The sequence below is a fragment of the Rhinatrema bivittatum genome, chromosome 18, assembly GCF_901001135.1.
Source record: "Rhinatrema bivittatum chromosome 18, aRhiBiv1.1, whole genome shotgun sequence".
In the NCBI taxonomy this organism is placed as follows: domain Eukaryota; kingdom Metazoa; phylum Chordata; class Amphibia; order Gymnophiona; family Rhinatrematidae; genus Rhinatrema; species Rhinatrema bivittatum.
The window spans coordinates 36,144,174-36,264,725 of record NC_042632.1 but is presented as its reverse complement, the minus strand read 5'-3'; the positions used below and the strand labels follow the sequence as shown (position 1 = coordinate 36,264,725).

Sequence of the window (120,552 nt, the reverse complement as noted above, 5' to 3'; positions counted from 1 at the left end):
CCTGACGAGACACCAACTTTATCTCCCCTCCCCCCCCCCCCCCCCCCCCCGGACGTGATGCTGCTGATGCTTTCCTCGCCCTGTATGGGATGGGGAAAGGCGGGTGGGGAAGAGAACAGAGGGAATGGGGACTGCTGGGCAGGAAGAGGTGGGAAGGAGGGGATCGGGGTAGCTGAGTGTGAGAGAAGAACTGGAGGGGGAGTTATGGGTTACAAGAACCATATGATGTCTGTTTTGGGAATGTGCATTTCTTCTATCATCGCTCTTTGCTTAATGTATTTCTGTTTTTAGTTCTCCAGAGCATGCAGAGTGTATTTTTTGGGTTTCCATTCCAGGTTTTGTCTCCACATTTGTAATTTGTGGTCTTTTATTTTGCATTTAGTAAAGGTCGATTCTGTGTATATGACTAAGGTGAGGTATTTTACTAGCATGTAGGCATTTGTACCAGCCTTATTTGTTGTGTTTTCTCAATGGAACATGCCTGGGGGGTGCACAGCTGCCTTTTCATTGATAGGCTATTGCTGTTTGAGTCCTCGGAGTTAGAGTTGCTTTTCAGGTTTTGCATTTTACGGTGTGCCTGGCAGTAGAGAGAGTTTGTATTGGTCTTACTGAGAGGACACCAGAATCAGAATCTCTTTTTTTTTTCTATGGGGAAATATCCTAGTTCTGCTGTGCACCCATTGCTAGGTGTTGGGGTTTCCTGTGGATGCAGAGAGTATGTTTACATCTAGCTCCATGATGGTCAGGTGTTCAGTGGGCCATGCATGTGGGCATCATCTGTCAAGGGTGACCTGACAGAAAAAAGGTTGACAACCACTGCCCTAGATTATTCATACCTTGGCTTGAGACCCTGCATCTGAGAATTTAAAATGGGCTGTAAAGAAAGTACAAGAAAAAGCTCTAAGAGCCCTATATGCAACAAAGAAACCTCTGTAAAACTACTATTAATATTATTTGTTGGCATAGTTCAACCAATCCATGCTGCAGATGTCAGACGTGATGACTGATTGCACACACGTTACCAAATGATTCCACTCTCTTTCCAAGAAAAGGCAATTTTTCTATCAGAGAAGGTACTTTCCACCTCTGCCTCAGGAGTGTGCTCACCCCCAACAGCAGCTGAGAGTGAGGCAAGGAGCCAAAGCCAGATCTAGTCTCCCAGACAAAAAAGACTTTTTGACTTCCTACAGAAGACAAACTGGAACCAAATCAGGCTAGAGGTCCTACAGGAAGTCACCTTTACCCTCTTTGCATCACGAGGAGCTTCTGGGTCCTTTGCATCGTCCACATGGGTAGCAGGTTCTACTTCCTCCACATTCTTCCAACAGAAAGTTAGGATAGGACCCCCTAATCAGGGGAAGATTTCATCCCTTGTGGAGGACAGGGCAATAGAGCATGTCCCTGCTGCAGAAAGAGGCAGCTGGTAAGATACTTTCTCATCCCCAAAAAGAAAGGGGGTGCCTGCCGCCTAGTCTGGTCCTTTAAGCCCTCAACAAATTTCACTGAAGAGAGAAGTTCAAAATGGTGCTGCTAGTCAAAGTACTGCCTCTAATGCAGCTAGAGGACAGGGTCTTTTCTCTGGGCCTAAAATATTCCTATATGCATGTCATGATTCCCTGGGATCACTGGCATTTCCTCAAATTTGTGGTGGGTCAGCACCACCTTCAGGACAGGATGATTCCCTTTGGCTGTCATTGGCACCAAGACTTTTCACCAAGTGCCTTGCACTGGTGGTGGCACATCTGAGGTGCTGTGGTATCTACATGTTTCCTTACCTGAATGATTGCCTATTTAAGGAGTCACCCTGTCCTCTAGTCTGCCAGTCGCTATCCTCAGCGACCCAATGGCTAGAATTCCTCCAATTCATAGTGAATTATCTGAAGTCCAGTCTCAAACCCTACTTGAGAATCAAGTTCTGTGAAGTCTGTTTCAATTCCAAGGAAGCTAAGGTGTTTCTCCCCTTGAGGAGAATAACCAGCCATGTGTAGTCTTGGTATGGGACTTTCTCACTGTCCAGGTATTCCAATGGCAACAATGTGAGGGAGTCCTAGTGAATCCTGTGTTCTTAATAGGACCAGTGCTCTCTGAATCTGTGGCACCATGCCTGGGCGACCACCAACCTGAGAGTGTCCCTTTGCTGGTGGCTCTCCAGGAGTGTCAGGGGCAGTGGAGATTACACCCATGGCTTAGGGATTTCAGGGTTGGGAGACATGACAGTAAACCACAGGGACTCGTGCATAAAAAGTGGGGAATGGTGCTATCAAGAAAATCAGAGCAAGAAAGACACTCCCTGAGCATCCCTAGTGGTCCAGCTGACTCCCTCACAGGCTTTTGATGTACTTTAACAAGCCTCAACCATGCTCAGGGGAAACCATTTCTATATTTCCTTGTTAATGTGCCTCAAACATGCTCCAAAGAATATTCATATTTCCTTGTTAACGTTCTTCATTTGTGCTTTGGCAAAACTGCCCCCCCCCGTGTTGCTTTGGCAACACGACTCAACCTTGCTCTGGAGACATCGTTCCCATTCTTCCTTGGGAATGTGGCTCAGCCCTGCCTCATTTGCCCGATAATCTGTCTTGGGTATACTCTGGAGACGCCATCATTTTTGGGAATCAATAGTGAAACGTTTTTGGCTATACATATTTTGGGATTTACAAAGGGAAGGTTTGCTAGTACCCTCTTAAATCAACGCTTACAGCAAACGGCCCTGAACATTATCGGTGAGCGCTGCTCGTGTGGAGCTAAGCTCTGCCATGGCATATTTTTGAAATAAAACAAGACACTATTTCAGGGGTGGAATAATGTTTGCTTTTTATTTTGGAGCACTGTAATGCAGTAAATATATAGTCAAAGTCCTTCCAGTGAATCTATGAATGGATATGAACCTATTTTAGAATAATATAATCTTTCATTGCACAAATATATTTTGGATGTAGAATGCTTGGCAGAAAACATGAAAGAATATGAAGTCCTATACCAAAGTGCCTTGACATAGAATGAATTGTCATATATCCAACTCTTTACCCAAAGTATTTTCTTTCTCCAGTTTAACATCAGATGTCTCAAGCCTTTATGCACAGATGTACTACAAAAGAAAACCCTTTGTATTTTGGGCTCCAAGTGTATAATCCCAGGGTAATGATAGTGCTAATTGGGGTTTCCTCACATGGAAGGGCACCGCTGGTATTCCTGGGAGCGAGAGCATGGAAAAAAAAAACCATACGACCTATCTGTAGAATCCCTACCACTCCTTCAGAGATCCCTTGTGCTTGTCTCATGCTTTCTTGAATTCAGGTGCTGTCCTTGTCGTCCACCACCCTCTCTGTAAAGAAGCATTTCCTTAGATTATGCCTGAATCTATCCCCCTTTCACCCTCATCCCATGACTCATTCCAGAACCTCCTTTCCATTGAAAGAGGCCCGTCGCCTGTGCATTGATACCGTGGAAGAATTTAAATGTCTCTGTCATGTCTTCCCTATCCTGCCTTTCCTCTAGGGTATCTTTGTCTATCCCCATGCACTACAGAGAAGACCACTGACCATTTTAGTAGCCACCCTCTGGACCGACTCCAGCACCTTCAAAAGAGGAAGAGGATTTATCTCTGTATTCACCGGGAAAATGTTTTCAGGAAACCAAAATAAGGACTGTAGGCGGGCACATCTAATATTACAAAATGCAATTTATTATTAAGAAACAAAAACACACATTTCATTCTACTGCGCTTGGTTCTATCTGAAGGTAAATCCTGTATTTAGGCCCAACCAATGAGATTCAACATAGCTTTAGTTTCTTAACAAATGACTTGCACTTTGCACTATTAAGTGAGCATGCTCACTGCCTTTATCTTGATAGCATTACCTGGGAGCCTGTGTGATCTTCACATCGTGCACCCCATTAAGTTGTTTAGCTTTCCCTTTTCAGCTTTTTATATCCGCTTGCATCATACTTCGTCTCTCCTCAAGTTTTTCTTTACATTAAGAATTTCACATACATTTTTCAGGGTCATTCTTCTTCCACTGATCCACCATATCCAACATACTGAAACCATGTGCCATGTTCACACTTCCCAAATGCATATCCACCCGTGCATTCATTTGTTTATCCAATTATGAGAAAATGTTACCACTGAGATAAAGCCAGCAACCATAGACAAGGCAATCGTGGGACAAAATGATATCCCCTTCCCTTTTGGACTCAGGTGCTCTCAGACTCTCTCAAAAAAGGTGATGGGGTACCCCCTCTGGCTTGTTGCCTGGGGCTGTCACCTTTCTTGCCTACCCCTAGCAGTGGGTCCTGTCCACTTTTGCCTGGCATATATCACCCATCGCTAGGATTTCTCAGTCATTCATGTTGGTGTGGATTCTCACGACACTCAGTAAATGTAAATATGTGTTCACTTTGACTCAGCTTACTTAAAATAATTAAAGGCAGTAATTCTCTCTTGCATCACCTACCTAAACAGATATCTTTTCATAAATATCAGAATTAAATAAAAATATGAAAACTCTTCTTTCCACTTGTCAAACCATACAAAATGCCCTCTCTTCCTGGAAACTTATCTCATGCCTTGCTCATGGCCCCTGACCAACTTCACTTCCAATCTCTTCTGCACGCAACTTCACAGAAGCTTTCTCTGAATTCCAGGCCCCTTAGGCATCAGGCTCTAACCTATGATTCCTGATCATCCATAAAGAGTCTACATTTCCAGCATATGATTATCATAAGAACATAAGAACATGCCATACTGGGTCAGACCAAGGGTCCATCAAGCCCAGCATCCTGTTTCCAACAGTGGCCAATCCAGGCCATAAGAATCTGGCAAGTACATTAACAACCCAGCCTAATTCTTTTTTTTTTTTTCATTCTGAATTCTTTATCATCTGAATTCCAATTGAAAGTCAGTAACCATAATCATTGACATGAGAATATTAATATTTCTATACATTTCTAAGAAACAAGACACAAAGGTCAATATTTAGCACCATTTGCCCAGCTATGCTTGGACTTAGTCGGACAAATGGTGGGATATAAAAATCCCACCATGCTGACCGGCCCTGAGTTAGCCAGATACTTTTTGGCCAGATAAAAAGTTAACTCAGGAGCAGGGCCAGACCATTCTGGGGTGAAGTCGGCTATCCACTTTTTTAGCATTGCCTGGCTAACATAGCCAGATCATTTTAGGGCAGCTGAAGAGTGCTCCTAAAATTAGCCAGATACATTTCTCTGGTTAACTTCAAGATAGCTGGAGATGTTATACAATGCTCCTGCGCCACTCTCTATCCCTGCGAAGTTAACCAGAGAAATGTATCCACCTGACTTTGTTAGCAGGCCAGGGCTGAATGTGGACCTCATATTGGAGCTTTATCTTTTCTAATTAAGGCACAGTTGCCAGCTAGCAGAATTTGTGCAATGGGCATATCCTAAGTCGGAAGTCAAAGGCAGTGGTCAGGCTTGCGGCAAGGGAACCTGACAAACCGTAAACTGGTGCTAGGTAAGTTTGACATTTTGGGGTAGATCTTAAAACATATGCGCGGGTGTAGATTTGTTCGTGCAACCCGGCGCGAACAAATCTACGCCTGATTTTATAACATGTGTACATGTGCACCTTGCATGCACCGAGCCCGAGGGGAGCCCCGATGGCTTTCCCCGTTCCCTTCAAGGCCGCTCCGAAATCGGAGCGGCCTTGAAGGGAACTTTTTTCCGGCCCCCCACCCCCACCCCCTACCTTTGTTGAAAAAGTTATGCCTGCCTGAGGCAGGTGTAACTTGCGCGCGCCGACTGGCTGCCGGTGCGCCATTCCCCGGCCCAGGGGCTGCTTCGAAGGCCTCGGCCACACCCCCAGAATGCTCCCTGGCTGGCACCATGCCCACGGCCCACCCTGGAACACCCCCGAATGCCACGCCACCCCCAACATGCCCCTGACACACCCCCAAGCAAAGCCTCAGGACTTACACGCATCCCGGGGCTTTGCGTGCGCCGGCGGCCTATGCAACATAGGCGCGCTGGCACGCAAGTCCCCTGCGCGTGTAAATCCGGCTGGATTTACGTGCAGGGCTTTTAAAATTTACCCCTTTATCTTTTTGTGTGAGTCTTCCTTCAGTATTACGGTACATTGTAATGCTGTCTCACAGATAGCTCACCACCGTGAAAAGAATGATCTGTTTGCAGAAGCGTTTAGTACTGTGGCTCACTGAGGCCATCTGCTGTGGGATAGCTGCATGCTGGGAATACAGCCTGCATGATGGTTCATTGCATGAGATTTCATCATGTTTGGTCTCATATATAATACATCACTTTCTATCCAAACTAATTTGCACCAGGATCATTCTGGATAATGGATTTTTCCAGATGATGGATGTTCCGTATAATGGGAGTTTTCTGATACAATAATTTTGGATACTGGAAGTTTTTACAGATAACAGAACATAAGAAGCCAATTAATTTCTGGATAACAGATGTTTTTCCAGATAATGGAACATGAGCTGGTCTATGATTTTTTTTTTTTGATAATGGGAATTTTGGGATATTGGGTCTTCAGATAAAAGATGCCCTACTGTATTAAAGAGCTATCGCACACCACTTGAGGATTCCAATAGCTTTTTTTTTTTAATTGATATTTTTTCCTCTTAACCAGGGACGGATCTCTCAAATTAAAGTCTTGCTGTCTACCTCTTCATATTGAGCTAATAGGCAGCAATATTAGAAGTAAGGAGCTGAAAAGGATCACATTTCACTGGCAAAATGACAGAGAAAGAGGTGGTAGTGTAGCAAGGTCAAGAAACGCCCTTGCAAAGAGGAGTCGTGGGCAGACCCTGGGGAGTTTCTGGATATGGCCCAAAGAGTCTGGAATTGCTGAGTCCCCGGGGGGCCAGCTGCAGAAGAAGGCTTGGATTAAAGAGTAGCCGAAGGAGGGAGAGGAGCTTCCGGCCACTGTGCGGCAGGAGCTGGAAGAGCAGCAGCGTAAGCCCCCCCTCGCAGGGTGCAAGAAATGGGCACCATCAGCCCCTCTGAGCAGAGGCAGGAAGAGCGGCAGTATCGGGGCCCGTGCAGGAGAACTAAGAATAAGAGGAGCGTTGGTCCCGCAGGCCTGGGGAAAGAGGAAACTGCCGTGGCAGTGAGGAGAGAGAATGAATGTGCACATGTGTGACCGAGAGAGTACGTATACGGAAAAGAGAGAAGTGAAAGAGAGTGCGTGTGTGAATGTGTCTGTGAGTTTATGTATGTGAGAGAATGAGGAGTGAGAGTGAACGTGTGTGTGAAAATGAACAGGGTGTATGTCAGAGAGAAAGTTTGTGTACAAGCTGCTACTGGCCATGTGCCCTCCCCCCCCCCCCCCCCCCCCCCCCCACCACAACCCTGGGACAATCTCTGGGTGACTGGAAAGCAATAGTTCGCAGCTATGTTCATGGGACTGGAGTTACCACCTCATGGTGCTGAATCTTGTTAATTTTCAGAAACGTTCCCATTGTTTACTGTATCCCGTCTGCTTTGGGTATAAATGCTACAGGGATATGCAGTGCCTCTGAAAATTATTCGGGGGGGGGGGGGGGGGCAAAAATCCTAGGGGGTAGATTCAGGAAAAAATATCAGGAACATATTTTTTCACAGAGAGGGTTGCAGATGCCTGGAATGCCCACCCTGGGGGGGGATGTAATGATGACAAGGACAGTGACGGACTTCAAGAAAGTATGGGATAAACACAGAGGATACCCAATGGCAAGAGAATGGTAATGAAGGCACTGGGCAGCCCAGGGTAGGAGTGTTAGGGTAGCGCTATGCTTCCTGCATAGCATGGGGGGGGGGGGGGGGGGGGGGGGGGGGAAACCTGCACGGAGCAGGACAGGAATGGATAGGGAGTCGGGTCCCAGGTGAGAATTCGATCTACTTTGGGTTAGAGGCACATGAAATCACTGCTGGGCATCTGCCGTGTTACTGCCTTTATGCCACGTCGCTAACCTTGGAAACGTTTTGAACTGTGGCAGATTTCTGCCTCCCCCCCCCCCCCCGACCAGTAATAACAGAAGCTGGAGGCTGCTGCTGGCCCTGGACCTTTTCTTTCCTCTCAGAGAATCCTCACAAGTTCAGGTAGCGGAGAAAATCAAAGGAATGTTTAGGGGGGTGGGGGAATAGCTGGGAGGAAGGGGCCCTGGCATGAGAAAACACCCACAGCTTATGTTATAGCATAAAACAGGACGGAGAAAAAAAATTCTCAGGAAGCATTTCTTTATTGCTGCATGGGAGGTGTAACTTTATATGAAAGATTCAAACATCAGCATCTGTGGGATGCACAAAGTATCATGTTAGTGCCCCAGGTCACTGATTTACAACTGAGTAGGGAAAGATGGATCAAGGAAACAGAGAGAAAGGGAAACGAAGCACAGTAAAGCCCACCTGCTGACTTTACCTCTTTACTGCGAGGATCCCTTGTTTAAATTGTATTAAAAGATAGCAATTTTTAGGCTGGCCTAGTGGCTCAGTACTGCCATGCACAGGCCCTAGGTCTGGCTCGCAGATCAGGTAACCCCACTCACGGAGTCGAACAAAGTTGTGGAGGCTGAGTTCACGGCCCCAGATTAAATTGTACAGGAGAAAATATCAGGGATTTTTAGCCGATGTCAGAGTACCCAGAGTTAAAAGGATAGCACGGGAACTCTCCCATTCATCTCCAGAAAAGGCCGGGCCAGCATTTCTTTAAAGGTTAGGAGGCTAAAAATAGAGGCCAGTAATGTCATCATTGCGGATAGATATCAACACCTGACACCCTTGCTGGACCCTTTGGCCAAAACTCCTACAGGCTGCCGAGGGCAGGAGGAAAAGGGGCAAAAAGCTGCAGTTTTGATTTAGACTTGTGGTAAGAAGGGGCTTGGAATCAGATGCGTGGGGTAACGGCAGAAGAAAGGTTTTCAAATTCCATTTTACTACTTTTATTTCTTAGCATCCTTTCAAGGCCTTTCTCCCAGGATACTCTCTGTGGAAAAACGGAACCACGCAGGGCCTGATTTCCCCAGGACTGAAAAGTTTCTGGCAGCAAGACGCTTATCAGCTTTGGCAACGATACATTATCGGCCTCATTAAACTGTGGCTGAGTTTCTCTGTCCTTTCTTGGATACTCTTCTGATGTCACTGACATCAGGAATTGAGCAGAGAAAGCCCATCTGAGCCTCCTCTCGCCACGATGTCAGCTCGAGCTAAGGACAAGAAGCCAAAAACGCTTGACTGCACAACCTCCTGTAAATATGCTCTAAATCACTTATCTTACCCTACTCCATAGGAGTCTATGGAGAACAGGAGAAAGAAAAGAAAACACCCAGGGTTCATTTTTGGTCATAAATATACTTTTATAATTGCAAGGAAGAAATAAAGAATATTAAGCAGGAGTTAGGGAAGTGATGGTTGTATGGCGAGCTTTGAAAAAAAGCACAGAATAAGAGTCTCTGGTGCACTTTGCCTTGCCCTCATTCTCTTAGCTACAAAGCACATCATGGGGGGAACACATGGGGTCTTTAACAAAATGGTTCTCAGTGCTGTTCCAGAGGCACACATAGCTGGTTTGGTTTTCAGGATATATGTAATGAATATGCATATTGGCATACATGGAAGACCCAGTGTATGCAAATCTGACTTCCGCACATTCATTGTGGCTAGGTTGGGCAACACACAGTTAGCTGTGCTTCTGAGCTGGGTTGAAAACTATAGCTTTAAAAAAACAAACAAACACGTATTTCTGAATTTCACAAATCTGAGACTTCAGTCTTCATTATAAGACTCCTATCATGCCATACATTCCCATCTATGTATTTGACATTACAGATCAAATTATTTATAGGAGGATTAAGGTTAGAGGGATCTGGATGGGACATTGCAGCCATCCTAAGGCTCGGACCCTGTACATGTGACCTCTATCGCCTGTCTATACGTATACAGCAGACAGGAACAGTATTCTAGGGGACTGTAACCAACCAAAAATGACAGCAAACACTGGACAGAAAAATCTCCTTCATTTCATCCTTTCCTAGGAGCTAGTCAGAAACCATTTTCCTGATCATAGCTTCTATGCAAGTAGTAGGCCAACAAGCAACACTACGCTCCGGTGAAAGACATCCACACCATTGCCCATGAAACAGGAAAATCAGTTGGTCATTCATACTGAAGAGCCATAAACACATATCCATCCTTGATGGGATAAGTATAATAGAAGTCGTGTTATTATTTAGTAATGCCTTCACTGAAATCGTGCACACCATAATCCATACCAGCTGTGTGACATGGCAAAGGCATTTTAAAATCCTTCTGCAGTGCCACCCACTCATGTACGGAGCTCCTCATATGACTTCCTTCTTTCCCTGACTGCAAGAATGGGAGCTGTGGGGGCCTATTTATTTAATTAGGAGGCCAAGGCTGCCTTCTTTTGTTTAGCTGGTACGATGGGATCACTACCAGGGCCAGAAACGAGATACTCTGGCAGAGTCCTCCTGGCCACCTCAGTCGATGGAAGCTTTCTGTGGGTTTGCTTCGATCTAATGATGAAACTATTGTGGCATGCTTATAACCGCAGTGTAGAGAATAACATGGCATGTACATAGTTCTGAACTCAAATGATTAGCCTTGCTTTTTTTTTTTTTTTCCAGAACACGAAAGGGCCAGCCAGCCAACACCTTTTTTTTTTTGGCTAGAGAGTACAGACTGGGTCCCCAGCCAACTGAATATGTCATTATGGATAACCTGAGCCGGGAGGGTTATCTTGTGCAAGGGCAGCTCCGGTGCCTTGTTTTCAGTAAATATTTCTCATTTTCTCATGTGAAAGCATAGCTGCTTGCTCAGTTTTCTGCAAGGTGGTCTTGGCTAGGAGTTGTCCTTAGTTTGCATGGCTTGTCCATTGTTATACCATTGACTATGTGTGCATGTAGTGGTAGATGCTAGTCAGCTGTTAAATGTTTGCCGTTGTTTGATGACAGGGGAATCTGGGAGAGTCAGCTACTTGAGTTCAGTGATGTGTTAGGATGTGCTCTTTCTTCGGTGTTGGGGGTTATGGGGCTTTTCAATAATGTTCAGCTTTTTGCAGTGCTTCTAAGTAATCTTTTCTCTATCGCTGTTTCATTTCATGGCCACGCCCTGTGTTGGTTTGCTTCTATGAAAAATGGGCATTGTAGGTGGTTTGGTAGAGTTTAAGCCTTCACAATGCCTTACCATGTCCTAGTGTTGCTCTTTCATATTATAATTCCCTTCTTTTTCAGCCACACAGTGATCTGCTGAGTCCGTGACTGCAGGAGGAGTAGAACATGACACCCCCCAGCCTATTCCTCTCCAGCAGCAGCAGGAGACACCTAGCTACAGCCCACCTCCATTATCCTTTCAGGAAAAGGTAGTATAGGTTTGTTTTTTTTTACCTTTTCTTTTGTCTGTAGATAAATATTTTGTATTGTTATAATATGTAATTTTGTGGTGTTAGTTCATGTATGACCAGTACTATGTTGTGTGTCTGATTATAGATATGAATGAATAAGCAAATGTTTATGGTGTGAGTGATATATATCTATATTACCTTGTGCGTTTGAATATTGATAGTAGTGCTCTGATTAGTCAATATGAATGAGTCCTGCTAGACATTAAAGCAGTGCAATTTGCTAATACTGTATGCATCTTTTTGGCTAATACTGTCATCCTTGATGCCAGAGGTGTGTCTGGTGTGGTTAAAAGGTTTTATGGGAATTTCGAAAATGTGCAAAGTGGTAGAATGAGTATGAGAGGTGTAACTGAAAGAGTAAGAGAGACAAAGAAGTAAAAAAAAAAAAACCCAACCCAAAAAGCCCCATGAATGGAATGAAAAAAACACACACCATTCTAAGAGAGATGGTGCACATGTCTGGTACACAATAGGCAGGGCCAAAGCAATGTTTAAAAGGCAGGCATCATTATCCCCTGTGAGAAAGCACAACTGATCCTTTTAAAATAACTTTTGCATTCTAAAGTACACAGACATTACAATTAGGGGAAAGGTTGTTAAAATGTTTTGGATATGTTACCTGATAGAGTAAAGGAAGAGATTATAGTACAGCATGACTTCCTAATTTTCCCCAAATATATATTTAAAAAAAAAATCTTTAAGTAGAAAACTTGCTCCTACAGGAAGCAATGGCAGCTGTGCTGGTGCTGTGACATCCTGGCCCAGATTAATGCCAGCCTGGAGAACGAATAACTATATTTGGGTCTGAACACTACTACTACTACTACTACTACTACTACTACTACTACTACTACTACTACTAAGGTGAATTAAAGGTTCAGATGTTTGAGAGAATGTATTTGGCAGACTTATTGCATCATCTATGACAGCTTCTCCTTCTGTGCACTCTAAATATTTTATTCAGTCGATGACAAATATTTTCTCTCTATTTCCCAAATATCTGCATTTACAAGATTATTTGTGTTATTTTCTATTTGCCTTTCAGAAACTCAGAAGAATTTGGAAGAACTGAGATCATAGTGCTAAAGATACTGGTATTGTATAGTACTAACCTTCCTCACTTAGGTCAAACTAGTTGTGTGAGTATCATCTTCAGCAGTTACTCATTCCAGCTGGGCATTGCTGGGAAAACATGTAAGTCAGGATCAGAGATTAGGGGAAAAACCTGAGAATTTACCCAAAAGGAGACACACAATCTCAAATAAGTATCTAGCCTACTCCAAGGACCTTTAGGATTCCTTACTAATTTAAATGTCATATTTGTGGCATGGTAGTTGGTGGTATGGTCCATTTTTAAGAGCTTCCCCTTGGTCGGCTGCCAGAATAGATTCCTGCCATGGTATGGAGAGACTCCCTAGAATTTTCCAGAAGGACTTGAGAAAGGAGTGGGGGGGGGGGGGGGGAGAAAGGAAGCCTCTATCCCCTGCAGTTACCTGCATGAGGCACTTGACAGGACAGGAGCTGCTGTGTGCTAGGTCAGAAGTTGCAGCCGCAAAGGAAGCGGCTTGTAGGCACTCTCCTTACTTTTGGAACATAAGGAGGGAAAACAAAGTCTGAAGCTCTCCATTCCTGATTTTTCTCTGTCCAACGACTGTGGGGAAGAGAAGGAGCAGAGAATTTCCCCAAAAGTGGAAGAGTCTTGCTTTTAGGATTCTTCTAGAGGGAGGAAAAAAAATCCTATGTTCTGTCTAATTTTGGTTCACCAGAAAGGCATCTGGGAACCTAAGCTACACACTGTAGTTTGGTTGGAGAAGGAGCTTTACTATAACTATGGTGCAAACCCGATTCTCCATATCAAAGACAAAAGGAGAGTATGCCAGCCTGGTACTACAATGCAAGTAAGAGAGGAACCTAACGATGAGGAGACTGACCTGCTGGAATTCGGGTACCAATGGATGTCCTAGAAGGGTAAAGCATCTCCATTTGGAGACCCCATGATAATGACTCAAGAGGATCCTGCAAACATATGGCTTGTAAGAAACTGGTTCATTTCCATTTAAATGTACGTGGAAGAATTGGAGAACCCTCACCTTAAGCATGGAAAGTGACCCGATGGAGTCCAACTATTTAATTCCAAGGGCCTAGACGTTTCTGCCCCTTCCCCTAACTAGAGACAGGACCTGCACCCTTCCATGTCCTCCTTTGCTATGAGGGAGTGGGGGCTGCATTCCTTTTTCTTTTGTCTCGCTTTTATCATGTGCTACTCTCTCGCCCACCTCTAACAAAGAATATGTTCCAATCATTTATCGCCATCTCCTAGTCCTCCTCCAAAATTCTCTTTCTCAACTCGGCTACGTCATCATCGCCAACAAACACAGTGATACAAATAGCTCAGACTCCACATGCAAAGACAGATGCAGAAACGTGAAGAAGCCTAGGTAGGATGTAGACAAAGGGGAGTTAAGGGATTGGGCAGAATGCAGAACAATCCTCTCTTGCACAGATGCAAGTAACTTGGCACAAATCCAGCATCTTGCTCTGCACAGATAGACACTCTAGACACGAGGATGTAAATCCTGTGCGAACATTTTGAGCAGAGAAGCTTTGCTTCCCCCCCCCCCCCCAATAGATTGATTGCATTAGAATGAAGAAGAGCTTCACTTCACATGCTTTATGCATTCCAGACAAATTAAGCTAAGCATACATTGTCAGTTTGTGCTCCTCAATCATTCTAGAAAAATAAAAAGGTGGGAAAGCAAGATGTGACTTCTGGCACTGAAAAACTTTTTATCTCTTGCCTTGAAAACTCGGGGGGGGGGGGGGGAATGTCACGAGTGGGAGCTGACGACAACGAATTATTCTTTGCTAGCAACCCAAAGCTTTCTCTTACTAGGAAACAAACTATAAAAGCTAGGTCAAATAACAGGGATGGGAGTAGAAAAACATCAAAAATCAAACCTTGCTTCCTCTTGCATGACAAGGAGGCAACTGCTTCATCTCATGCCTTCGCGTCTACTGAAATGGAAAACCAGGCTAATGGAGAAGCCGATCCTTTAACGCCTTGCTTGCTGTCGCTGCATTTCTAAGCACTCTGGGGCCCATTCCCATTTCCGAGGGGCTGAGACCATCACGGGGGCCAACATCTCACTGAAGCCGAGAACAAATATTTCTAGCTTTTCCCCACAGTCTTGGGTCACTCTGCGGTTAAATGGAGGAATTTGGTGCTGGTGCAGCCCTGTCTGGCATCGGTAAAACATTCACACACATGCGATGAGACAGAAATGGTCCGATGAGACAGAAATGGTGGGAGGATTAAGAGCCTGGTCCAGGATATCAGTTCCGTGGTGACTTCCAGCTCTCCTCCCCCCTTTTCTTTTTAATGAAAAGGAAAGAAAGGATTGGATTGCAGAGAAACTAGCACTGGTCTGGTTGCCACCCATCAGGTAACTTACTAATAAATCCAACCTTTTCAGTTCTGATCTGCTGGCCAATAAGGATCTAGGAGGTCATTTTCAAAGGAAAGTGTAAATGTATCATGCTATCGTAGCAATTTTCAAAAGCCCATTTACCCATGTTAAGTGCCCTTAAAGCAGGCAAAACCTATTGACAATTCAATAGCGTATCTGAAAGGCACTTAAGACAGATACGCTATTGAATTGTCCATAGGTTTTACCTGCTTTAAGTGGGTAAATGGGATTTTGAAAACTGCTACGATAGCTTGTTACATTTACATTTTCCTATGAGAATCGCCTTGTTAGAATACAACCTCTGATAAAGAAGAATAAAACCTCACCAGTGAGTAAAAGCAAAAAAAAATGAGGTTTACATATAATCTACAGCACCGATATTGACCAAAGCCGATGGTGGTATACATCAGTGGCTCTACCTAGTCACATGACTTGTGGTTATAGGTGTAATATCCTAGAGTATGAATTCAACTCAGTAACCGGTAGTTTATAATCATTTACCAGTAAAGACAGGGCAATATGTTTAGTTATTACCTAAATGTTCCACTCATTATGTAATTTAGCAATTGCTGGTCATTCCTAGTCCTTTTCAGGGGTGGAGGAAGAGAGAGAGAGAAAGTGATCACCCTATTGCTATACCTTGGACTTGTGCACCTGATCCAAAATGTGACCAACATCATTTCCATGAGAAGCAGTAAACTTTGACCGCCAATGAACATGTAGGCACTCAGAAAGTCTGAAAGGGTAATGCTTAGGCGCTTGCCCTATTTACAGCGTCAGAAGCCAGAACTTGAAGGGCCCTGCTCAGAGACAGTGCATTGCATCAATGGTAATATTCTGCCTTATAAGCAGAGATCTTCTCAGCTGAAGAGTTTCTTTCAATTTCACTTCTAGCAAGATAAAAAAAAAAAAAAAAATCAACTCAAAGGCACTTTGAATGTTTGCAGTCTACTGGTGTCAGAAATAGTTGCTCATTTCAAGTCATGCAGCTCTAAACTTTTGACTTCTTTGAATACTGTTTGAGAATAAATCAGTGCAAAATCTCATTGCTCTTGATTTGGTCACCTGTGGCCCAAATATTCAGTTTTGCTGGGATGCTACCCAGATAAGTGCCAGGATCAAAAGGGGAGAACCATTCATGCTTAAAAAAAAAAAAAAAAAAAAAAAAATCTAACCAGCATCTGGACAGTATAAAAAAAAAACAAAAAAAACCCACTATTAAGATCTGTTCCATAGAGGTGAGCTGGCAAAGCCAGACATTTCATGCTCTTTTCATATAAAGTTACAAAAGAAAAAACTGTTCTTCTTTTTCACCCTCAGGCTGTTGGAACAGACTTTGATCCCATCGTATTGCCAAAAGTGCATAACAAGTGTTGCTAAAACGTTGAAAAGCATGGTGCGGACAGCTGTCCTCCTTTGCTTGCCTCTCTGCTGGCAGTATTCTTCTGGAACAAGCAGTCTGAATGTGCTGCTTTACTGCGTGTTGGCGGAGTGTTGGGGGGAAAAGACAGAAAAGCGTTCCTTGGAAATCCATTGAAGCTTGTCTTGTTCTTCCATTCCCCTTTCCTCTTATTTCACTCCAGTTGGAAAGCTGTTGTGTATATCCTCAAAAGCAAAACCTTTCTGTAAGTGTAGTATTGTAATAAGATTACTTTTTGTCTGGAGAACCCCAGGAGACTATTTGATGGTGAAACGCCAAGTGCTCAAGTCATATTAGCTATGCAATCTGCTTTGCACATATATATATATTTATGTATATATCCCAGGCCTACTGTTCATTCTCCGGCAATAAACTTCCTGTTCAGCTGTTGGCAGTTAGGGGCTGGTAGTGGGCTGCTATAGTGGCTATAGTGGCGTGCTACCAGCCTTTTATTCAGCTTCCTGTCGTTCATTTGCTGGGAAGGATCAGGGGCAATCAAATTTACGGTCAATCCAACTGATCCTCTGGACATCAAACGTCTTGTCTTCGTTGTGGTGGTTTGGTTTTAGGAAGTGCAAGGTGCTTCCGTGGGCAGGGTCCCCCTTTTCATCCTCATGCTGCCGTTCCAGCCTCGGGGGCAGATGCTGTAGCCTCTCAGCGCGGGGGACCTGGCTCCGGAGTCTTCAGAATCAATGGAGACATCAGAATCTGTTGGGGATCTTGTAGTGTAACGCCTGACTGGGGACCTTGTCATTAGTGTAGTGGGTGACTGCAGCGGGCTCTTGAAGGTTGGAGAGTGGCTGGTCATCATTCTGGGGCTCCAGGGTGGCATGCTGCTGCTAGGCTGTACCTTGGCACCCATAGGTGGTGTGAAGGGCCTGAAAGCCTCTGTCACCGGGGTCCTTGGAGAGGAATTCTTCCGTCTGGCAGCATTAATAATATTCCTGGCAATCAGTGCCTGCATTTGCTTGTTGGCCTTGGAGTCCATTTCCTGTCTGAGTGGTGAGAGGGATCTCTCACTCCAAGATGGAGACATAGGAGGAGGTGGAGGAGGGCTCATCACTCTGAACGCCTCTGTGTACCCTTCTCGGGAGCCGTGGACATGATCTGGGCTTGCCCATTCATTCAAGGGGCGGGAGCATCGTGATATGCTGGGAGAGCATAGTGGAGAGGCTGGAAGGGACTCTCTTCTTTCCTGTATAGAGAACAAGAGTGGAAGTTAGGTGCGAGCAAGGTTCTACCCAATCATAACTAATGAAACAACTTAAAGCAGCTTAGAATCTAATGTTAATATTTTATCCTAAATCCACAAACCAGTCAAAAGAGGTCAGAGGTTGCAAAATTTTAATATCATTCTCCTGATGTATCAGCCTGGGGGCCCAGAGCTTATCGGCCTGTCATTCGCAGTACCAGTGAATTAGTATTGTCTGATGCTACAACCCACAAGGATCACAAAAAGATAAATGTGGTGTCAGTGTTATCAGCTAAGTTCACAGGCTGATAGGGTGCAGATGTCTTTCTTTCTTGACTTTCTCTCTGTAGATAAAACCCCATTCCTCCATCATGGTTCATCTTATCTAATGTGTTTCTGCACTTTGACCTTCCAAGGTCAGTAGCAGACTTTTAAACTGTGTTCTGACCCTAAGCAGAAAATTCAGGTCAGACATTTCCACAGAGCATCATGCTGCTAGATGATATTTACAACAACAACAACAAAAAAGATTCCCATTTCACTACATTCATAATTTTTCACTCTTTCTTCCATCAGCTGCTCCATAAACAGTAACATCAGGTGATGCAAGAGAAGCTGATATATCCCTTGCTGCTCTTTGATTGAACCACACTACTACAAGTCAAAAAGAAATAAGATATAACTATGCTGTATATCGCAACATATTTAACCTAGTATTTACTGGCAGATAAGGATCAATTGGCCAACCCTGCCTACACTGCTCCAGCTAAGGACGTATTCCAGACATCAGCCATGCAAGCATGACCACCAACTCTGCTCTGGCTCTGGTCAGCTCATTAAATATAGAAACCTGTTTTTTTGTAGACCAGGCAGCTTTTTCCAGCTCCTGTGGGTTTCCACCTCAATTAGACCCAGGGCCGGTATTTGCTGCCACAAGCCTTCCTTTGCGAGCAGGGCCATGGCCCTCTCTTTTATGCCCCCTCCCGACTTACTTAGTCCACTCATTTGCAACGACCGGGAGCCACGCACTGTCCAAAATCCTGCAAGCATGGACCCTAAATCCAACCTCTAGGCATCACAGTTGTGTGATGGCTCAGAGGCCGATGTGGAATTTCCCCTGGGTTTCTGGCAATTCTACACAAAAGTCAGCTCCTCTTGTGACTAACTTGGGGAGCAAATTTTTGGGTAAAATGTTGCTGTTGCTGCTGGAAATGAAAGCAAATATCCCTCATCAAGGTGGTGGGATATTTTTTGTGAAAATCCTCCCACGAAGGCATTTTCATTGAAATAATTCATATTTAACAAGCTAAGCTTGATTTCGAATTGCAGTCGCTCATTGGGGAGTTGGGCGTTACATCCCATTAGTGACATTTTTCATCACTTAGTACATCGGCCTTTATGATTGCCTCCCAGGGGGGTTGAGTGCTGTGTCATCAGCATCCAGCCCCAGCCAATATGGGGATGGATGATCTGACCCGGGAATCAAACCCAGGAACTCTACTTGGCAGGCACAGCACTGCTATTGTGCCAGTGGGCAGGCTGTAATGAACTGATTTATCACATTTATCGCAAGATCATTTTGAGTGCCTTTCAAATTTCTCTGTGTCGGGTTTGTATTTCAGGCTCTGTATAATTTTGTTATAGACCCCAAAACAAACTGGAAACCAATCCAATATAGCCGTGTAGCGACCAAAAGAAAGGATGAGATCGGTGTGTAGTCAAAAAGCTTTATTTCCACAGTATTTCAGCCCGACTCTGGCCGAGTTTTGCTCTATGTATAGAGCTGCTTCAGGGGCTACTGTATAAAGAATGCAATTGTGGCTGAGAACGATCTCATGGGTGACATCAGGTAATTTGGATCTGCTGAATATTGCCTTCTTAGCACATAAGTGTCATCGTTAATTCGGTGTGTTTTTCAAATACTACGGCGTCATTTTAAACTGTTCACAACAAATGGAATCAAACAACTGGATGCAACACAAACGTCTTCCTTCTTATGTGCAGAAAGGTAGAGTTGCTTCTTTGTTAGCCCTCTGCTAGGTTTAACTCAATGGGTAATATAAAGGCTGCGGCATTCGTTTCATAGCGTTGCCGAAAACACACTGAATTAACGACGACACTTATGTGGTAAAAAAGCAATATACAGCAGATCCAAATTACCTGATGTCACCCATGAGATTGTTCTCAGCCACTCTCTCTATGCTGGTCACTGTGAGGTCCATATTCAAAACAGCACGGGTTAGCTAATGGACTTATCTGGCTAATTTAGCCAGGATATTCAGTGGTGCATTCACACCAGTCAATATGCCCGGATAACTTTAAAGGTCCAGCTAATTTTAGACCTGCTCAATACCAGGTCTATCTTATCCGGCTAACTTACAGGCCAATACAGTACAGAGCACTCCGGTGGAGCGCACTGTTAACCCATGTTTGGACACGCGTTTTCGACACGATAGCTTTACCCCTTATTCAATAAGGGGTAATAGCGCGTCGAAAACGTGCGGCCAACCCCCCCCCCCCCCCCCCGAAACTAATAGTGCCCACAACATGCAAATGCATGTTGATGCCTCTATTAGGTATTCCCGCACGATTCAGTAAGTAAAATGTCCAGCCAAGCCACACATTTTACTTTCAAAAATTAGCCCAAACTGCTTTTCTGTACACCCTCCGACTTAAAATCATGGTGATATTAAGTCGGAGGTCCCAAAAGTAAAAAATAATAAAAAAATAAAAAAATTTAAAATCAGCCCGCGGTTCACAGGTTGAAAACCAGACGCTCAATTTTGCCGGCGTCCGGTTTCCGAACCTGTGGCTGTCAGCGGGTTTGAGAACCGATGCCGGCAAAATTGAGCGTCGGCTGTCAAACCCGCTGACAGCCGCCGCTCCTGTCAAAAAAGAGGCGCTAGGAACGTGCTAGTGTCCCTAGCGCCTCTTTTTACCATGGGCCCTCATTTGAATACTAAATCGTGCGCACAGGAGCGTGGCCTGTGCGCGCACCAGGAGAGCGGGCGTTTGCCTGCTCTCCCGCGACTTTTACTATATCGGCCCGTTAGCCTGATAAATGTGAATGTCGCCACTTAACCAGCTAAGGGGGTTATTTACTAAAGGTTTATCGTGTGCATTAGGGCGATAGGATTTAAATTAGCAGGAGGGGAGAAGTCGGGGAGGGGAGGAGTCGGGGCAGGGAGGGGGAGGAGTCGGCTGCGGCACCATTGCTGGCGATAATGTGAGGAACATTATCGGCGGCAGTAGCACGGCGAATAGCTACACCTTTTATGGTGTCGTTATTTGCTGCGAAAGGCTGCAGCCGGCCGCACCGCGTCTGACAAAATCACTCCGCCGCAGTGTGAACAGCTGCGGCCTTTTGCAGGCCCGCCCCCCTGCCCCCTTTTTCGTAGGATTCATCATTCCACGAGGAATGATGAATCCTACCCTAAGTTAGTCAAATAAATAACTTCTCCCCATTATGTCCCCCATCCAGCCCACCACTTAGCCAGCTAACTTCTTAGCCGGATAAGCAGTTATCTGGTCTACTACTGAGTGGAGCCGGATAGTCAGACACCACCATGTCGGCCCTGAATATTGACCTCTACATCCGCAGGACTGGATGTGTAACGTTTGAATCTCTGTCAGTCCCAGTACCAGCAGACAGGCTTGGTCTGCCAAGGTCTAGGGTGGTTCTGTACGCTTGTTTGCTGCTCTTGTGCTTCCATATTAGTCGTCGTATCATACGGCAGAACCCTGATTTTGTGCGCTTTACTGGACTGAAATAACAAATAGGTCTCCAGTGATCTGTTTAGATGACTGGGGGATATTTAATGAGTAATTTTACCTTGGAATCCTCAGCCTTTCATGATTTTCCCCATCTGTGCATACTTATGCTTTATCTATTACTGAGCCACTATCAAATCAGCTTTATTTAATAATTATGTATTGGTTTTGGAGCCTGAAGGTACTGCTTTGGAGTATTCTACTTAGCTCACCAGAGGTTATTTATGTCACAGAGCCAGCCACTTCCACAGTGGTCGACATCACAGATTAAACGTTGGGAAATGCAAGCAGAAGCACTTTGAAGCAGTATCAGTGGAAGGTGAACTGTCCCTGTGCCATTCACAGCTGGCATAAAGAGAATGGTTTCTAATGCTTGCCCTTGGGGCGTGGCGTTTATTCTCAGCACTCACACGTGAGGGTGGGGGTTTCCATAACTAAACCGTGACTGCAGTAAGGAATAGGATAGAAGGAACTAATGTATAGATAGAGAGAGAGAGATGGATTTCTATCAAATAACGGTATCATAGTCCCCTCCTAAGTGTTCCTGTGTGTTTATCCCCTTCCCAACAGCTTTTGAAACTTTTATCCAATTTCATTCAAATTTGTGTCACAGGTGATGATGATTAGAGAAATGCTAGAATGGCGCTTGTTTTGTCCAAAGACCCATTCTCAATGCCAACACTTCAAAAAAATGTAAGTCAACAAATTGGGCATGTTTTTGAAACAAAGCGATCTCCTCCATGTAATCATGCAGCGTAAATACCTTCAACACTCTTGTCCCATTAAAATCCAGTAACACTAATTTGCACACCATGTAGGGAATAATGCAAGAGAGGGCATACAATCAATAAAGACCTAGACTCGGACCCCAAATGTATTGTAAGGCTTTTAGGCTGAGGTGCTTCGCTATGTCTTTATTATTGAAGAGCCGTGCATTCCATTTATAAATTAGTCAATTCATTTTATAATTTAGTTTAATAACACATCAGAGGGTTTCTCCGCAGTAGTAAGAATTCTCTCTGCAGATTGTAAGTCAGAGCAGAAAACGCACTGTATTCTGTCAGGCCCCATTTTGTACCATGATCATCTTCTGGGCATTATTAGTTATTTATAAATCAAATTTGAATTTGAATCTCCTTATGACTTGCAATATATTGATAAGATGAATGCAGCCAGAAGAGCTCAATTTTTTATTTTTTGTTTAGTACTGTAAATGAAAAAATGGGAACAGTTTGACTTAGGGCCACGCTTGTTTATTTAGGAGTCTGATTCCATGTGTCTCATGCTCTGTCTGCTGTGAAATGCTTGCCTGTTTCTGATCTTGTGGGCAAAATTCTTTCCTGTCCCTCCTAAGTGTGTTGTTCTGGTTTGGACAAGTTTCTGAAGGAGAAGTCTATAAACTGCTATGAATTAGTAGGGAATGGCCACTGCTTATTGCCAGCATCAGTAGCATGGGATCTATTTAATGTTTGGTTACTTGCAGCCTGATTTGGCCACTGCTGGAAACAGGATGCTGGGCTTGATGGACCCTTAGTCTGACCCATCATGGCATGTTCTTATGTTCTTATGTTCTAATATCCTTCATCAGGGTTTGCAAACAATAAAACAGGGTTAGAATTCTTTGCTGGCATTTCTAGTTTTTGTTTTTTTTTAATTTATTGTGGTAGCTTTTCCTAATCAAGGGGATATGGTGAAAGCAGTTCGCACAGCTGGGTTTAAAAAGGATTTAGACAAGTTCCTGAAGGAAAAGTCCATGAAACAAATATGAAAGCAGAGTAGATGCCCCTACTGAAATAAATCAAGTGACAGAAGTGGGGAGACAAAATGCTATGAATACACGATACTAAGCCACTAACTACTCTGCACCTTAGGACATCTTCTAATGGCTGTGGGTGATGGTGTTAGCACCAGCGGAGGAGGCTGGGCCAGCGATACAATATCCCTTCTCTGACTTCTAATCCATTGCCAAACACTGATTGGTGACTGCGTGCAAATTTGTTCCTATGACCAGCATACTGAAGAGTGGGACCAGAAAACATGTAAGTAATTGGTGCATAACATCTGTAAGAAAATGAATAAGATTCGTGACGCAGGAAGTCAAGAAACATTTTTTCATGCTTTCTGTCTTATAACAGGTTTATCACCTTGTTTGGCTATTTTTTTTTTTTATTTCACAAAGGACCAACAGCTGCGTTTGGCAATGGTTTACACGCAGTGGATGTGATACTGAGATGTGTTATCACTTGCCCAGTCTCCACTGATGATGCTAACATAGTCACCTACAGCCATTCATCAGTAAGATGTTGTAAGATGCAGGCTGGTTGGTGGTTTTATATCATATTAATGGGGTTTTGTTTTCCTGCTTTTTTCACATGGAACAGTGCATAAATCACCACTATTAGCCATGTAGATTTTGGAACATCACTGCTTATCCCCTATTTATGAGCCACGACTGGATCCTTGTAACCAGGATTGGCCACCGTTGCAGACAGGGTGCTGGTTTTGATGGCCCTTTGGTCTGACCCAGTATGGCATTTCTTATGTGCCGGGGACTCCCCATGTAAGCCCTTTCAAACATTTCCACTCAGCCACATTCATGGTGCATTTATTCCAGGCAAGAGGCCAGCAAGCTGCCGCTCTCTGGTTCCAGGATTTCCTGGACGGAGCTGTGGAAGAACCATTGCCATGCTCCTCCTAATCCGTGCCCACCTTTCTGCCATGCCTGGGCTTCAAGGCCAGCTCAGCCACAGAGAGAGAGAGAAAACCCGGGTGACCTCTCAGCGCCGGTCTCTGCTGCAGCATTGATCAGTGGTCACCGAGTGACTTGAGCAGCCCCTTCAGCACTTTTTTAGCGTCGTTTCACGACAAACGAGAGCACCTGGCTTAGAAGGGTCATCCGTCTGTCTGACCATCCATCCGCGCACATGTGTTTGAGCACGAGTGGCCAGAGAAGCCCAAAGAGCGGGGAGACGGAAGCTGCCAGCAGCAGGGGATGGATGGTAGGGAGTGCAGGCCCTGCCACCTCCCCCCCCCCCCCCACTGTCCCTTGTCCTGTGGGGGATATTCTTACTAAAGCAGGAGGCCAATGCAAGGCCCGGTGCGACACTAGTGGCGGCAGCAAGGGGCTGTATTGGCGCGCAGAGCCATCAGTAGGCGTTCCTCTCCCAGGTCCCCACCCTATCCTGGCTTCCATATGGGAATCCGGGCCTGGGAGAGGAACGGGCACTGATGGCCCCACCTATCGTTTCGACCCCTTGCTGCTACTATCTCCATCAGGCTCTCACCCAGCCCCCTACTTTAGTTAAGCATATGCTCGTGAAGCAAGGAGTTGGCAGCACTGGTTTGTGGTTGGGGGCTACCAGAGGAAGGAGAAACGACGACTTGTCACACTTTCCCGTTCTGACTTGTTTATGCTGCTTCTCTGTTTCGGTTCAGAGGAGTAATCTCCAGCTGCGGAACTTTATCTCATGACATCATCGGAGAGTTTAGGGTAAACTGCCTAGCTGAATCGCTTCTTAATCCAATGCAATGGTGAATGGGAACTGCTTATTCTATTATTTTCACACTATCTCTGCTTAATAATTTCAAGTGTAATATAATAAAAATAGGCTGAACTTTTATTAACCTTCATTTTATTAACCGTTCTTTGTGGTGGCAAGACTTCCAGAAATAATATAATAGAATTGGATAATCATTGGTCAAAGGTATGACATCACTAATGAAGGACTGTGTTAGGAGTTATGCTGTTCAGTAAACAGTATAAGCATAAACATAAATCTATGGTGACCCTCACAACATTTTATGATGCTCACTAGTATGTATGGTACTTGGAAAATACCAGCAGGCACTAATTGACCCATCGGTCTTGATGTCATTTGATTTCTTGAACTGAGGAGGGGTGACATACACTTCATCAAAACAGGATCTAATCAAACCTCATCCATTAGCAAGCTTAATAACTGTCTTACAGCAGCAGCCCAAATGGCTTAGTAATCACAAACTCAGACTAAATCCATCAAAATTGGAACTCCTCTGACTCAATTGCCAAGGTCACCCCCTACAATCCCTCACTAGCAAGTACCACCTTACATTCTAAGTTCATAACTTAGGGGATAAACAACCAAAACTTCGCAATGGATCCTCAGACCTCTGAAGTAAGGCCTTCCTTCATGTATCTGCATAAGATCCGCCGACTCTGCAATTTCCTTCATAATCACAATCTTGCTATTGTATTCCATGCACCAATCACCAGCAGAATCCATTACTGCAATTCCCTATACAGCGGCATCTCACAATATGGGGTGAATCACCTCCCGCTCCTAAGCACTGCCGCAAGAAGTTTTGTAGGTGCAAAAGCAACCGATCATATTGAGCCTATTGTACATCAACCTCACTGGATCCCAGTAGGAAGCAGGATAAAATGTAAAACTCTCTATGTTGTCTTCAAAAGTTCAAATGGACAGGCCTCTGAATATCTGTCTCTTCTCTCCCCTTACACGCCTTCAAAGGGGCTCCTGCTCCTCCAAAATGGCTCTTTTTTTCCTCTCCTCTGCTGACCACCTCCAGATTGTCCTGCACAAGACTTTACGCTTTCAGCTGCTAAGCACCAACATTTTGGAACAAAGAACCACTAACCCTGCATCTGGAGACACGCTGCCTTAAGTTCAGATAAAAAGCAAAAGCATTCCACCTTCTTCTGGCCCAGCTACCTGAACTCCCAATGAGGGCCTGTGCAATGCACAACAGGGACTTAGCTGGGTCTTAAACTATTCACAGATCCCAATGAAAGTCTCATTGCACATTTCTGCTTGATTGTAAGCTACTCGGATGCCTCTGTTTATTTAAATTTATTGTAATCCATCTTGAGACCAAATTTGGAAAAGTTGGAAAATCAAATGTGTGTACATAAATTAATAACTGCATTATCAGAGAAATCACCTACACTCTTCAATATTTACCTCCTCCCCCCTCTGCCAACTCCTATCTAATCAAGGCTTTTACCCACTATATATATGCGGACGATGTCCAAATCCTCATCCCCATAACTGAATCCATTACTAAAGCACTTAAGACTTGGGACCACTGCCTCAACTCAATTAACCTGCTCCTTACCAACCTCAATCTTGCTCTCAACCCAGCAAAAACGGAACTTCTCATCTCCCCGGACAAAAGCCATCCCTCCACCCCCACTCCGTCCACACTGAATGCATCAACCGCCCAACAAGTAAGGGACCTAGGCGTCACTCTGGATGATCAGTGGAACCTAAAAAATTCATTAACACCACTATAAAAGACGGCTTTTTTAAACTTCAGGTTCTAAAGATTTTAAAACCCCTCCTCCGCTTCAATGACTTTCAGACCGTCCTCCAAACCACTCTGTTCTCAAAAATTGATTACTGCAAGGCCCTCTTCTTGGCCTCCCAAAGAACACCATTAAACCCCTCCAAATGCTCCAAAACACAGCAGCCAGAATCCTCACCAATATCTGCAAAAAGGAGCACATTACTCCTATCCTCAAGGACCTACACTGGCTCCCTATCCACTTCAGAATAATCCACAAGAGCCTCGCCATCATCCACAAGTCCCTGCACAATCAGCACACTCACTGGCTTAATGGCTCTTTGCACTATAGTGCACCTAACAGAGCCACCAGGGCCGCCTACAAAGGATCCATCCGCACTCCATCCCCCAAGCTATTCCACCTCACCTCTACCAAGGAACGGGCCTGCTCCTTACCAGGCCCCAAGTTATGGAACTCCATGACCCCAGATCTGCACCTAGAACACCGCCTCCCTTCCTCACCCCCCCCCCCCTTTTTTTCCTCCTCCCCTCCGAATTGTAGATGACGCTGTTTAGCACCCTCTGCCACATATTACTTGTATGTAATCCTCTGTATTTTTAACCTGATGTATCAACCTTGTATATAACCCTTTTTGTTTTACAATCACTGTATAAATTCTTCTGAATAATGAAACCATCAGACCCTTTCACCCTCTACCCCTCTCTGGTACCCCTCTTATCTCTACCTATCTCTGTCTCCTTTCACCTCTTAGTTTTATTTTAACTTTGCTTTCTGCTTCTGTGTTAAGTAACCCGAGTTCTATGTAAACCGATGTCATATGTTTTATGAACGTCGGCATGGGAAAGCTTTAAATAAATAAATAAATAAATGCCAGTGACTGGCTTTGCATCCACGTGAGTCACATACGCTAACTGGCAAGTACGTGAACCTGGGCACATTTTTACCCAGATTCTTTTGTTAATTCCTATCAGAAACCATTCGGGAGACTGCAGTTGTGATGCCTAAATTAAAAAAAAAAAAGTGCAGGAAGACAAATTCTAGAAATTCTGGCTAGCCAAGTTTAAAATAAATGAAGGCCAAGAATATGTGTGTTGACGCACAGTTGGTTATCCTGTTGGAGGAGCAAATGGGTCAGTCATAAAAATGGGATTAAAGGCACATGTCCATCGATAAAACTCCCCTATCCTCCCCTGTCATACTTCTCCAAACCTTCCTTTGGAATAGAATGCAGCATTCTGCACAGAAATACTCTGAGTGAATCTTACCATTGGCTGCTCATGTAAATATGAAATTGTTGACTGCCAAAATGATCAGAAAAAGCTGAAATACCTGAATGACTGTTGAAACGTCACTCAGATGCTAGCAGAAGTGAGACAGGTTTAAAAAAAAAAAAAGGATTGTTCGCCAAGTGCCACTGAGTAAACAGCTTTGCATCTACACTTACTGTCTGCATATATCATCTAGGATTCTGTGTTCTGTAAACCATGGATTCCAGATTGCAATTGCTGCTTTTCTGTAATTATATACTGGTTAAAAAAAAAAAAAAATGACCGCATCTGACTTCCCTTACTTTCTTTTCGTAGCTGGATAAACCTGTACAGTGTCACAGCCGCGTACCTACTGATATGTTAAAAGAGCTGCGAGGAGGCCGTGTGCATGGCTGGTTCAGTGGACCTCAGGTTTAAGAGGCTAGGGGAGAAAGTATTGTGCGGCCAAAGTGAGTAATCCCGATCCCAGCCATCTTTGTACAAAAATCTCTCAAGCTATGTACAAAGCACCCCATGCCAACTTTATTAATGACTTGCAAATTAGTCGTCAGAAAACATGCCAAAACAGTTATGTCTGCAAAAACCACAAAGCCGGACCTGAGCTCTTCTGAAATGCACCAGTAAAAGAGAGAAGGGAGATCCCCGATGATTCACAGAGGGAGCGGTACTCGTATAATCCTTTCAAACCGGGCTGAATTGTATTCCATACTGATTGGAGATGCTTACTTTTGCAGTTTAAAACCAGTCTGAAACCAGTGTGCAGGACTCTCTATGCTGAAGGGCGTGGTTCTCCGACCATCCACATTGGGACATTATACTGGGTGGCTTCGCCAAACCTCACAATTAATCAGATCCTATTTACCTATTACATCGGTCCTATGTGTGTCGTTATATGACTTTAGGAATTTTTCTTCCCGATTATATAATTGGTTGTGTGAGTCCCTCCCAATGCAGCCCCCGATCGGCGAAACACGGCCATGTTGGGGGACTGTACCTTGTACAACAAGACTTACAAATAAACGGCTTTCCTGCACACTTTGAAGACCCACATGAGTACTAGTTTCTTACTTTTGGAACGGCGTTACCAATCTTCACACGCTTTTCTCTTGTTTCGTATGGTTATATCTGTGATGGAAGTACTATGTATTCTGTAGGACTTCTTCAAATAGATGCCCAATTCACGACAGAGGTTCTGCATTTACTTATAAATTGGGGGAACTCTGCTAAACTGCTCTAAAGTGCCATAACAAGTTATACGTATAAGGGTAGATTTTAAAAGGGCTGAGTGTGCGCACAAATCTGCAGTTGTACACACACATCTTGTGCACGCACTTTGCTACAGCTCCTAGTTAGGTGCAGGAGTCTGTGAACAGACAGACAGATAGACAGACAGACAGACTTTTTATAGGGCTCATCCTGATACTCTATATATGGAGCATTGTAAGGGGGTACTAATTTGGGGTCTATTTTCGGGAGGTGGGTTGGGGTTAGGGGGGCGTTGTTACAGACACAGAGAGGTATTCATTTTAAAATTATCAGTAAAGAAATCTTGACCTTATAAGTGATGACAATTGTAACAATAGGAGTTGATTTGTACACTGCAGGGTCTGCTAGCTGCATTATACAAATCAACTCCTTTTCATCGCTTATAAGGTCTAAAATTCTTTACTGATATCAATATTAAAATGAATACCTCTCTGTGTCTGTAACACTGCCCCCTTACAATGGTCCATATATAGAGTATCGGACTGAGCCCTATAAAAAAGTCTGTCTCTCCGTTCATGGACTCCTGCACCTAACTAGGTAAGTTGTGGCAAAGTGGCATGCACCAGCTGAGGCAGATTAGAGGCTATGCACATCAGTGCTGGCCATGTTCTGCCAGCGTACATAGATATACGTGTGCCCTTCCCAGATATTTAAAATTCACATAGCTCCCGTGTGGCCCACTTACGCGCGAATCTGGCCAGATATGTGTGTGTGTGTGTCTATCAATTCAAAACAAGAAAGATTGTTTTGTGGCAGAGCTGAAGTAAAATCTAAACACATTTTTACAGAGGGGTTAACAGATGAATGCTGTAATTACAGACGTGGCACACAGCTGACAGTCCTATGTAACGTGTCGCATAGTATTCTGAACACATGGGGTTAAACTCGCTGTGGTAGAATCCATGACTCTGATAGGTAACAGTGATTTCTAGCCATGCGAATCCAGGTTTTTACCTTAGCTGCGCATCCTAGCAGGACAGTATTGGCTATCCTTTCCATGGCAAGGAAACTTTAAAATTGCACATAAAGGCCTTTAGGACGTTTCATGGGGATGCACCAGAATACCTGTACGTACTAGTAACTGAAAATGTTCCTTCTCAGTCACTGCAGGGGAGTGGGGGATTTCTTTGTATCACATCAGTTTCTACCTTTCGTCTGGCCAAAATTCATGCTAGATTATTTATCCATAGCAGGGCTAGTTTCATGGAGCCCCTTTGCCCTTGGATCTCCATCAGAAGTCTGATTTGGACTTTCAGAAAAAATACTCAAAGTTTACTTTTTGCATTAGGCTTTTTCACAAGGAGATTTATGAATAAGCCATATGATGGCGCCTGTGCTGCTTGATTTTGGTTGTTGTAGTCTCCGCTTTGGAATCTGGGCTGTTTTATTTATTGGATGTGTGTTGTGTAGTATTTTTATGTTTCATGTTCACCATTATACTTTGTTTTTAACTATGTGACCCACTACAAGCAAGCTTTCTTCAGACTAGTGGGCCATAAATGTTGGATAAACAAATACAAATATTATGATAAATTTGCAATCCACTCATCCTGCTACTGCATATCATTCCTTCCGGGTAAATCTAGCTTGTATCATTACTTAGACTGGTTATATTTAAACTGCAGACTCCAAGAATCAGGAAAAGGAGAAGAAAGGAAACAGGTGAGGAAGCAGAGTGGCATTACAGCATATGCCAGAAGATGAGCAGCGTTATGGATATTCTTTGGTACAAGGTACAGGTTTTCAGGATCATCAGCAGGGAAAATGAAATGCATGCAGCTCCCTGATGATTTACAGACGGTAGAGAGAGAATGTAAAACAGAGCAGTATGTAAACGTGCAGATAAAGTCAACAGGAAAGAAAAACAGAAAAGTGGTGCCAGAAATGCAATGCTGAGAGAGGTCTTGAAGCTGAGCAGGAGAAAAGAAGGCAGCTTCCAAAGTTCTTCAGCTAGAGAAAGATAATCTCCTTGTCTCTCACAGTTCCTCAGTTTGTTCTGTTTTTTACACTGTGGTGTTGATTCCATACACAAGAATTCCTCACCCTTGGAAAGTGTCTTTAAGAAATGAATAGGCTTTGGCTGCACAGCCTTTGCTGGAGACCTTGACACCTAATCCTATTGTGTAATCTCCATGGACTTTTAAAGAGAGGAGCATTCCTTTCATAACCATCCTCTCTAAAGGAAATGCGATAGATCAGAGACTGAAATTCTCCTCATTTACTATCAGTAAGTACCTTAGAGAGGATCATGACTAAGCAAAATGGCATTAGAAATCTGGTTTCAGAAATATAGTATGATGGCACTCAAGACCTTCAAGCTTCTGCTTGTTTGTAACAATTACCCATCAAAGATGGTTCCAACTAGTTGAGCCTAAAGTAAAACCACAAATTTGTAAATTTGATTACTTGTAATAAATAGAAGGCTTCCACACCTGGGATTCAATTCCTGCTTGCTTGGTGGAAAAAGAAGGTCTTGGAGCTTGGATGACTCCCTTAGCTCTTGGTGACATCACTCTGGTTGGTGAAAAAGGAACAGGAGATGCAAGTGGAATCTCAGTGGCTTCAGGTACTCCTCCAAAGTTTGTTCTGGTGTCTCGGGGCATAATTCCAACATTGCCACCATAGGATGGAGACAAAGGATTGGATGGTGGTCTATCTGGCTTAAATGGACCTGAAGAATGAACAACAGAAGAAGGTGGTAGAGGAGGAGATGGGCAAGAGGTCTGTCTTGTTAAACGATATGCACTGGGAATCACGGGTTTGGGAGGAGGAGCAGCTCTAGGCAAAGAACTGACAGGACTTTTAGATGGCGATAGGACAAACAGAGAAGGCTGAAGTTGATATGGCTGACGCTTTGAGATTTCTAACTCCTTTTGAGAATGCTCACTTTCTGCTGTGTCGTTGGTAATGAGATGTGCTGGTAGAGGCTTTGGAGATCTTGATAGGTACTTGGCTGGTTGTTTGAATGCTACAGAAGACACAGGAGCATTTGAGGCATACTTCCAAGAGGGAGGCAATGACATGGTGGGAGAAGGTGACCTTGCAGAGTCATGATGTGTTGGGGACTCAATGACAAATCTTTCCATCCTTGATTGCCTTCTGGCAAATAATTCAGCTCCTTTTCCTCTAGCTTCTGAGAGTGTTTGATTAGGTTTTGGTGGAGGCTTAGCATGGAAATCTGGAGATTTTAGGCATGAGGACCACGCTGGCACAATATCAGCAGAAGGATTATTCCCTCTTCTTGATGCGCTATCATTCAGAAAATTGGATGCTTCAGCTCCAAGAGCAAAAGGCTCTTCTTCAGGAACTGCTTCTCCATGATCTCTCTGCTTCTGTTTTTCATCCGTGTTGTGAACTAAAGATAAGAGGTCTGGATTAGGAGATAACTTTGGCTTCTCAATGAAGGTGAACATGGACTTCTTATTTGATCGACGCACCATGGAATCCTCCAAGACTCCTGATTTTTGCATGGGTGTGGGTTTCTTTTCTCCATAGCTAGAAAGGTTGGGGGCATGAGACTTATGCTCTGCTGGTGTTGGATACAAAACAGAATAAGAAGGAGGTGATCTCACACAACTTGCTGGAGGAGGACTGACCAAGGTCTCTGCATAAGTGGGTGGTGGAGGAATATCTACCATGGGACCTTTATCGGTTGAAAGATTTACCTTTGCTGGGGACTGATTCCCAAATGGCCTGGCTGTTCTATTTGCCACTGAGGCAGGTTTAGCCAAAGTTAGATGAACTTCACAATATTGCTTTTTCTGCCCATCATTCTTTCCTTTGTCAGCAAGTGGCATGTTTTTCTGTTCACATGTCTCAGGTATTCCATTTGTTGAAGCCTTCTCTGTGTTTTCCTTTAAGTAAAAACTAATAGGGATACTGTTTGCTTCTTTAGGAGAGGACTTCTCATTGGATTGTTTCATATTTTCCGAGGAGAGAATCTCCTCACCTTTATCCTCATTCTTTTGAAAATCCTTTATATTTCCAAGATTCTCTATTTCTGTCTTGTTCTCCTCATATTCCTCCATGTTGTTCTCGGGTGTTAGCAGTCCAGGTTTTTCAGAACACAATAATGTTTTCAGCGGTGCTTCGTGTAACGAGCTACGTTTCAAGCTGTCTTCCTTTCCATGGTTTTGGTGAAGAGTTCCTTGCTTCTCCTCTGTGACTGCTTCAGTTGCACCGGCTCTGCTTCCTTCTGAGGTGAACCTGTTCACTCTCTGTTTGCGCCTGTTAAAAAGCAGCGCCCCTCTGGAGCTGGTGGCTGTCGGAGTAGTTAACTGAGCCGCAATTTTTTGACTTCTGGCTTTGGCTTCTTTTAGCTCTTTTTCTGAAAGACTGGCACTTCTAGAAAGACCTAACGAAAAGAAAAGAAACAAAGGTTAACATTAGCGACAGATTTAGGATAACTTAAAACCTAAGGAGGTAATTTTCAAAGGAGTTGCGCCTGTAAATGTAACATACTATTGTAGCAACTTCCAAAAGAGTAAAATGCACGTATGCAAGTAAATCCTATGGACTATTCAATGGGGTATATTGCAATAATTTTCAAAATTATTACTTGAGTGAATGCTTTTTAAAATCAGACCCTGTGAAGAGAGGCCTGAAAAGAGGATGGTTTCAAATACTGTTAACAGTGGTTACTTTGCAAAAGTCTGGAAGCTGGAGAACAAACTTCAGAGACAAAGAGTACAAAAACCATGAAAATGTGAACTAAGCGCACCTCAGCAGAGGAGCTCAGTAAGACATATATACCGATTAAAAAGGCTCAGAGAATGCCCCTAGCAAGAAACCAATCAGAAAAGTATGACATGCACAGCTCCAGGGTTTTTACAGGGCTATTCATGGAGCAACTCCCCTTCCTCAAATAAGCCGGATAACTTGACCCGGATATTCAGGGGGATAAACATCTTACTGAATATACTTGTTTATAACTTTGCTGCATCCCAGAATATCCCTGGTCCGCCTGTTTTTTATGCGCCCAAGTTTTAGCTGGATACTGACTTCTCCGACTAAAATTTGTCAGGTCATTGAGGGGGATATATTTAAACCCCAGGTTTGTTCAAGTGTGGGTCTTAGCCGGACAAATCCTTTGACCTCTCTAGGTACATTTTACTATTTTCTTTTTCTGGGTTTGCTTCGCTGTGCCTCATTGTTTTTATCTATTTTTCAATTTGGTAGGTTTTGCATTCTTGGAAGACTTTGACCCCTCCCCCTCCCTGCCTTGGGTTCTTTTTTTCCCCTGATCTCACAAGGGAAGAATTTTAGCCATTTCTCGCTAGACTTCACACACCTCTAGGTAATAATGGAGTAACAAAAGGGAAGTAACAGGAAAAATTAATGAATGAGCAACTGGGTCATTCTTGGTCACCGATCCAAGGAGACTTCTAACCACTACTGTTTAAGTCAGGAAATAACTTTGTGCCTTCCATCTGGGCCAAGAGACTAGTCATTGGAGTGATGTAATTTGAAGCCCATGGACCACACAGATCTTTCAACTTTAAACTGAGTGTAAGTGATCCACTGCGCTAATGCTGCAACACTGCGGCAGTGAGGAGAGGCACTCATGGACCATTTTTCCTATCTCACCCGTTCTCACCCAATTGTTTAAATTAGTGCATGAGTTCTGAATATGCATGCCGCATGTGGTAGGGCTATTGTTAATGACCCAATGGAGCTGCCTGTGTTGATCTGTAAGTCCATGTAGGAGGCAGCAGGAATGGTTTACAAAAAAAAAAAATATCCAACTCTCCTGTAACGAAAGCTTTCATAAAATCCTTCCCCAATCAGTCTGCTCCTCTCAGGCATGTTACTGACAGAGAGGATGTCACCCCAGCCTGTGTTATCCTCTTTAAAAACCTGTTTAATGTTCTTTGCAATGCAATGCATTTACTCAGTTTGTTGTCCTAACTTCCTCTGGCAGATCAGTCCACCGATGCACCTCTGATAGTTTCAGTAATCTTAATCCGTATTCCTCTGCTTTACCCCTGGAACGTGCGCCCTTGTTCTACTAGACTGCAATTGGCATTTACTTTTAAAGGCAGAAGTTGACATTCAGCAGGCCGATGAGCGGGAACGTTGCCCGGAGCAGTTTCCTCAGACATTCAGCGGAACATAACCGGAGAAGTGCTCCGCTGCACATACCCAGTTCAAATTCTCCGAATATGTTTAGGGGACAGATTTTTTCTGACCAGACTTTCCTGGCTAACTTCAGCCTCCATCTCCACCTCTTTTTACCCAGCTCCATATTGCTGCTAATGAGTTGCTTGGACAAAATTACGCGACAAAGCAGGGGGAAATCTCGGGTTTTGGCTGGGTAACTCGTAAAGTTCCCCAGACAAACCCTTTGAATGTCAATCTCACAAGGTCCTTAAAATCAATGCGAAGAGCTTTGCAAAATGGCTGAAATTTTTTGACTTGGCATTTTCCTCCTCTTCCTCCTCCTTTGGGCTTCCAGCTCAATAAGCACCAATCATGGGATCTGGCACCAGGAGCCTTCATTTGCACCTACTCTGGGGATTTTGCCCCCCTATTTCATCCTCTTAGCTTACTTCAATCCAGCCATTACAGCCCTCATTGGGAGCCTGCAATCATGGGCCCTAAATCCAGATTGTCTCCATTGCGCAATGTCTGGTTCCTCCCCCAGGGACTGTGAGTGCTATCTCTGCAGCATCCCGGTGAATAGACTTCCTGGTCATTCGGGAAGCAAAGGTCCTGATCCAGGATTCAGGCCCCGGTTCCTCCACATGGCAGTGCAAAGCCACCGAATCGGCCCTACACTTCCCCCTTCTTAATATATTAAAAATAAAACTTGGTTGCAGACCTTAGTCCATTACTAGCTACTAAGGCCATTTTAAAATTTATGAAAAATATTTTGAGCTCATAGAATTTGTGTTTTGGACAAAAAAAAGATGAACTCCTATTTCTGCAGTCCTGTAAACCGTTGTTGCATATCGCCACTCGCCCAATATAAGATTGAATAGTAATGTTTGGAAGTCGTGAAAACAAAACTCTATTAGATGAGACTTTGCTGCCCTCACTGTTGGTGCACATTTTTTTTTCCCTTTTTAGCAGTGCAATGACTGGATCGGACAAGAATTCAAGTTCTGCACTTAAAAGGTGTCAGGTTGCCGTTTGTTTTTGTGTCCGACTTCCTGTACAAACACGCTCAGAGGAGAGGCTTGGCCAGCCATGAACTATCCCACAGATCTGTCCCCTTTTCTTCACAGGGCTGGGCTGATCGCACTATGCTGTAATGTTTTGGTTAAGAAAACAAACATTATTTTACTGTAAAGGTCAGCACATGCTTCACGGGCTGCTGACTCTCAACACCGACCTGAAGCTTTTAGGCCAGAGAACAGAAGATGGCAGCACAGAACAAGGAAAGTATATTTGGACTGTACGCATGCGGGTGAAAAAACAAACCAACACTGGAGCAGAGATTGTACCCAGCTTCCCTGTTCTCACATTAAAGTGCTGACTAGCCTGCATAGGTAGGATTATGGCCCACACCACACACCATGCAGATGTGGAACTCTGGGCCTTTAAAATGGAACACATGAAGCAAAAAATCCCAACAACAGCATATTCAAAGGAGTTAATTTTCTGTGTGAGCAGTTCCATCTGACCTACATATCACCCTCTCTACGCAGATCCTAATATATTTCATGCACACACACATATGCATATAATATACATATATCAAGTTCCGTCTCCTACAGAAAATACCCCTTTGGGATGCAGGAAAGATGCCCCAGGGGTCAGTAGTAGTAACAGCTGTCAAGTAACTGAAATGTTTCACCGATTCAAACCAAAATCAAAATTCCCCCAACTTGTATTCCCCATCCCTTGTACTGAATTTCTGCAAAATACATTCAGTGGATTTTTACAGAAATCCACAGTGACTTCCATAACACGTAATGAATGGACGGGGCTAACAGACAGACGGACCCATGGTCAACAATAGGTGCTCTTGCCCCAGCAAAACGTGCCTAATAAAAAACAGATATGAAACTCAAATACTTTTAAAATCACAAACCATCACCAAATTATACAGTATTACGGTGTGGCGGGTTTCACAGATGCAGAGAGTTCGTCGAGTAAGTTACGTGAAGAGTTAAGTTCCAAAGCAGACTTGCTGCATATGACTGAGGTTTTGCACCGCAGGGCCTTCTGTGCTAGTCAAAGTCTGCCTCTTGACTCTTCGGAAATAAATCACAGCATAGTTAATAGTTATGAAATCGTTTGCTGGCACCAAGGTGCTCTCTTGCTCTATATTTATTATGCGGCCTTTGTGTGAGATTGTGCAAATCCTGACCTGTGCTACGTATGATGTTGGGTTTTCCATGTTGGCAAGAACTACAAAGGGAAGGAAGGAAGAATTAACATGATCAAGCAAGCTGTGTGTGATGGGGGGATTTGCTAACTGTGTCCCACTTTCTTCTTTCTGTTTTTTCCACTTGTGTGAACATCAGAGCAATGCTAAAGGGAATTGCCAAGAAAAAAAAAGGGTCTTGTTTAGTGCTGAAACAATTTTAATGAATTTATTTGACTGCAGAAAACAATAGTGACATCCTCTGGAGAGGATATTATACAGCATATGGTAGACAGAGAAGTGGTGAGCTGGGTGCCAGAGGACAAAGCTAGGAAGCTGAACATGGAAAGAATAGATAGACAGGAGGATGGATGAGAGTCGGAGGGGGCAAAAAAAAAGGAGACAGTTTGTCATCAAAACATTAAAAGAAACTATATTTAGTGACTGAGATAGAAACCAGTAACAGGTGACAAAGGAAAAAACAAATCTCAACTCCGAGCGAGTTGTAGGAGTCACAGGTGACTTGGGATATGAGCCTCCTGTCCAGCAGAGCTAGCTGGGGTCAGGCACACCTCTGAGGCAATGCGCTTGATCTTCATCCCAAGAAGGAAGAGGTCTATTGTCATGGTGGCCCCTATACTGATCATATAGCAACACTGAGGGACCATCTTGTAGGAGACCTCCCTCCAAGCATGGAGGATGGCAAGGGTTCCTGGTACTGTCCAGGTGTGCCATATGGGATGGGGGTAGGGGGAGGAGCTATAAAGTGAGGGGAAATGGAGAATACTACATTTCATGAAATATTGTCTTTTTCAGTATAATACCCTATCAGGCTACCACAGTCTATAGTTTGTCTCTCTCTCTCTCTCTCTCTCTCTCTCTCTCTCTCTCTCTCTCTCTCTCTCTCTCTCTCTCTCTCTCTCTCTCTCTCTCTCTCTCTCTCGCTCTTCTCTCTCTCTCTCTCTCTCTCTCTCTCTCTCTCTCTCTATATATATATATAATTAGAAATGTGCATTCGTTTTTGCAGAATTGGAAAATTTCAATGAAATTCTCCAATTTGGCATGTTTCAGGGAGCCCGAAAAAGAGCTGGATTTTCCCATTTTGTTTTTCAAAAATTCGTTTTTCTGATTAGTGCGCACTAACGGGAGTCAGTGCGCGTTAACACCCCGTTAGCGCATACTAACAAAAAGGTAACAATCTAACTGTTTTTGTTAGTGTACGTTAACAGGGAGTTAGCACGCGCTAACGGGGAGTTAGCACGCACTAACTAAAAATCGATTTTTTGCGAAAAAAAAGACCCGAACCGAAAAAATTGACATTTTCCATGGCGGCTGAAAAACAAAGAACGACACGAACACAAAAAACTATGCACATCTCTCTCTCTCTCTCTATGTATATATATATACATATGTTCGGTGTGTGCATGTGTTTTCTTGATTTCTAGTCATTGGTTTGCCTTTCTGTCTCTCTTCTCTGTATGTATATGTGTGTATGTGTGTATTCTGTATGTGTGAATTTTAGTGTTTTCTGGTCATTGGTTTGCCCCAAGAAAACATATGTGTGTGTGTGTGTGTGTGTGTGTATATATATATATACACACACACACATATGTTTTCTTGCCAGTAAAATGTAGTTAGAGATCTCATGACCTTCCTGGCACTTTCAATGGGAGTATTGTACTGTGGAATGATTCTGTTTCCTTAATGAGGAAAGATCCACCTAGTAAGGTTTTGGACGAGCCATCCAAGATGATGGCAAAAAAAAAACAACAAAACTTCTGAATGAATACAGCCTGCAACTTTGCAGACTAAAGCAATAACTTGCTATCATTGCATTATTATGTATTAAAAAGATTTAAGCAGTATTGCAGCAAAAACCTGAGACTTTTCACTATTTGTGCACAGATATACCTGTAGATACTCACTACTTGCCATTATCTGGTATCTTTGACAATCTCTGCAGAGGCTAAGGACTATCTGAGCAGTAAGCCTGAATCGCCCTGGCAGGATACTACTGACCCACGCTGTAGTTCTCCAGATTACGAAACAACTTCAATTTCCAGTGCTGTTAAACCAGCACTGGAAGTAAATATATTCTCTAAAATTAAAGGTGGGGATCAAATGTTGGTAAAGGTTCCTACACACACATGAAAAGCAATCACAGAGATGGCTTCCTCTGTAATGAAAAGATACATGGCATCCTGTCATAAATTGAAGAGGTCTTCATTACACAAGTAATAGAATCATTTATTTAGTGCCCCCCCCCCCACCAAGGCTGCTAATATTGTATAGAAAAGTCCATAGGCCTTCATCTTCTATTCACCAAATAGTGACTAAAACTTCTTATTGAAACATTTCTAGCATTAACTGATCTGTCATCTAATTCGGTGTTTTCCCCAGTCCTCTCCTTCATCTCCATTTGTTTGAGCAGAGTCCCTTGAAGGACATCCACAATCTCTCTCTGCTTCTTATAGATTCAACAGAAGGATACTCCAAGCCACATCTAGAAGGTTAAAATAGTCAGCAGCAACAGATCTCCCTTCCTGTCCACCTTCTGGACGTCTTTGGCCAGATCCCGGGTCAGTTCTTGAGTCTGAGGCCTGTAGAGCGCACCAGTGTAAATGGAAGCCAGATCCCGGTCCAGTTCTTGAGTCTGAGGCCTGTAGAGCGCACCAGTGTAAATGGAAGCCAGATCCCGGTCCAGTTCTTGAGTCGGAGGCCTGTTGAGCGCACCAGTGTAACTGGAAGCCAGATCCCGGTCCAGTTCTTGAGTCGGAGGCCTGTAGAGCGCACCAGTTTAACTGGAAGCCAGGTCCTGGTCCAGTTCTTGAGTCGGAGGCCTGTAGAGCTCACCAGTGTAAATGGAAGCCAGATCCCGGTCCAGTTCTTGAGTCGGAGGCCTATAGAGCACACCAGTGTAACTGGAAGCCAGATCCCGGTCCAGTTCTTGCGTCGGAGGCCTGTAGAGCACACCAGTGTAACTGGAAGCCAGATCCCGGTCCAGTTCTTGAGTCTGAGGCCTGTAGAGCGCACCAGTGTAAATGGAAGCCAGATCCCGGTCCAGTTCTTGAGTCTGAGGCCTGTAGAGCGCACAGTGTAACTGGAAGCCAGATCCCGGTCCAGTTCTTGAGTCTGAGGCCTGTAGAGTGCACAGTGTAACTGGAAGCCAGATTCCGGTCCAGTTCTTGAGTCGGAGGCCTGTAGAGCGCATCAGTGTAACTGGAAGCCAGATCCCGGTCCAGTTCTTGAGTCGGAGGCCTGTAGAGCGCACCAGTGTAACTGGAAGCCCCTTTGTCTCTCTTTCAGATGTTCCACAGCGTCTCCTCCTTTTCTCCCCCCCTGCTCCCTTCATTTCTGGTGCTTGGATATTATTTTTGACATAAAGAGCTGCTCCTTCCCCTTTCCTGTCATCTCAATCCTTCCTGAACAGATTAGAGCCCGGTATGGCTGTCTTCCATTCATAAGACTTCACTTAACCACATTGCTGTAATAGCAACCACATTCATCTGCGTCCACCATTAGGGCCTGCCCAGACTACAAGCATTTCTTCTCCTAGGTTTCCAGCTGTTCCTCTTTGCCTCCTTTTCTGCCCTTTTGCTGGAGTAGAGTGGATTATTGAGCTGATTTCTTTTGTTCTTGTCTCTACCTATTTCATATCTTTTTTGTGGGGGGGGGGGGATGGGACGCAGCGACATTCTATCTGCCACCACCCCTCTAGTTTAAACACCTGATGACGTATGATCTGAATTTCTCACTTGAGATTCTTTTCCCTGCCTCAGAAAGACGTAGGCCCTCTTTACCATGTAGTTTGTTTTTTTTTACTTTTCTATGCATGGGCCTAGTCTTGAATATCTAAAGCCACCTTCTTTACCCCAGGTTTCCAGCCACATATTGAAATGGTCAATAAGGCGTAGCCTTTCCATGGTTTTATGACATGGACATTATATTTAGCAGGAACTGGGCTGAGGTCCATGGACGTCATTTGACTTTGGAATTTTGCCATTCTGAAATGGATCTCTAAAAAGTGAAAAGCCGGGGCAGAGCTTCAGTTTCCTTAAGCTGGGATATGATTCACGTCCAGAATTCTCCAAAAAAAAAAAAAATACATAACAAGTCAGATTATAAATGACTGCCACGAAATCTTCTTTTACTTGGGATCTTACAATTATTTTGACTTCAATAAGCCTAAGAATACTTCTGTATTTCAAGATGTGCGATACATAAAAATGCAAATGTAACTGGGCCCTTGAGAACAGGCCTCAAAAATGTGTTATTCTGTCCTATTTTTAAGTCTAGCACATCAATTTTAAACAGCTGCTGCTGCAACTGGAATATTTAATGCCAAGGGATCTTCCCACTTCTGCTATCAGGCTGCAGATATGTAAAAAAAAAAACCAGCTTTCCGGCACTGTTATCTTTTTCTTCTTTATTTTCTCCCCATATTTATGTTTTAACCCTTTGCACAATGTAGGCCCACACTGTATTCACTAAGGTGTAGATATCTTTTCCAATAAGGTTTACCAGCAATTGAGACGCTTAAGGGCTTTGTCCACCAATCTGTGCTTTGGGCACTGTTCGCACAATATCGCCCTGCCATCCTCACCCAATTTCACTATTCTTGTTCTTACCATAAGCAACTATTCCATTTTTTTTTTTTTTAATACTTGTTGCTGAGGGGTTGAGAGACCTGCTCAGTTTCAGTCTTTCATAACCTTGCTGGCAGCATTTCAGTTCATAGTTTAAAAAAAGAGCCAAAGGAAAACAATGACATGGACTGCAATACGAAACAGAAAATCCCTTCCCAGCAATTCACAGGAGCATGCACACCAGTGCTAAGTGCAGCGCCTCGATCCAGACAGGGACCAAGGCTAATAAAATCCTGCCCTGCTGCCACAAATTCAGCACCCAAAGGTCTGTGGTTTCCCTGGACCATGGAAACCGTGGCGAGTTCCTTATCGCCTTCACTTAAGTAAATGTATCTCATTCAAAGCCTGCACCATCCCCATACAAAGCTCTTTGCTCACAATGCCATAGCCCGGAAGGATGCTACTGTAGACCTGAGACATCTGACCCATAAGAACATAAGAACATGCCAAGCTGGGTCAGACCAAGGGTCCATCAAGCCCAGCATCCTGTTTCCAACAGAGGCAAATCCAGGCCATAAGAACCTGGCAAGTACCCAAAAACTAAGTCTATTCCATGTACCGTTGCTAGTAATAGCAGTGGCTATTTTCTAAGTCAACTTAATGAATAGCAGGTAATGGACTTCTCCTCCAAGAACTTATCCAATCCTTTTTTAAACCCAGCTACACTAACTACACTAAGCACCTTAAGAGGTCTGTTTTTCCGTGATACCCCCATAGCCACACGGTCATGCCAAGAACTCCGCTGAAAATGTAATTTTATCACCCTACTCATAAAGCTATGCCAGTGGGTCTGGTCAGAAGCTGCAGATTCTCGGGGGCCTCCCCCGTCTCCAGTATTGTACTGCAGGTCTAACCACATTTTTGGGGACATCTGCAATGTAATACCAGAGGTTTTTACTCCTAAGAAGCAGAATATGTAACTAGCAAGGAGGAAACATGGTTGCAGCGTGTGAATGTCTTTAGCACACCCAGGGCCTGATTCCCTAAGATTTTTTTTTCTCACAGAGAATGAGAAAAGCAGCAGTGAACTACGCCTATAATTTAAGCAGGAGCCGAGCAGCCTTCCATCCCCATCATCTGCCAATATCCCATAATACTGATCACACTAGGGTCCTCTCTACTCCCAGTACTGGGCTTGTCTGCCTAGGCATACTGCCATGACAGCAGTGGTATTCTGCTGGGATAAACTGTGATTGTATTACTGGGAACGCTCTCGCTCTCTCTGCCTTCTCAGTGCATGAAGCTAGACTTAACAGAAGTTCCATGTGGTTTTTTTTTGTCTGCAGAACTGGTTGGATTTTAGCCAGGGTCTTTGTGGGTGTTATGACCCTTACGCCTACCAGCAATAGAGCAAAGGGTGAAACAACCCCAAAAACCTCCGGGAACAGAATTTCAACAGCGCTGGAGAGAAATGTAGGAAATCCACGGGTATGGTGGAAGATCAGTACACTGTAGCTTTCACTGTCGCCAAATGCAGGCAGAGATATTGTCTACATAATTACCAATCTACACATGGTATTTTAAACCTGATGCTGCTCCTTAAATGACCACCACAATCCTCCTTGCACCTCTAACCATGTCTGATTTACCCCTCTTTCATGGGCTCCTTTTTGTGTTCTCTATGCTAATTGTAAACCAATATACAAAGGGAACAGGAATCTGATTATAAATTTGATTGTAATCCACCTTAAGACCAGTTGGTAAAGGTAGAATATCAAGTGCTTTATGAATAATAAATAAATAAATGGTTTTCGCATTTTTCAAACTGTGCACTTTGTTTTTCAGGGAAATATTGTCCACAGAAAAGCAGGAGCAAGTCGGTGCAGGAACATTTTCCCCAGGGCAGTTTTAAAAGGCAAGGCATGTGGGCCATTTCTCTCTGAAAACTGGTACCAAGTCAGCAGGGGGGAAAATACCTGCAAACTTTACAATTTTATTGCCCCCTATTTTAAGCAAACGCAATGCATAAAACTGTAATCAGCGCAGCAGAGCTGTTGGCCATCAGAGTCAGAGCTTCCTTCTACCCACTCCCTGTTATGCTAAATGGGGTGTGAGTTGAGGCTTTACTGCAAACAAGTTATCACCCCTGAGTGGCGAGAATAAAAGCGTTATCTAATGGACCACCACGCTGTAGGCTAGAGAGGAAGCAGGAAGGACAGGTACGCGGCCACTGATTCCAGTTGAAGGCTACTGGCGACATCCGTGCTAAGCAGAAGGGTAAAGCTTGCAGTTTACCGAGTCATTACAAAGCAAAGGTGGAAAATACCAACCTTGTCCTGGCGCTTGTTTTCTTGTTTTTGACCTGCTCTGTAACAAGCAGACAGCGACTGAGTTTTGATCTATTCCACTTAGGCTGTCAACAAGTTGACATACTGCTTACTAGCGAGATGTCTGTATCACTACTCTGGCATTCTAATGTGACACGGAGTTAGAGTGAAAGCTGAGAAGACTCCACCGGTTACAGAACTCACTGAGGGAAGCTGGATGCACAGTCAAGAAGCACCATGTTGGGTCAGAGCAAGGCCCATCGAGCTCGGTATCCTGTCTCTGACAGTGGCCAAGCCAGGTCCCTCAGGAGCAAGTTCACAACAGATCCTAATGGGGAGATCCAGTCCCTGTTGTTCACTCCTAGCGGCCTGCAGTAAAAATATTGCATTCCCTGGCTTAACAGTGGTTCCAGAAACTTGTCCAAGCCTCATTCAAAACCAGCTATACGCAAACACATTCAAACCTGAATATATCTTTATATCCAAATAGACACTTCTTTTTTTTTTTAATTTTATGTTTATTTAATCACTGTCATTTTTTTTTTTGTAATGAAACTACATTTGGCCCAATCCAGCACAAACTATTTAAGCTGCAAAATAGCTTCAGCAGCTACCCAGCATCCACTGGTAATTAATGGGTGTCTGACTCTGTTCCTTAGGAAATGAGGCTTCTGCCAATGGAAGGACTGAATCATTTGGCCCCTTCATTGCTGAGAAGAAGGAAGGGTGGGGAGGACATCTCTGAGCTGCATCCTGACCTGTCGCGTTTGTGATGACCAGAGAACTAGGAGAGGTGGCGGGGGAAAAACAAAACGCTGGCAAAAGGTTTTCTTCCGACGCTGACGGGATAAAGCAGGCCGCTCTGTGCAGGAGCCTGTTTTTTCCTTGGCACGAGAATCGGATTCTCATCGCCTCACCGGCGATCTGGCTTTCATTTAGCTGCTGTTATTTGTTGGTTATCCTCACCCCCCGCCAGACGCCCAGGCCCACACCTGGCGTGAACAGCTCCAGGACCCACGTTGGCTGGTGCTGATCCACTTCACCCCCCCTTGCTGGTATCTAACATATGGAAATGTCCGAGTTTTATGGAGCAAATCCCTCTTTTTCTTTTTTTTAATTGCTACGGATGGAGAGATAAAAGGAGGAAAAAGAGTGATGGGGAGAGAGGAACAAAGACAAGGAAAGGCATCCTTATGTTCAGATCATGCAAGTCATACCATTCTCCCTTCTAAGACCTTCTAAAAAGTAATGTTAGTAAACTTGAGGTGCTAATTAACAGATGCCGCTTCGCAATCAATCTTTCACCCTGTTCCTAAAAATCAAACAGCTTTCCCAGGGGATATATCCAAGAAGAATTAAGGAGAGAAGTTGGACAACATTGGGAATAATGAAGAATTTGTAAAAAAATAAATAAAAAGCAGACAGAAGAATGAGATGAAAAGAAAGAGATCTGGGTCTGGTTTATAAGCAGGTTAAGCTTGTTTAAAGCCCGGCATCCACAGCCTGAAACCCAGAGAACTGTTGTGACTTTCTATATAAAAAAAAAAGTCACAAGTACTGTTATTTGCTTTATTCCAGCCGTGAGACACAGAGAGAGAGAAAATCCATCAGGGGGGATTCCAGCCAGGGAGGAAGGATGACACCAGAGCACAAGACACAGGTTGGCTAGTGACCAGTGAAGGCCCAAAGCTGAGTCACTGCTTATAACAAAATATTTGTCACCAGGGAAGGCAGACGCAGGACTGCGGGGGGTGGATACTCCTCACTCACAGGTCATAGGCAAGGTTGGCCCTCGATGCCTACAGCCAAGCACAGAAATTTTGGGGGTGGCCCTAGCGGTTAATGCAATGCGCGGGCACACCAGACTCTGCCGTGATGAGTTTACTGGCCAGTGCCCCCAGACCCAGGCAGCAGAGGACAGCCCTCTGCCTCCTGCTCCAGTCCCTTCCCCTCCCATGCAGCCCGTGGAGAACAGGAGGTGAGGTGTGAGCCTGGGGAAGACAGAGCACAGAGCAGAGCAAAGTAGAGCCACTTTGCTCCCTCGCCTCTCCTGTCATTTAGGAACAGGAGGGGAGGGGGTGAGTCTGGAGCAGACACTGCAGAGCATTGCAAGGGAAGTGCCACTCTGCTCTCTAATGCAGCTCCTCCCTTCCTGTCATGCAGGGAACAGGATGGGAGGGGGTCAGGCTAGAACAGATAGAAAAAAAATTAAACAAAGAGTTAAAAAAAAAAAGGTGCCACTCTGCTCCTTAATCCAGCCCCTTCCCTCCTGTCATGCAGGGAACAGGATGGGAGGGGCTCAGGCTAGAAAGAAAATATTTTAATAAATAAAGAGAGAAAAAAGTGCCTCTCTGATCCCTAATCCAGCCCCTTCCCTCTTGCCCTGCAGGGAACAAGAAGGGAAGGCGGTGAGGCTGGAATGGACAAAAGCTCAGCGTTTGTCTGTCTATTTCTATTTATAATCTGTGGTCACTTATTCTGTATTTGATGAGGGTTTTTCCCTGTGTTCTGTTTGTGACCAACATGAGGTATTCTGTTCATGTCTACTTTCCGTTTACTCCGGCTTGTTCTGTTTTCCCAACAGGAGGTGCCTTGCTGATAAAACATTTTGATTTTTAGCCTGTCTTCCCAAATAAAGCTCAAGAACATAAGAAAATGCCATACTGGGTCAGACCAAGGGTCCATCAAGCCCAGCATCCTGTTTCCAACAGTGGCCAATCCAGGCCATAAGAACCTGGCAAGTACCCAAAACCATTGCTAATGGCAGTGGCTATTCTCTAAGTGAACTTAATAGCAGGTAATGGACTTCTCCTCCAAGAACTTATCCAATCCTTTTTTAAACCCAGCTACACTAACTGCACTAACCACATCCTCTGGCAACAAATTCCAGAGTTTAATTTGTGCGTTGAGTAAAAAAGAACTTTCTCCGATTAGTTTTAAATGGTAGCTTACAGCATTTTTAGAATTCATGTCAAATAAATTACTTCCCAAAAGAGCTTACTTGGTTACCAGAGGCAGTGGGAGATAAAACGAGGACTGTCAGTGGGAGGATGTAGCTTCCCTGGTTCTCAGCCTATTGCTCTAACCCCTAGGCCTCTCCTTTTCCCTGCTGGGAAAAATAGAAACGCTGTTCCAGGACATGGTGTAATATTTGCTTTTGTTGTCTTTTCCTAGGGAGAGTTGTTGCTGTTTGAGTTCTGGGAGATAGTGCTGTTTGGCATGGCAGAATTCCGAGTGATTTTTTTTTTTTTTTTTTTACAGGATTTTGCAGTATTTCACAAAGTGCTTGGTAATGGAGGGAGTTTGTGTTACTGTTCGTAAGGTAAGAAGCAAATTTGAAATGTATTCATAGACTAGTACGGGAAGATATCCTAGTTCAACCTGGCCAGCCTAGCTTTCTGGAGACTACCTTCAGTCAATGTGGTATGGATTTCTTTTGATTTATAAATGTGTGTAATTCTTGATTGGGGGTTTGGTTGGGTTTTTTTGGGGGGGCAGTCTGCCCCCCCCCAACCCTAAAATCACAGAGGACATATTCATCAGACACTGTGATTTCTGAAGCTGATTTGGATTATGTATCCGTCTATGAAACAAAGTATGAGAGCAGTTTTGCTGCTAAGTCCGTGGGTGACTGTTACATGCAGGCTCTGCAACAGTTCTCAGAGGGAACGTAGTGGCAGCAGACCTATCCTTTGAACTGTGCATCCTTTCAGGCACTTTTAGGGTGGACAATTGAATTAAAAATAAAACCTTTTACCCAGGGAAATCTGTATTTACCTCCATCAATTCATTTTGAAAATTGGCCTCTTGATGGCCCGTCATGTGTTTCTACAGGATTGCTCTGGGATGGGTGCTTTTCTGGTCAGATTAATGTAATTATCAAAATGTTTGGGGGAGGGGGGGAAGACTGGGGTTCTTCTCAGGGTGCCTAATTCTCTTGCACTGGCCCTGCTCATAGTGTGCAAGTGTTAGTACTTTCATGCTTAGACTTCAGAGCCGTCTCCCGGCTGCGTCTGTACACGGCGGTCCGGGCGATGCATTTCCCTAACCAAGTCGGTGCAAGTAGTTGCCTAACGCAGGGAGTCCTCGGGACACACCTAATCAGTCAGCGAGTTTGCAGGAGATGGATTTCCGTACAACAGAGACAGTCCATGCAGATCTATCTCCTGCATGCTCACTGTGGAAATCCTGAAAACCCGACTGGCTGGTCGTGTCCCGAGGACTGGGATGAGAAGCGCTGGTCTAAAGGATGACAAAACTCCTAGTTTCCTTCAAAGTACCAACGAGCTCTGGCCCCCTCACTCGCCTTTCTTTTGGTTTCCAAATGATTTGATGTCTTCTAGCTTGCATTTTTCCCCATTTGGCCCTCATTAAACCACCTCCCACCCAGACTGCATGCCTGAGGGCTGAAGAAAGAGAGAATCTGTCAGCAGACGAGAGCCATAAGGCCCATCTACTCTGCCCAGTTTCTTTCCTGGTGCAGGGCCATGGAACTCAGTTGATCTCTGGCTTTCCCTTCACTTCTTCACAATTAAGGATCCTCTCTGCTCATCTTAAGCTTTCTGGAACTGTTACTAGTTTAGTCTCCGCCGCCTCTCCTGGAAGGCAGCTCCATGCATCCAGCAGCCTTTCTGTGAAGAAATATATTTTTGTTTAATGATGATCCTGTGTCTACTCTCTTGGACCCTCATATCGTGCACTCTTTTTTTTTTTTTTTTTTTTTTTTTTTTTCTGAGCTTCCTTTCTGCTGGGAAAAAAAAAAGGTTTGCTTCTTTTTCATAATTTATATCTTTGAGGTTTAGGAATTTCATGTCTCGTCTCCTCTAAGGTATTACGGTGTTAGCTCCTTTAGGTGCACGCCCTGCACTATTGGGTAGCACTTTTCTGCGCCATCGCTACTCTGACCTCGGAAGTTATGGCCTCCAGAACTGGGCACAATACTCCAGGGAGCTCTCGTCAATGACCTTATGGAGACATTATTGTCTCTTTTTTCCCCTACTGGTTAGACCTTTCCCTATGCACCCTAGAATTCTTCTGACTCTGGATATTGCCTCTCTATTCACCCACCTCTAGACCCTTTCTTCCAGCTCCCTCTACCCCATCATCAGCCTCTATCAGTTTTCAGAACTCAACAAAGAAAACCCTCAGTTTACTCTCATTTAAAGAAATATTTGTAAGACAGCAGCAGTTCCTTCCACACCTACTGCGTACGGTTATTTTTGCTTTATTTCCCTGGATTTTCTGTTGAGTAAAACATGTCAGAGGACTATTTCGCAACAGCCTATGCTGAATGGATACCAGATGCAGGGTATGTGAGGTTTTTTTTTTCAACCATAGGAGCAAAATAAAGGAAATTCTAAAATATTTCCAAAACAGGACTTAACGGGGCGTGTTAACCCAATCTCTTCAGTTTGCATTTCTGAGGGGAAATGGTGGATATAAGATACCCAGTCTCACTATTTCTGCCGCCGTGTATGAACGGGACATTCTCGCATTCCATAGCAGAGGAATTCTGCTTGCACAGGCCGTTGTTGATAATCTCTAGAACTGCTGATGCCGATTGCAGTGTGGCGGACGTTGCAGACACGGTGGCAGAGACAGAACAGGGCTGCACTCAGATCTGTCACGTCAGACAGCCCTGGCTTCTTCTCTTTATCTCCTGGCCCGGCAGATTCCCCCCTGCTCCTTTGCACTTCCAGCTGGATCAGAACCAGGGCTGGACTCTGGGGCCAGGAGGCCTTCACACACTACTACCTGGGGCTTTTATATTCCCTCCCAACTTTATGGCCTCGATGGACCTTGGTTCGGGCCAGCATGGCAAGCAACCATTCTGTTCTTATAAACTGCCGAGACGGGGGTTTCTTATTAGCTTTAAATTGGGATGCTAGGTTCCACCACCATGCGATGGCTAAAACTCCTCGCCCATTCCCAGGGGCTGTGAGCGCTGCCTCCGCAGCATCTCAAGCCCTGGCCGACCTGGGAATCCAAACCCACCTCCTTCTACTGAGCCACTAGACTGGAACCTTTTTCCTTTTTGGTTGGTAAAGTCAAGGAGCTTGTTCACGAGCCGTCTCAGTGCCAGGTACCAGATTTATCACGGTGCTGGTGAGCTCATCAGTTGCGAAGCTTCTCCTAGGTGGTATCCCTGCGGGATGGACTCATGCATCAAATAATACAGGGAAAAAATGTGATCCAAAGTTTATGCTTTTAGCAAAACTGGGCTCGCACTTCTCAAAGAAATGTCATCCCCAAGCTTGCATCAGTGATGCAGGGTACACCAGCTACTTTGCTTTTATCGCTCTGAGTGTGTATAGAACTAATAATATGTAATTAATATTGTGGCTCGTGAACCTCAAGTCCACTACGGACAGCCTGGAGATTAGCCTTCCTTCTGTCAAATAAATGTTATTCCTAGCCAGGATGAGTATATTAAGGGGCCTCCGGAGGAGTTGTGTGACAGGAGAATGGGGGAGAAAAAAAAAAGCCTTACTCAATCCAGCCTTAAGCCTGCCTATGAGACACAGAATAATTCCCATGCCAGTCTGTCTCCCCAGCAAGGCAGCTGCACCATGGTACAAGATCTAGAGCCAAGGCGACAAATAACTTTCTGTGAGCTAAGTCATCATTCCACCATGTCTTCTGCCAGGGGACACAGAAAAACAGCACAGACAGTGTGTGTCTAGGGTTGCCAACCAGCCAGTCTTTACTGAAGGAACGCCGGCAGCTGGAAGAATTTTAAAACTGGCAATGTAAGTGAGAGCATCCTGACCACTGCAAGCCTCCCCAGGATCAGACACTCCCCACCAACAATCACCGACCCCCATGTTCTTCTTTCTCTGATCAGCTCGCCTTAGTGCAGCTCCTTCCCCCCCCCCCAATAGCTGGACCTCAGCAGTTGCTCTGGCAGCTGGGAAAGAGTGCTAGCAGGATGTGAGTTGAGTAATTGGCTTGTAAGCCCAGGGCATGTGTGCTCTCAGAAGCCCCAGAGTGGTTCTGATCCATCCTCTCACACACGAGCCTCCTGCTGGCAAAGGAACCCTGCCCAAGAGTGGGGGAGGAGCCACTGCAGAGTCAGTGAGAGCAACGTGTGCACTGGCCTCGCAGGTCCCGCCCTCACTCACATAGTGGCGCTGCGCTTGTCCAGTTTCCACATCAGCGCTAGAGAGAAAGCTGGCTGGCTGTTGGGGAAGAAGGAGCCCAAGTTCAGCTAGGGTAAACGTGGGGTGAAGGACTTCAGATCAAGGGGCTAGGATGGGGCTTTTGGTGGAGAAAGAGCCCAGGCTCATCTAAGGTCATGGGCATGGGGAAGGAGGGGAGAGGACAAAGGTTGACCAGATTTTTTTTCACAGTTTGATTTGGCGCCCCTATGTATGTTGCCTCTGAAATGCTTCCAAAGCAGTGAGCGCACTCATGTCACCAGGCTAGTCTACAAAATACATAAATTCTGCTGCACACCTTGTCACTGACTTGTGACAAGGACACAAGGAGGAGAAAGCTAATCTATGAAAGGGCATTTAGGCTTGGAATCAGAATCAACATGCAGAAAAGCATCACAAAATCAGTTACAAACTGTGCACCACAAAACACTCATTCTCCTCAACAACATGTTTAGAGCAGAGTACAATTAGTAAGATGAGGAAAAAAGGAAGGAGGAGATATCTAACATGAAGCACCATCAAACTGGATATCATTCCTATTCACCAGTTTTTCCGCACAATGAATTCTCTTCTTATGCCATTCTCAGGGCTGTGTGCCATTTTACATGCAAATTTGTGCACATTTTTTGTGTGCATGTGTACTGTACTCCTGATGCAGCAAAGGAGTTCTGCATGCAAAAAAATGTGTGCACAAACCTGTGTTAAACTTTGCACAGAAATTAGCGCTCCTCCCATGTTAGTGATGACAATAGTTATTGCTCCCTGATGCAGAGAAGCATGTAGGCTGAATGCATTACATGGTTTCTTAACACTGGAAATGTAATTCCTGATCAGCGATGGAGTAAATGTATTTGAGCTAATGTTAGTTTCTAGAACCGAACCTAGAGTTTGTGGGGATGGCACAGTTTGTACACAAATCATGTTTGCTGTGCATAAAATACCATTTCTGTGCATAAAATGTCTTCAGCACAGAAAATGTATTGGGCCTGATTTTCAAAAGCATTTTTTTTAGATTTTAGATTTATATTCCACTTTTCACACTTTTTTTTTTTTAGCACTTCAGAGTGGATTACTGCCTCCATAACATGCAGATTTTCTCTCATGCATATTCATTGTGGATATCCTGAAAACCCGACTGGCTGGGGGGGGGGGTGTCCCCAGGACAGGGTTGGGAATCACTGGGCTAGAGGATGGAATTAAAGAAAAGAGGGCATGGGGATAACTTGCTGAAGCGGCTGTTCCTACCCTTAACCAATAAACCTTCATACTTTAAATGCAACTCCAACATTGCTCTCCAACAGCAGGGGGAAAGGGGGAGTTGGATTCAGACAATAACTACTGAAGGCCTCAACCTTTACAGTCTGGGAAACTGATAAGCATGGGAGTAACCTGCATGGAGCAGCAATTACTACCCTTAACAGAAGGTAAGGGATTACTACTGTTAACCAATAAGCTTTGATGCTTTTGACACAACTACAACATCACTCTCCGAGTTGATGGCAATGAGGGTTGGAAGAGGAATTGGATTCAGATACAATCAACATGGGCCCTGACTATTATGGTCTAGGGCACGGATATGCAGACATAAGTGAAAAAGCACAGGACTTTTACTAAGGCCAAGTCCATAAGCAAAACACGTCAGCACTGTCTGAATTTTCAAGAAGGCTCAGCACCCAGTAAAAATGTTGCCAGCAGTAAACTTTTTATGGGGTTATCAAAAGGCTTGGAAATAACTGTACGGAGCGCCACTTGCTGCTCATGGGGGTAACCTGCATGAAGCAGCAGATACTACCATAAGAAGTTTGCTGGACAAAGTGGATGGACCATTTGGTCCTTTTCTGCCATCATTGCTATGTTACCAGCTCCCCAGCTGATCATTCATTCTCCCCTCTCTCACCCTCCACAGCCCATCCCTCTCCATCTTATCCAGCCCTCGTAGGTGGCTCCGAGATGCAGTAATTATTACTATGAATGTCAGTGCAGGGCCTGTGGGATAGTGCTTGCACCATAGGCCTTGCAGCAACCTTGATCCCTCCTCATGCAGGGCTTCCTGTTACCACAGAAACTCCTGGAAGGGCAGTGCCACTGCAGGGCCTGTCAGCGTGTGCTGGCTGACAGGCCCCCCCCCCCCCCCCCATGCTGCCTTCCACTGGTAATGCCGCTGATGTTTGGAGAGTGCTGCCATTTGGGGCACCTGTGACCCCAGCTGAAGGTTTTGTGACCCCCCAGATGGGAGTCCTGACCCACAGTTGGGGGAGCCCTGGCCTAGGGGGGGCACCAGGCTGAAAGGGGCATCTCCACCCCCCCCCCCCCCCCGACCTGGAAACACTTTCTCCCAAGCACCCCTCAACCCGAGCTGCAGCATCCCATTGGACTTACCCCCCCCTTAAAGGCACAGGGGTTCACAGAGGTTGGCAGCGTGTGGCACACTGTAACAGAATAGCCACCACCCACCCACGAGCCTTTATGACGGCCAGTTTGCCAGGATACTGTCACGCAGGCTGAGTGGTGCTGGTGAGACGTTGCTGGGGACTGAGTAGAAGGTTCCCCGTTCAGCGTGGTGCATTCTTGGAAGAAGGCGCTACTCCCCCGCCCCCGCTGCTCCCGCATCCTGGGGAGAAGGATCCTGCCTGTCCACACATCCCTCGCCTCACGCCACAGGCTCAGCAAAGCCATGGCCTCTCTTTTGTGTTCCCCCATCCTTTATTCCGAACCTCGTCAGGGATCACAGACAATGCCGAATAAACTTCCCAGCAGCCAGCGAGTATCAGGTGTGCGTCTAAGTGGCATTATGCTGCACTGTGCAAACACAACAGAATATGCTAGGAATGTCAGCAGCTGCGTGATCTTATCACATGCTCGGTGACAAAGCTTTTGGGTATTCATTCATTTCTTTTAATGCTTGTTGCAAGTATCTTTTGCAAATTACATTTCCAAGCGCGCACATCTTGTAGAAACCAAATAAAATACCGAGGGTGGTAGCTATTAATTATAAATCCATTCACAGGAAAGATGGGAGGGGGGGAATCGAAGACTGTCCCAGCAAAAAAAAAGTGCACAATATGTTAAAAGATCCAAGGAATGAAAATCAGATCAAAGTCAGGGTTAGCAATAGTCATTTTTGGCCTACCTTTCCAAAGGATGCTCAGGGCTTCTTACAGGATTCTTCCAATTCAGGGATCATGCGTCCCTTCCCCAAAGAGCTTACACTCTAAGGGCCTGGTTTTAAAAAGCATTTACATGTGTAAAACTGGGTTTTACTGAAGTACATGCACTTTACTCGAGTAAGTGGGCTTATGAAAATTGCTACAATATATACACGCCATTGAATTGTCCAAAGGATTTTCTCACATAAGTGCACTTCACGCTGCATAAAAGACTCTTGAGAACTGCTAGGATAGTAAGTAACATTTACGCGGGTAAGTTCTTTGAAAATTACCCCTTAAGCGGGTTCCATAAAGTGGCTTGCCCAAGATTAGAACTGGGATTTTAACCCTGACTCCGTCTCCTTATGCTAAGCCAGCAGTGCCATGGGGAGGCGGGTGTTAGCTGAACAGTGAGCAGACCTAATGTGCTCTATTGGGAAACAGAGAACTGAGAGTGATTCATAGAGTTAACTTCTGTTGCAGAATGAGCCCAGACAAAGGTCAACAATTGCTCAGTATCATAAAAAAAACATTTATTTCTCTGGTATTTTACCATACATATCTGATAAGGACCTCTGCCCTCCCCAGCAGCAGGCAGAAAACTCAGAAATGTTTTTCCGTTTTTTCTGGAGAAGCTTGCAAGAGGTCAGGGGATGTGTCAATCTCATGGCCTGGAGTACTTCTTTACCAGCACATAGCTGTCGAATCAAAGTCCTTAAATCTAGGCTCGCGTTACCAGCAAAGCTGCCGTTCCGATCACACTGGGGGTCAATCTCCTGGGTTAAATCAGAGCTTTTCTACTTGGGGAAGTTTGCGAATGCTGCTGAGGCTCTGCTCTTTCAGATGGGAGAGGAAACCTCGCTTATTAACTTTCAAGTGCTTTCGTGCAATTCTATCATCTTTTATCGTGGCTTGTGGAGTGGTGCGACGGATTTCAATGCCTAAAGCCACTGCAAGCCACTCTCCTTTTAATTCTGTCTGGTCGGGTCCTAGGATGACGTCGGTATTTTTAGACATTTTTATTCAGCTGAAGGGAAAGGAACTAACTGGATGTACGGGTTAGGGGAACTGAAGATGTCCAGCTTCAACCAACAAATAAAACAAAAACAATAATTACAAGAGAGGAATACAAGGCAGAAGCTGCAAACAAAGGGGGGAACTTGATGCATTTGGTCGCTGTGTATGGAAAAAAAAAATCCAGAAACCGTACTAGTCATGAGAAAATAACTGCAGCCTTTTTGTGGTTGTGATGCCTGTTTATTCCATCAATAAATACGATGTAGTGCATGAGCTTTTGAGACCACACAGGGATCTTCCCCCTTCCTTGAAGAAAGGCTCAAGGATGCCAACTTTTTGGTTGCTCTAATAAAAGGTGCCAGGACCTACGGATCAGCCCAGTTTGATTCCCAGATTGGGTCTTAGGCGACCCCCAGCTTGGCTGGGGAATGCTGCAGATGCAGCATTCATGCTCCCTAGTGGAGGAAGTCATGGTCAGCCTTAAGGATGACGTCTGATGACTGGATTTAGAGCCCATGGTGCAGGCTCCTGGCCTCAGGACTGTTGCTGTAATGAGCAGACTGAGAACAGTGAGAAGGTCCGGTACAAAAGGGGACATTTCCCAGGGCAGTTGTGGATAAAGGCCCATGACACCAGAGTCCTTCTGTTTAACTTTAAGAGCGTTTGATATACCGCCATTCAGAGGAACATCACAGTGGTTTGCTACTTAAAAACCAGAACACATCACTGCCAACACAGTACAAAACACACTCAAAAACATTAACATACAAAGATACATGTTGCTGGAAACAAAAGGAGGAATCAGAATCTATAGCAATTCCAGTCTCTTCATTAGGGACATGATTGTCAGTTTCCATAATATTTTCCATGTACATTATCATTTCCCTATGAAGTACACAATATCTCATCTTATTGTAGCTCTCAGTTGCATTACCATTGTTCTGAAAAAATATTGAAAGCATATCAAAATTCAGAATTCAGACAGAGCCCTTCATTAGGCCATTATGGGAGAAACAGACCTCATTGTTTGCCTTGACCCTTCAACTAGCTTATCTACTTCAATGTATATTTCAATATAATATTAAGCCAAGGCTTCCGTCCCTTCAAAATTATCCTTATCTAGGCCTTCAGATTCTAAAAGCAGAAACAATGCTTTCCTATAGCCTTCCCCTCTGTTCCCAGAAGCTGATCTTGTGCTGCTGCTTTTGTTACATGGATGTTTCTTTTTTCTTTTTTAACAGAATTGTAGGTGACAAAGTTGATCACTGTAGGATGAATTTTTGGGCCTTCACTGAGCTTGTATTTCTGTCTCCTAAGAGAGTAACTTCAGTTGCTCCGGTAGCCCAGATAGATCTTGGTAAACATCACGTAGTATGGTACTGAGGGACCATGCAGGGAACCAACGTTCATAGAGCAGGCAGCCTCCAGGAGGAATACAAACACTGGCTGCTTTGCTAAACGGCGATGCAAAACTGCTCTTCTGATTTTAAGATAGTCCAATATCGTAATGAAACAACTTCCATACACACATCCTGAGGTAAAAGGTAAAACTGCCAATGAACCTCTTCTACTCACAGCTGTACAGATATGTAGATATGCCAGTGTACATACATTCAGACACAAAATTAAAAGAAATTGAATTGGATGCCAATAAACCAGATGAATACAATTATTGTAAATTGCTATTCTATGAAAAAAAAAAAAAGCTTAGGGCTGAATGCATGTTTTTTTCAATATTCTGTGTGTGTATCTCTCTCTCTATATATATATATATATGTGTGTATATGTATATATATGTATGTATATGTATATATATGTGTGTATATGTATATATATGTGTGTATATGTATATATATGTGTGTATATGTATATATATGTGTGTATATATATATATATAAACATTGTAGAGATACCACACTTTATAACTTTTGGATCAGATCCACTCGGTTATTAGTTATGTGCGTTCAACTATAGAATGGTAAATAGTTCCTAAACCTCAAGCCATATTCTCCGTGTGCCTGGCATTAAGAACCTCATTTACCTCTTCTCCCATTTTGTGTCTAAGGCGAAATAATGTTTAGGTAACCAGGCCCAAATCTAATATAACAATCTGAGGACGTCCTGAGCAGATAAACACATCCTCAGTTTAACAGCAATCAAGGAATCATCCTGACTTTAAAGCCATAGAACAGACGGACGAACGAATCGCGGAGAACTCCGTATTTTGGGACATGTGGTGCAAAGCTGGTGGAAGCTACGTCTGTATCTCGTTCCCAGCAGAAGTGGAGGAAGTTGGGTGCGATGCACCAGTGACGTACATGGGGCCTCGGGAAGAGATCTAGACTGATGCTTACATCATTGTGACGTAGAATATAGTGGCAAAGACCAATAGGCTCATCTGGTCTGGCTATTTCTCCTTTCCTGTCGCAACCTTGCAACAATGAAGGATCCACTGTGTTTTTCCCAGACTTGTTTCAATTCTATTGCTGTGTCTGCTTTCAGCACCAGCCTCCGAAGGCTCTTCTGTGTATTCATCACCCTTTTTCTGTACGAAATTCATTTTATTACACCTAAATCATCCCCCTTCGAGTCTCATATTATCATCTTGTGTTGTAGAGCTTTCTTTCCGCAGAAAAATACTTGCTTTCTAGTCATTACTTATATTTTGAGATAATTGAATATCTTTATCATATGCCCCGATTCTAATAGTCATGTTTAGGTCTTTGAGTCTCATAGGGCTCATGGTGCAGATTTTGAATCGTGTTGATAGCTTTGCTCTAGCCTACTTCTATTCAGTCTCCTTTTGGATGTATGGCCTCCAGAACTGGCGTTAGATGACATCTCACTAATGACTTGAACAGATGCATCATCACCTTTTTTCTACTGGCGATACCTCTGTCTATGCCCCTTAGCATTCCACACTGTTTTGCAGCCTCCAGATCACCATATTTGATCCCTGCAGGTCTCTCCCCTGGGTGGTGCACATCACCTCCCGTCATGTACTTTTTTGCCTTTTTTTTTTTCTTTTGCCTTGCTGTACCCTGCATGCATGACTCCGTGCTTCTTTTTTTTTTTTGCATAAATCTTAGCTGCCAAACTCATTAGCACGCCTCGTTTTATCTTCTGCATCTGAAAGGTACACCTGCTTGCGGATCTTTGTATCATCTGTAAACAGAAAAAAAAACCCCTTTCCTTCTAACCTCTCAGCACACTTACTTATGACAGAGGACGGGTCCCTGAGGCACTCCACTAATAATCCCCCTATCACTGGCATGGATTTCTTTTGTTCTGCTAGCCCCTTTCTTAGGGAATCCTATATTACTGCGAAAAGCTCCATTTCTTCAGACAGTATTGCAATAAAAACCTCACCTCTGATCCTGCTTGCCTCCTCCTGTCTGCTTTGCTTTGCTTGCACTTCTTTAGAAGTAAAGATCGCTTAGACTGGAGGTCTCGGTGAGTGGTTGCAGGAGCCTGCAATACTGAGTTCAGTGGCGATCGCTTCCAAGCTTCGCCCATTTATAGAATCCGATGCAGTCGGCCGAGGACAGCGCCAGCCGCTAGGTGACAACAGGCTAACTCCGTCTGCCTGGAGTATCAACGGAGAAAGTTGCCGTCAGTTGCCATAACTTTTTTTTTTTTTTTTTTTTGCCTGAACCTCTCAAAGCGCTCAAGCCACGGTCGCCTCCTCGGGGCTGCCGGTAGCCACCACGGTCCTCGGCTCTTTGATGAGCATTGCAGCCTCCTCCATCCCGCGCTCGCCCGGATTTTATTCCGCGCACAGCGCAGATGTGGCCCGGGGGTGGGGGGAGGACCTGCCATGCAAGCCCGTCCCACCCCCCGCCTCGTGCCCAACCTGCAGCAGGGCAAGCGGGGGAGGGGGGGGGGAGAAGTTATCCGCCCGCAAGGCACCCACCTACTGGGGGGGGGGGGGGGGGGGTCCCTGACCATGACCATGACCATGACCATGACCGAAAAGGGCGAGGCCCGTCTCTTCCTAGTGCAATACCCTGAGAGACCCTGGGTGCTGGGGACCGAAACCCCATGCCAGGCTGCGGAGGGAGCGCTCAGCCCCCAGGCAGGGTTACATCATCGGCGGGGAGATCGGCAGGCAGAAAGCAGGGGGAGAGCGACAGGTGGGCTCCGCAGCCCCCCCCCCCCCTATTCTCCTGCGCTCCTTACCTGGCGCCGGCAGGGCCCCCCCTCAGCCGCTGGCTGCGCTCCGTGCGGGGCTTCTCCTGCCCCGGCAGAGGGAGGGGGATCGGGGATCGGAGCGCTCGGCAACTGCCCGCGTCCGTCAAAGCTTCCCCGGCGCCGGGTCCTAGTGCCCGCCCCTCTCGGCAGGACCCCCCCAGGGCTGCCGCCCCTCGCGTTCTTCCCTCCCGGTTTTCTCCTCCGCTCCTTCTTCTTCTGCTGCTTGCTTGATTTATTTGTTCAACTTTTATAGCTTTCACTTTCCTTTTCTTTCTTTTTTTTCTGCTCTTTCTCTTGGCCTTCTGTTCCTTTTCCTTTACACATCCGATCACGATAAAGGCATCTGTCGATCAGATTATTTCATTTACCATCAGCACAAGACCCCCTTGCTAAGAGGGTCTCTCTTAGGGAACGTGTGTGTGTGTGTGTGTGTGTCTGTGTGTGTGTATGTGTGTGTAGACCAAAACGACAGAAAGCCTTGTTGTGTTTCATCTCCTTGCAAGAAACTCTAAAAATAAAGTAGGCGAAGCCAGTGCATCCCCTCAAAGGGTCGCCAAGCATTGCTCTCCTGTGCATCATTTGAATGCATTCATTTCTTGGTTTGCTTATTTCAAGAATGTAACACAAAGCAAACAAAAAACATTCTGGATAATTATGTGAAAAATAGATAGTTTGCAGAGATCATAGTCTTACAGGTTTCTATAATCATAAACACAGTGACGCCTAAACAGTGAGGTGGTTTAGCTGCAGATCGAGCTACAAAGAAATTCTTATTCTAAAACTGAAAAAAAAATATTGTAAACTACTAGCTATGGCCGGCACCATCTTTAAAAATGGCGCCGTCCAGTGCTCCTACCATGGCGCTGGCCGTCCAGTGCTCCTACCATGTGACAGGGGCCGGCCAATGGCATGTTACCCTGTCACATGGTAAGGGCAAAGGGCTATCGCACCATTTTTATTAGTGGCAGCCAACGGCCAAGAGCGGGAGATCGCTCCTGGGCCCACTGGACCACCAGGTAATTTTAAAACATTTTTGGGGGGGTCGGGAGGGTGGTGGAGGCTAAAGGAGCGGTTTTAAAGGGTCGGGTGGGATTTTTGTTTATCGGCCAACAGCCCAAGCGCGAGAGAACGCTCCCGGGACCCCCGCTGGACCACCAGGTAACTTTAAAATGTTTTTGGGGGGGACGGGAGGGTGGTGGAGGCTAAGGGAGCGGTTTTAAAGGATCAGGTGGGTTTTTATTTATTTATTTATTTATTTATTATTTTTATATACCGATGTTCCTGTAAAGAATACATATCGCACCAGTTTACAAGGAACTGAACAGTCGCTTCCAGGGCGGAAATACATTAAAACAGTTGCCTCAAGGCAGAATACATTAACACAAGTATACAGGAAAACTATTAAAGAGAACTTTCATAAACTCAATTAAATGTAACTGGGAACCATAAATCAGGAACATATGTACAGAGGTAGGTATATAGGTTTTTAGGTTGTGTCCTAACTCCCGTTAGTGTGCACTAACCCGATTAATGATTTTTTCACGATAAATCGGTGGAATTTCTATTGTATTGCACTCTTTAATGATTAATGACGATTTAAAAAATATTGGACGATATTTTAAATCGTCAAAAAATGATTCACATCCCTAACAGAAAGTAGCATCCTGAAAAAAAAAAAAAAAAGGCTTGACAGGTGTACAATAAACATGCACTCCAGGCCGTGATTATTGTGCTGTATATTGTGGTGTTAAATTCGCTGCCGTGGGATAAAATTGAGTAAATTGAGTGTCCATTTTGGTAACCCGCACACAGCCATGTCTTATGGGTACCTGATGCCACGGACAGGCTAGGGACGCACAGTTTATCTCTAGCGCATCCGTTCTAGCACGACAGCTCATTTACCAATTGCATCAGGCGCCTAAGAGAGTTGAATGTGCTCGGTAAAAAATGGGCACCCAGTTTGGAAGCATATTTTGTATGCATACTTTAATGCATCAGCCTCAAAGTATTTGGATTTTTGATATATATGTTGGCTTCCTACATGCAAGTTTAAGCTTTATATTCATGACAAAAATTATTTAAAAAATCAGTTTCAATTTGAGACCTGGACCTATTATTATAATTTTTGGACTTAAGTGGTCAGTTACTAGCTAATACACCTCGTTTCCATGTATGATGGTCCATATGCTAGTGATTTACAACCATTTTTTCAATTTTGGGATAAGATTTTCTTTGTTATTAGCTGCAAATCTGCCATGATGTTTCGTGACAAGATAGCTGTGGAATAATCCATTTTAATGCTACTGAAAATTCTTTAAACTACATTTTGTGCAATGTGTCACAAACTACACAATTATTAATGGGAGGGATGTATTTTATTTTTTTGGTAGAACGGGATTGGTTTAATGTCATCGAAGGCAATCTGAATGTTTACGGTTTTGGGTGGGTTGGTGATAAGCTGAACCTCTCCTTAGGGTGACAACTTTACTTTTAATTGTTAGTTGTGCAGGGGTTTTTTTTGTCTTTTAATATGTCTGTTATAATCTGTTTTGTGTGCTACAGGAGTTTGTTTAGAGATTGATTTGGTTGTTGATGTTAGGCACAATACGTAGGGTTTTGATTATGTTTTTAGACCTCATTGTTACTAGCTTAGAGCATATTTTGTCATCAGGTGAATAATAAATTGAATGTATCCTTTATAATTATATATCATTAAAATATAATTTACCCCCTGTTGCTACTCTATAAAGAACTTTTTCATAGATATAAAAGGGGAAACTTGCCCTAGCAAATAATGAATCATGCTGTTCTGCATCTCAGTTTGGTAGGTTTGTTTCGATTTTTATGTTATGTTTGGGAACACTAGGAGAGTGATCCCAACTTGAGGGGATTGTGTGCCCTTCGGCCTCGGCACGATCCCAGAAGAATCCAAGACAGCACCGAGGGTTGGTGAGGCATGTCCCAGCATGGGTGAAGACAAAGTCTGACCCGCTGCCAGACCTGCATGCTTCTGGAAAGCCAACAACATGTTGGTTAGTGAACAGTCCTCCGACCATTTCCAGCCCTTTCGGACTTGCCTCTGGGTATCAGCAAGAAGCAGCAGGCCAGACTGAGGATGAGGGCAGACGGAGGCCTTGAGACACAGAAAACTCAAGATATGGATGAGAAGACTCTGAATGTGGACGAGGAGCTTGGAAGACTCTAGACGAGATGAGGAACTTGGAAGACTCTGGACGAGACGAGAAGCTTGGAAGGTTCGGACATTGGCACTGTCTCTCAGGGTGCCCTACACAGCCCACCGACATGGGCGGACCCAATGGGCTGATCACGGACCACCCTGTCCCTGTAGCACGCCCTACACAACCTAAAGAGGCTGGTCACAGACCACGCAGAGAATGGGACTAGCACAGGAAGGGAATCCAGCTGAGACGAAACTCCAATGACGAGAACAGGAACCAATGAGATGGATTTACCCCAACAAGGTGTCTTCTGGAGAACCAAAGGAGCTGGAGGGTCAAGAGGACTCGAAACAAGTGAAGGAGGAACAGAATCTCAGAACATCAGGAAGTGGAACATCAGGAAACCTGGAACATCAGGAAGTGGAACATCAGGAAGCCTGGACTAGGAACCTCGGAACATGAAGATATGGAACATCAGAAAGCCACAAGAAGCAACAAAGACTCAGGAAGCAACGATGACTCAGGCGAGATAGGACATGGAGCTCCAATGAAGAACAAAGACCTGACGGAGCGCTGGAAGACGAGACTTCCAGGAGCAAGAAACTCCAATGCAAGCCAGGCAGAAATATTGGAGAAGCCCTTTTATAGGGCTGAGACAGGAAACAGTCATCATTTGGGGCCCAGGGCATATCCGGATGTGGGCCCTTTACATCTTGAGAAGAGGTGCACACCGGCACCTAGAAGCAGGAAACAGAGGAGCAGCACCACAGACAGTGGCAACCGCCGCACAGGAAGCAGAAGGAGAAGCAAGCCGGAAACTAGAAGCAGGAAGAAGCAGCTGGTGGCATCTGTGCCACGAGGGAGAGCTCAGAGGCAGCCCCAGACCTCAGGACATGCCCCAGTGGTGGCGGCTCCATGCCGCTGAAGATAAGGAAGACTCGCGGCTCTCTGCCGCTAAGGGGGAACAAGTTCATGGCAGTCCGGGCCGCGGCAGCATGATGGCAGAGGCGGCCTCCAGGCCGCTTAAGAAGCAAGCAGGGTCCGCGGCTCCTGCCGCGATGAAGGCCCAATGGCGGCATCCAGCCGCAACGGGAAACAGCATGAAGTAAGAGGCCTGCTCACGGGGGGAACTCTGTGGGCAGGAATCATAACATTTTATTATAATCTGGCAGTTTCCTCCTGTTCCTATGGGCCTCCAGCTTGGTCAGAACCAGGGCTAGGATCCTGATGCCATGGGCATTCACTCACTATACAAGGATTTCCACCCCCACCCCCACTCCTTCAGTGTACCTAGCCATGACCACAACTCCCTCCCCCATGGCGACCATGAATGCTGCTTTTTCAGCTTCCCCAGCTCCAGCCAACTCGACGATCAAACCAGGGACATTCCACATGGCAATGGGCAACTCTGCACCCGAGCCACGACACCAGCTCCTGGCTTGATTGTTTCTGTATTGTAATTTTATTTTAGTTATGCGATTACAGTTTTACCTATTCCCCGGTGAAAGTGGGGGAAGAGGGCTGCGGGTTAATATTTATAATTGCACTTTTTTATTATATAGCTATAATTGTATTTATCATATCTTTATTATATGTTATAAACCACTTTGAGTCTGTTTAAGAGAGAGAGGTGGTCTATAATTCTGAATGTGATGTAACCTGTTGCACTGTGAGCATCTTCAGGAGAAAATAACAGTGTAGTCATGGATTGGAGGAAATTGAGGGGGAACATAACTATCATTGCAAGAGGGGCACAGGATATAAATCATATTTGAAGAACAACTCCAAATGGATGTGTGGCACCACATTATAACTCTTGAAGCAGAGCTTGCAATCTCATTCACACACCAGAAGGGACATAGAGATTTTCCTAGTTTCCTTCTCTTTTACTGTACCTGGCAGCACCATAGATAAAGACGAAATTCCAGATAGGGAACGTTACCAGTCCAGCCTACCTCAGTTTTGTAATGTCCAGATCCACACCTACTGGGTTGGCTAAGATACTAGACATAGTTCACTTGTACCTATTGGTCTTATAAGATCCTTCATTCATTGGATCATACTCTGACTGGTCAGACCTTGCTCTTGCTAAAAAGTGGAATGAAATGATGTCATCTAGTAAGAATTCCAAAATTATCATAATGGAAATATTTAGCAGTCTCTCTCAGTGTGCACACTGGCTTTTGGAAAGGTATTGACTGATCATGTAATTGTGCTATTTAATACTCAAGAAGTCCTTCATCACCTTGTAGAGGAGAATAAAAGAATTCTTTTTAAAAAATGACGTTTTGTAGTTTGGTTAGTTAAATGAAAGCAGTTGAGTAGGGAGCATACTGTTATAAGGCTAACAAATGTTTAAAGAGGCATGTTTTTGGGATAATTAAGGTCCCTGCCTCCTGTAATGCGTTCTAGCTTTGCATATTCTTTTGGGTGACTGGCGGTGTAATTACAACGAGTACAGTAAATAATTACTTTGCAGTAAAAGATTCAAGACTTTCTTCTGTCATAGTCCATAGGTCTGGGTGGTCATTTTCATTTCCTTTTCAAAGGAAAGTTCACTGCCATCTATGATCAGTTTGCTCCTCTCATTCTATAGAGCTGTGGTATTCACTCCCAGTCCCTGAGGGCCACAAGCAGATCAGGTTTTCAGGCTATCCCTAATGAATATGCGTGAGAGATTTACATACACACTGCCTCCTTTATGTTGAAATCTATCTCATGAGTAGTCATTAGTACATCCTGAAAACCTGACCTGTCTGTGGCTCTCGAGGGCTGGGAGTGAATATCACTGGTATAGGAGGTAAATATCTGTGGTGGTTAAAGCATCCAGCTCAGCAACTCACTGATGATCAAGAAATGATGCTAAGATGATAAAACTGCTACCTTAGTGATATTCCCTCCCCCCTGCCTTTTCATCTCATTTTCATTTAGTGACTGGACAAAAACTTGAATTGGTCTATAAAATTCAGAGGGAACTTATATTCTGCCTAAGGTACTGAGAATTTGAGAACAATGTAGGGTCCAGAAGAGTTCCCTGAAGAGCAGAGGCTCCCTGTTAAATTCAGGGCGCCCTCGGTTTTACAAGATTACCTCCACAACTAAATGAGTGTTTTCAACAGAGAAAAGGAAAGACTAAGTAGAAGCAGGGGACAGGACCAATGTCGCATCATCTGCTGATTCACTAAGGAGATGAGATGGAACTTGTGATTTCCAGGAGTTGTAATGAACTTGTGGATGGTGTAATTGAAAACTATGTGAGCAAATGTGCATAAAGAAATGCCATGCTGGGTCAAACCAATGGTCCATCGAGCCCAGCATCCTGTCTTCGATAGTGACCAGTCCAGGTTGCATGGAAGTATTCAGCAAATCCTAATATGAAGGTTGATTTCATGCTGCTATCCCCAGAAATGTAGACACGGAGAAACCAAAGTCTGCTTGGCTAATAATTATTTATGGACCTGTCCTCCATCCAAACCTTTTTAAAAATTCAGTTATGCTACTAGCCCTAACTACATTTTGTGGGCATCAAGTTCTATAGCTTAATTGTGCATTAATTGAAAAGAATATTTTCTTAAATTTATTTAAAATCTGCTCCCTGTTAGTTTCAGGAGCTCCTCATAGTCCCTAGTACTATTTGATAGTGTAAATAACTGTTCTCAATTAATCTGTTCCATTCTACACATAGGGCCTTATTTACTAAGAGGATCACTTTCAAATAACTGCACGCAGTGGCATATGTGGGTGTATGTGGCTGCGAATATATTTACTATAGTATTTAAAAAATGCACGTATGATATATGCATATTTTCTAAAACACGCATATATCTAGCCCGCAACATATGCGTGTAAGTAGGCTTATGCACGAATGCATGCAGTGCATTGAAACCACATATATCAATGGACTGAGCGCGTGCACTTTACTCTCCTATTTTAAAAATATACATGCCTATATTTTTTCGCATGCAAATAAAATGGGACCTACTCATGAAAGGCGGCTTTTGCATGCCTAAGCTGGTGTATTTTATTACTACCAGTTTCATCAAATAGTCCACCAGTTCACCCAGTCCCTCTGCAGCTCAATGAGACCCTCCTGGCTCTTCAGCCTGAACTGCCCCCCCCCCCCACCCCCATTCACCCAGACCTCCCCTTGACCACTAGTATACAATAAGGTGTAAACTTATGCAAATGAGTGTGCAAATGTGCGTACGGAAGTGTCTTTTAAAATAGCAACTTTTGCGCATAAGTGTGGGCCCCACTCCGGAATGTTCCATCCCACCTCTTTTTACACACGCATATGTGCACGTGAAAGCAGATAAACGCACATATGTTCAAAGTTTATGAAATACAGCTATCTAAGCGCATATATGCTCATTTGTACGTGTGACATTTTGAAAATTACAGCAACTTTTCCCTTAAACATGGATAGGATAAAGCTTTAGTAAATGAGGCCCATAGTTTTATAAAACTCTATCACAACCCCTCTAAGCTGCCTCTTCTCCAAGCTGAAGAGTTCTAACCTATTAGCCTTTCTTCTTAAGGACCCAATCCATCCCCGTAATCATTTTTTTTGCACTTCTCTGCAAAAAAAAAAAAAAGATGAAGCAGAACTTTTCTAGTTCTGCTTCATCTTATTTAAGGTGTGGTGACCAGAAATGCACACAATGCTCAAGGTGTGGTTGCCAACAATACAAAGAACCCAAAAGGTGAAAGAATAAACTTTTAAACAATATATAAAGGATCTCATTTTGAACCAAAACAATTAGAGATGCTGATTAAATCTCAAACTGGAGTAACTTGGTGAATGGTTGACATATACAGGCACAGGGCTTGCACAAATAACTTGTGTTTTAATTCCTTAAACATGCACAAAGGTATAATCATGGGTCGGAAAATGCTTGGCAACATATAAATAATCAGGAAAACGTTTTGGGCATTTTTCTCTTGTGCATATAAAAACCTAATAGTCTCATCGTTATGTTAGCTTCATGTTGAAAATATATCTTTGTACTTATCTTAGATGCTCCTTGTATTACTTTTCCTTCCAGGATCTCGCAGACATCAAAATCCTTGAGTACAAATGTGATTTAACAAATGTCCAACCCAACCCTGCTAAAGGAATGATGAGACTATATGCAAATGAAAAAATACTCATACCGGTAGTTTGCCTGATTATTTATATGTTGCCAAGTACCTTCTGATTCATTAGTATACCTTTGTGCATGTAAGGGATTAAAACACAAGTTATTTGTGCAAGTCTTGTGCTTGTATAAGATGACCATTCACTATTTTGAGTTTTAGCCTGCATACCTAATTGTTTTGCTTCAAACTAAGATCCTTTATATATTGTTCAAAGTGTGGCTGCACCTTGGATCAGTATAATAGCATTATTATATTACCAGTTTTGTTTTATCTTTCTGAATAATTCCTAACATTGTATTTGCTTTTTTGTTTGCTGCCACACACTGAGCTGAAGATTTCAATATGTTGTAGCTTCTAATATGGAACCCAGTATTGTATATACTTAGGATTTTTTTTTTCTATGTGCATCACTTCACAATTGTCAACATTAAATTTCTTCTGCCACTTAGATGTCCAATTCGACAGTCTTGCAATCAGCTCATGTTTTAACTGCTTTAAATAATTTTGTGTCATCTGCAAATTTGACCACCTCACTCATCACTCCCTTTCCTAGATCATTTCTGAATGTGTTAAACAACACTGGTCCCAGTACAGATCACTGGGACAACTCCATTATGCACTGTTCTCCATTGGGAAAACTGATCATTCAGCTCTACTCTCTGTTTCCTATCTTTTAAGCAGTTACCAATCCAGAATTGATGAAAAGGGAAGGGATTGCCTGCTTTCTAAGTGGAATGGGATAAAGGCTCTGGTGAGAGGAACATGAAATAAACCCCTAGGCTGAACTACCTAGCCACAGTACCATCTTCTTAAAGGATAACTGGGATTCTTTTCTACCCCTTCAGATATCCATAGCTAGAGTGGGTTCCTGGATCCGGGTCATAAGGAGCCACTGAGTTAGTGCTGGCATTCCAGTTCCTTTTCAAAGTTTTTCACCTTGAAAGTGGGTTGAAAAAAAACCAGGACTCCCCTATTTCTTCTGATATGAAGCCAGATGGTCACCATCTATAGCAAATATACAGCTGGGATCTAAGCCAAAGGGCCTTATAAGGGGAAATCTGAGGCGTTTTCATGTTGCCTTTCAGTACTGTCAAAAATGTTGATCTGCCAGAAAAAAATGCAGAGCTGGGACTTTGCCAGAAGACCTCAAAAGCTTAAAAGCTTTGAAAGACTTTTGCTCTCCCCCCCCCCCCCCCCCCCCCCCAAAAAAAAAATCAGGAAAGAACCCAAGAGAGCATGGAGTGTCTGCTTGCTTCATTGATCCTGAATGAGCCTTTGCAATCAGTTAGCCTGGGATACAGGAGCTATATAGCTCTATAGGGGCTGTATAGTGGCCATCTGGTTCCAGGTCATAACAGGGGAGTCCTGTTTTGGTTTGGTTGTTTTTTTCAAGCCACCTTCAAAATGAAAACCTTTGAAACAGGAACTGCAACTGGAACAGGAACTATGTCAATCAGGACACTCCTACTACCAGTCCCCGTGCCAGGAATGTATCTTTCTATCTCTTACCAATGTGGAGGACTCTGGCACGGGGACTGGTGATAGGAGTGTCCTGATTGCCATGGTTCATCCCCATCTGCAAGATCCTTTCTACCAATTTTATATGTGCTCCAAAAGTGTCCGGGGGAGGAATTCTGAGTGGAGCTGGGGAGAGGGATGAGAAGCTTCTTTCTTCTCTGGATTGGAACGCAAGAGGGTGGCGTTTCAAGGACCGAACCTGCACCAGCTAGGAAGGCAATCCTCCAGTTCCAGATGATAAGGGGAGCCATCCAGGACTCATTGCACCATCAAGGAATTGTGTGGGAAAAGCCTGAATGGGAACAATGTGTCTTTGATGGATTCTGGTAAGAAGGAGGAAGGAAAGCCTGCAAGATCTTGTGGGACCTCTAACCACTGGAGCTGTTGCTCAAGAGCCTTGAGGAACTGTTTCTTGTCACTATGACTATTGGAAACCTTGGATTGCTGTTTCACTATGTTGATTCACCTATTTTTGTGTCAATAAACTGGCTTTGTTTTGGCACAACAACATTTTTATGTGAGGACTTTATTTCGGTGACTGAGCTACTAATCCCCTGGGGCTGAGGAGCACTGGAGCAGTGCTTCTCCCCCATTGGAAGATCCTATTCCCAGGGCTGCTGCAAGCTTTTGCAGGACTCTGCAGTGCCCTAAGTTGGTGCCTTGGTCTATGGACCTTGAGAAATATGAATAAACATTACTGCATGTTTCTTCAGTCACTTCATGTCATATTCTAGTCATAGTGCTCATGCTTGATCCTGACAACCTTCCATCCCTAATGCATGAAAATTAAAGCTGTGTTCTATGCCATCTCATTGAACACTATTAAATAATAAAATAACACCCTCTTTCTGCAGTAAATTCAGCGGTTTTCCATACATAATGTACTTGCTTCCTAAGATGCATGTAGCTTAGTATTCACCTTTCAGCGGAATTGTTAACAATTCCAGATATGGATTTTTTTTGTCTGACCAGTCGGTTTCCTCCTCCTCCTTTGTACTTCCAACTCAGTCAGAACCAGGGCTGGGATCTGGTGCCAGGAGCCTTCATTTGCAAACGCATTCACAGTCCTGGGACAGGGGCCATATTGCAAGGCTCCTTCCAGCCACTAGGCGTCACCCTTAAGTAGGGACCATGACTCTTTTCTCCCCAGAGCTGTGAGCGTTGCCTCTATGGCACCCCCAGCCCTGGCCAACCCAGGGAGCGAAAGATAGCAGTGCACAGCACTTATTACCTGAGCCTCAGGTCCAGCCAAAAACCATGCTCTTATCTGGTCACTGAGTCCACATAATGCATTTCTAAAGCAGGGTCCACATATAAATGTAACTATTAATGTTACCTCTCCCAAAATTAGAGTAGTAAATCAGCTCCTTTCATGTCATCAGTGCAGTGCACATGAGTATAATATTTTTCTTTCCAGTTCATTATTTATAATGTCAAGCCAGAGTTCTTCAGTATAGATCCAGTGCTAATACCATATCATTTAAGCTCATATCAAGACATATCAGTTGGCATTATCAAACATATAATTCTGTGCTTTTATGCTTTCTCATTGATCCCTTTCCAAAAGTCAGACACACCTAGATGCATATTTTTACCCAGTTCTGTTTCAGAGTCAGAAGGTACCTCCTGGTGCAGTTCAGTGACTTCTCACATTCAGATGTTTGCTATGCCCTGTGCCATGGTTCCAGCTATGAGTTCAGCCTGCAGGGTATGTCTGGCAGGTTCCTAGCCCCCATGTCTCCAATGCACTAAGGAACGGCAGATACCCATTTGCTGGGCCTACTCAATGCAGCTTTGGATTTTTTTCTAACCAATTTTACTCTAAAAGATTAGCACTCTCTTTCCTTGTTCACCTTCTATTTTCAAACAGAATTTCCTCTGCCTCACTGTTTACTCACCTTGAATGTCAACTCATCTTAAATTTGAAAGCTATAAAGTCAAATTTCCCTTCTCTTCTCTCCAGGATCTCTTCACTCTGTTCTGCTTCCATCTCCCTGGGTTTGTGGCTTTGGGACTTTTTCTGATTCAGTCCTGTTTTTTTCTGCAGTGGCATTTCATCTGTTGAATATTTCATGTATCTGATTTCTGTCTGAATTCTCCACTGAAACTTTTGCTGCCTATGATTGTGCTTTGTCCTCTTGAGTCCTATAAAATCTTTGCTAGACGTCTGGCCTCACCTCTTAAATCTCTATCACTTATATAAAATTCTATAGCAAATTTAATTTTTCAGTCCTTCAGTTTTGGAAGACAATGTTCTTCTGTTTGGTAATCTCCGCTGGTTTTTTATTGACCTCCACGTTAGTTATAAGGTTTGTGTTTTCCACTCCTTCCCTCCCTCCCTCGCTAATCTGCCCTCCCCCTCCTTTCTCCTTTATCATTCTGTCATCTTTTTCTTGACTGCTTTCCCTTAATCCCCTTTTGACCAATATCTCTTATACTGTTTTCCACGTTTGGCGCCATAATGGAGTAGGGAGCTGCATGTATCCATCGGTTCTTCTTCCTTTGATGTCATCAACCATTTGCCTAAAAACACTTCTAACTTTTCTAAACTGCGATATCAATCCCATGTGTCCTTTGTTGGCCAGTTTTAAAATTTCTATCTAGATTGCCCCATCTGTCTTATGCTAAAAGTGTAACTGAACATGTACTGTAATTATACAATTAGGAGGAAAGGAAGGAGATCTTTACTTACATGGTTTCCTTGATTGGTCAGCACTGGAAATCAAAATTTGTTTAACCTTCACCACTTTCCACTCCTGATCTTTCCTAGTCTCAGTCGCATAGTCCCCCTCAGATGAAGCTTTCAGCAGCTCTGCGACTCTGGAAAACCTTGGAGACTCTCTGGGGCCTGGATAACCAACGGCAGGTTCCACACAAAAAGAGCCATTTTTGGGTTTGTTGCCTCTGTTTTCTTTGGGCTCCTGCCTGAAATTCCCAGGGAACTCACTTTCCTGGGAGCATTCCTCTTCCTTTTCTGTCTTGGCACTGGTAAGACAGTTGTCCCCTGCTTTCTGGGACTCCTGGCAGCTTGAGACTTCAACCTTTAATGCCTGCTGTGAAACCAAATGCTGGTGCTCGTGCTCAGGAGTCATCTTGGAGATGTATTCATAACAATATTTAACCATTTCATTAGATCCACTACAGGTGGTCTGGGCCTGTAGAGGGTGTTGCGCTGCCTGAAGCATATTGCTGGCCTTCAAGGTCCTCTTTTAGAGCACAGTAATCAATAAATTCTCAATAGGTCATACACTTGAGAAGTCTCTCAGTAAAAGATGAAGACAGGAATGTATTATTTCCACGATCCAAATTGTACCTTCTTCCAGGTCACGACCTTATGCACAGCGTGCGATGGGCACGGATACACATATTGTTATCACGTTCAGGAATGTCTTTCACTGTCCTACGCAGGGTATTTTTCTGTTTCTCCTGTGGTCTCACTCTCTCTCTCTGTCTTCCTTGTGCTCTCTCCCTTTTCACTGCTCACAGCTCTTGCACAAGTCCCATTTTGCATCTCAGAACTAGAACATCCCTTTTGGTACAGAAACTTCTAGAGGGAAGTCTTCTCTTTTTTTGATATTTATTTTCCACCAAGCAGAACATCAGCTAAATGAGGCTCATCTTCAAAGGAAAGTGAACACCGGCCAAAATGTTGCTTTCTAAATCTGCAGGCGTAGGTTTGATGTAAGGATTTCAAAGATGCTGAAGGGGACACTTGATGCTTGGGGGGGATTTCTTCTTTTTTAAAATATTTTCAAGTTGTGCTTTCTCATTTCACTTCCTAAATAGAAAATAAAGCAATAAGTACATTGCAATGAAAAGTGGTCATGCAAGCCATCAGGAAAAATGAAACATAACATCTGGAAACTATACTTTATATACATACACGTATGTCTTTATACTCACAGAGACACACACACATACATATATATAACAAAACAAAGTCCCAACTTTCTTATTATAGCAATAACCTTTATATTTTAAAAAAAACACAATTGAAAGAATATTCATTCAAGAAAACCTTTAATCAAACCTATTTATTATTAAAAATCAAACAGAAGACTGACCTCTCTCCACACTCTAGTCTAATAAAATCTATACCTATGCAACAAAGTATCACTCCCTCAACAACAATAGAAATTGTATCCCTAATTTTGCAACATAATATCACTACAAATTGTTTTGGTCCAATCGAAAAAGAAACACTGAGTTTGCCCACCCTAGAACATTTACCAAACCTAAAACATTCTTCCAGGATTGTATGAGCCAAAAATGACCACAATAAAGTCCCACAAAGGCCGGGCTTCCTCGGGGGATTAGTCGTGGATCCTACCACACCCTCCCCCCCAAAAAGGGGGTTCCCAGGCCCGTTGGCTTTTCACACCAGCAGCAACCTTTCTGCAATCTTTCACCACGGTATCGTCAGGTAATGGCGTGAATGTTCCGCTTAATCTTGACTCAGCGGCCTGAGGAAATGATTTGAAACTACAATTTCTAAAGCAGTTTTTTTCAATTTAAAACAGCAAAGGAGCCAGCAACGTGTGGCTGTGTATCAGTATAAGTGTGTGGATGTGTGCAAGCAAATGGTTTTTAGAGAGGTCAGTCTTCTATTTGATTTTAATAATAAATAATAGAAGGTCTGATTAAAGGTTTTCTTGGATGAATATTGTTTCAGTTGTGGATTTGTTTTTAATATAAATGTTATTTCTATAATAAGAGAGTTGGGACTTTGTTTTATTTATTTATTTAAAGCTTTTATATGCCGACGTTCGTTGTTATATATAACGCTTATTTGGTGCCCCATTCTATATTGTGAGTGTAGTGCCATTTTCTTTTTTTTTTACTTTACACACACACAAAGGAATTAATAAGTAAGGTGAATCTAAGCTGTTTGATGTTGTGCTTATTTATTTATTTATTTAGATTTAGATTTATTGATTCCCCACTGTATTTCTGTTTTTATGTGTTTATTTATTGCATGCATTCCAATTTATAGAAAGTAATTCTATGTAATGTATGCCTGGTGCAGGTATTTTAACACTGCTTTTAGTACCAACAGAAGAGAAGGGTGCAAATAGCATATTACATGGGCAACTGTGCACAGGAATTTCCAGGTTAGGATTTTCTGCTAAATAGTAGGAGTCCTGAAAATAATTCTAATATTTAGTGGAAACATGCAACTCAAGATTTAAATATTTAACAACACTGGGGATCCCGATGGCTTTTCCGGTGATATATTTAATGTCTTACTGTGCACCATGTAGCAGTGATTTTTCTTACACATAAACTCAGGCTGCTACATCTGAGAGTAGGTAAGTCTAGCGCCTTCGCGGAAGAGGCATTCTCTCTACAGAATTATGAGGAAGAGGAGGATCCCATGAGAAAGCATGGGAGAAGCTGAACAGCCCATCTCCCTGGCAAAGAGTAGAGGAGAGAAAAAAGGCACAGGGCAGACAGGAAAATAAAATGTTTAGGTGAGAAAAAAAAGGAAATAAGAGAGTAAGAATGAGTTGGCAATAGGGGCTGAGAGAGTACTAGCTCTCACATCTAATGCGGAAATGTGTTAAGTCATCCAGTAAAAAAGGATCACAATTATACCTTTTTTGGTTTCTATTTGTTAACCTCTGCTTCTGTGCCTTTCCTAGGAATCCAGTGAACGACAGAGATGAGGAAAGGGACTGCATGCAAGCTTTGCTTAGCAAGCAGAATTAGTCCTTGCCTCACCAGCATCCACAAATGTTTTATCTAAACTGAGGGGCTAAGCAATTAATGCTTCCCCCCCCCCCCCCCCCGAGCTCCAAATAGAACGAGCAAAAGAGGACATTACCAGGAAATCGAAGTGAATGGTAAAAGGCGTTCCAATGTTAGTGGGAAGGGGAGCTTGGGTGAGGGCGTTTGATGGGGGAGCAGAAAGAGCCAGGCAGTACAGTTTATGGAGCTAAGAGGGTTACAGCCAGTATACTTTATGAGATAAGATATCTAGGTCTTCCTTGAGTCCTTTCTTGTCAGTTAAAAGCGTCTGATCATTTTAACTTCAAAAGTCCTGCTTGTTTTAAATGTTCCTTTAATTATCCTGATCACGAGGTCATTGATGCAGTGATCTGGCTCCAAAAAGTGTTGGCTCCCCATGACCAATGAATTCCCTGCGTTCTGACACTAGAGAGCTTCACCTGGCTCCCGTCATCTCCCCTTCATCTTTTCTCCTGCCCTCTCCCCCCAGCCCTTAATTTCCACCTGGGTTATTACTTCTGAAAGTGGAGGGGTGGGGGTGGGAGAAGGATGGGGGGGGGGGGGTTGGTTGGTTGGTTGGTTGACAATTAGAAAAAAAAAAAATCCTGCATGATGGTAAAGCCAAATATTCAAGTTTAAGACAAAGGGATACATTTGAAGGCTGAGGTCCTTCCTTAAATGATGGGATTTTCCCCAAACATTCAGGTATGTTTAATCCATTCTAGTACTCATAATACCCATCCCAGTGAACCCGGAAGCCTCTACCACAGCACGTAATTTCTTTCTGTGTGTGGACGCTGCTGCAACTGATAATATATAATGATTTTAAAGTAGCAATCATATTGATTATTTCAGTGTGCTAACATCGCTGCATGGTGGTAGGTATCATCCTGAAGACTGATACTGTGAGCAATAGACTTTTCCTATTTCCTGATGTGTAGATATGAGGGATGGTGAAGAGGCCCAAACTGTGTACTTGTAACAATAACATGCACGGCTTGGAGGTGCTGTCAGCAGCCAATCAAAAAGCTCCCTCAGTTTTGCCGCTGGGAAAGACAATTTTCAAATGATTTTCCCTGGGTAACTTAAGCAGTTTTCCAAGTAAAATAGGGGCTGAAAATTGCCCTCCCCCTGTGCAGTAGGCAAACACTTTTACCTGCATCCCAAAGTGGTGGAGCCAGGACCAAGGCTGAGGATAGGGATAGGACAGGACTGGCAAGCAGCGACTGAGCATTTCACTTTGAAATCCCCATGTGGCACCCACTTTCCACTTGCTAAATTTGTATGTGCGGTACTGGCCTGTCCCCGAATTTTCAATGGGGAAACTCCCCGGTGAGTCCTATTGAAAATGTGCAGGCCTGGAAGCCCCCATAATAAGATTATAGTTATGTGACCCTAGTAATCTTGGAGCATTTCAGTAACACAGATCTGCATACTTTAGTCTTGTAATACTATGATAGTGCTGCAGAACATTTGGCAAAGCTATGTAGCGAGAGTGAGTTATGACTCTCTACACCAGCTCTAGTCCCCTTCTTAGCAAATACTGCCATACCAACCCAACAGATTCTGCATATTGGTTTCTGTAGGCTCTTGTTCACTAGAAAACTGACAAGGCCAGTGTTAACTTACTACATTAAAATTTCAATCAAAGACAGTGAAGGGGGGAAGCTGTGCATCTTCTAAGCCCCCACCCCTTCCAGGGCCCTCTACATTCTTTTGCTTTTATTTTGTTTATATTTTGTTGCACGATGCAGATTGCATTTATTACAAATAAAAAGGGAATCGTTTTTAACTGCTTTCCTCCTACACAAATATTTCTGGCAGGAGCTCCTGACTTCACAGTTGCCAATCCAGGAAAGAAATCAACTCAAAGCATGCCCGAAAGCTTCTCTTAAAGAAACAGAAGCAACAAAGCAAAGTATAGGATTAGAGGCCACAAAGCAAAGTAGACACGTCAACTTTTCCAAAAACAAATATTGGCGTTGTCAGTATTACCGCGAGCAACATAAGTGAGTTATTCGAAGTAGGTTCAGGTTGGCAATGGCTGTGGGGTCTCTCTCCTCTACTTCTGAGGTCCATGCACATGTAAATGAGGGATGAAGAGCCTGCTCCTGCTGTCAGCAGCAGTCTCATGGGAGACTGGAGACCCATAAATTGTACTGGAGGGGAACCATAAACATTAGGATTTCCAGTTAAATGTTAGGGAATTGGCAGGACCAGTGGATCATGTTTCTCATAACTGCTACAGAATGGGCTAAACATACTTCGCTATGCTCAAAGTATTGACATATAAGAAGCAAAATGTCCATTTTCCGATAACATTTGACCAATACATTGGTCAAATGAGCCCATACCATCTGTCTGTGGAGGGGGGGTGGGGTGGGGGGGCTTCAGTTTGTTTGTTTTTAAGCCTTGGGGGCTCCAAAATTCCCCAAATATGCAAAAATTGTAGGCAAATAAGAAAATAACTTCAGATTGGCTTAAAATGGCTATTGATTGACTAAAGCTACGTAAGGAGAGGTTTTCAGGATCGTACACAGCAAATTGCATTTCTTTTATTTGCAGCTATGGAGACTACCACCCATGAAAATATGAAAATAAAGTAAACAGAACCCAGTAAGTATTGCAGCCCTGTCCAGGTATAAATTTAGAGAACTGAAATTACAGAATGGTGGCTCAAAACTAGAGCAGTTTAGCATCCCATATTATGCTAAGTGTCAGAGTCAGGAGATTCCACATTTAGAGAATTTGTCACTTGTCCTTCTGGTTAAGAATCACCATTTTTGGGCCAGGCTGATGGCTCAGTGGCAGCGCTGGGCACCACCCTACAGATGATCTGGATTCGATTCTCAGGTCAGGTTTTCCACTCTCCAGGTCAGCCAGGGCTAAGGATGCCACATTAGCAACTTTCACAGCCCCTGGGGAGGAGGAAGACATTGTCATCAGAAAATGGCTAGCGGCTGGATTTAGGGCCCAGGATTGCAAAATTCCAGAAGGAGCTCTGGTGCATGCCTGCTGGCCATGACTGGACTAAAGTAAGTTGGCTCAGGAATACATAAAAGAAAGAATGCCTGGGTAATTGTAAACAAACACTCCTTGGTATCAGTTCCCAGCCCTGGAAGCCCACAGAAGCAGGAGAAAATGGCCACATTAAAATACAAAAAAAAAAAAAAGAACCATTATTTGCGTTATTGTGCAAAGATCTTCATCCATTTAACTAAGAAGACATGCCTTCCTTATTCACCACTCTTATTTTGAAAATGTACCTCATAATAGGTGGCTAATAGCAACTGTATGTTGGCTACCATTGGACTGCCAACACATTCCATATCATTGGATTATTCCTTGACATTTCACCCTTGCAGTCTTGCCTTTCTTTGAGAAATCAGAACTACAAGTTCATGGGTTAAATCATTACTCTCTTATGACCTGCTGCTTGATGGGAATCCTAAAATATGGCATGGAGCTTTATGAACTGGAAGGTCTGAATCAGGTACCAATCAACTTTGTTCACTCAGCCTTTCCAAGAGAATGAAGCCCTGCTATTTGTGCAGCCTGGCAGTTCAAAGGTGACCTCACTGGGGAACCAAAAAGTTGACATGGAGGCCAACTCCATGATGTGCTATCAATGCGTTATCAAAGGACTTTTCCCAGTTCTTCTCCATGTGGAAAAACGCTCTCTGATTTCCTAAAACAAAATAACACGGGGCTCTCAAAAGACCCTGGAGGACCCCTCCAGCAAATCACTGGGCCAGCTGAAAGGCATTACAAGGTGCAACCAAGTCAGTGGATGTTCGAGCGTCTTACAAATGCTACTTGGTGTCTTACTCAATGTGTGTCTGATCAGTCACGTGACATTTTTTTAAAAATATGATTTGCAAACGGTCCCTACATAAGTGCTGTTAGTCCCTCCCTTCTATTACAGCATTCAACATTCTTTCTGCAGTTGAATAAGGGTGTGAGGCAAAACTGTCATTCACATTTGTGGAAAGGTGAGGGAGATTAATGTTGCATGAGATTAAAAGGCAGTACTTCAGCTCCTGAGTGCCAAAGAGCAGCCTGCAAGTGTGGCAGAATCTGCAATGGAAGCAGTTAAAGTGGATCAGGAGAAAACTGCCGCAGATAATCAAGTGTGCATTGTGATAACACAATTTATCTAGAGAAGTAAAGTGTTGTAATGCTTAATCATATGTGATAATATTTCCAAACTATTATGAAGGCCATGGCAGAGGAGGAATAATTTTGAAAGGGAAAGATGCTTTTTTTTTTTACTTACAAAGGAAAACTATCCTAAAAATATCGATTTTATTTTGAAAGGTGTTACAACAATTGTTACCCAGCATGTACAAATAATGGGTTCCGAGCGCAGAACAGAATTTCGGGGAGATAAGCCTTGAAGTCTGAGATAGCAGCCACTGGGCGCTAAATGAAGAAACTTTCTGGGAATCCGTCTTCGGTCATAGACAGACAGTAAATGAGAGGATGCCTTGAGTGGCTCAGCTTTCACGCCATAAGTGTGTGGTCCTCAGTTAGATGGTGAACAAAGCATGCTATGCATTTCAGATAGGTTTCAAATTGATGAGCCTGTATAAAGCAGAAAGTCAACACTACCGTTCTTCCAGAAGCATGGGCCACTTCACTGCCCTATGCAGGAGGCATCGCCAGGCTAGTTACTAGCCATACATCTTCTTAATCGATCTGTTGCTTGTTCCACATCAAGATACAGAATTTGTGTATCAGCAGACAGCGAGGGAATGATCAGTCTCTGTAGCCAAGTGCTATATAATCCATGTAAAGTGGGTTTTCATAAAATCTCTGAAAACGATTACCTGTGGCACAAAATCTTACCCTGTCAGTATCCACAGCAAGCTAGCGAGTTAGTCTAAAACTAATCAACTGGCTGGATAGAAAGGGCAGGAAATAGTTTGAATCCACTAATGAGATCCAGAGAGAGCAAAGCATGTATTCAAAGTGCGCTTGCAGTCTGCCCAAAGCAGATACTTATGTACAAAGTCTGACTATCAGACAACATTTTATCTGAGTTAGGATGTGGTTAGGCATTGTATCAAAGTACATGCAGACTGGACTTCCCAGGAGTCCCTGCAGCAGTCTCCCCATTCCATTCGTAGCAGCCGAGTTCCAGCGTCTGCACTTCAGTAGCTGGAAACTTGGCAGGCACTTCCTCTGGCCTTTGTATCACCGCGATTAAAGGGAGAGCCTATTCTTCTCCATGACACTGATTTACAGGTAATGATTTCACAGGTGATCGCCATTCCGGTTTCCTCTTTTTGCTATTATGCATTTTGAGTGTGTGTAAATAAAATAAAGCACTTTTAAAACATTATAAGTCATTTATAGCAAAGTATGTGTGCTACAGATGGGGAGGGCTCACTGGTCTGGGCTTTAGACTTCTGTTGACTTCTGTGTGACCTTGGACAAGTTGATTTACTTCAGTCAACCCAAGAGTAGTTGAGTAAAGTATTATTTCACCTAAACATCATTGACTCTTTCCCTGTCCACCTCGCAGAACATAAGAGGTGTTCATCCTTTGCATAATTCCTCAGGCTGGAGCCAGTTCATTCACATGTGTCCCCCGATAACTCAGAGTGGCTTAAGGTCTGAACTCCCCCTCCATGCACACACATGAAGTCTTAGATTTAGGTGGAAGAGCGGGATAGGCAGTAGAGCGGCAGTGCCACATCAACCCTTCATTGCCAGCATCCATGGTGGAAGACATCTCAGGCAGGTAATTATTTCCATGGCAAAAGCAACATTTTTAAATTTTATTTTAGGTTTTCAAATTTTAAATTTAACATCAAGATAAACCTGATACAAGTAAAGTTGAATATATTGGCAATATGTAGATTCAGATTATTGGCATGACAATTTTGCCTGTGCTGGCAAAGTAATCTATAACAAAGCAAATAAGAAAAAGAAATAAAAGCTACAAATCACTTCTATATTAATCCAAAGACATGGAGAGCTCCAAGAAGGAAAAACCAGGAGCTGGGAATTTACAGCCAATATAAGGAGAACACTGTACAAAGAGCATGAAAAGTGGTGTATAAAAATGGACAAATAGCACCAGATCTTCAAAACAAATACCCCAAGCAAGAAGCATTTTAACATTATTGAACACCTTATTGCCATCCCTAGAACCCCAAAATCTAGATTCTAGGAGAAAACCCTAAGTTGAGGAGGGTCATAAAAAAAACAGATCTCACAGCTCAGTTTTAACAAAGCAGTAGTAGGGCAAATGTAGAATATTCACTTCCGGGCACATAATCAGAAGCTGTTTTCTCTTCTCCTGTAAAGGGACCCCAAATTTGCCTCTTACTAGTGGAGTTGCCCTTAACTCTTATGGCCACAGAGGTCCCAACAAATCTGGTGTGGCAGTAGTGTAGGATGAGCAGCCTCAACAGACCCTGCTCCTCTAATGAGGTTCGTGCAGGTAAGACTGTGTTAGGAGGTTTGCCACTCTCCAATGGTTTCATAAAACTACTGTGCCCAACTGGTACAGATTCAGAGGGAAAAGGAACCTGGGAAAGTCTGAGTCAGAAGAAGACAGTCTGCCATTCACAGTATGAGGGTGCCACCACCCCACGGAGTGATGCTAGGAGCCTTGCAAAGTACCAGAATGGAAGCTTCCATCACTGAGGAGAGTCTGCAGAAAGAAGAATTCCTGTCTAGGGTGTATACCATCTGGTCCAGGTGATTTGTTATTCTTTAGTTTCTCAATTTGTTGTATTACATCTTTCAGGTTCTCCATGATTTGTTTCAGTTCCTCTGATTTATCACCATTAAATACCTTTTCTGACATAGGTATTTTCTCAACATCCTCATCAGTAAACACAAAACAGAGAATTAATTTAGTCTTTCTGCTATGGCCTTGCTTCCGTAAATGCCTCTTTTATCTCTTGATCATTTAATGATCCAAATGACGCCTCACAGGATTCTTGCTTTGGATGCATTTGAAAAAGTTTTTATTGTGAGGTCTTGCCTCTACAGCAAGCTTCTTTTCAAACTCTCTTTTTGCCTTATCAGTGTTTTGCATCTAATTTGCCAGTGCTTTTGCTTTGTCCTATTTTCTTCATTTGGATGCTCTTTCCATTTTTTTTGAAGTATGTTCTGATCTGATCTGATAGACTAAACGAGACTTCAAGCTCCAGTCAAGCAGCTGCTCCCTCACTGATTCTCCGATGGCGGGGACTCTGTCATATAAAACACTGCCAGTGCCAGGTGCACAAAGTCATCCGTTGGTTACTGAGAAGCAGAAGGCAAAGAGAAAGTCCAAGCATTGCCTTTTTGTTTCCCCATAATAGGTAAACCATAGAAGATGCAAAAATAAAAATAAAAATAAAAAAACCCCACCCACATTCCTCAGCTCATATGAGGAGCTCCATCTTTGATCTCCCCTTTGCCCTCTAAGTTTTAACAAACCTCCCTCATTTTGCTGAGAAAATGATCCTAAAATGCATAGAGATGAACACCTGCATTTCACAACTTCTGCAGAATTTCACAATATTGCATGTGATTCTGTGGAAAATTCCAGAGTGTTCTCTAGAAATAAAAGCAAAAAAATAAACCGTGGGTGATACCTTTCTATAGGGCTAAATTATGCATCTTTATTTATTTCTACCTATCTAACCTGCCAACATATGCCACTATTCTCAGGGTGCCACATCATTTTGGGTGAACTTCCCCCATTAATGTCTAACACAAAAACAACCCCCATATTTTGCCAAAGCTGCAGCTTGCCCAGCCTGCAATGGGACACCAGGCTCCCCCCCCCCCCCCCCCATTGCATTTTCTAAAAACCATGAAATAAATGAGTGAACTGTGAATCATGGCAGAGCAGCTTCTGCTTAAAGAGAAAAGTGGTTTGGGAGTGCGGCCAGCCTGTAGGGTGAAAGAAGGAGGAAACAGAGGGGGATTTTTCAATCCCAGCCGAGAACCTCTTTGCCCTTCGAGTTCTGGTGGAAGGGGGTAACTGTGGTTCCGGCGGTACCGCTTGGTGCTCTTCAGGAAAATCTCTCTCCAGCATTAGGCTTAGTGAAACAGAAAATCTCAGGCTTTCCTTTATTCGTGCGCTGGCAATCTCTGTACACTGCAATCCTTCATGGGCCAAGCAACTGACCTTCTTTTCAGGGGTGCATATTTTTTCCCCCCAATTTTTTTTTACATTTTTACTGGTTTTGCACTGCACTCCAACGCATGTCACGGGAGGGGGGAGGGCTGACAGCGTGTGGAAGTCTTCAGCTGGGGCAGAGGTCGCCTTTGGGAACCGGGAGGTGGCCCCTTTAAGCCTGCTGGGAACGGCAGCCAGGAATAAACTGCTTTCCCCCGGGAGATGCCATTCCGGGTCGGAGCTGACGGTGCATTCTGGGCCCCGTGCCTGCTGCCGCCTCTCTCCCCCTTGCCACGACTTGTCTAGGCATTGCCTGCTGCCATCGTACATTGCGCGCAGGGCTTGGGGAAGGATTTGTTAAGCTTTAATGAGACATCAGCCTGGCAGCTGGGATCCTGCCAAAAGCTGAGCTAATTATTATTCATGATCTACCCCCTCGCTTTCTCTCTCTTCCTGTCCGAGCCCTCACAGCACGCGGGCAGGGTTGGACTAGGATCTTTTGCGGCTCCTCTGGGTTAGAGTAAGTTAACCTCCCTTACAGGCCGATACAGAACGGTGCGCTATTGTTACCTACGGCGGTAACCAAAGAGGCGAGTTGAGATGTGTAGTGCTCTAGGTACAGTATGTACGGTTCTCCATTTATATACCGCCCCCCTACAAAGGAGAGTTAAGGCAGTTTACAGCATAAAAACTCTACAATACATCCTTACAACGCTACCGATGCCCTGCGTGTAGATTTGACTAATTGTATTTATTTATTGATCCAAAACCCTCTCCCTTTCTGCAACTTTTTTTTAAACAATTTTGAAAGGCAGGAGTGGGGTTTTATCGGGTGGAGGGCCAGGTGGCCGCTTCCTTCTGCTCCTTCGGGTTTCCACTTCAGTCACAACCTGTCCAAACCGGCCTGTGGCGAGATGGAAACCTTCATTTGCAACTGCTTGGGTTTTACCCTCCGTTTACTCATTCTGCCTCCTCCTGACTTGAGTCCAGGCCTCCCTCCCGGAGCTACTGCGGGGGTGTTTCCGAGTCAGCCAGTAGGTGTCGCTGTTGCACGGAGGATTCTTATCCTCTGGCCCTGTAAATGCAGCGTCCCCAGCCAGCCCAAGGTGGCTCCAGAATTCAGCCCCAGCCCTCCTGAATGGCAGCAGGAGAGATTCTGAAAAAATGTAAGATGGTTGTCTAAGAGCGGTTTTGACTATAGGTTTCTTCTGCAAAGATACTTATACAGGAGGTCTTTCAAAACCCACCCTCTCTCTCTCTACAAGCCCTGGTAATTCTGTAAATAGCTCCCTGGGAAGAGAGGAAAATATTCTGCTTGAATTACACAGTCTCTCAGTTTAAAATGCTCTTAATGCATGAAAAAATCTTTCTGCGCTGTTCATATGTTACCTTCAAAAGACCTCATCCAATAATGCTTCCTACAGAGCTCCTCCAGCTGTCTAAATACCAATCAAAATGCAGTGCCTGCATCCAAACTTCACTCTGTTTCTCTTATTTTACCATGCATGCCATAAACAACATCAAGAAGATTCCATGCCAGAAAAGGGTTTCATCAGTGCTCTCATGCTTCCACCACCTTTTTCTCCTTAACCAGAATGCATCCCTATGGCAAACAAAGTTATTTATTTTATTTATTTAAAGTTTTTCTAGACCGACGTTCGTAGGGAACATCACATCAGTTTACAAGGAACACTAAATGTAGCGTAAAAGGCTTTACAAGGAACTGAGTTCAAACCATATAAAAAAGTAACCATTTAAAAACAGTAACCGTATAAAACAGTATTGTAGGTATTTCATTAATAACAAGATACAACTGAGTTCAAACCATATAAAGACAGTAATCATTTAAAATCATAAAATTATATATGAAGAACAAGAAAATTGGCTAAGCCCCTACATACAACTACATGCCCCAAGCAGAAACCTTAGATCAGCAAATAAAGGACTCCTAAAAACACCACCAACACACTCAAATCAACTCACCTCAGCCCAAAAAAGAGCAATCTCCTTTGGGAGCCCAAAACTTTGGAACTCCCTACCGACTAAGCTCAGAACTCAAGAAAACCTAAAAACCTTCAAAAAGAAGTTAAAAACATGGTTGTTCAACAAAGCATACCAACTCACCCAATGAACAACACAACATCATCGCCCTCCAATCCAACCTCATGAATAAATAAATGAAATTCATCACATCTAGGTTTTCATAAATAAGAAATGAAACAAAAAACTGAACTAAATCCTTACACATGTTATCCCCTATGCTTAATAACAGTTTGTTCTTTGCATCCCTTGTTTAACCCCCCTTATCCCTGTAACCTTATTTTTGTAAACCGTTATGATGGCGTTATTTTGATGTTTCTGAATGACAGTATATAAAACTCATTAAATAAATAAATAAAACAGTAACCATATGAAATAGTAATGTAGTTATTGCATTAATAATGGGTATTGCACTAATAATACAGGAATATGAATTTAGATATAAAATGTATAATATAATATAGAATAAGATATTTCTAAGGTGAAGAGAAGTAGAAGGAAATAAGAAGTAGAGTCAAGGTAGAGGTGAAGGTGATATTACGAGGGGGGAAGGTAAGTGATAGCATTATCAAGTACATGCCTGCTTGAATAGCCAGGTTTTGAGTTTTTGTTTGAATTTTTTTGAACAGTGTTCTTGGCGTATATCGGTGGGCATGGTATTCCATTTGGCACGTTCTTTCGTGGTAGTAAGATGTGTAAATTTAGGGGAGGGTGTGTGTAGGGTTGTCATATATTTAGATCTAGTGGGTCTAGTGAAGGTGCGGAATTGTAAGGAGTCATTAAACCAGTGCATATTTTGGTTGTGTAGGATGGAAATATCAACTGCATCTCTTTAATGGTGCGGTAAAATGTAGACCAAGCTTGTAAAGTGAAATGTTAATAGTCACTACATTGTGGATAGCTACCCTGAAAGAAAACAAAATTGCACTGGAAGGGCTCAATGTTTCTATTCCTAAAGCTTAAATTCGGCAAGGGGCAACGAATGAACTACTGCTGCATGAGTTCTCTATGGGATGGGTCACAGCAAGAATGCAACCTCCCACCTGAAAGCCATGCAAGCACCGTAAAAGCTGGTTTCTTTTTTTCCTAAAGATATTTTTCTTTAACTTCAGGAAGGTTGCTGTGAAAAAGCCCCTGCTGATGTTTGCCTTCCAGATGTCTGATAGACTTCGCTCTGTGGTATTTGAACATGCCCAATCAATGTGAGTAATTGCATATTTCTTATGCTATTCAGCTATACAAATTTAGTGGTTTCCTCTACCAACAATACCCATAGAATGCAGATAGAATTACTTTGATGAGCAATTCTTCTAAATAGCACATAAAAAAACCCCCATCCCACTCGACTTTTTGTGTTTCATATCCTCTTTCCAAACTAATAGAATGGGTGGGTCAAAAACATATACAGGGATATTCAAGGACAGATTTCTCCTAAGATTGTGGACTTGATGGTGCTGGCCGTCCATTGCTCCTACCATGTGACAGGGGCCGACCAATGGCACCGGTAGCCCCTGTGACATAGTAAGGGCAAAGGACCATCGGCACCATTTTGAATACCGGCAGCCAAGGGTGTGAGTGCAGGAGATGGCTCCAGGACCCCCGCTGGACCACCAGGGAGTTTTGGCAAGTCTTGGGGGGGGGGGGGGTCAGGAGGGTGGGGGTTGTACTTAATTAAATTTTGGCCGGGAAACGAATAAGAATGGATCTGGGCCCCCCCTTGCCGAATGCAACGTTTCTGCCCCCCCCCAGAATACGAATACCGAATGTAACATATGCGGTCCCTCTGCACATCCCTCCTTTCCACGGCACTGGTTGCTGGTTCTCCTGTTTGCTTTCAGCTGCTCACACACGTGTCCGCTCACTTGCCCTTCTGCCTGCCTGTTCCCTTTTCCCTTCCCTCCCTACACCCCTGCCTATCTCTTCTCTACTAACTACTTCCAGTTAGCGTTTGGCTCCATTTCTGAGGCCGAGCTGCACTGAGCCAGCATCGCATCCTGCTGGGGCCCCGAGGTATTACAAAGGGCCAGCAAGGCTGGGGTGCTTCGTGGAGGTGATTTGCCTTGAGCACTACAGAGGGGGACGTAAGGCTGCTGCCACTTCTGCTGGCAGAAGAGTGGCACTGAGGCTCCTTTTTTAAGATTTCCCTTCTGGTTCTTGGTTTCTAGAGGGATCTGAAGTAAGAGCACCTGGCAGAGGTGATTTTCTGCCGGGTCATGCCTGGCCACCCACCTGGAAGGTTGCAACCTGTTTTAACTTGCTTCTTTTTTTTTCCCGCTGGAGTGGAAAGTGGAAGCTGTCACTGGGCCTGACCAGGGGACTTTTTTCTTTTCAGAAAATTATCACTAATTGGGGGGAAAAATGGAGCGGGGAAGACCCACTTATAATAGTGCTGCTGTTCTATGCTTCCTGAGGATTTTTCAAATGAAGATCTGTGTCTTCTCAGCCAATACACGGAGAGAACTAAACTGAACTGAAAGCACAGATTGGCTTAATGTAATCATTCTGATTGGTTAACTCTGTTTTCAGGACGTGTGCTGATGGCATGGCTCTTCATTTGGTCCTCTCCGTTTGTTTTTTCACCTTTTCCGGATTACCACCTTGTAATAAGGGAAGCTTGGACCCATGCTCTTCTAGTCTTCTTTCAACTGAATTTAACAAACCACAGAGCCTGATTCATTGAGGTCCTTTCCAATAGTCACACAATGGAAGAAAAGCTGTAGTGAAACAGGCCCTTTGTGAAAATTAGTACTGCCGGAGTCCAGTCGGCATAAACTAAGAACATAAGACATTGCCATGCTGGGTCACACCAACGGTCCATCAAGCCCAAAGCCCAGCATCCTGTTTCCAACAGAGGCCAATCCAGGTCACAAGAACCTGGCAATTACCCAAACACTAAGAAGATCCCATGCTACTGATGCAATTAATAACAGCGGCCATTCCCTAAGTAAACTTGATTAATAGCAGTTAATGGACGTCTCCTCCAAGAACTTATCCAAACCTTTTTTAAAACCCAGCTACACTAACTGTACTAACCACATCCTCTGGCAACAAATTCCAGAGCTTTATTGTGCGTTGAGTGAAAAATAATTTTCTCCGATTAGTCTTATATGGTTTGATACAAATTGTTTTTAAAAAAAAGTTAGAAATGGTGTTAACCCAATGGACCAGTGGCAGCTGTACACTGGAACATCTGGAACATCTGCTAGTAGGAACTGGGAGACTGGAGAGGGAGGATGCCCCAGTCATCACTCAACACCAACACCTATAGGCTGACTTGAGCGTGCTTGTGGCACACCTTTTTAGCCAAAGGCTTGTTGTTGTGATGTTAAACTCATTACAGCTTCTATCCATGAGAATCATAGAGGAAGGGTGGGCTAGTAGCTACAAGGAGTAATCACAATACCTCCCCATACTTTGCATTATTCAGTTGTAACTAGATGACAAGCATTATTCCTGGGAAGCTGCTTTATGGTCCTGGTGACAGAAAAATGCTCCCAACATATCCCCCCCAGAGAGATAGCTATATGTATCTATTTGAAGTGTCAACACGGAGCAATACGTTGGGATCCTGTTTGGACAAAAAGGCGCATTATAAATCCTAATTATTTGTATTATTTCTAGTTCTTGCTGAAATGTTTGCTGTCTTAAGTTTTACAAATGGCTTTCTCTGCTCTGCACTTCGAGCCGCAGGCCGCCCCAGCCCCGGAAAGATGATGAGTTCCCTAGCTCTTGTGGCCCCTGTTCTCTGCTGTGCTGCCTGATTTTCCAGGCCCCGCAATCTGTTAGCCAGATTACCCAGCTCATTTCAAAGACACAGTCAGTGATCTGCCATCCCTCTAGCGCCACCAGATAACCTGCCATGTAGACAGAGTAGAAATACCATGCTCTGCTTCTTCTCTCCCCCCCCCCCAGCCCATTTCCGAGCTCTCTGCAGCCGACCCTTGCACCCCTTTGGGGGTGCAAGGGAGGGCTACAGAGGTAATATCTGAGTGATTTGCCCAGGCGTTACACGGCATAGTCATTTCCTGTGTGAAATCCAGACATCCAGGTTGCATTCTGGCAGCAAGACGCATGCCAAAAAGAGTTCCTCTTTCCCTCAGCCACTATGATGCATCTTTTGTTTGCAAGCTGTTAGGGATGTGAATCATTTTAGGACGATTAAAATTATCGTCCGATAATTTTAATATCGTCTTAAACCGTTATGGAACACAATACAATAGAGATTCTAACGATTTATCGTTATAAATCGTTAGAATCGTGAGCCGGCACACTAAAACCCCCTAAAACCCACCCCCGACCCTTTAAATTAAATCCCCCACCCTCCCGAACCCCCCCCCAAATGACTTAAATAACCTGCGGGTCCAGCGGCGGTCCGGAACGGCAGCGGTCCGGAACGGGCTCCTGCTCCTGAATCTTGTTGTCTTCAGCCGGCGCCATTTTTCAAAATGGCGCCGAAAAATGGCGGCGGCCATAGACGAACACGATTGGACGGCAGGAGGTCCTTCCGGACCCCCGCTGGACTTTTGGCAAGTCTCGTGGGGGTCAGGAGGCCCCCCACAAGCTGGCCAAAAGTTCCTGGAGGTCCAGCGGGGGTCAGGGAGCGATTTCCCGCCGCGAATCGTTTTCGTACGGAAAATGGCGCCGGCAGGAGATCGACTGCAGGAGGTTGTTCAGCGAGGCGCCGGAACCCTCGCTGAACGACCTCCTGCAGTCGATCTCCTGCCGGCGCCATTTTCCGTACGAAAACGATTCGCGGCGGGAAATCGCTCCCTGACCCCCGCTGGACCTCCAGGAACTTTTGGCCAGCTTGTGGGGGGCCTCCTGACCCCACGAGACTTGCCAAAAGTCCAGCGGGGGTCCGGAAGGACCTCCTGCCGTCCAATCGTGTTCGTCTATGGCCGCCGCCATTTTTCGGCGCCATTTTGGAAAATGGCGCCGGCTGAAGACAACAAGATTCAGGAGCAGGAGCCCGTTCCGGACCGCTGCCGTTCCGGACCGCCGCTGGACCCGCAGGTTATTTAAGTCATTTGGGGGGGGTTCGGGAGGGTGGGGGATTTAATTTAAAGGGTTGGGGGTGGGTTTTAGGGGGTTTTAATGTGCCGGTTTTGCGATTTTTCGATTTTTCACGATTTTTCACGATTTTTCACGATATTTTACCCCCCCAAATGGCAACAATACGATTCCCTCCCCCTCCCAGCCGAAATCGATCGTTAAGACGATCGAGGACACGATTCACATCCCTACAAGCTGTACCTTGTATCATGTTAGATCAGGTTTGCATGTGGGCAATTGACGTGAGTGTTTTGAAAATAAACAATTTAATATGCAGAGACAGTTGTGATAGGACTGCATGGAAATACTTAACCTTCAAAAGAAAGATAGACTCCAACATTGCCTGAACATGTCTGCAAATATGGGGAAATCTGCAAAGCACATCCCTTGGGTCTGGTTGTTACAAAAGAGCAATTTTGGCCCCAGTTCCACTGCAATGTCCGTGAAGCACGAACATTTCCAGGGGTAGCAAGTTCTTAAAAGGAAAATATTGTCATAGCTAACAGAAATACCAAGTCTTTCTGCATTTAGATAGTTTATTTTTTCTTCCCTTTCTTATCTCTTCTCCTTGTTTTGTCATCCTCTGTAATACTTTAGTATTTACCAGGACTGACCCAGTCTCTCACACAGCAGCAGTGCTGCCGTGCATAGTTTCAGTTCCCACCTTGGGTCTTCTCCTCTGCAGGCCGACCGGGGCTGGCAACACTGTAGAAGTGGCTTCAACAACCCCTGGTGGAAAGGGAGTCCCCAGTCTTGCACAATGGCAACATCTGTTGAACAGACTTGGGGGTCCATGTTACCCTATTCTGGATGGAGCCTTGGTCCTATGGCCTTTGACTGAAGGCTCGCTGCAATGGCTGGTGTGCAATTGGGGGATGGAGGATATATATAAAATAGGGGAAACTACCCTGGGTAGTTGTGAGGGATCAGGGCATCGGATCCCAGCCCTGGTTCTGACTGAGCTGGAAACCCAAAGAAACAGCAGAAAACTGCTGGGTCAAAAACACTGAGAAGCCATTTAAATGGTTATACGTCTGGTCTGCTGGGTCAAAAACACTGAGAAGCCATTTAAATGGATGACATAATAGTTATACGTCTAAATGGCTTACCTGGCTATATTCAACCCTTATCGGCTAAATTCTAAATGGGTAAAAAAAAAGGGGCATTTCATGGCCATTCTGGGGAAGGCTAGGGACTAACCTAGCTGAATATCGGGTACATCTGGCTAGGTTAGGCAGATAACTTTAGGTTGGTTATATTCAGCCTGACTTTTATCCCACTGAATATATGCGACAAGTTATCCATCTAACTTCAGCTGGATAACTTGTCCACTAACCAGCTTACTGAATATGGACTTATATATATACGTCTAAAATACTATATATATCGTATACCATCTGTAGAGGGTCAGAGACAATAGGTGTCCAGTGTGCAACTACACAGTAATTTACATGAGCCTCGGAATCTGCATTCTCATAAAGGTCACTTACATACTGTATACATAACTGTATTTTATATATATATATATATATATATATATATATATATACATTGTGTGAGCATATAGCATAGATATTAGTACATAATATAGATTTCCACTATAGTGATGCCCCAATCATGCAGAAAAGCTGGGGGTCATTCAAGCAATGGATCTCTTGGCATCTCTCTTTTTTTCCCCTCCTGTCTCTTTCTAGTTAAACCAGGGAATCTGAAAAGTACAAACTATGCATGGTGCATACTGTATATGAATAACCGTGCAGTCTTCCTCCAGTGTATCAATTCAGAGTGAGAAGCATCCTCAGGAAAAGTCAACAAATCTGGAGGAAGATCTGCACGCTCTCAGTTTAGCCGGAGGAGCAGAAAGTTAATTGCACATGTGCAAAACACAAAACAGGAATCCAGGGATGCGCGCTCACACACGCACACAGCACAGCTGGACCCCTAGGGTCTCTGCAAAGCTCCATGCTTGCCCCGGGGGAGGGGATTGTTGCTGTCCCCAGCCTAACAGCTTTGGCAGGGGTAAACACTGAAGTTTCCTTAAAGCAGCCTCTGCTTTCACTCTTCAGGGAAGAGAAATAGCGATAGGTACCTGCAGCTGGGGAGCAGGGCACCATTTCCAAGAGTTACAGAATGGTGACTGTCAGAACTGATCCCCCTCTCATCCTGCTCCATTCAGTGGCTCCCCACCAGTTGGCTTCCTGGACCCCCAGATGTCTTTATTTGCACGAATGTGGGTGACTTCCCCGCTTTCCCATGTTTCTCCCAAATCTGCTTACCTGCAAGGGGACCAGCAGAGTGGCATCCCCAGACGTCCCCTTCTCCCATGCCCTGAGGTCTGCTTTCTGTAACCTCAGCTGCCTGACCCTCACGATGTAGTAGTAGAAGCTCGACTCAGTCGCTTGCTCTCTCTCTCTCTCTCTCTCAGCTGCTGGAGCTGAGATCCAGGAGTTAAGGGTAAAGGGAGGGAGCTGTTGGTGGGAGTGTAGATATGAAACTTTAATAAAACAGAGCCCCTTTTGTTTCCAGCAGCATATGGTATACTTCATCCATACTGAAGGCATTAGCCTGATATATTTTTAGGCGCCCATGCTAGAATATATAAATAAAACCCTTTTTTTTTTTCCAGCAATGGAATCACATTCAGGAACTTTGCAAATAATAATAATAAAAAAAAAAAAAAGTGAAAGCAACCTTACCTAAAACTTAGTAAGCACGGGGAGAGGAGCTTTTCATTTCTTAACCCTTGACGAGCCTCAGGGTCTGGCAGGAAATCTGATCTCCTCTGGGTTGCATCTTGTCACGTTTAGGAGGAAGGGAAGCAAGGTGGTGCCCTAAGCGGAGGAAGGACTAGAGGGCGAGCAGCTGGGGGCAAAGTGCCGACTGTTATCAGGCAGTAAAGTGAGGAGTCGTCATCTCTGTGTTGGCGAGGAGAGGCAAGGAAGAAACTAGGGAGCAGGAAAGGTTGGCTTCTGCTGGCCGAGTGACGGAAGGGGTTCTGTGGGGCAGGTTAGAGGATCTTGAACCTGGGATAGAGGGGTCCACACTGAAGCTGGCAGAAATGAGTATGCTGATGGGGCGGGCGAGTGCTGGGTATGATGGAGAGGAGGGGGCTTGGGATTTTGTGGTGGGTTTTTTTTCTTTTTTTGTTGTCTTTTTTTGGAGGGGGGGGGGGCTTTCTGAGCTGGTAGGTGCCTGGTTGTGATACTAAGATGCTGATATTAAAAAAAAAAAAAGCTGAGTGCCTTCATTTAGGCTCCTAAGTTAGGAGCCTGATTCACTAAGGCTTTTCTCCTATTCTGTGGCTATGGGAACATACCTTGATGACTCAGTCCCTAAATTAGGTGGTTATTATCAGTCAAACTTAGGCATCTAGATTTTCAGCTGAAAATGCACCTAAATTTAGGGCCCTAAAACTTGAACGAGGCCAGCTCTTCTTTTTCCTAGATTTAGGCACCGGTGCCCAGTGCTGAAAAGCAGTGCAAAACTCAGAACTTTTTTTTCTCTGCCCTAACACCCCCCCCCCCCCATATCCCCCCACTTGTAGGATCATAAATTCAGATGCCTAGAAAAACTAGGGGGGGGCCATATTCAGGCGCTGGCCAGACTGCAAAGTTTGACGGATAAACTTATATGTTTAGGTGTTTTAATATTGTACACCACCTCACCTGCAGAGGAGGTCTCTAAATTATTTAAATAAGTAAAGACATATAGAGATTTATTTTATAAATAATCAGTGAGTCAAAATGTAGGTGGTGTGATGAGCCCTACTGTCACTCCCCCCCCCCCCCCCCCAACTCTGCTCTCCTCCCATACCTGGTACCACTTTGACATTTTCCGCCTCCACTGCGCCTTTCCACACGAGTTTTCCACATCCCCTCCATCAGTTCTGGGCCGGCGGCATAAGAGTATTTAGCACCCTAGGAGAATCTTTGGCCATGCACCATCCTCCCGCAGCGCTCCCTCCTATCAGTGACAGTGGCTCCAGCACAGCGCTCCCTCCTATCAGTGACAGTGGCTCCAGCACAGCGCTCCCTCCTATCAGTGACAGTGGCTCCAGCACAGCGCTCCCTCTTATCGGTGACAGTGGCTCCAGCACTGCGCTCCCACCTATCAGTGACAGTGGCTCCAGCACTGCGCTCCCTCTTATCAATGACAGTGGCTCCAACACAGTGCTCCCTCCTATCAGAGACAGTGGCTCCAGCACAGCGCTCCCTCCTATCGGTGACAGTGGCTCCAGCACAGCGCTCCCTTCTATCGGTGACAGTGGCTCCAGCACAGCGCTCCCTCTTATCGGTGACAGTGGCTCCAGCACAGCGCTCCCACCTATCAGTGACAGTGGCTCCAGCACTGCGCTCCCTCTTATCAATGACAGTGGCTCCAGCACAGCGCTCCCTCCTATCAGTGACAGTGGCTCCAGCACAGCGCTCCCTCTTATCAATGACAGTGGCTCCAGCACAGCACTCCCTCTTATCAATGACAGTGGCTCCAGCACAGCGCTCCCTCCTATCAGTGACAGTGGCTCCAGCACAGCGCTCCCTCCTATCAGAGACAGTGGCTCCAGCACAGCGCTCCCTCCTATCGGTGACAGTGGCTCCAGCACAGCGCTCCCTCCTATCGGTGACAGTGGCTCCAGCACAGCGCTCCCTCTTATCAATGACAGTGGCTCCAGCACAGCGCTCCCTCCTATCGGTGACAGTGGCTCCAGCACAGCGCTCCCTCTTATCGGTGACAGTGGCTCCAGCACAGCGCTCCCTCCTATCGGTGACAGTGGCTCCAGCACAGCGCTCCTCTGGTGCTATCGGCTCTGGCAGAGTAGCTGTCTGGGCCTCATGCTGGTGGAATTTTACTGCCCCCCCCCCCCCCCCCCCAAATGTAGTACCCTAGACAACTGCCTAGTTTGCCTAATGGAAGCACCAACCCTGCATTAGTCCCTCTCATAATTTTTTTTGTGTTACCTTGTTGATTCTCGTAATGTATTTTTGACTCTGCGCTGGCACTATTGCACCTACACACAAGCTGCCACTGTTTAAAAAAAATAATAAAATGATGCACTAGGAAGTCTCTGGAATATCCTCTTTTCATAGCATGCCCTGACACATTGACAATTGTGGAAGGAATGTCAGAGAGTTTGCACTGGCACTAATCTTACCGCAGGAGTGATTTATTAATGCAAACCTTTGCTAAATCAGGCCGATAAGTTATCAAGGGACTGATAGAAGGCTACACCTCCTCTAGCCCTGAAACGCATAGGTACTGCCTAAGCAATAAAGTAAAACAGGGGGCATGTTCTTACTGGCTAGCACAATATTAATGCATAAATAGGGAAATGAATATTTATCAGCATGTTCAGTGATGCAGGGATTCTGCTTAGTACTTTCAAATGCAGGAGTAGGTGACCCCGATCCTGGTGTGCCAGAAACAGGTCTGGTTTTCAGGATATCCATGAGGAAATATGCATGAGTTATATTTGCATGCACTGCCTCCATTGTATGCAAATCTACCTCATGCATATTCATTGTGGAGATCCTGAAAACCAGACCTGTTGGTGGCACTCCAGAACTGGAGCTGCCTACTTCTGTTCTCAGGGATAGTGGTGCATATTTTTTTTTGTGACTTATGCTGCAAACAGTAGCTGGCTGTGTAATTTTGCAATCCCCGTGTTGCTTGAAAACGCATTGTTTCACTCTTCACTGGAGCTCGAACTGTACCTGTGTTGCTCCAGAGGAAGCCAAAATGCTGACCACACAGGTGTAGTTGATGCATGAGCAGGAACCCTCTCCTGGCAGGCAAACTTCCAAAAGCCATGCGATCGCCCAAACTTCCTGGAGCCATCTCTATGCCGCTTCTAATGCCTGGGACCTCCATATGCTCCCTTATTTATTTATTTATTTATTTCGGATTTTTATATACCGGCATTCTCAATACAAGTATCGAATCAGGTCGGTTTACATAGAACAAAACTGTCGCAATAAAGGCGTTACATTAAACAGCGTTTCTTAACATATGAGTAACATATAACATATCATATAAAAATATAAATAAATAATACAAATTTAAATACAAATTTAAATATTGCATAGACTATAATAATAATAATAACTCGTCAACAGGACGTGGATAAATACAAAGGATGTTTAAGGCATGAGTATATATCTTGAATAATTGGAGGGGTAGTCTAAATTGTGATATGTGGGTACATAGACCTTGTTGCTGTGCAGAGTCCGAGTTGTGCATGAGTAAAAGGAGACTGATGAATCAGAGAAGGAGTCTTAAACAGGTGTGTTGTTCAGATCTGACGTGGTTAGATCTGGAGGGGAGTATGGCTGATCGAGGATCTGATGTTGGACTATTTTTCTCTTTGACCGGTGTCGGAGTGATCTTGTGATTCTGTGTAGGCTTGCCTGAAAAGCCACGTTTTTAGGTTTTTCTTAAAAGTTGGATGACAAGTCTCTTGGCGAAGATCCGGCAGTAATGAGTTCCAGAGGGTGGGCCCGGCTGTGGAGAGTGCTCGTTTTGTTCGTTTGGTTTTGATCGGGGGAGCATATAAGGAACCTTTGTAGTTGTGCCTGATGGGTCTTTGTGAAGTGTGAGGGCGAAGTTGTGAGTTTAGATTTAGGTGGGCAATGCCCATGATATCCTTGTGGATCATTGATAAAGTCTTGTAGGTGATTCTAGCTTTTATAGGAAGCCAATGAAGGCTGTGAAGAATAGGTGTTATGTGGGCTCTTTTATTTGTGTTAGTGAGTAGTCTCGCTGCGGTATTCTGCACCATCTGTAAAGGTCTTGTGGATAAGGCTGGAAGGCCTAGCAGTAGAGAGTTGCAGTAGTCCAGCTTAGACAGATTAGACAGAATTAATTACCAAACATTACATTTCCTTGGATATTTTAGGGGCAAATGAAGCAAAATTTTTGCAAAACTAGTTCTAGATTTAACAATAAAAAATATCCTAGTTATTTTCATTGGCAAAACTGGCATCAAACTGCCAAACAAGCACCTCTTATACTGACAGAAAATGGAAGGTCAGCAAGCCCACAGCAGTCGATCAGATAACGTTGACCCAGAGACACGAGAACAGGATGGAACGGAGTCTGGCGACCACAGTACAAGCAACAGATGGGATGGGACAACCCTTGGCCTGAGTGTTTTAGTTACACGATAAGAGCAAATACATCCCCTAAAAAAAACCTAACGTCACCAATATTCTTCCACAAATGGTGCTCTACATTTAAAATGTGAATTATTCATAGGTTCTCATTTACGTATATTACACTGAAAATATGTCTATCTTTGAATAGTTTGATTTGGATTCACTGAAATGTTCATGTATTTCAATCTCAGTAAATTGTGATGTAATCGCCTTAGTCATACATTGTACCCCTGACCTTGAGTTGCTGGGGATTGCATTAGCAGCACTCGCCTTCATCTCGAACCTTGTGGTCTGAAATAGAGGGGGTCAGAATGACTTGCAAGACTCGGGAGCAGTACCTTGCATCTCAACCTCTCTTTGGCTAAGATCAAATTTAAAATCTGAGTAGAATGTAAATCCCTTCTTGGTCTTTTTTTGGCCGAGACTGAAAACCTGGATAATCTGGTGGGATTAACATCCTTCCACCTGACCCCCCCTTTGGGAGCAGGATTATATTACAACCTCGGGCCAAAGCGACAAAGCAAGAAGATGAAAAGCCACCTGTTAAAATAAAGAGCCAGGGCTGTGCGGGTCGGCAGCAGCTGCTGCTTCCAGCTTTGTCCCCACCCTACAGTGGAACGAGGGGGAACGGGGCTGAGCTGGTTGGCACCACCTGCTGCAGAGCTGTGGGAGGGGGAGACGAAGGGACTGAATTGGGGGGGGGGGAGGGTCTGTCCGGGTGCCTTTGTGCCAGATACTTCATATCTGGAGAACAGTCAGGCTTAGCATGTTTAGGGTGGGTTCTAGAGGGGGGGCCATGTAAGGCGATTGCTCGGGGTCCCTTCACCACAAAGAAAATCCTGGGCAAATCTGAGTGATGTCCCCGAGGTAGAGCTTTAGGGTGGCTGGCGCTGGCTGGGCCCTATTCCTTACTTTCTGACTGTATCTATGTCTAATGCCAGCCTCAAGCATGCACTGAGAAGTGGGCAAAGGGCTCTCCCAGAGTTCAGGGTCTGACATAACAACCGAGGTTTGAATCACAGGGATTTCCTTTCACCAAAAAACATATTTAGTTAGCAAGAGAAAAGCCCGAATAAGTGGTACTGTGCTCCAAGACTGATCCCCACGGAAAGAGAGCAGCACTTATTATTGTTTAGTTCTTTGTGTCATCTCCAGAGTCCACAACCCAATGAATCTCTCCTTCATTACCCAAGAAACTGCAGTTACATAGTGACATAGCGAATAATGGCAGATAAGGACCGAAACGGTCCATCCAGTCTGCCCAGCACATTTGTACTTATTTATCTTTTTTTTTTTTTTTTTTTAAGTTTAAAGACAGTAACAACTGCTGCTCTGTAGGGGCCACCACTATAGATATAGCGGAAAAGTCACCCCAGTTCTTCATTTCCATTCTCAAGCCAGCAGGAATCCTCTGTGCTTGTCCCAGGCCCTTCTGAATTCCATTACTGTTCTCAGCTTTGCCAGCTTTTCTGGGAGGTTATCGGTGCATGGATACTATGGGCCCGATACTCAGAACGGTACTTACATAGTGATGATGGCAGAGAAAGACCAAATGGTCCATCCAACCTGCCCAGCAAATTTCTTATGGTAGTAACTACCGTTCTGTGCAGGTTACCCCCATGTGTCTGTTAAGGGTAGTAACTGCCGCTCTGTGCAGGTTACCCCCATGTTTCTGTTAAGGGTAGTAACTGCCATTCTGTGCAGGTTACCCCCATGTGTCTGTTAAGGGTAGTAACTGCCGCTCAGTGCAGGTTACCCCCATGTTTCTGTTAAGGGTAGTAACTGCCGCTCCGTGCAGGTTACCCCCATGTTTCTGTTAAGGGTAGTAACTGCTGCTCAGTGCAGGTTACCCCCATGTTTCTGTTAAGGGTAGTAACTGCCGCTCTGTGCAGGTTACCCCCATGTTTCTGTTAAGGGTAGTAAACTGCCGCTCTGTGCAGGTTACCCCCATGTTTCTGTTAAGGGTAGTAACTGCCGCTCTGTGTAGGGTACCCCCATGTTTCTGTTAAGGGTAGTAACTGCCGCTCTGTGCAGGTTACCCCCATGTTTCTGTTAAGGGTAGTAACTGCCGCTCTGTGCAGGTTACCCCCATGTTTCTGTTAAGGGTAGTAACTGCCGCTCTGTGTAGGGTACCTCCATGTTTCTGTTAAGGGAAGTAACTGCCGCTCCATGTAGGCTATCCCATATTTCTCTTAAGGGTAGTAACTGCCGCTCTGTGCAGGTTACCCCCATGTTTTTGTTAAGGGTAGTAACTGCCGCTCTGTGCAGGTTACCCCCATCTTTCCGTTAAGGGTAATAACTGCCGCTCCATGCAGGTTACCTCCATGTTACTGTTAAGAGTAGTAATATTTACAATCATAATCAAGCAACTGTCAAACCCATAACAAAAGTACTACAAGCAATATTTATACAGTGTGAGCAGCCTTCTTGATAATTCAAATGATGCTGCTTGAACGTGCTTCACTTTTGGACTTGGCCATAGAAACAGTCCTGTGCTTTATCACTGATGTCTGCATAGCAGTACCCCGGGCCGTAAAAATCAGGAACCAGCATTGGCTGTCATCTGAATTCAATTCCCCTTCTCCCCACCGTCGAAGCAGGGAGCGACGTTGCAGTTGTATCAAACGCCTCAAGGCTAACTGGTAAAGGGCAGTGATCCCCATGCCATCTGTTAAGGGCAGTAACTGCCGCTCCATGCAGGTTACCCCCCTGCACCCTTTTCTTCATGTCCAACCCCTCAATAAACTTATCCAGCTAATTTTAAGGTAGCCCAAGTATAAGAGCTGCTGAATATCTCAGCTGAGTTACCGGGATAAGTGTCTCCAGATAACTCGCCGAGCCACACAGCAGATGCACATTGCTTTTATTGGGATGAAGAACTGTTTGGGGAGGCAAGGTTGAACAAATTAATTTAATCCTGCCCTTTGGGTTTGCTTTTATCTTCCTTTATTGTATCCTCTGCTAAGTCTTTTTGTTTATTTTATAGAGAGAGAGACTTGTGCTTTGTATCTGCTAATATTTTTAGTTGCACATTTGTAATATCTATTGTATATGTTGTAATATTTGAAATATGCAACTCGGTAAAATTGCTTCAAACAGTTCATGGGAGCAGTTCATGCTGCTTCAAGAGGGGTCTCATTTACCAGCACTGCTGAGCCCTGATTCACTCAGTGCATTATTGGGAACACGGATCCTGGGATGGGGACAGGCTTAAGCTGTTGGGCCCAAAAGAGGATCACCCTCAAAATAAACAGGCCAGAGCCTCCATGTTTTTGTTCCAAACAGAAAGAGATTTTACTGATCAAAATTATACACAGCAAAGCCAAACCCAGGGGAAACCCTCGCACCCAGGATTCCCTTGGTGTTTCCGAACAAGGCTTTTATCTCGTCCTTCCCAATGGAATATTGAGAATCCCGCTCTTCTTCCCGAAGGTACTCACAGATAACACCTTGACCAAAACAATGCTTGGATCTTCCAGGTTAGCCTGTCCAATGCAAAAAAAAACCCCTCTCCCGTAAATGCAATGAAGGACCAGGTTCCCTCCAAGATGTCTCTCACAACATGGACTTTGTGGGGGATGGACCCTCCTGTCACCCCTACTTTCACTACACTGCCTCCATTCTATGCAAACAGATCTCATGCATATTCATTGTGGAAATCCTGAAAACCTGACTGGGTAGCCACCTTCGAGGACCAAGCTTGAAGACACCCCTCCCTCCCCCCCGCTCCAGCAGCAGTGGTGACCTTAGAGGGAAGGGCAAACCGGGTACCACTTGGGGCTCCACACTAAGGAGCCCACCAGCATTTTGTAACTTTTTGGGGGGAGAGATGGCTGAAGTTTTTGCACAGAAGTATTTCTATTTGTATTTTAACATTCAGCTATTTTTCCAACTCATGCCAAAAATATTTGGAAGATCCACCGTACAATTGGCCTTGTTAATGTTCACCTGAGCGCTTCCAGCTTGCTTCTTATTTTATGTGCTCTAATCACGGGTGAATAGGCTGTTGATATTTGTTGTGAATATCATAAATATTCCAGAGTAAAAACATTATGACGAAAACATTTTCAAAGCACTGTCTCTTCGGTTTACATTTAAGTCAGTGTTATTGCAAGAAGATTGGAAAACTATCTTCTTTATTAAAATATGCAAGAATATGAATGTATAAATTTGATTTAGTTCACGCCTTTCCATTGGTAGCTCAAGGTGAGTTACGTTCAGGTAGAGTAGATATTTCCTTGTCCCCAGAGAGCGAAAGATCTGAGGGGGTCATTTACTAAAGCTGCGTTAAGCATTTACCTTGCGTTAAACAGGTAACGCCGCAATAACGCATGGTGTTTTAAATGCCATGCGTTTCTGAACCCCAAATAACATTGGTATGGAAATAAGCTGCTTTGCATGCAAGGCAGCTCATTATTAGTACATTGTACGCTAATAAAATAGTGTGGCTTGCCTCAAAAAAACGCAAGCAGTGTTATTTTTCTGAAAGTTAACTTCAGGGCCCCCCCCCTTACCCCTCCCCAGGGGGGCTGATGGGTTGGGAAATCAGGAGGGGGGTAATTTATTGGAATGGGATGGGGCATTTATAAGAATTTGTTTTTGTTTTGTTTTTTTACTTTTTCTCTTGAAGGCCACCACTAGAGATGGTGGAAGTGCATCTCATAAGATTCCTGGGGGGGAGGAGGTCTTTTGGGCTATGATGGCCCTTTAAGAACATGGTGGTCCCAAGAGAAGGAGCCGCCATCTTGCATCTTTTGGGGTTTTTACACTGTGCTATTTTTACCGCCGGGGAACGTGTACTGCATGGTTTGCAAAGCTGCTGTACCAAGTACTACAGCTGTGGAATCTCCCACTGTGGGGGAAAATCCCACAGCTTGGTAAATGCCCCCCCCCCCCCCCCCCCCAAAGTTTGAGGCAATGGAAAGTGACTTGTCCAAAGAGTATTGGTGGGATTTGAGCCCTGGCTTCCCCAGTTCTTAGCCCACTGCTCTAACCACTAAACTACCTCTCAACTCCACGTTCAACCCTGAAATGTTTAAAAAAGCATTACTGGAATGTGTCTGCCTGACCTCCTCAAAATTCAGACTCTTGAGGGCCACTGGCTCAGCATTGTTCCCATAGACATGAAATGGGAAATGCCCTTAGTAATCAACCCAGGGACCCCACAATCCCAAGGGCACCACTGCTAGAATATATATATATATAAACCACAGTAGGAATGTGCTTAGAAAGAACATTTATTTTGTTTCTTTCTTTAATTTTATTTGTTGTTTCATTTCTGCTTTAGCACTCCTAGATCATGTTCTTTTCTTAGCATTTCTTATATTCCGTAACCTCAGTGTGTGCCAAAATAGTTTAGCAGGCGCTATAATGACAACGGAAACAAAAGGATACAATGTTACATTGTTTTATTTTGTGTTGTTTTCTATGGGAAGTGGCACCAACCAAAACAACAAATAATGGTTATTTCCCTGTCTGTTTAAGATGACAGCACATCCACACAAAGCAGAAACCAGGGCAAAGTCGTCAGTTTGCTTGTACAGTTTTGAGATAGTGTAAACTCTTCATTTCCTGCAGCTTCAGGAAGGGAACAGGGTCCCCCAAATACGGTGCTGGCCAAATCTAGTGCAGAGAGAGCCGTGAAGCAGTTGCTCCTTTGGCCGAAATTTGTAAGATCGGGCAGAAGTCCTGCTATGCTTTTAGCATCGGTGTTTGTTTGCACAGGGTTTGTTTGTTGTTTTTTTTCTGCAGAAATATCCTCCTTCCAAAAGTTCTCTGCAATTAAGAGCTCTGCTATTTCAAAATCTGCACTTGGTAACTGTTTCCTCACTAACTCTGGGGCCCATGCAATAGAGTGCGCCCAGCCTAGCTCACGGGTTTATGTGTGGTTGGACACATATTTTGGATGCGCTAGGCTAGCACCCAATGCAATAAGGAGATTGGTGCATCCAAAATATGTGTCCAAACAAATGTGTAGCTGATATGTAAATTCCTTGTAGCTATTAACCCCCCCCCCCCCCATGCAGAGAAATTGCTGGGTGCCCAGTGCGCACTTTTTAACGTGGCAAATTTAACGCCAGCACCGGAGGTGGTGTAAAGTCAATCCAGGAGTCAAGGACTCATGATAAATTTAAAAATACGGTCCTCTGTGGTTCCTCCTACTTAGTATCATTGTGACACTTAAATTTACTGCTTGTGGTGTTGAAAATTAAATGTATATTGACTTGATCTAGAAAATGAATTCTTCTGGATGCACAATTTAGACGCCCATAGCAAGGGGTGCTTAGCGATGGGCGTCTTCAGCAACCCTCAGCAAAACTGGCCAGAAAAAGCGGGATAAATGCAGAAGGACCTTCTCCCCTAGCGTGCCCTTTTTTTATGCAACCCTTCATTTAAATACTGCATCTGGCGCCATGGGGACGGGGCTGCGTGTGCATTAGAAAACCAGGCCCTCAATACCAGCGCCCATTTTCAACGCCCGTCTTATTGCATCGGCCCCTCTGCCTGATCTTTAACTCTTAATCTTTTCCAGAAATATCTTGACGTCAGGTCAGTGCTTCTCAAAGCTCTTTCTTCACTGTGATGGTAACATTTTCTTCTTTGTTAAATTGCAGTGTGACGCACTGTAATTAGAGTTACCTTAAACCAAACACTGGCAGCCCACAATTTATTTAGCCATTTGATTTATATTCCGCCTTTCAGGCACTTCAAAGCGGATTACGTTCAAGTCCTGTAAAGTATTTCTGTGTCCCCAGAGGGCTCCCAATCTGTTTATACCTGACCAGATGAAGGGTGAAGTGACTTGCCCAAGGGAAAAATATAATCAGAGAGAACGACCCACTTCAAGAAAGCGTTAGGGATTCCTGGTTCTGTCGTAGACTTTCTGCAAGAATTTGATACTGATTTCATTATGTGCCGCCACAGACGTGGACCAGGAAGGGTCAGAGAATGTCACAGGCATTTCCTACAATCAAGTGTAGACTCTCTCTTAATCTACAAGCCTTCATCAACCTCATTAAGCCCAGTCTGGCAAGTTTATCCAAGGTCTCAATTCCCGGCAGGGCAGGAAGAGCCCAGACTGCAACTGTTTATATAGAAGGCTTGAGAGGTCAGAGAATAAGAGGAAACGGGTGGAGTGTGGGGACGGAGAGAGACTTGTCAGGGGAGGATTTTTCCTTTCCAGTGTTTTGGCTGCTGCTTTGTGAATTCTGTTCCTTATCTCTGCGTCCGTTTTTCAGTCCCCGGAATGCAGTCTGCAGAAAATCTCAATAAAATATCACCTTGGCATTTGTCAGAAAAGCTTTAAATAAGCCTGAGCAGTTGTCCTTCTCAGCGTTACACTCCTGGAGAAAAATTGTGCAACAGCTGTAATTAGTCAATGAATGCTTTGCTCCCGCCCTGACATATCTATATCTACATGTATATCTATACCCGCACACATACACACACAAACTAAGGATGTGCATTCATTTTCTAACGAAATGGGAAAAATCAAACAGATAAACCTCATTTTGTTTCTCTTTGTTAGAAAGCAAATGGGAAAAAATGCCCTCAAAATTCAGTTTTGCCCCGGCTTCCTTTTCTTTTCAGAAACAGAGAAAAAAATCGTTAGCCTACCATCAACATTTAAAAATGACCACCCCACCCCCCTTGGGCTCTCCTGTATCCTCCACCCTCCCCAAACCCAACCTTCCCCATCTGTGGGGTAGCAAGCACAAGAAGAAGCTGAAATGGGGCAGGAGCAACCGCCCCGTAAAATAGTGCCAGCCTGAGGGCCGACCAGCGCCATTTTGAAAATGGGACCTGACGAGGCAGGAGCAACTGGAACTGGGTATCATTCCTGCACCATTTTGACCATTTCTTGTGCTTGCAACCTCATGGTTGGGGGTGGTTGGGGATATACAGGAAGGCCTGGGGGCATTTAACATTGTTTATTTCAGTGGCATTTTGGGTTTTTTGGTGGCAAGGGATGGAGGAAACTGACCCCTGCCTTTTTTTTTTTTGCTTTGCTGTTTATTTTAGTTCTTCAAAATGAACTGAAATAAATATCAAGTGAAACAAAAAATGATAGGACATTATGGGTTATCTGGTTCCAGAAATCTTTGTAATTGAATTGGTTCAAGAAAAATGTATTTTGAATTCTGATGTCTTTTAGTACATTTGCAGGGATATCTGAGACTGAAAGTGGCCCCTCTCGCCACCTCTTCTGATCTTAAAGTTAGGAACTTCTTTCTTGAGTTATACGAGAGATATCTGGATAAATCCAGATTTTATTTCCCCATAATATAGTTCAGAACGATTTCGCAAAAATCTCTTCATAATGTCCTATCTTGTACTGGTGCTAGTTAAAGATCCTTTCTACAATCATGTGACGATACCAGTTTTTTTGAGATTTGAGTATAAGTTTCTTTTTATCCGCTTATAAAAGATTCCCCCAAGGATTTCTTGGAAAAGTAGATATGAATCTGTCATGTAAAATTTGTGTTGAATGGTAGAGCTGTTAAATTTAATTGTATTCTATCTGCAAATTGTAAAAATGTTTACTATTTGTAAATATTGGAAAAATTGAATAAATAGTACATTGCAAAAAAAGAAACAAAAAATGAATTATAAAAAACAAAAACAAAACAAAAAAACATTTCTGGTGCACACCCATATCACAAACAGGCAGAAACTCCGCATCTGTGTATTCAAACATATGTTACTGCATAATATACACAGATTTCTCTTGTTTTGTGAACACAGACACATACCAAAATATACAAGATAAGGTCTTAATCAAAATGGACTTTTTGCCATTTTGCCTACAGCAGTGTTTCTTAACCTTTTTAAGCCCAAGGCACACCTACATTAACAAAATTGTGGGATACACCAACCTCCACAGAGCAGACAATACAGAGGTGGAGAGGATGCATTTGTAAGCATCAGTCTCTTGGCCAAATTTTAAAGCAAAGGGAGGTCAGAGCTGCAGACACACACATGGACTCATCACAGTGGACCAGCTCCCTCCTATATACAAGTGCAACAGAAGGGAGAGGTGGGTGCAGTGCAAGCAGCTGGCTCAGTTAGTTACCTTGGCTGCTCCATGTGGCTGCCAGAGCTCCTCCACTGCTGCTGCTCCCAACAGTCAGTGAATGGCATCCAGTGCTCAGTACAGGCTGTCCCCGGGGCGCTCAGCCTAGGGATAAGACAAGAGGCCAGAAGGATTCAAAGAAGGAGACTCACAAGGAGGAAGATGAGGCAGTGTTATGTACTGTACAAAGTGGGACCAGCTATCCATCTATCCATGCCCTGCATACTGCCCATTAATTATCTCGCTCTGAGGCTCATGCAGTAGCTATGTTTGTGTTTATTCTTACTTGATTAATCACAGTTATTACAAATGTAAAACCAAGTGATGTACAAATAAAATTAATAACACTAACAATTTAAAACTAGCAAAGACATGATATAAAACATATCAAAAAATAAAAAGGCAAACATAATATAATAAAATGATAAAAATAAAACCAAAAGTCAGGTCAATATACATGAATAAATAAAATGAGTAAAACAATACAAAAGAAAAAATATAACCAGAAAAGCAGAGAATCAGGCCAGGTGTAAAAAAAAAAAAGTGAGAAGGCATGTATAAGCGAGTTCAAGTATTACTCAAATGTGGGAAAGTTTGTCCAAACAAGTAAGATTTAAGTGCTTTCCTAAATTTTATGAATTCTTTCTCCAGATGAATGTTGAAAGGTAAGGAATTCCAAAGACAAGGGAATAAATAAGAAAAGCAAATAGCTCTAGAACTTTCAAAATGAATGTTTGAATGGAATGCAGCACTAAGCATTCTTGTTGAGAAGACCGTAGCAGGTGAGAAGAAAGATAGGGAGAAATAACAGAGGCAAGATAAGGAGTGCCCCAATGCAGGACTTTAAAAGTAAGGCATTCAGTTTTAAATTGTATATGAAGGGACACTGGAAACCACTGTAAATCAGCCAAAAGGGGAGTAACATGATCATAATTAGATTTACAAAAATTTGACCTATGCCAGTTGAAGTCATTTAAGTTGGGTTGTTGATAGACCACGTAATAAAGCATTACAGTGGTCCAGTCTAGACAGAAGAAGGGGATTAGTTAAAATTTTAAGATCAGAACTGTCCAAAAAAGGCTAAAGACGAGGTATAGATCTGAGGAAAAAATAAACAGTCTTGAGAACATTGGAAATATGATTAGAGAAATTGAGCTATCAAAATTGTAGCGACTGTGTCCTTGATCGGAATGGCACAGCCTGCCATGATAGGAACTGGGAGAGCAGTAGAAAGAGAAGTACAAGAAAAGCAAATGACTTCAAGTTTTAAAGGATTGACCTTGAGTTTAGAAGAATGTAACCAGTCGGAATCCTTTGAAAGACGGTTATTAAAATCGGACAGAGTATTAGGGGATGTTGGTTTAAAGTTAGCAAGAAACTCCATGTCATCAGCGAGGAGATACCCAGAGAAGCTTAAACTCTGAATTCAAGTGGCGAGAGGAGAGAGCTACAGATTGAAGAGTACAGGAGAAAGAATGCAACCTTGGGGCACTCCACTAAGAAGTGGGAGAGAGGAGGAAAGCTCTGAATTCCAACAAACGCTAGAAGTGCGGCGTTCCAAGAAAGATTTGAACCATTGCAGAGAGTTTTCTCTAATACTAAAATCAAACACTCAATTGAGTAGAAGCTGACGATCAACCGTATCAAAGGCAGTGCTGAGATCAGGACAGACTAGAGGAGCTGCATGAGCCGACAGAGCTCAATCTCATTAAGTGAGGAGGTTAGTGCTAAGAAGAAGAAGCATGCCCATGATCACACAGGCTCTCAGAAAGGAGCTCCGACACGTTTAAGGGCCACCTCTGCTGCTGAAGTGCTGGCCTGGATCTGAGCAGCAGGCAATGGTGTGAAGGCACAGCAACGAGCCCTGGCCTACAGAAAAAGTCCATAGTGGAAAGGGCCCAGATCATTTGCATGCTAAATCATCCATGCATCACAATATTTGGGATGTATACGTTTCAGAATAGTACTTTTGCCCAAAGATTTAATTTCTTACAGCTTCAGGAAAATGAAAAATTGCACAGGGAAAAAAAAAAAAAAAGGACCTGGTTTTCAAACTTTCCACTTTTGGAGCAAATGTCTGCAGTGGTTTTGTTTTGTTTTTTTTCTTTATAGAACTTTTCATTTGCAGAGTATTTTCTGTGGATTTTGTCCTGAAGTTGCAGGAAATCAAATTTTCCGGTCAGACTGACATGCAGGGATTTTTTTTGCACTTTTTTTTGCCTGAGGCTTTTCTCAGCAGGAAAAGGTTCATTGCAAATTAAGAGTGATAGAGGGAGGATTATGTTTCTGTGTAGACACACGGACTCCCCCCCTCGCTCTCTCTTTAGCCAAGTCTGTTACAGTCCTTTGATAATGGGCTAGCTTTGCTGTGGATCCCTTCTTGGAAACCAAAGCCTTCTACGTTCCAGTAGACAGGAAAGTTAAACCCAACGGTTCTCTGTTTAATGAGGACCTCCATCTAATATTACAGGCCCATTGTACATGGGGGCTCCCTGCCTGTCCCAATATGTGTTACCAGATCAGGTCCTGATCCACAGATCTGAAAGGCCTTCATCTACCAATCACTATAAACTGGAAAAGAGAGTCTGGCGTTTCCTATACTCGCCAGATGCCGGCTCCTCGGCTCCACAAACAGACGCAGGCATAATGGCGGACAGACCTTTTATTTTTAAGTTACATCAGGCAGATTTCCTCTGTGGCACTGAAGCAGAAAGAGACAGATAATTTCCCTCTTGTTCAGCTATGAAAACATGATCATGAGATGGACAGTTTCCTCCCTGTTGTCTAATTACCCCATCCCCTGGGGTGGGGTCACTTGGTGTCTGCCCTCTCTGTCTGGCTAGCTGCCCTACCATAACCCATGTGTTTGGTGTAAAACCGCTCTCTCTTATTTAAACATTAGTGTATTTCATCTTGGAGGGGTGAAGAGTGGGAGGGACAAGGGCAGTGCGGTTTTCTACGGGTGCCAGTTAATAGAAGTACGTACAGCGCATGCATCATTGTGCGGATTGCAGAGGGTTGTGCGTATGTGTATTTGTAGCCGGATACTTCAAGAGGAATGCCTGAATAGTTGCAGCGTGCTGAGTTTTGCAGATCAATCACTTGTTATCGTGGACCTCAGGTAGAAACGCACAGTGAGGGAAATATTCTTCCTCTGTGTGGCTCCTGGCTGAAGCCCTGCTATGTAATTCCATACGCTGTAATCAAGAACTAGTCGGCAGGAGTGGGTCCAGACCGGTCTGGTTTTATTTCCTGCTTCTCCACGGGAAATGATGAGCTGTTACGGTTCTCAGCTGAACCATGAGACAGACTGGAATAGGGAACTTCTTGCCGTTCTCCGCTTGCTCCGAGAGAAGAGTTAAAGGGATTTCAGGATGTGGCTGATTCTCTTGTCGCCTTCAAGCAGAGGATCCCTTTTCCCCCTCGCGAGCAGTTTCACGTTGCACCCACCACCCTTATCTGGGTGGAAGCTTACGCCGATCCCATGGTGCTCCCAGTTCCAGGAGCTGCCGCAGAGATTCTCCAGGGTGGAGATTCCACCAGGATGCTCTGCAGGACGTTAGATGATTTTCACCCGCCTCCAGGCCAGCTTCTTGCACCTGCACTCTCTCTCTCCTCCTTTTCCTTCCAGGGTGGGATTAAGACATGCTAAGACCCTAAACTATGTCGTTTAAGATACCCCATAGCATTACCCACAAAATGTAAAACTTGCAAGGTAATATTTTATTGTACTTAGAGGCTTCTCATAATCTGAGGCACTTTTGGAACCACAGATGCCAGCTCTGTGGCTGCTTGATCATCCTCAATGCTAAGGAAACTCCTTCACTGTGTCCAGGGAGGGGTAATTTGTGTTGAATTTAGTATTCCCTAATTATTTTGTAAAGTTCATTCTCAAGGGTGGAACTGCCGGGCAACAGTGACTACAGCTTGATTGAATTTGATATAGATATTGGAATACAAATCCAGGACAAAACTGCAGCAGTTTGCCTGAAAGGAAAGGAATTTGAAAGAATGAAGATGCAGGTTAGAGAGAAACCAAAGGGATTCAACAGAACGGTTCAAAGTGTGCATAAAATAAATGGGATAATATTAAAAATACCGTATTGGAAGCCCAGTTGAAGTGCATCCCACTCATCAAAGAAAGAGAGGAAAAGGACTGAGCATGGCTAAATAGTGAGGTGAATAAGGCTATTAAAACCCAGAAAGAGTCCTTTATTGAAAATCAAAAATGGATCAAAGAAGGGAGCACAAACAATGCCAGAGCAGATGTAAAATGGTGATAAGGCAGGCCAAAAGGGATTTTGGGAAGAAACGAGAAATAATAATACAAGATTTTTCCAGAATATCAAAAGTAAGAGACTAGTCCCTCTGGATGACCAAGGGTTAAGGAGGTGGTAAGGCCATAGCAGATAAGCTGAACAATTTTTTTGCATTGGTCTTCCCCAAGGAAGATATCGGGGTGATTCCTAAACTAGAGACCTTCCTTAAGGGTAATGCCTCTGAAGTACTAAAAGACATCACTGTGGAGAAGTGATATAAATAGTCTAAAAGAATTAAAACTAGAAATTGTAGACACACTTACATTGATTTGCAGCTTGTCACTTAACAATGGCCGTTGTAGCAGAGGACTGGAAGGTGGCCAGTGTGACTCCAATTTTTAAGAAGGGCTCTATGGGGAACCATGAAATCATAGACCTGTAAGCCTGACATCAATACAAGGTAAGATGATGGTCACCATTATCAAGAACAGAATTCTTAAACGCAGAGGACATGGTATAAGCATGGATTTCGGGAAGGCAAGTCATGTCTCAGAATTCTTCAAAATTACAACTTGGAACATGAATGCTGGTGAACCGGTTGACATAGTGCGTTTGGACTTTAATAAGGCATTTGACAATGCAGTGCTTGAGCGATTGCTCTGGAAACTGATATGGGATGAGGGAAAATGAACATTCATGGGTCAGTAACTGGTAAAGGGGAAGGAGGCAGCAAGTGGGATTGAATGGCCAGCTCTCAAACTGCAGGAGAATACACAGGGACTAGGCATGGCATTATTCCAATTGTTTATAAATGATGGAATAATAAATGTGGTTGCAAAATTCACAGATGATACCAAACTAAGGCCTGGATTTACTAAGTTGCACATTTTTATCCTGGGGGGGGGTTTGCCCCCTCCCTGACAAAATATCATGGTGATATTGCCGTGTGCTTTTACGGAAAAAGTCTGGAAGACAAATGAACGTGGCTGGGGCCCACTAAACGCACGATAGTGGCCCCCAACGCGCACAGCCACCATCACTTTAAAGGGCCGTGCGGCCCAACACGAACCCCCCCAAAGCGTAAAAGAAAACCCCCACCAGGCCCTGCAAAAAAAGGTTTAAAAAAAGGATAGTCTACCACAGGGCAATGCCCCATCCCCCGCCCAAACCCCTTCCCATTAAATCCAAACACCTCCCCGATCCAATACCAACCCCCCTTTAATTAAACCTCCCCACCCTCCTTTCAATGAAATAGAAACCCAGGCAGGGTCCTTCATCTCCCTAACCCCCAAAAATCACCCTGCTGGGCTAGTGCCCCCTTCCTGGACCCCTCTGACCTCCAGCTTTTAAAAGAAAAGTCCCTGGTGGTCAGTAGAAGACCCGGGGTGTCCCTTAGCCCTGGGCCCAGTCAGCCCCCCTTTTCCAAAATCCTAAACCAGCCCTGCCTAATTCTTGGTCGCTCACACCCCGATCCGAAAGGACAAAAGGAAAGCAATGCTTCATGCAGTGTTTGCCTCCTCCGCTCACTGGCTTCTCGCTGTCTGTAGTCTGAATGCATCCCGCAGCATGCACTCAAACCACCAGCGGGGAGGATACAGACACAGCTTGAAGTGCTGCTGGCAGGAGGCAAGGAGGCCTGGGGATCAGGAGGGGAGGCACGGGGTCAAAACTTGGGGGATGGGCTATGTTCCTGCCTCTTTCCTCCGAATGAAGAAACTTATTTGCTCATAGAATATACACATCTGTATTGGCTGAATGAATATGCATAAGTAATATACATTTGTTGGTGTGTATTAATGATCTAGAAGGCTGTGTGCATAAGTTTTGCATTAGAAGCATATATGTGTTAGAATGGAAAACACAATTCCTCCCATCACCCTTCACTAAAGACTAACATGCCTGCACGTTTTCTGCTTGCTGAGGATGTGGTCGGTGTCTGCCGGCCTCCTCCTGAAGTCCCAGCCTTTTGTAGTTCCCAATCCGGGGCCCGCTCAAGCAGAGCAAATGGTAGAATCACAAGTTCCACCTCAGAATGGGGACCACAGAGAATGCAAACCTGGAAATGGTTTTTGGTACTTAGATGTTGCAGAACTGCAGCGCCTCATTTTTTTTTTTTATTCAGAAGATACCACAACTAAAGCTGGCAATCTTTACCACAACTAAAGCTGGCAATCTGCTTTCAGTTTAGAAAGCATCAACAAACTGTGGTCTGGCTCCCCTGCCTTTGTGCTCCTGCTTGCCGGGAGGATGGATCCATCTCACAACCCACTTAAGCCTTCCACAGTCCTCCAGTGACAGTCAATTCCCCTACAACTTGGGACCTTCTAATATGCTTTCATCTGCTGTAAAAAAATAAAAAATAAAAAAAGGGAAAAATAAAAAAAAGAATGAATACCTATACTATGCACATTTTAATTCTATGTAATTGTCTACATTTTTAGTTATATTTGCTCAGTCAGTGAAGGTCAACAAACAAGTTGTAGGTGATACCTATTATACTAATTTGATACATTTGTGATTAAATTGGGTCCATGTACAACTTTCTTGTTGACCATTATTTCTACGTATCAAAGTAGACAAACATGGCAACACTACTTTGTTGACTAAGAAAAAATGCAATAGCAGCTCAGTTGAGTAAGTTTAGATTTTATACTCTTTGCTGACCCTAAGATAGATTGACAGCACAACTCTGACCCTTTCTTCTCTCACTAGAGTCAGAGACCCCCAGTAACCACAGACAAAGAGGAACCACCCACGGACTATTGAGTTACCAAGTATTTTCATCCTCTGTACCCAATCGGGCACCTTGTCCGGAAAACTCCTGTTTTGGGGACCTCTCTCTTGAATTTGGATGTCAGCTTACACACACAGGGATACAAAATCATCCAGTTTGGCCGGACAGCCAGTTCATCTTTGACCCTGTCCGATAGATCCTGCCAGAATACAGCTATCTGTACCTCTTCATTCCGAGAGTTCGGAGGCCAGGGTACAGAGTATTTCCCAAAGGTCATGGAGCCCTGTTTCAGGCAGACTTATTCTGAGGCTGAAGAAGATATTCGAGCAGGCTCGTCAAAGAGTTTCCTGAAGCAGGTCAGGTATGACTGCGGTCATCTTTCTCCCATAAGGGGGAAACCCATGCCAGAGCCTGACCAGACAGCAGAGAGATTCTAAAGGCCATTTTCACTAATTCAGATGCAAAGTTGGCTGGCTGGAGCTCGACGTGAATCATACAGTAGCTGATGAAGCCTCTATAGGTCTTGGAATTACCAGGCAAAGTAGAGTAACTAGAGATAGGGTAGGAGCAATGACTAGCTGTGGCAATGTTCGGGATGGTGTAGTCTTAGCTAGGAATGACTGAAATGTATTGAGCCACAAAGAAAGGACTTGCAGGAGCCCAGTGATGTGATCTTGATTTTTTTTTTTTTGTTGATGTTGGACCATCTGCGAGAGGTCCCGAAGAAACTCTGGCAGGGGCAGGTCAACCCGGTCCATGGCCTGAGCAAACTGTCACGGGCCTGGAAAAATGGCCCGTGGGATCGCTGACTGACAGGGCCAAGGAACGGTAAGAATCATGAGGCAGAGAGACACATGGACGGGCAGGCAGAGTCCTTTCAGAAGCAGGAGACCAGCAGGGATCAGGACAGGCAGGAGAAGGAAGCAAGCTATGAAGCTTGGTCGGGTCTCAATCAGTAGTCAGAAGCAGGAAAGGCCAGACGCAAAGGAACGAAGACCTGCCCAGAGGAGCGAGCTTCCTAATATGTTAGTGCAGTGGTGATGTCATCAGTCTGCACCACAGGAAATCCTGGGTTCTGGGTCTATAAAGCTGGTAAGTTGCTAAGAGCCTTTACTCCAAGCAACAGGATGCAGCAGAATGCTGGGAAGCCCCAGCAAGTTGCAGGACACAGTGATGGGCCTGGGACCAGGAGGTGCAGGATGCCGACCGTGGTGCGAACCCGAGGTCAGTGGCATGGTACATTCACTAGTAGGCACCTAACTTTAGGATCCTGAAAAGTGGGAGCTATAATGGCAAAACTAGGACAGGAAAATGTTGGGCACTAAGCACTAATTTTCAGCAGTAGGCAAATTATTTGCAGGTCTAAATTTGGGCACCTACAAGCTTTATGTCCCTAAATTAAGACAAATTTTCAGCTGAAAACTTAGGTTCCTAAATTTGGTTGAATATCCACCTAGTTTAGGGTTCTAAAATTTAGGACCCTAATTTAGATGCTGAGAGGTCAATATTCAGCTGCTCTCTGGCTGAGCAAGTTAGCTGTGTTTCTGAATATACTTGCTATCTTATAAGTTTAGTTGTCCTAGACTTATATGGCTAATTAAGCCAGATGCGGCTGAGAATCAGCACTTATCCAGCTAACTGGGTGATGCATCAAGCCACGGTAGTGCTCTAACGTGCGTTAAACAGCATATATTGTGTGATAGAGCACTATTGCAGAGATATTTCACAATCTGTGATCATTTGCATGGCCCTGCCCTATTACAATGACATACTTTGCATGTGATTTGCATGCATAAATAATACAAATGAATGCAAAGCATGTCATTAATACGTAATTTGATGTAAATGTTTTATTGTGACCGACCGAGAAAATGGTCTGCTGCGATAAAATAACATTTCCTGGGAATTCGATAAATGTAACGCGGGAATCCTGGGTCCCTAATGTGGGTCCTGAGGCTTCCTCATTACATTTAAACGGCCATGCAAACAAAAAAAAATGTCACAACCTTTGCGGATTCAAGGCCTCCACGAGTGATGGTCCTGGGTCAAGCCAGGGGTCAGCCCTGACCCCTGCTCAACTTTTCATTTTTGCCATAAAATTTATTTGGGGGGGGGGGGGGGGGGAATCCCCGGACCTTGCTGCAGTCACATGATGGGGCAAGGTCAGGTCAGGCCTCAACATGGGAGCTTCACAATTTGAAAGTTTGGGGGATGCAGGAGGGGAGTGGTGGGTGCATGGGGGTGAAGGTCAGGGGTCCCCACTGAACCGCCAATGATTTTTGTTATACATTTGGAGAGGGGATGATCCCACTCAACCCCAATGATTTTAATTCCTATGCGGGGACACTATTCCCCCCCCCCCCAACAAGCTTTTTTTTCTCTATTGGGGTGAGTGGGGATTGAATTTTAGTGAAGACAGGGTTGGGGGGTGGAATCCATTGCTGCGCATGACACTTAATCTATTTTTAAACCTTTTGGGGATCAGGGCCGCCTCGCGTGGCGGCCCCAGGTTGTGCTAGGGATTAGCCCTGACCCATGCTCAGCTTTTCGTTTTAGCTGGTTTCAGTGGCCAGCCCTTTATGGCGATGGTGGTCCCTAAGGTTGGGGGTTGCCATTGCACCTAAAGGGCCACAAACTGCACTGTTTGTATCCCGCGGTGTTTGCCCTGCGAGATGAAGCAACACGCCAGAGAGACGCAATGCTTTTTCGGAGGAGGGCCACACTGTGGCAGTGACATCATCCCTGTGATATTGGGACCCCCCTCCCATGAAAAAAACATCATGGCTTAATGCTTCTAATTTAAAGTTGGCCAGGTAAGTACATCTGCCCTGGGACGCCCCATCCTGCCCCCTCACTTATCCAGCTAACTGGTGGCAGCTCAGTACTTAACCGGCTAAGTGGCGCTGAATATCGACCCCCCCGATGAATAACAGTTCCCTATTTACTGTCTCCACAAACCTCTTGGTTTTACGTAGATCTGTCATCTCATTTCCGTGCTGAAGAGTCCTGGATTTTTTGAGTCTCTCCTCAAACAAAAGTCATTCCATTACCCTCAGCCCCCTTTGTTGCCCTTCTGTATCTTGTTCTTGAGGCGCCCTTTCCTCTAGGAGAGAAGGTAGCCCAGACTGCCCCGTGGTATTCAAGATGGGAGGGCACGGTGCATATTATGGCATTGTTTGGTGTTCCGCCAGAAGGGCGCAATAAGACCAATTTATTCAGGAGCTCAGATATGAACCTTGCTTTTACAACTGCAGACGAGCTCCCTCCTAGACTGCACTTGACTGCCAATTAGCTTCCCTGCTAGGCTGAATACACGATAGGCGTAATGACAATTTCTGTTTTGTCTGCAAATTCCTGACATTCTGAGGATCTTTTTTCTGGGTGGTGATGTCCAGACTAGAGTCCGGTATTGTACTGTGTATGAAAGGTTTGGATTTCTTTTTTCCTGTGTCTTTCTTTGCATTTCTCAGCCCTGATTATTGCTTCATATCAAATTTCACCCTTCATACCCATCTAGGTTGGGCAGAGAGCTCCCTGTCAGCCATTGTACCTGCATGACTTTTGTGTTAATCATTAATTTTGCCCTCGGTTTATTTTTATTTTATTTAAAGATGTATATGTTGCCTTAACACAACTCTAAGTGGCTAACTAATGAAAGATACATAAAAATATTTGATCTGATGTAGCCGTGCACATCTTATAAAGAATTGCTCACTCCATCTGCTCTAAGTACAAACAAATATTTTATATTATTTTACATAAATAATAGTTTGCATTAAGAGAGGAGAGTGCTAAGCCTTTTAGATCTTTAACAAAGGATAGTATCAGTAATTGTTGACTAGTGCCCCACAAAATTAGTAAGAGAGGCCCAGTAGATCTTTACCCCGCTGAACACGCCCGGTGAGTTCCATGTACACAATTTCAATGGCCCTTATGACTTCCGAATTATATCTGCACGGTTTCCCACCTGGAGTCGCTCGTCGTTGTCGTCCCCCCTCCCCTTAGTTACTGAGAACACTGTGTAGCTCACCTGTGTCTCCCCTGCTCACTCCATCATGAAACAATAGGCCGGTAACACGAACCGAAGGGACACAGCCTGAGCGGAATGATCTGCTTTCACCAAGCATACAAGATAACCGCCATGGGAAACCTGAGCAAAAGCGACCTGGAATTCCTACGGCGAAAGCGATATGTGGAACCGAGGCATCTCCACTTTCACGGTTGCCATGAGTTACTCTGGGCTGCCTTCAACTTGAAGGGGAACTTGATTTCCCTTCTCTTTCAGAACCCAACTGCCAGCCAAATTGCTCCAAATCTATCCCAGACTCCATTAGATGGAAACGAGAACTACAGAGTAAGAGCAAGGCCGGTGGATAAATGGCTGTATTTTATCTCTGGCAGTCGCTAGCAGTACCACAATGTGAACGATCAAATGTCTGTCAGTCCTCTTGGCATACATCTTTGTGGTCAAATAAAAGACATGTCCCTCAGGATAGTTCCCTGTTTTTTTTCTTCACAGTTTTATGCACTGGCAGTGGTGATTCACTGAGGCTAGCTTCTTATGCCAAAAATTCACGTTAAATATATATGATTTGTGCCTTTTCTTTTAGAGTTTTCCACATTACTGTAATCCCATTATAGTTTTCTGCAGAGAGAGCCAAACAGCACAATTCCACACACACGGCTCGATCCAGTAAGGCCGCGGTAAAAACAGTGAGGTAGTGTCAGGCGCACCCTTCCTCCCCGCACGCACAGTTCTCTTCACTAACTCCCCGATACTCTCCTCTAATCGCATGCAAATGCATGCCGCGGCTGTGAAGCGTTAGGGAAGGGTTATGCCCGCGCAACCCATTTTACTGTATAGGCGCTGTAACAGCGCCTATACAGTAACCTGGGTGCGCTGGTACCTGTCATTTCAAATGACATTTGAAATGACAGGCACCAGGAAGTGTAAAAAAGTTTAAAAAGTGTAAAAAACAAAAACCTGTGTGTTATATAAAAAAATAAAACAATTTTAAATACCTGTCGGAGGGCCGTGGGTCCAGGCAGCCGGTGGGCGGCGGGCAGCCATCAGCGGCATCCGGTAGTCCCTTCTCCCTTCCTCCCTCCCTCCCCTGCCTGGATGAGCGCCAAAATCGCACGGGCGGGGCGGCAGCGGGGGGGGGGGGGCGGCAGCAGGATCCGGGAGCGGCGGGTAGGCAGCAGCGGGGTCCGGGGGGTCCGGGGCAGCGGCAGCGGGGGGTCGGCAGCAGGATCCGGGAGCGGCGGGTAGGCAGCAGCGGGGTCCGGGGGTGGCAGCGAGATCCGGGGAGCCAGCAGCGGCAGCATGTTCGATCGCGCAGGCAGGTAGGTGGCAAAGTAAAGATGGCCGCCAGCACGGGAAAATCGTGCAATTGGCCGCTGAAGACGTGACGTCACACCCCGTGACGCCAAACGTCGTGACGTCACGTCTTCAGCGGCCAATTGCACGATTTTCCCGTGCAGGCGGCCATCTTTACTTTGCCACCTACCTGCCTGCGCGATCGAACATGCTGCCGCTGCTGGCTCCCCGGATCTCGCTGCCACCCCCGGACCCCGCTGCTGCCTACCCGCCACTCCCGGATCCTGCTGCCGCCCCCCCCCCCCCCCGCTGCCGCTGCCCCGGACCCCCCGGACCCCGCTGCTGCCTACCCGCCGCTCCCGGATCCTGCTGCCGCCCCCCCCCCCCCCCCCCGCTGCCGACCCGCCCGTGCGATTTTGGCGCTCATCCAGGCAGGGGAGGAAGGGAGAAGGGACTACCGGATGCCGCTGATGGCGGCCCGCCGCCCACCGGCTGCCTGGACCCACGGCCCTCCGACAGGTATTTAAAATTGTTTTATTTTTTTATATAACACACAGGTTTTTTGTTTTTTACACTTTTTACACTTACCATAGCAGGCCCGAGCCTTGCTACTTTTTCGTTTGTTTTTTTTTTGCCCTGGTCCCGTCCGGTCTCCTGCAGCCCCGTCCGGTCCGGACGGGGCTGCAGGAGACCGGACGGGACCAGGGCGGGTAAGCAATGTTTTTACCCTACACTACACTAACTCCTACTAGGGGGAGGCGGTAAACTAGCAGGTTAAGGCCGCGGCAGAACAGCGGGTTAGGGAGGAGATAATATCAGCGCCCGTTACAGTATCGCAGGGGAATAGCTAATTCCTTCATTATACAGCTTTTTCGTTCATTTACATGCCGGGTGCGGAAAGGGTTATGCGTCTGTTTTCAGAAGCGATACGGACGCGTGAAACTGGACACTGTATCGCCGAACTGCCTTGCGCGCCCGAATTGTGCGCTACGAGCACGTTACAGACGGGCAATCCTCGAGCGGACGATACTGGATCGAGCTGACAGTGATTGAAAATGACCCAGATCTCGGGTATTGTCTTGGCAGCCCAGCAGATGGACTTCTGTGTGATGATACTCCACAGCTGCAAAACATGAAGGGTAGCACTCTGTAAAGCCACGAGTAACCTTCAGAGAGACTGTCGATAAGCAAAAAAAAAGCATGCAGGAGCCTCCTACAAGAGGAACCATAAGAGCATAAGATATGCCATACTGGGTCAGACCAAGGGTCCATGAAGCCCAGGATCCTGTTTCCAAATGTGGCCAATCCAAGTCACAAGTTCCTGGCAAGTACCCAAACATTAAACAGATCTCAAACTACTATTGCTTATTAATTAATAGCAGAACGTATCCAACTTTTTAAAACCCA

The 120,552-nt window shown here is 44.4% G+C and overlaps 1 protein-coding gene across 2 annotated transcripts; it reads right to left on the bottom strand.

Moving 5' to 3' along the window:
* Nucleotides 1-10,596: 10,596 nt before the first annotated feature.
* On the bottom strand, nucleotides 10,597-93,020 carry SYNPO (synaptopodin). Of its 2 annotated transcripts, XM_029583968.1 has the most exons (4): nucleotides 92,888-93,020; nucleotides 72,357-73,442; nucleotides 31,526-33,447; nucleotides 10,597-17,489 (listed from the first exon to the last, which is right to left on the bottom strand). In XM_029583968.1, exons 2-4 carry the CDS (start codon nucleotides 72,847-72,849, stop codon nucleotides 16,860-16,862), a joined length of 3,045 nt encoding a protein of 1,014 aa, XP_029439828.1. In that variant the 5' UTR covers nucleotides 72,850-73,442; nucleotides 92,888-93,020; the 3' UTR covers nucleotides 10,597-16,859. The 2 variants fall into 2 exon arrangements, 1 of the variants encoding a protein (XP_029439828.1); XR_003853472.1 differs by lacking the exons at nucleotides 10,597-17,489; nucleotides 72,357-73,442; nucleotides 92,888-93,020 and adding exons at nucleotides 59,007-59,223; nucleotides 59,817-59,970 and having other exon boundaries at nucleotides 33,315-33,447.
* Nucleotides 93,021-120,552: the final 27,532 nt, after the last annotated feature.

Bases quoted from the DNA above. Each gene is read 5' to 3' on its own strand.
- SYNPO (XM_029583968.1), bottom strand. From the start codon at position 72,849: ATGCTTCAGGCAGCGCAACACCCTCTACAGGCCCAGACCACCTGTAGT. The intron at 33,448-72,356 runs GTAAGTAAAGAT...TCTTTTCGTTAG, and splicing joins TGACCAATCAAGGAAACCAT to GTCTTTCTAGAAGTGCCAGT. The intron at 17,490-31,525 runs GTGTGGAAGCCT...TTCTCTATACAG, and splicing joins AAGCAGGAATTGAATCCCAG to GAAAGAAGAGAGTCCCTTCC.